Raw genomic sequence first — 143,206 nt, 5'->3', positions numbered from 1 at the left:
GGGGAGGAGGAGGAGGAGGAGGAGTGGGGAGTGGTGTTTACTTTATTAGTTTACAGCAGATTAATGGGGATAATCATTTAAGTGATGGAGATGGATTACCCTCTCAAAGCTGGCCGCGGCTCCACGCAGCCGCCCACCTAGAGCCTGCACACACACACACAAGCGCACACACACACACACACAAATGCACACACTCACACACACGCACAGCTGATGAACCAGGTGGAGGCGAGATGGGGAGAAGTGTTGAGGTGTGTGTGTGTATGTATGTGTGTGTGTATGTGTGTGTGTGTGTGTGTATGTGGTCTGTTATATAAATACCAGTCAGGTAAATGAGCCGGACAAAGTTACACACCTGAAATATGATCATCGCTCTTCAAAAAGGAGGTGAAGATGCTGATTTCCTGCTTATATTCAAATACATTTTATTTTGTTATTTATTACTAAAATTTGGCGTTTGTTTATCCGTGGAGAAGGTGTGTGTGTCTCTCTATGTGTGTGTGTGTGTGTGTGTGTGTGTGTGTGTGTAGGTGTGTGTGTGTTTGCTGCACTCTCACATTGCCAAACTATCAGTGAAGTCTGAACGATTAAATACCATCCATGTCCACCAGGGGGCAGTGTGAGGGCCGAAGCGCACGTTCATCCCAAACCGCTGCTGAAACGTTTAAACTACTTCGTGCTTACAGGTCGCTCAGATTTGAAGTTCGTCTCCTAAGATTCACCTCTGGCTCGGCTCGGGTTCAAAGTTACACGCATTCAAGTTCCGGGGCGAAGCGCAGCGGCCCAAAGATCGCACCTAGGTCAATGAGGTCGTTAAAACAGAGGAGCAACCAAAGCCGAACACTGACTTTGTTTCACACAGACGCCATGTTGGCTCCAGTTGCCTTCTTCTCTGGTTCAGTTTCAAACCTCCCTGTTCTTGTCAGGCTACAATCAGGTTCAGATTCAGAACAATAAGGCCTGAGTGGATCCAGATCTTCTCCCATGCAGTCTGAAGTGACGTGGCTCACGGGCAAACTTAAAGCTATTACCTCCCTCAGCGTCGCACTCGCAACTTCATTACAGTCGTGCGAGATTGAGACGCAAACCCGTGCAGGCAATAAGCTGGAGGCCTGCTCTGGGCTCGCAGGCTGTAAATAAACATGAGGCTAATGGAGACGTGAGGAGCGGCGCAGTGCGGCCCGTCGCTCTGGCCCGTCGCTCTGGCTGCTGGGTGATTGAGTTTGGCTCTGATGTGGAGACTCGCTGCTCCCCGAAGGAAATTAAGAAGCCAACGTGTCACCGACAGTCTGAGCTCGTAGACTAGATATTGCATCCATCCACTGGCAATAAAAGTGTCACACACACACACAAACACACAATCACACACACACGTCGGGACACTTACCATTCGCCCATAGACGTACAGATGCACAGACTGTACACACACAAACACACACAGACGGACGGACACAGAAATGCATGAATGCTGATTTGCATCCGCTGGGAGACTTTGCATGCAGGAACACGCAGGCCTACACAAAACCTGCAAACATGTTGGAAATCACACACATACACCCGCACAAGAATACAGACACAGATACAGACGTTCATATGGAAACAAAGACACACACACACACATATACACACACACACACCATGCACCAAGAGGTTTAATTACTGTCCTCTTTTTCTGTTTCCCCCTCTCCTGCCCACTGCAAGATAGATCTCAGTGTCAGAGCAGCTGACAGATTGAGACAGAGCACAGGTACCTCTGAATATGCACACACACACACACATACACACACACACACACACACAGACAGACAGACACACACACACACATTTCACCCACAGACGCGCATTGCACATGTGAGAATTATTTCTGTTTGTCTGCTCTCAGCACCAACACACACACACACACACACACGCCCGCGCACCCACACACACGCACACAAACACACACACACACACACACACACACACACACACACACACACACACACACACTCTACTTCCATGGTTACTGGGTACACACTGTGAATAAATACTCTTCCTTGGCGTGACTGAGTGGTTTGGATGTGTGCTGAGTAAATCAGGCTCCGGGTCGAGCTCAGTTTACACGGCGACATTGGATCACAAGTGGTGGATCTAAACAGCACTTAGAGGCGTAAGAGCGAGACATACATCCAGCAGCATGCCACCGGCGGAGCCCGCAGCCAAACGGAGCCCACGGCATAATGGCGCCAATGGCCAAACGGAGCCCACGGAACTCCACTTCCTGTGAACCGCAAGATGCCTACACTTTTACACACGGCCGCAAAAGTTTTCCAAATTTTCACCAGCTTCGGTTGAAGCCCCAGAAAATACCAGTGTTCACCATGAGGGGGCGCAGCACTTCAACTGTCAATCATGTCTCATCGCTGCTCTGCATTGAAGGATTGAGCCAAACTCCCCCAGTGTTTTTGTATTGTTATGTATTTAAAAAGACTAAGCCCATATGACCACGCCCCCATGTGTAACCCCGCCCCCATGTTTAACCCCACCCATTCTTCAAGAAACATCTCTAAATTTGATAGCATCTTCTAGAGTTTAAACATTGTCAGTGTCAATTCTTTTTCTATGACATCACAGTACTACACTTCCTTTTATAAGGTGGATGCAGATGCTGTGTATCTATATGCCATCATCCATTTGTTTACATTGACACATAATCAATACACATAATGTAATTACAGCTGAAGCATTTAGAGTACGATCTTATTCACAGCTACTTCCAATTAGTGTAACAATAACAGTGAGGCTACAACACAAACACTATATTCAAATGTGGCAATGTTATATTACGGCACATATTCATATCTATAGTGATTAAATCTCTTATATGTGTGTGTGTGAACGTGTGTCTGTCAGTGTTTCTCATCAGAAACACAGATATTACTGTGAGAGATGCCTTTGATTTACATTTCCATAATCATAAATATGTATTGTTTGTTGTCAAAGGTTATACATCAATATGAATTATTTACTGAGGTGAAAAATGAAATGCAGCACAGACGTACATTATATTTCCATAAACGAGCCGTTAGCTCTGCAGGTTTCCCTCCTGCATTTAAATGAGACATTAGAATAAAAACCTCCACCTGTGTGCGGAACTGAGCCTCCTCTCATCTGAACACACACAGGGACACACACAGGGACACACACAGGAGGGGACATAGGGACATCATGCAGCTGGATTATTATTATTATTATTGTAATTATGTATTTAATTGTGTGACTAAGGTACTTGTGAGCTGATTGATATTTTCTTTATCTTCAGTGTTTTCCAGGCTTGGTGTTGCATTTGATTGACATCTATTAAAGCTTTTAACTATAATTCAAGTTCCTCATGTGTGTATTTTTTATGAAATGAGTGAATTTGTTTGTGAATTGTACTTTTTACAAATTAACCTTACATTACAAATATAATAAGATAAGATAAGATAAGATAAGATAGTTTTATTTAAGTCATTTTGCATGCAACTGACAGCAATCACACACAATTGAAATTTGTCTTGCACCCCCTACATATCACACACACAAACACATGCACTACAGAGGGGGTGCAGGGCAGCCATTTTTCGGCGCCCGTGGAGCAGTTGGGGGTTCAGTGCCTTGCTCATGTGCACCTCGGCAGTGCTCTGGAGGCAAACTGGCAACTCACTAGCTACCAGTCTGCTTACTTGGTCCACACGGGGGACTTGAACCAGCGACCCTCCGGTTCCCAGCTGTCCGGCCCAGCGGACTGAGCTACTGCCGCCCCAATATAATAATTATAATATAAGTATGATCATATATATCTTACATTTTAATGCATGGCATGTTGAATACAAATCTCTCTAGTTATACGTTAAATTCTTAAAAGTCCATATACAAACCTACACGTCCCATTTTTCCTTCTACTTCTAAATGTATTCAGTTACATTTCCGCTCTCTTCTCTTCTTTTCTATTATTTTAAAGTGCGATTGTGACCGACTGCAGACGAGCTTCACCTGCATAAACAGATGCACACATATGAGCTCACCAGACGCAAATGGAATCCATCAGTTTAACATGGAGGTGGGATTTACTGTCAAGATGGAGTAACTGTATGTCAACCATCAACAGATGGCAAGAAGAAGCAGAAGAAGCTCTTTCTACTGCAGTATGCACCAACAAGTACGCCACTAAAGCTACACAAAGAACTCAAGGATCTAAACAACAACTGTACAGATAGAGAGAGAGAGAGAGATAGTTAGATATGGAGGGAGAGAGAGCGAGAGAGAGAGAGAGGAAGAGAGAGAGTAAAAGTTTCTCTCTTTGTCTCCGTTTCTTTTTGGCCTCTTGGCTCTGAGCACAGGAACGTATACCTTATGGAACGATGGAAAGAATCTCAGGAAACACAACACGAGGAGCGGCGTTAGGAAAACACGGAAGCTGAAGATGATGGATCAGGCTCAGGGACGGTGACGTGTGTGTGACAGATTTTGGACGGAGTCTGCTGGAGGGAGAGACACAAGGAGCTCCTGACTGTGGCACACACACAGCTATGGCTCAACGGGTTCACACTTCTCATGTGGTGGAGAGGTGATGTGGATGAAACCAGCCTGGAGTCGCTCTGTTACGGGACAAACACAGTGAGGTTGCGCCCCCTTGTGGATGAAACATTATAGCACCAAGCAGCGACTATAATGGACTGCTACATAAGTCCATATACACAGGTGTGTGTGTGACAGACAGAGAAAGAGGGCGAGAGGGAGAGTGAAATGTAAAAGGAGAGACAGTGAGAGAGAAAACAAAACAGAGGGAATGAGACAAATAACAAGAGAATAAAGTAAAATACAGAGAGAGGAGAGGAGAGGAGAGGAAGAGTCTACTCTGTCTAAACTGACGTAATGTCACTTATCCACCCCTAGGTGTCAGTAGAGGATAGATAGTGATTTACTTCAGGACAGTGTGCCATTGCGTTTCCTGACCACGAGGAGGCGTCAGTGAGGAGCGTTAAAGTTAGGTGGACCACACACACACACACAGACAGAGACACACACACACACACACACACACACACACACACAGAGTGAACAGAGGAGAAATATCAATGTTTAGCTTCATTCCCATCCAATAACCCTGAGCGGCTGCAGCAGCACAGCAGACTGCATCGACATCCCGGTTGGTTTTGTAATTTATGCACATTAGGCAGGAGGAACTGCTTGGTTTGCTTCTGTTATTGTATTAAATCTGCGAATACATTGAAAATCTATTGTGATATCCACAACAAAACTACTGACTCATCTCAGCCTGGCTGGTGATTTAACCAGGTGTGTGTAAATGGATCACTAAAACACTTTATGTCCAATTTATACAACGCAAGCAGCTGCTCCACTGAGCCATGAGTCAGCTGTCCGTTACACTTCCATGCTGCCTAACATACAGTTGATGAGTTGGACCAATGTTGATTCAGTTAACCAATTAAGCCCAAGCCATCAAATTGTTGTGATGGGTCTGAGGCGCAGACCTGGGCCATCACCCAAGTCTCCTCTGGATCCATTAGTACAACAGTTTTCTTCTAAATCTATGCATAAGTGTTCAAAGTTTGTCGTGTAGTTTGATGGATCAGCAGCACATTGGTGGCAGCTGCATGTTTCTAGGCTTACTTGTTATGTTAGACCGATGCTTTTTCAGATATTTTCCTGACTGTTTTCAGGTAAACGGCTTTAGTAATGATTGTGTTCCTAAGAATGTTTCTCCTGTGAGAGCAGTAAAGCTCTGATAGAGCATTTACAGCATCATACAGAGCACCGCCATGAACCTTTGAGGGTTAGCAGGTGACCCCTATTACTACAACCAAGCAAGAAATGACAAGATAACACACCTGATTGATTAAATGTGTAAAGAAAGTGAAATATGGAGTCATCTCAGTCATATGATGAGGAGATATGGACTTGTACTTGATAACAAGAGGCCGAAAGGAACAACAATGAGTATTAGACTAACTGTACACTCTCCCTGTATGTGTGCATGTGTGTGTGTGTGTTCTCTGCCTCTAAATCAGTGAATCTGTGCGTTTGCATGTGAGATTTACTTGCATGCACCTCCTTTTTGCTTGCATCAACACTTTTTTATAATTTTTTGGACGTGTTTTCCATTCATCAATACACTTCGATTTATTTACACACAGGTGACCCACACATGGCCATACACTGTACACACGCGGGGCTAATCAACACACACGCACGCACACACACTCACACACATACACCGGCTCCCTCTCGGCCCTCTGTAAATCCCGACGGGCTCTGACAGGCCACATTAAGAAGAGCCTGCTCAGCATGAACACATCATAAAAGTGGACAGGCAATTTCTGTTTTCACCAAATAGCCAGCCGAGCTCGTTCTGCATCTCTGATTTTAATACACTCGACAAGCAGCTTAGCAGCCAGGGAGAGAGAGAGAGAGGGGGAGAGAGAGAGAGGGGGGGAGAGAGAGAGAGAGAGAGAGAGCTCAGGCCCCAGGGAAAGAGCGAGGGAGAGAAGGAGAGAAGGAGGGAGGGAGAAAGAGAGAGAGAGCACTCAGGTCTCAGAGAGAGAGAGAGAGAGAGAGAGAGAGAGAGAGAGAGAGAGAGAGAGAGAGAGAGAGAGAGAGAGAGAGAGAGAGAGAGAGAGAGAGAGAGAGAGAGAGAGAGAGAGAGAGAGAGGCTGTAGATAGAGGAGCTATATGCCTTCCAGCTCTAAATTCATTCCTCCATCTGAATTATCAACTAGAATTTGATTAATATGCAAATTCAATGGGGGGAGGGTGAAAGTCTGGGATAATTCTCTTTGTGGATAGTAATTAATCACCGGTTAAAGTAAATTAATACATATATCAATTTTGTCAGGGACACGCTTAGTTCAATAGCCCGTAAAATTGAAGTTTGAAGTGTTAAGGGGCTCTACAGGAACGTTATAACTAAAACTTTCAAATCGGCCCTATTTAGTGATCAATCAAGCTGTGGCCTGTGGCAGAAGCAGCTCATTTCTCCTCAGCCTGCACCCCGACACAGGCAGAGTAGCTCGGACTCACCACAGAGCAGCTGCTCTACACGCTGCTCTACAGTGAGACAGCAGCAGCGTGGAGGAAGCATCATAACAATGAGGAGAACAATGAGGCTAATGATGATCTGATCAGCTGCTTATTGATCATGGAGATGGTAACAGAGGGCTGGACTGGAGGTTTGCTGTTTGAATTGGAAATTATTATCCAGTTTCTAAAGGACCATACAATTGTGAACATAATATTAGAAAAATAAAACAGAATTTAACAAATTGTAAATAAAAAAAAATAATTACATATTTTGTTTCATTTTATTTATTATTCCCAATATGAACACAATCATTGTTAATGATAAAAATGATTATAACTTATTACTTTAATTTGGATTAGCTCCCCATAGGATTAAATTGATAATAAAACATAAATCATGGCTCAACTCTATTGTGAAATAACCTAAATAGAAATGTGTAATTATGACTCCAGACACAAACTAATATTACTACAGCTGCTACTAATAATAACAACATGTCAGGTGAATGTGATGTCATGATTAATTATGAAATGTTTCATCATAATGTGAGCAGCCAGTGGTTCAGGGATGTAGGGGGACAGAGGAGGCCGGGTGGGGGGCGGGTGGGGGCCGGTGGGGGGTCCAGTTGTTTAAGCAGGGGGCCATGCATCAAACTTCAATTTTCCAGCCGATTGACTAAATGATTCTTTTCAGTGTGTGCGTGTGTGAGGACAGTTGAGTGTAGATGAATCAGGGCCCTGCTGAGGGACCTGCAGCCTCAGAACCTCACAGATCAGCACCGACTGCTCATTCCTTTATTCTGCTGAATACACAAACTGGGTATAGACAGACATCCAGACAGACATGAGTCACATACCCAAACATCTACATGCACATATCTCCACACACAGACAAACACACACATAGACAAACACACACACACTTATTTACTTATCTGCAGCACAGGCTATTTATTACCATTTATTGTCATTACTGTGATAAGATACTTTGAGATATTTGGGTCTCAATGTTTGCGTCTCTATAAAAGATGCATTTCTTTTCTTAATTAAATGTCTTACTGCCAGAGGTGGACAATGTTATTTTATAAGCAGGTTTCTTTTTAATGAAACACACACACACATCTCTATGCTAAAATGATTTTGCTACACTCACACCTACAGCTAATACATCATATTTTAAGCGTGACCTTAAAGAGTGACCTTAAAATGCATAACACTCACAGGCTGTTTGAGCTTCTTTCTTCTTCTATGGTCACAGATGTAAAGTAGCTACAACAACATGTCTGTGTTTTTAGATTTGGTTAAGATATCTGCTATACATTTGGAAGCTATAAATCTTCGTTGTGTGTTTTTTCTTCTAGAGGGTGACGTCATGTTACGTTCTGCCCCTCAAACACACACACACACATGTCGGCGGCTTGATGAAGCGGCTCGATTATTTCTGGTCCCCGCACGGACACAAAGCTGCGGCTCGCGGCCCGCTGCGGTCCATTCAGATTCATGGGCTTGTTTCAGCACAGCGGGCCCGCGGAGCAGCGAGCGTGTCCGCATTATGGGCCACAAAAAAAGGGGGCTGCACGGCTCAAAAGGCGGCTGGAGTCGATCCATCAAAATGAGTCGTAATTGAGAGGAGCAGCTCCGAACCATATGGCCGCCGGGACGCTCCTCCTCTGCCGCCTTTGTGCGCGCAGAGCCGCCGGATTGTGCGCGATCGAGACACGCTTGTCTCCGTATTGCGCCCTGCTGGAGAGCGGCCCCCGGGGAACACACACACATCCAGATTGTGTTTCTCACAGAGAAAAATGAAATTACACGCAGGAGGTCAAGAGGCAGGTTGTTGTTGCTTGAAATGAATTTGGCGATCGACTCCTTTTCTGCGCCAAACCCGCACACAGGTCACACACATGGAGGAGAAATATAAAGAAAAATCCCCCGAGACAAGAACGATTCAGAGCTCATAGATATAGATCGCATAGAAACGTTGCTAGGCAGACTGTATATTTGAAAAGGTATTTTATTTTACACTGTGAGTATAGTTTACATTACAATTTATACAGTTTACGTTTTGGATAAAGGCACTTAAAAGGTATACAAACCATTATAAATATATTAAATTGTCATTTATTACAAGCAGTTACACATTTCTCAGCGTGTGATTATCTTTTCAGAACCGTTTATTGATATCAAAAAAGCTGAATAGCGTCTCGAGCTTAACGAAAATGAAGCTCAAGAGTCATTTCACAAAATCAAACCAAATGAATCATGCGGGGAAATCAGTGATTATCCGTGTGTGTGTGTGTGTGTGTGTGTGTGTGTGTGTGTGTGTGTGTGTGTGTGTGTGTGTGTGTGTGTGCACCTGTGTCTGTATAAGCATCTTCCCTCTGTTTGTCCGCAATAGTGTGTGTGTGTTTATCAGGCGTGCTGACGTTGGCAGTTGGCGCTGCCTGGTGACGCAAACCTTCGAGTCCGCAGTCATGAATCCAGAGTCTCTGCAGGTAAATGCTGCTCGGTATCTGAGGAGCTCGTGTGAAAAGGTTCAGTCGTCCACCTCGATCTCCTCATCTTCATCTTCCGAGCAACACTTGCTGCTCAGGCGGTCTGTGTAGCGAGAGGAGGCGGGCGAAGGCGGCGACATGTGCGGCCTGCTGGAGTCGAAGCTCTCGGTGCTGTCATGGTGGGACCTCGGGGAGACCGGTTCCGGCTCGGTGTGGCCCTGTGCCTTGATGTTCAGCCCCCCACCCATGCCCCCCGCCGCGCACTTCTCCAACTCAGCCAACTTGGAGAGCTTCTCGTACGCCACGGTGCCCACGGCCTTGGCGGACTCCACATCCGCCTTCATCTCCTCCAGGTCCCGCTTGAGCTTGGCCCGCCTGTTCTGGAACCAGGTGATGACCTGAGCGTTGGTCAGGCCGAGCTGCTGGGCGATCTGATCCCGGTCTGCCGGGCTCAAGTACTTTTGGTACAGGAAGCGCTTCTCTAGCTCGTAGATCTGGTGGTTGGTGAAGGCCGTGCGAGACTTCCGTCGCTTCTTGGGGTTGTTCCTCTGGCCGAAGAGCGTCAGACCGTCCCTGCCTATGAGATAAAGGGGAAATACATTATATGATGGGAAAAATAAAATGAACATAGTGACACGTCAACAAACCACGTGCTTCAGGCAAATACCCAAGTGCCCAGCAGTCACCTACCAAAACACACGAGATCACAACTCTGGGACCAAACTGGATCCAAATTACTCATAAATAAATTAGACATTTTCAGGTGAAACCACGAGTCAGAAATCAGAGTCGAGAAAACTAAAATACCTCAACGCTCTTCAAATTATTATACATAAAAATTCTGTTTTAAATTTACTGTAATTATGATTATAGAGTTTGATTAAATGTGACCACACTTTTAGATAAAAATAATAAAAACGAAACTGGAACAAAAATATATGTCGAACCAACATAATACAAAATCTGTTATCTACTATTACTACTATCTGCTACTTCTGTAGGAAATATCAGCTTTAGTCTGCATGTGTTTCCTTTCCCATTAAATCAATAACAGTAATTTGTGAATTTATGAATCACAAAAACAAACTGCTCCTTCGGACGCGCTGTTCTCTCTCACAAGCGGGACAACAAATGTTTTAATTTATTTTACTCGGCTTAATTTTCAAACAATAAAACCCTAGAACTCTCCCCTCCGTAATTAAAGCAGAAGAACAGCAGTGTCTCACCTTCCGCGGCTTGCAGCACGCTGACCTCCAGGCCTTTGAAGGTTTTGCTGGCCAGCTCCTCCAGGGCGCAGAGCGGAGAGGTCTGGCTGAGCAGAGCGCGGCCCGACAGGCTGTGACCCGCCGAGGGCACCTTGTCTCCCGGGGAGAGCAGGTGCGCCGCTCCGCACAGGGCCGAGTAGCTCCTCCGTACCGACGGCTTGCTCAGGATGTCCTCGATGCTGAACGGCGTCAGCGGCTTGTTGGCGTTGGCGGGCGGCGGGAGCTGATCCAGCGGGCTGCGTCTCCGCTCCTCCATCACCGCGGGACATTTCGACTCGTCTTTCGAGGTCATGGCGGCTCGGCGACTCGTTTGGGAAGCACCGAGTTAAAACGAAGGACGCGCCGGGAAAAGTTGTGGAGAGAGTGTGTGACAGAGAGAAAGAGAGGCAAGGAACGGAATTCCGCCGGTCGGATATGCGGGATCACAGACGCCTCTGCAGCCGCATGTTGGCCGTTGAGGCTGCAGGGAGACTGGAGTTCCTGTTAGAGTCCCTCGGCTCCGGTCCACGGAGAAGAAGCCATCCGGTGGACGGTGATGCACCAAAAGCAGCAGCGATTGACCAACACTAACAAGTTATTGCTGACTGGAAGGCAATCAATTACGACCGTACCTCCCTCTCCCTCTCTCCCTCCCTCTCTCTCTCGCTCACACAAACCGCACACACACATGCAGGCAGACTACAGAGGAGCGGTAATTAGAGGGCATGGCGGAGAGGAGGAGTCCAATTAGAAACTAGAGCGGCCCACTTAGCACTTTCTAGCTAAAATTATATAATTTGTCACAAAAACAAGCAAATGTTTTTCTCTGCGTGATATCAGTCTCATTTACATACTTGGAATAATTGACATCACGCGTGCCAACGTGGATAGAGACGCGCTCTGCGTCAATCTTTAGGCCAATTACGTACAGAAATAGAAATGACAACGTGTGTGTGTGCATGTGTGTGTGTGTGTGTGGAGGCTCAGGGATACAGAGAGACACGCGTCAGCTTGATAAAGACGGAGTGACAGTGAAGGGCACCGACCCCACTGCGCTATAACTCAACAGCAAAGAGCCCGGAGAGCCACGGCCCGGCCTCCCATCAACCACCGCGTCACAATGTGCAGGCTGCACTTCCAGCTCACAGTGATCAGCATCAGACTGATGTCACCAGTTTAACGGCATCAATACAAATAGAATAACAACGAACAATGATAATAGCGACAATAGTTTGAGCTGTTATGCTGTTACATTACTCTTGACTCTCAACTTGATAAGCTGATAAGGGGCTTGAGTTTCAGTTTGTTTGACATTTGGATCATCAAATGAAATGTGTTTCTTATTTCAAATGTTCGGTATAAAGTTGAACCAAAAGGATACTAACTAAGACTAACTTAATGGTAAATATTATTATGATTAACATTGCAGATTATTCAAAGGTTTCGATACACTGTTCTACACATTTGCTCATACTGGTCACTTAAACTTACAATAATTTCCATGTAATAATTCCAGTGTTAGAACGGATCAATAACACGGACCAACCCCTGACCCTCACACACTGGCAGGCTGTCAAACACTAAAACATCTGGAAAGCTTTACTCCAGCAGCTATAGAACGGATTGTGTTACTGCAGAGCTGCAGCTGTGACATGGAGAGCAGCCTGGGTTGTTTCTCAATGAGGAATTACAATTTAATTAATTAATTCACATATTTATAGAAGATTTTAGAAGATATAGATATAATATTATAATTCTTCGTCTAAGAAGCATTGGTGAAAAGATACAAACAAATTATCATTGAGCTTTTCAGTTATCAATTGAATTCATTTGTGTTTAAATAACGAATAAGTTTGGTTCCGTTATACAAAAAAAACCCAAACTTGACATGTTATTCCACAAACTTCCTGACATTTTCGTTGTCACTGTTCAATGGCCTCTAAGGGTTGATATTTAGCTTCAGCATTAAATTCCCCTGTCTGTATTTAAGGACATGCAGCCAGAGAGCTGAACACAAATGAAAGCAGATCCAACCCACAGAGCAGAATCAGGAGCTGTGATTGGCTGCTAGGACATCAGAGCTACTGAGTGGCCTCACACGAACACACGCAAACTAAAATCAACTGTGAACAGTTCATTGGAAAACATGCAAACAAATTAGCTACAACAAAATGCATAACTATTACAGAGGATTTTTCAACTATTGCACTACTGTAACCAAACTACCGCGCTAACACAGCCCTTCTGACTGGTTTATGCTTACAGGTTTATTAATAATAATAATAATAATAATAATAATAATAATAATAATAATAATTAATGTGGCCATAAAATAACGAATACAAATGAAATATATATAAAGGAGAAGTAATAATATTTTTATATTATTATTATTATTTTTATTATTTTATATGTGTTTAATATTATAGCGTAGCGGGAGGAATTTATGTAATTATAAATATAAATATACATATGTACATACATAGAGAATTGCCAAATAAATACATAGTTCAGTTGAGACAGACAGCCATGGTCCATTGATGAGCCAAGGAGCTCCACATGTCTTGGTAGCAGCATAAATAAGTGAATGAATAAATAAGTCAATGAGTGGTTTGAGGTCTGTGGAGGCCATCTGCAGTCACAGCCTTTTGGAGGTCTGACAAAGTCCTCAGACAGTTTTATTTCATAATTTACTCCTGCTTTGGTCATGCTGTGACATTTGATTACACGCCTTGTCTTGGATCTTTTCTGAGCGGGCCTCCTGCCTGCACCCGGCTCGTTTCATTCTCCATCACTGAGCCCAACATCCACACTGATGGATGTTCTGTCTTCATCTGATACCCACCCAGGAATGGAGAAATGCTTGCTTTTCCACGTAGGTTTAAATTTCATCTGTGGGAAGTCTGCTCTGTAAAGAGCCGGCCTGGGCCCCCAGGCTGCCCTGCTGTAAATACAGACCCCTGTGGCTGTACAGGCCTCCACTGATACAACTACCATTAGAGAGCTGTGGATGTCTATTAAAAGGAAAGAGAATTAGTTTTCCATGTTTCTAGCTGCATCCCCTGAACTACTGATTATAATCAACAGTGCTCAAAAGACAGCTGCAACATTGTATTCAGGTACATCTGAAGTGAAAATTATAGTTAAATAAAAGCTGAACAAATTCAATACTTGTGTGTAGCTCCTTGGTTCAGAAATATTGAGCTTTGGTTGGAGACAAAAAGTCCCAGAGAACTTTTGGTTGTGTTCAGAGCTGTAGTTAGTTTACTTTGGTCTGATCAATTTATCAAAACAGCTGTAAAATCACTTGCTCCGCTCATTCAGGATAACTAAATCAACTGATTTGACTTAGAGACAACATCTGGCAACAGCACATTAAGAGATGAAGGTGTACTGCCCTACTGATGGATGAACTGGAAGATGGAGCACACACTGAGCACGTGCAACCACCTGCTAACCTTCAACCTGTTCAGATGATAACGTGTCGTGTAAGTGTGATACATAAGTGTGGCACCTTTTCACAGCATCCCTTTGATTTGCTATGGCTGATCAAAACCGTTTACTTGTGATTTGTTAATACTAACCACACGTAACCCTCTCCAATTATGAATCAATAGATAACCCTATAGTTGGTTCAGAATAATTATGAATGAACGACAGAGTTCACTTGGAACTGATCTTAGACTACCTCCTTGAACCAGTCGCTGTGGGGTTGCTTTAGTCTTGAGTGAAGTTCAATAGTACTGTCAGCCCTGAAACGAACTATACCTATGAGGGAAACTAACCTTGGTGCAACTGAACTGGACCAAACCACGCGGGTGTGAATACAGAGGTATGACATGCAGGTATGAAAGTATAACCTGAAAGCAAGGCCTCTAACAAGCTGCTGTCCATGTATGACCTAAAGCTGATGTAGACTAGTAATCACACTGTCAACCTGACCACGGCGGGCAGCAACCACGCAAAGGCAAAAGACGTAAAGAGAGAAAGAGAGAAAGAGAAAAAGAGAAAAAGAGAAAAAGAGAGAGAGAGTCCATGTTCAACCTAAGTGCCAAAAGGTATTCAAGGTAAACAGACACAACAACGCATACACCCACGTCAACCAATGCGACTGAATTCTGGTAAATCTGACCTTTTTACATGGATACATACACCCCCCTGTCCAAACAGAAGAGTAGGAGTGTGTGTGTGTGTGGGGGGTGGGGGGGGGGGGGGGGGATTTGACCTATGATGAATGTCTTGTTGTTCAGAGCCTGCGGCTTGGAGGAGAAAACAGGACAGCTGCACCTTGAAGAACACAGAGCAAGGAGCTTCCTATGATCGATGGCTCTACTTTGGGTTTTTACCAGCCAGAGACAGAGGGAACAGAGGGACAGAGAGAAGGAAACACGGATGTTTGGGACTGAGCTAAATTCTTGCATATAATATCAACGTATAATAAACCACCATGCTGGACACTCAATCAGCGGTTCTGTCCTTCTGTCGGTCTTACCGACCTAACATTTTGATCCAACGACCATCAGCTTTAAACTCTCTAGGTTTTCAATGGGTATACTCTCTGGGTACTCTTTGGGTATACTCTCTGGGTATACTCTCTGGGTATACTCTCTGGGTATACTCTCTGGGTACTCTTTGGGTATACTCTTTGGGTATACTCTCTGGGTATACTCTCTGGGTATACTCTCTGGGTATACTCTCTGAGTAGTCACCTTACTCCCATTTTTTGCCTTACAGTCTGCCTGACTGTAACTCAAACTAAACAGGAGCAGAAAAAGAACAATATAACATTACATTACATTACGATCATTTTGGCAGACGCTTTTATCCAAAGCGACTTACATTACGTTACCACACTTCGCAGAGGGGGAGCAATTGAGGGTTCGGTGCCTTGCTCAGGGGCACCTCGGCAGGGACTTGAACCGACAACCCCCCGGTTCCCAAGTGGAAGCTCTACCCACTGAGCTACTGCCTCCCTAACATCAAGTGTTTGTCGACAAAGACCAAGGAAAAATAATGTATTAAGTTTTGCTTTGTCTGAAAGACAAATGTAGATTATTCTGTGCAATATACTGATGCAGGAGTAAAAGGCCAAGCTGGGTCTGACCACGTTAAGGTCCTAGCAAGCTTCTCGCGTTAATCTGATCCCTTTCCGGCCAGGATCTGCCAGACTGCCGTCCTCGCCAACCGCGACCAAAGTGATTTATTCATTACCGATGACTGATGACAATGGTCTGATGTGTTCATTAATTGTGACCTTCACTCCCCCCCCTCCTCCTCCTCCCTAGCTGCAGACTGTGACAAATCACCGCTTTGATGAGAGAACTTGTAACTCCGATTTCAATGTTCAGGTTTTTGAGTTCTCGCACGTCTGGATTGGGAAAGAGGAGATTTATGTGCTGTGTAAAGGCCCGACCCAATGAAACACAATGTGAAATATCCAGATGACCTTTGTGTGTGTCAAGATGGAGGATGATTGAACACTATCTGAAAGTTCTGATTTCTTTGTTTTATTTCAATTATTTCTTAATTTTCTTCCTTAAATTAATACCATCTGTTTACAGTTTTTTTCATAATCCCTCACACCTCTCCATTTGTAATGTCGTTTTGGTTTCCTTTTCCCTTCTTTCTCATTTCCTTTTTTCTCCTGTACTCTTCTTCTTGCTCCCCTTCCTTCTCGTTTCTCTTCTCTTCTTTTCTTTCCTCTCATCTCTTCTTAACGTTTCCTCTCTTTTGAGTCCTTCCTGCCAAAACTTTTTACAACTGTTTACCTCCACATTCGTCTTTTGCACTCATCTCATCGGTCTGCTCTCCTTGTTTCCTCTCGTCTTATTAATCTTTGTTCTCTCATCCCCACTACCCTCTCCTCTCTCCTCTCCAGGAGGTTCATTTCAGGGACAGCACAGAGTTAGTTGGAAATCACTCTCTCCATATGTCAGCCGATGTAATGATCCAGGCCATTGTTTTTCCAGCCAGTTGTGGTCAATAGGGTGTCACATCCAAGGTTGGATAGTTAACTACCTGCTGCTGGGCGACGACTTAACGACATTCAAGAGATAATCTCAAAGGGATGTTTTTTTTTTCTGCCACGGAAAAGTAGTCGGCGGTCATTAATAACAACAAATATTGTTATTGCTGGAGAGCTTGAGCAATGCACCATTTGTCAATGAGAAGTGTGCTAAAGGAAAATCAATGTTTAATTAAAGGCAAGGTGTTTAGCAGCATCAGACAAAAACAGAGCCTCTTTAATCCAGACGGTCTCAAACGATTGCCGCCGTTTGACAGAAACCTCAATTCACTGATTAGCTCCTTCTATCACCTCTGGACAAATGGGAAAAGTAGAATAAATAGAAGAGATTATTGTAAACCTTCAGCATATCGACAGCACGATTCTGAAATCAGTTTGGGGCTATAACAGAGTGTGTGTGTGTTAGAGAACATAAATGCACATCTGCACATGGAGGTGGCTGCGCGTGATATGAAAGACACTGAATGCAGCCTGTGTGGTCGGGATGAAATAATCACTTTACCTTCTGGTGTTTATAGTAATATTGCTTTACATTTGATTTGGTATTTGTTTATTAAACTGTTCATTTGATAAAAACTAAACTAACGCCCCAAAGACCTCAGAGCAGCTCTGGAGGATATCGCTTAACTAAATCATCTGCATTACTGAGTGGGCGTTCCTCCGCATCAGTTCTCTGTGAGTCTATTAGTGCAGGCTGACTGACTGTGAATGGGAGGTTAGAGCTGGGCGGAGGTGCAGTCTGTCACTCAATGATGACTTCATTAAAATGCGGTCATGAATAAAGGAGTAGAAAGAGACAAAAAAGAGAGGTACTATGTGGTGATATACGATACGTTTGATCACCATCTATCCACCTTTGATGTTCAACTCTGCTGTATCCAGTCAGTCTGATCTGCTGAGTGATATACTGCACACATTTTGAGAAGTACACAGACACTCAAATGTAGAGTTTTGATTCTCATTTAAATCTGAAGGGCTTTGAAGAAGAACTTTGCTTCAGGAAGTGTGAAACACTACAAAAACTCTAACAACAATCTTCTCTGTTCACCACCACAGCTTTTAAATGCCACCTCGCTACTACATTGATCGAACGCCATGCCTCTCCAGATCAATGGGAATGAAAGTATTCCTGAGGCAAGAGGAGACGCCGAGGGTCACGACCCTCCAGAGCCGCACTGATTGGATGGAAAGGTCGACGATCGACGGCACTGACAGCCCACCAGCAGCCGCTCAGGCATCGAGGCGATGTTCCTCTGTTACCGGAGTATGATGAAGACGCATTAAGTGCAAAAATTCAGCGTGTCAAGATTTCAAGAGATTAAGACATATTTTATCCCATTTACTAAGTGAACTAATCTCTTGAACAAATATTTGTTTCAGGCCATGCTAATTGGTGCCAGTATCAAGATTATGAATGGATGAGAAAATTTATATTTTATAAATAACTGCATACATAATCACTCTTAAGAAACAGCTTCTGTTTGAAATTGACAGGATGTTGTAGTTGTAAAGAGCTGTGTGTGTGTGTGTGTGTGTGTGTGTGTGTGTGTGTGTGTGTCTCTGTCTCTCTGTGTGTGGAGGTAAATGTCCTTCTGGGGCTGACATTTTCCTTTAAATCAGCTGGCCTCTCAGGCCTCAATACATGTGAAATACTGGTAGTGAATCACTTGACCAGCACAAGTGAGTATATGTGTGTGTATGTGTGAGTGTGTGAGTGTGATCCACAAATGAAGTTGTCCTTGTGAGAAACATCTCAGCCAAGCCACATATTTTAGCCTGTGTGTAAGTGTTAGTGTATGTGCACATACACACACACACACACAATATCTGTGGCCTCTCAGATTGCTCCAAGATTTATTCCCCTGCCAAGGCAGCAGAAAATTGACTTGTTTCATGGAGGCAGGCTATTGACACACTACTGAAGAGAGAGAGAGAGAGAGGGCAGGAGAGAGAGAGAGACTGCCTGAGAGAGAGAGAGCGAGAGAAGGGGGGGAGTTCATGAACAAGACAAAGAGGAAGAGAGGAAAACAAAGAAAAAAACAAAAGCCACCGAGTCAGACGAGGGAAAGGTTGAACGATTAATGGTGGGCAGGTAAAGGGAGAAGAAAGGAGAGGTGGAGGGGCGAGAGAGGTAAGCGGTGGATAGAGAGAGAGAGAGTAATGTAATCAGCAGTGTGGGAAATAGCTGTGAGTAAAATGGCCTGGCTGACATTTATATAAGAGGATATTGATGACATGAAGCCGCTGCTCTGATAAAGCTGCTCATTTAACCAGTACATCATTCACAGCCTGCAGAGACACCATGACGACACGCAGACCTCTATGTGTGTGTGTGTGTGTGTGTGTGTGTGTGTGTGTGTGTGTGTGTGTGTGTGTGTGTGTGAGTGTAAGTGTATTTTTGTCCAAAAAAAATGTTATCCGAAATGCCAACACGTACATAATGTAAGAATATACAGAAGCACAAGCCAGGATGGATTGAATTGGATCCATGCATGAGGTACACACATACACACACAGGCGCACACACACATACAGACCTCGGGCCTGCAGCTCACTAAACTCAGCACTGGATAAATGGGTATCAAGGTTTGTGCAATGAACAGAAATCTAGAAGGTATATTCAAACACACACACACCTGAGGGGGGCTAATCCCACCTTGGAGAGAGGCTAATTCTGTTTTTATGGCTGCTCACTTGCAAAACCAGCCATGAAACAAACACACACACACACACACACACACAGAGTTGAGGGAAAGGTGGTGAGCTGGGCACTTTTTCTGCTGCTCTCAGCTCAGGGATCCCCACCTTCAGACGTGGGATAATTTAGCCCACACTCCTGGGTTCCACTCTGTACTCCTCTGAATACACACACATTATATTACTAGCAGCATGCAAACTGTGCATATTGAGTACTCATATGTGGGAGATAGAGCGCCATAATATGTGGCTGGGTTTAGACCGATACCTGGGTCGATATAGAAAAGCATTGATCGATGCCAGAGCTGTAGATTTGGACTCCGGTGACTCGGCCTCAACTGGACTGTCTGAGGACTCGACCTTATAAATAAAAAGTAATAACACAGCACCAAGTTTAATTGTGTAGTTAATTATTCAGCTTGAAATCACGAGTGTGGTTCCCTTAATAAAATCAATAAATTGAATAAAAGAAGGAGTTTAGTGTGTTGGGTTTGTTCTTGCAATTCAGCGTTTTTGAAGGAATGTTAGTGTGCTTGCTTCTTCACTTCAGTTCACGTTTATCTGCTAGCTCTCGCTTTAAAAATACAAAAAGATAAATCGCTACAACATAAGCAGAATCTGACTGATAGCGTCCATTGCTATATTTCACACTCATTACATTTTGGTGCTGATACGGATTCAGGGGAGAACTTAAAATTGATCCGTTTCGATTATTTATGTCCTTTTGTCTTAAAGACATCCAATATGTTTACCCCCCATTGGGAGATCAACAGCTGCAATCAAATCAGCAAGTTTTAGGAATAATCAGCAATTAAGGAATAATCTCATCGGCGCAACAACCATTTGGGCCCTAATATAGTCGTTAATAACCCCAAACCCCAACACGCCGTAGACTTAAATGTGAGCTCTAATAACAAAACCATGGATAAAAGTAACACGGTGACCTCACACACACCCACACACCCTAGCTCCTCTGTCTGTCTGTCCAGCTTCCTGTGATCAGATCCAGTGATAAGGGAGCTTGAATGTAACTGTAGCATATGATTTAATGCTCAGGGGCACTAAAGCTCAGTGGCTGCTGGGTAATCTGAGCTCCAGACTGTGGAGGCCTCGTCTACACCGGCCGCAGGAACGTACGCAGGAGCAAGTTTGCAACGTCTACATTGTTTGATGCGCAAATCTTTAGTTAAAGGTTAAATCATGTCAGAATCATGTTTTATAGTTTTGACCATTAATCCAATATTATGATTACATCTTACCGTCTTTCTTAACTATAAATAAATCCCTGGTTGATACCACATATGTAAAGCACGCCTTTGAAAGTGAAACCGTAAGTGGACACACTTTATAGTTAAATGTCTGCAGGACGCGTTGAGTTTCATCGATGGTACTGTGACGACAACAGAAAATGATCAGAACTACTGTTGCGTCTGCGGCTACGTTACTGTCACCTCATGTCACAGTAACATAAGCATCACACGAGGCTACGATACACAATATTTATTACTCCTACATACTTCTGGGTCCACTGCAGGTCAAGATACTTTGTCCACATGTCCGAGCATGTAGGTTCCCCTAAAAAAAGACTTTCCTAACATCTACACACTTCCACAGGGTATACGGATGATTCCACCAGAGCTGGTTTGGAACAAATAGTATTTTAGTGCGAATCATTCCGAGCCGGGTTGAAAATGTAGAAATTATGTCTTTTTTTATAGGTTGTTTTGTTGTATTTGGAGGTGAGCCACAGTTCAGCTCCCAATCACCAGCCGACTCTGAAAGCCACCGATCAAGGTGGCTGATGTTTCCTCACTCAGGCCACTTCTCTAGAGCCGATTCCGTCCTCTTTCAATCTAGCATCCGTCTCTCCTGTTCCTGTGCTCCTGTCCTGCTCTCACTCCCGTCCTCTCTGTCCTCACACTTCTTTTAAAGGTCAATGACAAATTGCAGACACTTTCCCATTTTTGAGGTCAATGGTTTTTTGGAGAGAACGCCCTCCCCCTCTCCTCCCCCGTGAATGAAAATGAGGAGGGACAAAGGAAAAAAAAAAGGCAATTTTCATCAAGCGTTTGGTTACATTAAGTCTGTGAGGGTTTAGAGCTCACAGAGAGATCAGATGTTCAGCACAGACGTTTGAGGTCAAAGGTAAACTGAAAGTCCATGGTTGGAACAAATCTGACAAAATGCAGCAGCAACACCCAAATACATACATACATGCTCACGCACCACCAGTCACCACCCTGACACTCGCCTGTGTGGCCTTTGAGCTCCAGCGCTAACCTCCATTAACCTTTCACCCCCCCCCCATGCTGAGGGTCCGGAACTGAACGCAGATGATACATTTTTACTAAGTCTGAGCTGTTGCTGTTCCACTGGCACCCTCTATGTGAATCTGACCCACTGGTATGTAACTACACATCTGTGCACTTCTTGCTTCGTTACATATACTACATTTCCTTGCTCTTTGGTGGTTTCGGTCTGATGTTGCTTTTACCTACTTCCATGTTTCTTCCATTTATCCTGCCATATTGACAGCATTCTATGTTCTAAACAACATTTGCAAAGTTAGACAAAAATGTATAGGTTTACAAGCACCATGGACAGCAACATTGGAAAGCTTTTTAATGGCTCTGAATGTGTATGAGCTCAGGGCTGCAGGACATGATTCAGTTTGTTTTATGATGAATGTGCACATCTGGAAAAACATCACTTCTTCTTTATCCTTTATTTTTTGCAGCTAAATTCATATTCGGACACAGTTTGTTTTGGTTTTCCCAGGCAGTGGAGGGCTTGGGGAGTTGACATTTGCACGTAAACATGATCTGACACCCGGCCCGGTGTGAGCCCTTTGTGCATACCATGCTGATACCATCACGTTACAATGGCTACACTGATCCCTGCCTGCAGCGACCTCGAGCCGGAGGAGGCAGGGAAAGTTTATCCCATCTTGTGTCCCCCAAACAGGTGCAGGATTTTGGCATCGAAGGCTCGGTTCAGCCCAGCGCTTAACCACAGATGGAAAATATATAATTTTTTAACGCACGCAAGGAAATGTCTCAGTTCTGAGCACGTTTTTTATGAACCTGTTATGATACATACTTAGGTTTAAGTTTAAGTTCTCAACTCGAGACGTTGCAGGCACATATTATTTAAGATTAATCTTCATCACATATATTAACAGATATGTATACAGTTTTTCCTATTATTTTAAATTCCCTTAATGACAGCCAATAGACTTCACGACAGCTACATTTCAATTTGACTTGAGCCCCTTTCAGCACACAAAATGACAGGACATGTCACAAAGGCTTGAACCTAAAATGAGCCAAATGCTTTGTCAACACATTAACCTCGGGCCATTTGGTTCGGGAACATATGTCTGGCCTCATTCACGTCCAAACATATCTCCCCTGTCACTCCGTTTTACGAGCTGGGCTTAAGAGTTGTTGGGTTGAAATTCCGGCGCTTCTACCGCGATGGGAGTGTGTGCCAACGGCTCTGGCCTCCGAACAGAGCGGTGGAACGTGAGGTAAGCGGGAGAAGGCCACACACCACCAAGAAATGCAGTCTGCACACCAGTAATCCACATGAGGGGGGGGTCACACTGTCTAGTGAGGGTCCAGGGATTGATTAATTGGCCAGGCCTAATGTATGCACTAATGCATGAACTGACTGTAAATGAATCGCCAACAACGTTTGGAATCAGTTGTTTCAAAACCTGCACTGAGCCCATTCACACGTAGTTGCATAATCCAGCTGCACAAATGGTTGGAGTTGTATTCTGTACTTAGCCTGGCAGTGTACTGTAACCATAGGTGGGAGGAAACTGAGGCCGACAGATGTGGCTATTTACTGGTATGTTACCGGGGATGACCTGGTGCGCTCCAAGTTCAGACAACAATCCGTACAATCTGGATATACTTTGTAGACTACTATTGTGTGAGCTTCATGCCGTCTTTACTCAAATACTCTTCATGCCCATGGATGGCAGGTGCCCCAGTCTGCTGACTCAGCATTACCAATACACTTTAGTGCGACTACACATCTGGCCTAATTTATGCTGTGTGTGTGTGTTTGTGTGTGTACCGGTATGCAAATACAGTATTAATCAAAATTAATGCTTCTACTATATCCAGGTGCAGAACACTTTATATGTATACAGTCTAGGTCTGTTTCTGTGTATTCAGCACAGTTGCTTTTGTTCTTCCTTTCCTTCCTTCACCTTTCATCCTTTGATTCTTCTCCTATCTTTCTACTTTATATAATCCTCAAAACTGAATAAGAGGTTTTCACATAGATAGTCAACTAAATTACACTCTTCCATTGTGGTAGTGTGGCCATAAGGTTAATGCTCTTCTACCTCAGCACAAAACCATGTTTGAACAGGGATAAAATGTTTTTTTTACTATTACAGAAACCCAAATAAAGTCGTGTCTATGTTACAGACATAACTGAATTTAAAGATTAAGGCAAAGTACAAAATAAGGAGCTGAAGAATTCCCCTACAGTAATGAGTAGGGCAATAAATAATCTTATGTCTGTATTTTTAGACATATAGTCAGATGACGCTTTAAAACCGCCCATAAAGAGGAATCTGATATCAGACCATCTATGGATTACAGGGGGATTGAACATTAATTCCCTCAGCAGCCCAAATGTTTATGCTTAAACATTTGAGCTGATGCCCAAAGGTGACATTTACATTCAGCTTTTCCACTTGCAGTCAGAACTGCTCAGAGGAAATGCTGCGACTCAAAAGTGCTTTCAAAAGAAATTATAATCCGCCATCTCCACCGCTGCTTTTATTCCCCCTGGCACCCCCCGAGACAACACACACACACACACACACACACACACACACACACACACACACACACACACACACACACACACACACACACACACACACACACACACACACACACACACACACACACACACACACACACACACACACACACACACACACACACTTATTATGGTGAACTGGAAGTGAACTCTCAGCTGCTGTGACTATGTAGAAGGGTGTGTGTTTGTGTGTGGCTGCAGGGCACTATTTTCTGTCCTATTAGGACAATGGGAATCCCTCTCTGCCTCATCATCAGATCACACAACTGAGTGTGTGTGTGTGTGTGTGTGTGTGTAAGAAGGAGTCAGGTTTGTATGAATAAGCGAGTGAGACAGTCTATGGGTTTACATATGCCCAGAAGTTAAAGCTGATTAATGCTGACAGTAGTCTGTAAGAACAAGTCTGTAAGTGAAGTGGGTGGAGTCTCCAAGCAAATATCAGTGACATCATCTTTGCCTTCACAACTCCTCCCATCCAAGAACATGACTCTGACTGCCATCCACACTTGTCTCTCAGAAGTAAAGAGTCATTTGGAACTTAGTTAACTAAATTTTCCAGGTTGCTTCCTTAACACTGCTGAGCAAATGAGCGAATCAACGAGTTAAACAGTGGGAGAGGTAAAAAATGGGTGGAAAAAAGAAAACAACTACGTGGAAGAAGATGAAGAGGCTGAGGTGAAGAGGAGCGGCGCAAAACTCGACAAAAAATGGAGTAAAAGGTTAATAACAGTGATGAGGACAAACTGGCAGGGAAGCCATTAAAATAGGGGGGTTGGGGGGGTGTAAACCCATGGGCTAGAGCCATGCAGTGTGCAGTGCTGACAGCCTTAAATGGAAAGGACTGAGTTTACTGTACAGTACAGCACTAAGTGTCATAGCACTGCACCGCGTGATGCTTGTCTAGTTGCAGGGAAAACAATCACAGTACTCAGTCAAGCCATTAATAACTGTTTGCCAGTTGGTACATGTGTGTGTGTGCCGGCGCGTGTGCGTCCAATGCGCCCATTTCGCAAGTGTGTGCGCGTATGCGTGTGTGCTCGAGGGTGTTAATTTCCAGTGATGGGATGAGTCCTTGGCATCCCAGCGTGATTCATATTAAAAGTCAATTGGCCTTAAAATTTGGCCAGACCCCCAAAGTCTGCAGCGGCGAGACGTGGTTGTGAGCTAATGGCGACGCGGTCCACAGTCATACTGGCTGAAATTGAATCTGACCACGGAAGCCAATGGGCCAGAGACAGTGTCACAGCAACTGACCATTACGCTGATGACACCCTCTGTTAACTGACCCGCTCCTTCCTACCACTTTCCTGCTGCCAGTGCCGCGCTGGTAGCTAATCAGGAGCACGTCTGCGTCCGTTCGTTTTGGTGCGACACGTTGAGGTTTATTAAGGACAAAACGCCAAAAATATGCGAGCGTATGAACTGAATAAAGACAACAATGTGAACAGGGCAGGGGTTTGTCTGTTGTGTGTAACCTCTTGGCCTGTAACATTAGCAGCAGCTATCAGAGTCTTAATTTCTCGCCTGTGTGCCTGCGTGGTGAGGTATGTCAGCGCTGGCTGGGAAATAGAAAGAGATGAAGGCAGAGAGGCTATCACCCTCCCGCTGCTCCTGTGATTTCACTATATAACCTCAACAATAATTACCGCAAACGCTATTTACCGCAACACCAAACTTAACCACTTAGGGCGAAAGCACCCGTCGCTGGCCCAATGCTTCCCAGTTGTGAAAGGCTTGAAAAGTTCTTGTAAACTCCTCCTGAGACTCATCGTGTCATTCCACAAAGTTAACATTCACTTGTTCATACGTGATGCTTCTGTTCCAGTGTGAACCTTATGGGTTCATTTAAGCTTTAAGGTTAAATTCCCATGGCTGTCAAACCAAACAATGAGGCTCTTTGCACCTGTAGTAGTCATGGATACCTCAATTACTTAAAAATGTATTCACACAAAAGAGATCAGAGTGTTGGAAAGAGAAACACAGAGCTCGAGAAGGAAATGTAGGCAGGGTTTCCACCATCTTCCAACTCAGCCTGATGTGTCTCAGTACAACCTTGCAAAACCTAATGTTGCATCTGTCTATTTAGAATTCAAATATGTCTAATCCTTCAGGAGGCAATTTGGACAGTTGGTTGAAGAGGCTGTGTGTCACTGCAGGAAAAAAGTGGCTCCATGAGGACTGTGAGAATCAGAATCTACCAAGTCAGAGCTTGAATCGCAAACAGGCGTTTGCTTGGAAAATGTCAAGTAATTTCTTAAAATAAACGTTTTTGTCTGTCTTTCTTCTTCCAGCAGCCCCCTTTCATCTCCATCCGTGTACTGAATGAACCATTTTGTCACTGTTGTTGTTCCTCCCTTCGTCCTCCCTTTCATTGTATCCATCTTGGTGGCAGATGTACGTAGCCTGGGGCAGCTCCTCACACTACGTGAGGCAGAGAGCCTTTGTTAACGTTTCATTCTTCTCCCCCCATGACAGCAATGAACCACGGTGGTAGTGAAACCCTCTGGACTGTGAAAAACCAGCTTTGTCCCTGCTTTAACCCTCCATTTTCCCCAAACTATCAGCAGAAATAAAGGGGTGTGTGCGGCTTTACAACCACTTCAGTCCAAACTGTTTTCATTCTGTCTGAAATGTCAAAATGAATGAAGAGGGTTGATAGATATGTTCTGAGCTCAAATAATGAGGCAGGCAAGGGCAAGGGAGAGGTTCCAGGTGGATTGAAGTGTGTCTGAGTAAACTAGGATGGACTTACTTCTCCAAGATGCAGCAATTATGATCTTGTTGGCTGCTATGCGTGAATCCAACTTTTCTGCTCATCTGTCAGTGTGCTTTAACAGGAACAGGCCAGCACGTACTTTGAATGGCTGAGCTGTCTGTCCATCTGTCATCCCAGCAATGTTACGTGCTAGCATGTGGCTAATACCAACACCATCAATCACTCCTGTGCTATGCTAGCACATGGATAATGCATTTATCATTAATCTCATCAGTGCCGTCTTTCCACATCATTTCAATGCTTCGCCATGATTTCTAGCACTAATTTGATGGTAATGAACCCATCTACGCACAGTGCTTGATGAACACAGTGATAAATCTCCTTCTGTTGTCTTCTGGACAGGCCACATCTGATCCTATTAGATGATCTCTAGTCCTCATTCTGTTAAATATGCATGTAGAAGCTGTGTAGAAACGGCTGGATGCTGTTAGAAAGTCATGATTTAGATACGATGATAAAGTAGCAACAGCAACTGTCATCAGTCAATGCCGCTTGTGTTTTGAGCCGTTAACAGAGTCCTCTTTGTTTATCCTACCGACTAATAATGCTGCAAACTATTGTTTTGATAGAAAACAAATGTTTTATAAAATGGACCCTGATTTGTCGAATTCCCTGAAATGTAGGAAATTATTTATTTAGCTAAAAGAAACATTTTAAATGGAATATTTTGCTGTAGTACATTTGCAATCATTGCTGTGGAAACACTAATTAGTTTGCAGTAAAACATGAACTCTAATGTACCATCCCCTCTTTCCATCTTTGTTTGAGGCGGAAAATGCTGATCGGCAGAAACTCAAATGGATTCACAGGTGTAAACTCGTCCACAACCATCAAGTCCATCCGACAGTAATTCCCGCGCGACGCCAATGCAGCACTACTCCCTCAAAGCCCAGCATATCAAAGGTGATTATCATGTTATTCAGCCAATCACAACAGGTGGTCAATATCTGAGGATGAGTGTACTGGGATGTCTGCCGGCCCTCCACATCGGTCAGTATTGCCCCTCATAAGTGCTGCTCCCCTGGGTAATATGTACTGTAAAATGGAGTGAAGAGACTCCTCATGTCCAATTTTTCCATCACACTGTAGTTTAATTTGCTCATCAGTAGCTCGTTTTGGTATAGAAACAGCTGTCAAAAACAATTGGATAGTTGATCTGCATTAGTGTCTGTGCTTAAACGTGAGCTGAATGTATTTACATTGTGGATATGCTGAGTTTTATTGCTAAACTATACATTAGAGTGCTATTATTCCTTTCCAACGCTCGTGTGTTGTCTCTTGGTGATTATCGAGACAGAAACGGTGCAAAGCTGCATTTAACTTCAACAAATATAATCCAGCCTCGTCTTTGTACACCCACAAAGAGAACAACTGCTATTAAGAGACGCTAACTAACAGACCGAGTCCATTTCATCCATCCATCGAGCAACATAACACCGCAGGAGTCCTGTTACTTTGCGCAAGCGTTAACGTCCAATGTGTTGGCTGAAACATGTAGTAGAATTAATATAGTGTTGATTAAGCAAACATATTCCCATTTTTAAGCCCAAGAGGAAGCATTTTTGCCAAGTCTTCACCTTCGTTGTGTTTGTTTTCACGCAGAAAATGATCAACCTTAAAGAAATCTATCAACCAAACCCAAGTGAGAATGCTCGAGCCACACTGGAGAAAATTTCTAGACTTGGTTATGATTTTGGCCCAAGCAAAAGCTACGCCAGCAGAATGGTAAGCATACTGCTTCATTATGGGAAGAAGACGTGCTGTGGCAAACGAAGCCCATATTGAGCACAGACTGAACAACATCCTAACCTTAATGTTCACTCCAAACCAGACAAAGACCAGAGCTTTACAGCGTCTATTCACAATTTACACTGCAGAACTAACAAGTCTATCCTGTGCCTGTAGAAACCAAGCATGTAAACATATCAATCAACATCTCTCCGTCAGTGAGAGCAAAGTTTTGAACGGCCATATTATACTTATATAAGCCCACCGTGGCGATAGAAACTAACAGTATCAGACCCGCCGTGGGTTTATTTAATGCTACAGTGTGCATGTTCATCCATCTAAAGTCCCTATGCAGCTCAGGTAGCGTCAGCTCAGTGATAAATGCAGAGTAAACAAAGTACGAACTCAAGTTTATGACCCCAGACTCTGCCAGCGACCTGTCTGTTCTATCTAAGTTGCCTCATCGCAGCAAACCAAAGGAGACTAACTGTAAACATTTAATAGGATAGGACAATATTTAAGCACAGAGTAAGTCACTTTGCTTGGGAAGACGTGGCGAAAAAATAGGATGCGATTACTGGGTACAGAATGCATGTCACGTGGGTAAGACATCATCAATACTAAGCTTCTAAACCTGCCTCCTGTGTATGAAATAGAAACCACTGTTAGGTTTCCTCTGTGCTGTAACCTGAGGATCTGGATCAGAGATCGGATCCAATCAGCTTTTCACATTTCCCGACTGAACCTGAAGCGGCCTTCCAACTCGGTGCAGTAAATCGCATCAGGAGACAAACGGGAGTGTGTAGCGGCCTGTGTATCTTTCAGAGTAAGTGTTTGTGTCATACAAGCACCCCGCCCCCCCCACTGGCTTCTCCTCATTAACCCCATCCTGCTCTCCTCCACCCTTGACCGCTGCTCCCATATGGACGACAGACCTCTCTCCACTGGTAGCACTGGGAGCTCCTGTCAGCCCATTACACTGTGCTCCCGGCCCGAGGCGGCACGCTAGAACAGGTGCCTTTCACTTTCCAGAACATGTCTAGATTAGAACACAGACAATCGCTCAACAAATATGCATCAAATTCAATAAACACCACTATATCAAAACCCCAAAGCCATCTCTTTCCATGTACACCAAAGCAGAGCAGGACCTGGAGCAAACAACTTGTCGTGCGTTCCGCTTAATACAGTCATTGTCAAAACAAGCCGTCTCGGACAACAGCAGCAACTTCTCCCTACTAGTGCGCATGTGTGAAAGGGGCTACATGAAACGTTTCAAAATCGTTCATCTCAAATGCCAAAACATAAAACATTAAGCTACCCTTAAGCTTGAGTATATGGTTTTACAAAAATCGATGGTCACACCATAGACTTTCGACACACACACATACCCAGACACACACAGTATATGTGGCAGAAGACTGTGTGTGCAGTGCAGCTGAATTCCCAAAACCTGTCAGATTTATGCCTCGGCTCACCGCAGTTATTACAGGCGGCTTATTGGGAAACTGCTACATTATGAGAAGTGTCTAACAAATCGCTTATGCTCCTGTAATTGGATTACAACGGCAGTGAGCTCCCACTGGTGAGACTTGGCAGGCTGTGTACACACACAAACACATTCACGGAAACAGATTTCAGGCTGTGTGTGTGTGTGTGTGTGTGTGTGTGTGTGTGTGTGTGTGTGTGTGTGTGTGTGTGTGTGTGTGTGTGTGTGTCAATTGCATTCAAACATTGATTCCTGCTCGCAACACTAATCTCATTAGTCCACATTTCTCTGTGAAAAAGTGTAAAAAGTAACTGACCCGAGGCATAGAAACCCCCCATCCACGCGCACACGCACACACGCACACACGCACACACGCACACACGCACACACGCGCACACGCGCACACACACACACAACTCCCCATCAAGAAGGTGATGAACCATGGTGCTGGCTGATCAATTTCCATGATGGCTGTCATTGGACACAGACCAGCACACAGAAACAGGGCAGGAGGGAGCAGACATGGCGTAACTGGAGTGGACTCTTGGTGGAGGAACAAAAGCTGCGACTCCTCCAGCAGCTGTTGTTTGGATGTAATGCAGCAACAAAGATTACAGCGCTAAAATAGTTGCCATGGTTGCGCTGCCTTTTATTTCTGTCAAATAGGATGAGACATCAGTAAAATGTATACAAAACAGATTCTTTGTGAGTGACTTGATGCATTTTCAGCCTTAAACAACGCAGTCACACGTAAAATCGCGATAGTTTCAGAAAAATCTCAATTTGACGTTTTAGTACAATCATCTGTCTGGTATCTCAGCTCTATTGTAGCTGTCATGGTAGAGCAGATCGCATCATGAGCATGTTAACACATCTTTTACACATCTTTTTAAATTAACCTAAGGAAGGTTCTCATCACATCGTGTGCATGTGTGTGTGTGTGCAGAGCAGGGGGCAGAGTGTGTGTGTACAGCCCTCACATAGAGCACTTTGACCCAAGCAGCCCTCCTCTGTGAGCCTCGACAATCGTTTTCTATGCAAATTGAGCAGTTTATTGTCCGAAGCGTGTGAGGCTTTTGTCTGCGCCGGCTTTGACTGATCACAGCTTGACAGCTCCAATGTGTGTGTTTGAGCGCATGCTGACATTATTACTATTGGTAGGTGGACCCAGCAATTGCTTGGCCCTCTCCCTGATGAGCAGCTGAGTCTATCATCACACACACACACACATACATACATATACACACACAGCCACTTCATTCATCATCCTGATGTTAATTGGTACAGGCTTAAATAATCCTCCATTACCACCTCTACACACACACACACGCACGCGCGCGCGCTCACACACACACACACACACACACACACACACACACACACACACACACACACACACACACACACACACACACACACACACACACACACACACACACACACACACACACACACACACACACACACACACACACACACACACACACACACACACACACACAACCGGTGTACTATATTCATATGTCAGTCTTTAAACACACACACGCTTCAGTTTCAGTGTATATTGTTCGCAGACAGAAACCCACCGCACACACATCATAATCGCAATAACAACCATAACCAGGCCATTGTTTTTTATGACTGTTCAGACATGTGTTGGGACTAATAATACACTCCTTGTCGCCTGGCTCGTTTATATTGACGGTAAAGATCAAGTGAGCAGAATAGTTGTTTTGTTCTGAACCTCCATGTGATCTCCGAATAAACTACGTCCTCTAAAATTAATTCTGATAGATAATGACGCTGTAAGTGAGACCATGATGGAAACAAACAGCTTCTGTTTATCACATTAGTGGGATTGTTAGCTGCCGTGTTTTCCAAATTAACAACACAAACACACTTCACACAGACTACTTCATGTTCCTATCCCCTTACAAAAATGGTTAAAAAAATTTGTATTGATTAATTTCTAATTATCATTTTTCACTGTTTGCTTTTAGCAGAAGCTGCATGCATTAGACTTAGAGCCACGTTCCAGCAATTCACAAAAATGTCATGAATTTGGGGGAATTTGCATCTGATACTTTTACTATTTCTGCAAATGCAGAGAAATAGAAGTTATGCACGCCACAATAAAAGCTAAATGTGGATCCTGTGGATTCCTAAATGGAAACAAGTTATGCTATACTGACGCTAATGCCTTGTAAAAGAATGTCTTGGGTGCTGTTTTTCCTTTACAATGACCAGCATGTACATCTCTGCAGCTACTACAGGACACACACGCATGTCACCACACTCACATTTGAGACTTTCTGAGGCAATGGTGAACATGCTTGTATTTATCTAAACTCATGGCTTTATGTCGCGGAGGCTTTAACAACACAACAGCAAGCAGAGGTCATAAAGGAATACTACTTTATTTGTTATATTTGTGGGTTAACTGAACGCAGCTGCTTCAGTGCTGCATGAGGAACAGGATTTACAAAAAGCTTTGCCGTTAAAGGGCAGAGCAGAGTTTGGTTAAGTCTGACTGATTATAAAATCCCTCTGTTGGAGGTGTTGCTCTGTAATAGGTAATTTATTATAGGTAATATTGACAGGTTGTACTCTCTGGATTCCAGGGTCTAGATGTGAGTGTGTTTGTGTGTGTGTCCATATGAACTGTGTGCTAACATTTGAACTCACTGTTCAGATTTAATCAGTGTTTCCATTTTAGAAACCAGCCTTCATTGAGACCCTGGAGGCTACATAGAAGCGCACACACACACACACATGCACACACACACCTCGTACAAGCTATAGTATATTGAAGCCTGGAGGCTTTCCCTCACGCCTGTGTGACATTTACAGCCCGAATAGGAAAAGAGAGCGGTGTGACCCTTTTGAGCTGCCAATCAAAGAATCAAGTGAAAAAGAGGAAAAAACAGCTCAAGGTAGAAGTCATTTATTGTGAAAATCCACTTAGTTGTACTGATGTCCACCTGGAGCCTCAGAGGGACGTGTGTGGATTGAAGCTCTTCCCTACAGAAGGAGAGGAGGCAGGTAACTTCACTTAAAGCTGCTCTCGTCACCTTTGTAGTGGCAGAGATCAGATTGAAAGGAAATGTGTCTATATGATTCAAAAACACTGTTAAATTAATCAGGAAAATCAAACTTCAAAACTCAAACTCAAACTACGAAATCTGAGTAAACTAACATTTAATCTAATCTTATGTCGGTTAAAGATACAAAGTCATGTCACACAACTCCAGTCTGTCAGCGCAAAGTGCTGTCACACTTCTGAGTTCTTCCATTTGTCTTCCTTCTGCTTTAGTGTCTACTGGACTCTACTGGTTCCACCCGCCAGGAGCTACAGACAGATTGGACACAATGTGTAACTTAAGGCAAAGTTGTCCACAACAAAAAGAGCCTGGAAGCCAACATAAACTTACACCACAGACAACTACCAGTGTATTGACACAGTGAATATGTATTCAGTCAGTGGTGTATCAGAGACCCGTCAGTCGTCACCGTGGCTCGAGTCTCTCGCCGTGTCTCTCTGTGAGCCGTGAGCAAGTAGGGATGTGTGTTCTGACACTGTGAGGCATACTGAAAGAATAATGAGATGCTGTATCACTGCACTGAGAGGGTCGGGAGGCTCCTGATTGAGACATGTGTGCTGGTCCACACACACACACACACACACACACACACACACACACACACACACACACACACACACACACAGTCTCCCAACATAACTAATGGGCATGTTTCATGGCCGTGACAGGGAGCGGCGTGTGTGTGTCTGTCTGAGCATTATGGCTGTTACGATAATAATGAGAACAAATGAGAGCCATCCATTTCCTGCCTGGCTGCTGATTGGCCCTGATGGCCAATATGGCGCTGGGTAATCCATCTTCCAGCCCCTCCCCTTAACGACCGCCTGGCGACCCGCTGGGGGGGCGTCAGGCAATGGCGCAGCAGCACTGAAGGCTAAAGATGCGTAAAGTTTGGGGGAGGTGGAGGGGTGTGTGTGTGTGTGTGTGTGTGTGTGTGTGTGTGTGTGTGTGTGTGTGTGTGTGTGTGTGTGTGTGTGTGTGTGTGTGTGTGTGTGTGTGTGTGTGTGTGTGTGTGTGTGTGTGTGTGGCAGCACTGGGTAGAACCAGTGCAACACAACACCTACACAACACTAAATCAAACACTTCCTAACATATCACTACTGCTGCAGTTACTACTTCTCTATCCCACTCTCACACCTAATATCATCATTACTGCTACTAGTATCACCACTACTACTTTTGTTATTATGATAGCTACTGACAGATTACAACAATTAGAACTGCTTATCAGCCACACAAACTACAACCCTCGTTACTGCTACTTCTGATACTATTGTGTGACATGACACTATACTGTACTGCACCGTTTATGATGTAAGATGATAGGTATGCTGTGTCTTGACTAAGTTTTTTCTGGCGTTACTTAATTTTAATGCATGCATGTGATAAATCTTTATAGTCAACTTTGTAATTCATATCTAATTACTGCTGCTGCTGTTCTCCACATCAGTGCTGCTGCTGCTGCTGCTGCTACTCCTACTTCCACAAGTGCGACTGCAACTGATCCAACTCTTCTACTTGCTCCGATCTTATTTAGCAAAGTGATGGATGTGTGTTTATTCTCCACAGCCCCATCCCTCTCCTGCCAGGCCAGTTGTCTTTATTAAGCTCTTCTATTTCACAGAGGACACGCAGCCTCCCTGTCACCCAGGTCAATAACATGGCCACCAGGGGGCCTCCATGATTCAACCTTATCACAGTCCCAGCTGCCACACTTGTCACTATGCCGGAGTGAGCAAGAGTGTCTGTGCGCTGCGGGAGGACGGGAGAAGACAACTAACTCGGGAAGTCCCTCCTGCGGGGAATCGGGGCAGCGGCACGGGAGAAAAACTGGGGAGACGAAAGGAGTAAAAAATGAAGAGAGGAAGTGAAAAAGATGAAGGAAAAGGGATGAATGACGGCAGGATGAAGGACTGGATACTTGTAACAGGTCTGTAAAATCATCCTGTAACACTGAAGCCAAAAGGACCATGAAAGACCACATCAGACACGACAAATGAAGAAACAAGAAACAAATTCAGAAGCAAATAAGAGCTAATATGAGCAGAAGCTTTCAAATATGAAACAGGAACAAGACTGAAATGAGTTAAGCTAAGCAGTGAAACTAGAAATAGTTAATTAAAGCTAAACTGAAAATAAGATGAGTTCATTTAAGAGCTCCCATTTTCACGTGAGGTTCTCGGCTGGTGGCACCGTTTGCTCCTCATAGATAACAAGAGACGCTGTGCTTCCAATTACATTAAAGTCTGTAGGTACAACTAATGACTAACTTGGATCTAAGCTCTGAGAAATACACAGCTCCACTCCGAGTCGACCTTACAGCCACATCGTCATGCACTCTGAGTGTAAACAGACCATGTTAGGTCTCTTCCTATATGCCCCCCTTGACGTGCGAGTTCAGAATTGTACACCTGCACTCATATTTGCTGCACCTTTAATTGATCCCCCGCGTTTCAACCATCACGTCTCGCGAGCTTGTGTACCACTGGCTACCATCAGAACTGATTCATTCGCCTACTTGGTGTATAAAATTAACAAACCAAAGGCGATATTCTCCCCTAAGGAGAATAAAAACATCAAAGTCTTTTAGCTGAAATGTATAAAAAAAAGTCTGCATTCCTTCAGGAGCAGGGAGCTGGCTTCTGTTTGGACTTCAACATGTGATCTGATTGTATTAGGCTATAGGTTGCACCACTCATCACCTCTGCTGCCCTGTGAACATACAAAGCAAGCACGCAGAGTCCTTTGAAAGAGTTTCACTATGTGGCTGAAACTATTTCATTTCGTTCATAAGAACTAATGTTGGGTGTCGAAAGCCTACGAAATTAAAGAATCATTAATCATCATAATAATCATAATTAATTGACACATGCAGATTTACAGAATCCCTCAATTAAGCAATAACATACCGGTCATGTGATGGACATTATGGTCAGCGTTCACAGAACCGGGCCAATGTTTCCTGATCACCAGGCAACAATTACCCAATTCATATTACGCTTTTCTAAATCTTATGACCTTACGTCGAGTGGGTCTTCATGAAAGGCTGTTTTGTTTAAAACTCCAGAAACCTTTAGTGAGCCCATGTCTCATCACTCTACACTGACCAATGAGCCTGTGACCTGCACGGTATACAACATGTTAGAACTACTGATCAGGTGTAGTCACAATGTTCAGGAGATGATTTTGTGGAGACTGACTGTACCAAAGGATTACATTATCACCTTTTCTCCTCTCCACTCCTCACTTATTTCTCCTCCTCTCTTCTCTGCTATCTGGTCCTTTATTCCCCTAATTTCTTTCTTTCTCCCCTCTTCTTCTCTTCTCTCCCTTCTTCCCTTTCCTCTCTTGCTGTCTTCTCTCTCCACTACTCTCTTACTCCCTCATTGTCTTTTTCTCCGTTCTCCTCGGCTTCACACTCCTCTCCTCCCCTCTGCTTTATAAATTCACTTAGAGTTAATTACTTCCAGCAGGCTTTTCTCTCGGTCCGTCACGCTGCTCTCCGTCATGTGATGACACTGTGTGGGCTTGTTAACGAGTGGAGGAGAGGCCTGCAGCTTCCTCCTAAACTGACCCGGACACTTTAACCTGCCGCTATCAAAACGGTGACTGACCACGTCTGCTGCTAAAGCCATGAGAGCCCCGGCGGCTTAACGATATAAACATCTACTCCTGCTTCGTGTTTGGATTTCGCAGATTTCCAAAATGGCTGAGGAGGTTTTAATTCCATCGTCAGGGAAAATAACATCGGTAAGTCCAGACTCACTGTGTGAATCAGGTCAGATCCTTGCTTTGTTTCTGACACAAATTCTCTGAAGGCTAATACCATCAAGAAGCAGAGTTTAGCTTGTATTCACTAATTTAGAACAAAGTGGATTATTAAACTTCAGAGTTTTCATTTCTGACCTCATTAATGTGGCATCTATCCAATTCTGTTGGAGATTTGGACTCCATTTTGATAAGCAAGACCTGCATGATCAGAGTTGTGCCTGCCTGTGCATGCCAGTGTAAAAGTGTGAGCTCTGTTAACAACATCACCATAGGTTTTCAATAGGGCTGAAACTGATTGAACTGAAAATTATTCATTTGTTGTTGAGATAATACATTCCTTTTAATGTACTGTATGTGGCATCAAATGGGACAAATCTGCATCGCAAGATAAACAATGTTTTTTTTGTTTTTTTTACTTGGGCCTGAAGTTTTGATCCTGACCTGAACCAATGACCCAGGAATGCTGTCTGTGATGTTTCTGTCGTTAGTGATACCCACTGGGCTCTGGCCTGGTTCAGAAACAGGCCTGAGACATGACGCCAGAATCCCACAAAGCCTGATGTGAACCGCCCGGTCTTGAAAGGATCAGACTGTTGTCAAACTTTGCCAACGATGTCCATTTTCTTTGCATCAAAGAATCAATCAATCATTTCAGATATATTGATATTCTGATGTGTAACAGCTAAAGTGATATATCAGGAATATTAATATATAACTGTTTGTGTAGGAGATACAACTATAGCTCCCCTCACTTGAAATACTTGTGTCAAGTACTATACTTAAGTACATGTGTGCGCTTGAGTGTGTGAGACGGTACGAGAGTCTCCCTCCTTCACTCGCTATCCCTTTGGAGCTCGCCCCCGTGCCGATCACTCACAATCCCAGTTAACCACTCGAGGTCGTGTCTGAGGTTTTAAGGTCAAGCTGGACATTTTTACACCCGGGCACAGATCCGGTAGGAAAACTTTATGCGTGTGCCCTCCACCCCCCTCTCAGCTGGCAGGCAGAGACAGCCGTGCCCTTTAGTTTGGCTGCAGGGAAGAATGGGAACCATGTCAACAAGAGGGCAAATAAGCCTCATTCCAAACAAGACTCCTGCTGCTTAAAAACGTCTACAAGCAGAAACTCAAACTCAGCACTGGAACAGGAAATATCTAACGTAAATATCACAGAGCCACTAAACCACAATGTAGCAATCACCTGATTATTGATTAAAGTATAGAATATCAGCAAGTTCAGGGTGTCGGTCCACACTGGAGTTCGACCTCCAGCTACATGTTTGTTATTTGGTTTGGTTGGTTTCACACTTCATTATACAGAAGCCAAACTGACTCTGACATGTTGATGTAACCTTTGACTTATCTGACGTGAGTGTTTGCTGATCAGATTTCCTAATACTTTCCAGACACACCCGTTATACTTACATTACTGCCTTCCCGGGGGGCATCACAGACTTTGATGTAACTTTGTCCAGGCTGTTCAACCTTGACGCAGCATTACTAAAACAAGGTCGATGTGAAAGTGCCTTGAATGTATCCATGAGAAGGACCAGGATGTTGTGATGAAGTGATACAACATCTCACTCACTCTCCCTCTCTCTCTCTCTCTCTCTCTCTCTCTCTGTCTTTCTCTCTGCGCAGCACCTGACCGGCTCCCTATTGGCAGTTGCGTTCCTAACTTCCTTTGGCAGTTCCATGCTTTATGGCTACAATCTGGCTGTGGTCAACTCCCCTGCTATGGTAAGACAGACGCACACAATGATTCGACCACAGTGGGGTTTAGAAAGCCAACAGTTATTCAATAGAGAGATTTATATATGACGGACATAGGCAGCATGTCAACCACAATCAACTTAAGTACAGTACTCACAACCTGACCTATGACCTTATCTCTAGCGGGTCAAAATTTAATGCTCGACTCGACTTCCATCCAAAACTAAACACCTTGAAAACTAATGGCCACATTTCCATAACAGTTACTGTGGTAATTCCTTGTTTCAAGAGGATGAATCCTAAAGTTTTTGATGGTCCACCAAGTGTTGACATGTACACAACATCATTTTGGACACTCACAGACAGGTTTCTTGGCTGACACAATGTTGTGATAGTGACATTAAGAGATATAGGCTCAGGACAGCATGTAGGACGTAACAATGCTATTTCTACGTGTAAGTCCCTTTCTAAATGTTCTTTCGCCAGACCTTTTTTTTAAGAGACATTTTTAATTAGATTATCATATATTTCTAAAGTATAGAAACCACACATTGTACAGATAAGCTTCCCATAAAGCATGACACAATATTTCATCAACAAGCCGCGAAACTATCTTAGACTGTGTGTAAGTGTGTGAACGTTAGACAGACACGGAGAGCGTGCGTTTACAGGAGAGAGAGAGAGAGAGAGAGAGAGAGAGAGAGAGAGAGAGAGAGAGAGAGAAAGAGAGAGAGAGGAGGGCTTGTTGTGAGGAATGTGAGCTGCATGACCTTGGGGTCTGGTCCTTATTGGCAGGAATGCAGCTCAGAGCATTAACAGAGATGCAACATGTGGGATCACCAATAATCTATAATCACTGTGACACACAGAGAGCGACACAAAGACTGAAACATAAATAATTCAACGTTTCACCAGGAAAAAGCAAGATAACATGAACCATTTAAATGTGCAGCAATGTAAACATGTCACAAGTCACATTCTGCACCCAACAGCAGGTAAAGTTCAGATCCTTGGCGGTATTATTAATTACATATTTATGATTTACTGGTGGAATATTGCAGTGAGGGAATGATTTTGTTAAATATTAAGTATAATATATTGTATAATTGTATACTATGTACACTTCATAATTCAGGAGTTTTAATGTTAAGTTTCCATTTGTATTTGAGTTGAAAGATTAAACATTAGTGCATACACGTGTCAACACAGGCTTTAGTGAAGTGAGCGGGACTTTAAATCATCAGTTTCCTGTGATCATAACCATCAGCAGCCCGCGCGCGTGTTTCTGACTGACAGACGCCATCAATGACTCAGCAGAAGTACAGAGACGCGATGCTAATTAACACAATAAAACAGATTGACTCTGTCTTACCTTACACCAGGTGTTCTCTTTCATCTTCCTCTTAGGCAGAGATGATCCAAACCCTCGTAAAAGTTCATTTCCATTCGTCAAAAATTTGGATGCGTCCAAACTTCGGTCAAAGACATTTGTAGCTAATTCTCATAAACTAGCTAAAAGTCCATTAGATTCCTGGTTAGCCGCAGTTAGCTCCTCGCTGTTTTTAGTTATTTTCCTAATAACTTGTGCTTTCACCTTCTCCCTCGGTGCCATGGGTAGTTTGGTTCCTCACATGACCTCTTTTTCAATATATTTATTTATTCTGCCGCCTGTTTAAACGATGTTTAAATGTTTGTTTGGGCCGCCATTGATCTACCGGAACAGGTAACTAACTTTTAACGTCACATCCGCGCGACAGTGACACCTAGAGGCGACAAGAGTAAACGCACGAGTAAGAGAGAGAGAGAGAGAGAGAGAGAGAGAGAGAGAGAGAGAGAGAGAGAGAGAGAGAGAGAGAGAGAGAGAGAGAGAGAGAGAGAGAGAGAGAGAGAGAGAGAGAGAGAGAGAGAGAGAGAGAGAGAGAGAGTGGGTTATCATCAAGCATTATGTGATTATAGAGGGACAGGTGTCATTATTCACTATGAGACTTGATAATACTGTTATTTCTCTTATCTTAAACCAATGTTATGCTCTAATTGTGATGTTATTGGATCCTACACTGACATCTTTAACTAACATGTGTAACACATGAGCACACACACTCACTGAAGCCTCTTTGGCTTTGAACTGAAAGCATATCACAATCATAACGCTGTCAGCTGAGTCTTGGCATGTGTCTTCCTGTCATCTCCTCCTGCAGCTGTTTAGATTAATGCTGGCCGACCAACTCGTGCCATCTCGCGGTAAATTGATTAGGAGGCCGGGGTCAAAAAAAGACAGGGTAGCGGAATTTGATTAGACTGTGAGTTGGAAATGTCAAAACGAAGAAAAGAGAGGAAGAGATCAAGCGAGTGTGTGTCGTTGTTGGTCTCGTGAAACAAGATAACTGAGCCACATGATGCGCCGAGACAAGGTTTTCTCTCTATTTGGGAAGGAATGCGCTCTGATTGATAGGATTGACTAAATAGACTTTCCGAGCAGTCATATGTTTGTATTTATTGTGGCTTTCCTCCTAAAGGTTATCTGGGAAACTCAAGTGATTTGTAAACTTGTACTTGGGCTTGAACCTGGGCTTGAAATATATAACTACTAAGCATCTTTGAGCGTATAGAAACACACCCAAATGCTACAATACCATGACTGCTTTGCTGTCTCTCCCCTGCCTCGCCTCAGTACATAAAGGACTTCTACAACAAGACGGTGCTTCGTCGCAATGGAACCGGCCTCGATAGTGAGGCTCTGACCCTCATGTACTCTCTCACCGTGTCTGTCTTTGCTATCGGGGGTCTGCTGGGTTCGCTCATCGTGGGCATGCTGGTCACACGCTTCGGCAGGTGAGAAATCTGCACAACACGCAAAGGCACAAATGCTGATTTCTGTACGCTGAGACATTGTTCCGAGTTTGGTGCAGGAAGTAACACAGATTCAACCAAGGTTGTGATTCTCCAGTACAGGTCGATGAAGGTCAGACATGGCTTGATCCCCCTTCTAACTGCTGTTTGGAACACAAGTAGGGAATACGTGTCCTTGGTAGACCTCCAAGCTGGGTTTGGATGCGGGTTGTGTGTCCTTATCGCTAACTCAATAACACCACTAGACTCTCTGACCATGTGGACAGTGGCCAGTTGGCAATGCTGGCCTGAGAGACACTCAGCAGCATCTGGAGCTGTGGGTGCCTGAACACACACACACACACACACCAAACAATAGGAGCTTCACAGTGACACACACATGCCCATACATGTATTATAGAGAGAGCACAATGTCAACCAAGGTCACTTTGGTAAAAATTTCTTTTTTTTTCCAACGGTATTTCCTGATTTAAGTTTCATTTTCAGTTTAGTGTCGCTTCATTGTTTGTCGTTTCTCTATTAGGGAGAATTATGACCTGAAGGGAATCATTCTCATTGAAATCTGACAGCCAGTACAACAAAAAATGGAAGTTTGAGTTCCGCTTGTTGCTCTTCATTGACCCTCTGTGTCATCAGTGACATTTTCCATTGATTAGCCGTTTAGAGAGGAGGGGCGACGGGAAGAGAGGTTATCGTTCTACCTTCATGATTTGTTAACGATAATACCCTCCACGTAGACGTTCACCAGGGCCGCCTCTCCTCTCTCCTCGTCCTCTCTGCCCTTCCAAAGTGTTCCAGCCTCTGAAGTGAACCAAGTTATCAGTGCAAATCAGCTGAAACCTCCATTCATCTCCACTATGTCACACAACTTCAGTGGACATTTAAATGCAAATGAAAAACAGGCGATTTACAATCCCATTTACAGGCTGATCACTTTCTTCACACAGCAGTGTTTTATGGCTAATCACAGCTCATGACCACCCCTGTGAGCTGTGTTAGCATTTTATGGCTAATCAGGACTTATACAGGCGTACATGTCTGCTGTTATGACTGTGTGTATATATTAGCAGGAGGGGGGTTACTCCTGTCTTTCTCCGGACTAATATACTGCTGCTGTCCTTGCTGTTTCATAAACCTCTAGGTCATATGGTTTATGTACATTCATAATCATCCCGTCTGTGTGTGTGTGTGTGTGTGTGTGTGTGTGTGTGTGTGTGTGTGTGTGTCTGTGTGTGTGTGTGTGTGTGTGTTTTCAGGAAAGGCACAGTGGTGAACACATCAGTGCTGGTGTTTATTGCCGGTTCCCTCATGGGCTTCAGCAGGATTTGTGGTTCACCTGAGATGGTGATCTTTGGCCGCTTCATCACAGGCATTCACTCTGGTACACACACACACACACACACACACACACACACACACACACACACACACACGCACACTCTTTTTTTTTGTAAAAGACTAGCTGACTCGTGGCCTTTGTCTTATTTAATTAATAAACAAACCTGGTGATGTCATTCTTTGTGCATTAGAAGTTGACTACTTTATCTTAAACAATATTTAATTTCTTTAGTTTTAGTTTTTCTTTTCTCTTACATTATCGTATCTACACTTTGTCTCTCTAATTTTTCTTTATTTTATTATCCTAACTTTTATCTGTAGCACTTGCAGTCATTGTAGGAGTAATACTACTTGTATTCTACTATAATTTGATTGATTGATTCCAGTTTAATCAACAGTTGATCTTAATAATTCTCCCTATTAGCTTCTTTCCCCCCCAGATATTTGGCATTTTCATACAGATGTTGCACAGTTGTTAATGGTTCTGACATAAATCAATCCATTATCTGTCTCCTCCTGGAATAATGCAGGTATCTCTCTGAGCGTGGTGCCGATGTACCTGGGTGAGATCGCCCCCAAGAACCTGCGAGGCTTCCTGGGTCTCGTGCCGAGCATCTTTATCGGCACCGGAGTTTTCGCCGCCCAAATCCTTGGTCTCCACGAGCTTCTGGGAAAGGTGGCTGAACAGAAACACCCCAATTTGCAGAGGGAGAACTTTATAACTGAGCGTGAGCAGCAAGAGTTGATGTTAAATCTTACTATCTGTTCCAGGAGGAGCACTGGCCACTCTTTCTTTCTGTGGTGGTGGTGCCCACATTCATCCAACTGCTGCTGCTCCCATGGTTCCCTGAGAGTCCCAGGTACCTGCTGATCGAGAAGCACAACGTCCACGCGACCATCACAGGTCAGTGTTTGACCCCCTGCCACATGTCAACAAAGGGAGGGAGATTAGATTAGAGAGAATGAAGATGGTAAGTGTAACATCTGTATTTGTTGCCTGTGATTTCCTGTGATGTTCTCCCTGCTTCCTGTCTCTCAGCTCTGAAATGGTACAGGGCCAAGTGTAACATCCAGGCCGAGATCGAAGAGATGCAGGAAGAGCAGCGCTCGCTGTCGTCCGTGGAGACGGTGTCTGTGTGGAGTCTGCTGTTAGACGAGTCAGTGCGCTGGCAGGTGCTCAGTGTGGTGGTGATCAACATCGGCATGCAGCTGTCTGGCATCGACGCTGTAAGGATGCTTGAATAATGAGTAATGATTATGTGGGGAAATGTAAATACCTTTCATGGATTTGTGGGAAAGTGGCAATTAGCTATGAGGAAACCGGAACCCTGTGAGGAAAATCACTGAATGAGAGTCAGAGTTTATTTTTTAGGGACGAAACACAAGGAATTCTGTCAACATAAAACACATAGACACACTAATTATTGACTTTTTATGAGTGATACATGACACTGCATATAATAATGTTAGAATTCCACTGTTAAGCAAGAGTTTAAAGATGCTACAAGCACTGTGCTTGTGATATTCGATTTGGTTTTACTGTGAATACTCCTGCAGTTTAACTAAAACCAAATATCCATGGGACCTCTCCAGGCTGAAGCATGTGTGTTAGTTTAGATAGTTAAGTACATTTTGTATGTACTTTTACTTAATTATAATACTTGTTTAACATTACAGCAGTAGGATATTGAATCTAAATGCAGGAGTTATGTTTGTTTGAGTGTTTTCTTCCATTTTAGTGAGGAAACTTACAATGAATTCTGCAGGATGATCTCATCCTACTTCTCTTCCTCCATCCACAATGAACTCTGTGTCCTTCTCCTCTTGCCTCTTCACCTCCTTTGTCCACCTCCGCCTGCTCCTGCTGCTCCCTCGTCTGATTGATCTCGCTTATTAGACAAAGACACTGAAATGAAAGCGGCCTAAATGATCCCTCATTGTTTTATAAGCCTCGCGTGGTCTAATGAATAAAGCCAAAAGCTTGTGTCATCATTTTTCCACCGATACGATTAGCCAAATTCCCTTTCTGAATTATGCCCCGGAGATTCATTAATTATTCAAATGATTACCGGGGTGCCCAGGCCACAAAGTGCACAGTGTAGGCGCTGGAGCTGAACTCATTAGCGCGCCCTTCTCCAGGCTGTATTTTTAGCCGCTAATTAGCTCTGCTTAAACAAAGTGGGCCAATGCAGAAACATACTGATACCAAAAGAAGCTGAGGAAGATGGGGATCATTACCGATATTCAGCATTTGAGTGATGATGGAGATGATGAAGGCCATCGTGGTAAAGGTGACTATGATCATGGAAAGGACAATGATGATGATGATGATGATGATGATGATGATGATGATGATGATGATGATGATAACCAGAACACTGATGGTTGTTATTGTGGTGGTGGAGATGCAGGTGATGATGATGTTGATCTTAGTGTTGATATATGATATATAATAATGAAGATCGTGATAATGTTGACCAAAAAACGATGATGATGATGCCGACCCAGAGGATCACCATGTAAACAGTGATGGTGAAGATGAATGTTGTCAGAAGAAGAGCAATAGTGGCGATGATGACACTGACGACAGTATGACTGGTGATGATGATCCTGATGATGGCAGCAGTAAGCGTGAGGATGACAGTAATGGTGACTGTGATGTGGCAGATGCTTGAGGTGATCTTTAGGCCTAAGTGCGTGTGACAGTTGGCAAGCCTTGGCACAGCTCCTGGAACACTGCAGGAGGTGTGTGTGTGTGTGTGTGTGTTTTCATCTACCTGCTCTTTTAACCATCACCGTCTGCTATCTCCAGTTAATACACCTCCTGTCTTGTCCTGCTCTCCCTCAAGCCTCAAATTGAATTGAATCGAATGCGAGCGAGCGTCTGCTGCCTCTCTGCGGCTCTGCTGTACCACCTGTGCAGCCCTCAAGTCCTAAATGTTTCCCGTTTCATTTTGAGTTGTAATCTTGGCACTGCACACTTTCCTGAAAACTGTTGAAAAGTGAGGTGGAGATCAGTAACTGCTCCTCAAGGTGGATCATGGGCCCTGGTTCAGATCACTGTGATTGGCCACTTAGGTTAAGCAGAGGGCAAAGAGAGAGAGAGGGAGTGATAAGCAGATGGGTGGAGTCTCAGGCGTGAGCTAAGTCATCTCAACTCCTTCTTGTATCATAACAGCCTGCCGATCTGTCTGTCGCTCCTCCTCTCTGTTTCTGTGTAATGGGAAGTTGATGCTCTGCTGAAGGCTTTATGGAGCTCTACCTCCACCAGGCACTTTAATGGAGGGGGAGGCACGTCCTCCGGGTAAGGACAGTTACTAACGCCTCTCCTATCCTCTTCATTGACCTAGTGCTACAGCGCCACTCAGTGGTTAAGACCCGCCCTTCACCACACTCTGTATCGTGAATGGTTGTAGTAAATGGATTTCACCTCAATGTCCCATTCTCTTCCTCACAGATTTGGTTCTATACTAACAACATCTTTGAGAATGCCGGGATTCCAGCACCGGAGATCCAGTACACCACCGCTGGCACAGGAATCATAGAAATCATTGCAGGACTTATTGGGGTAAGAGTTGAAAGCCAGAAAGGTGAAACTGACCTTCATATTAGCTTCATTTTCCCCAGTTTGGTGTTCGGTTACAACCTTTTACTTACTTCCTCATTTGACTTCAGACATTTATACATATAACCTGACTAATTTGAGCTCTGACTGTGTGTTGTTTCAGTGTTTTACCATAGAGAAGCTGGGCAGAAGGCCTCTCATGGTCGGGGGTTTCGCCATGATGGGCATCTGCAGTGCTGGAATCACATTATCACTCATTTTACAAGTAAGTACACACAGGCAAATTGAAGCAAAAACACAACCTCCTTGGCAGCGGTAATCACTAAATGTAAATAAATTGCTATGGTTTCTTCTCCCTGCAGGTTCACATCTCATTCATGCGTTACGTCAGCGTCGCCTGTGTGGTCGGTATCATCGCTGGCTTCTGTATCGGGCCAGGTACGTTTCATCAGGTGTCCCAGGAAGGGTTAGGGATATCGTTATTATATTTTTAGTCTTTAGTCTTTCATCTAAGTTAAGATTATTCTGTGTTTTTTAGTTCTGCAAAGCACTTAGAGCTGCAGGCCTGAGCTGCCACCTGTGGTCTGCAGGTAGATGCAGTTTGCTGTAGGTTGTGTTCAGTGAGTGAATATCGCCCTCTAGAGGTCACACTCATACAGTAACTTCTGAAAGGCAGATAACATACCAAACAATCTGAAATGTAATTCGAGGTCAGCTGCTAAGTTTCCATCTTGATTTTAACATTACAAATCTGAATTTTGTTGCATAACTGACTAATAAGAGCGTACAAACCTATAGGAGCCGTGTTCTAAATGTAAGCTGTGCCGGCCTTTATTCTACATCAGGCTTTAACATGATGTTGTTTTTCCAGAGCAGCTTTCAGTAAGTGATAAATATGACTCATTATTTTGTGCTGAGCAATTACACACACTGAGTAATCTGTGTAGTTTGGTAATACCCACATCTAAGACATGTAAGACAAATAATTCTAATAATAATGATAAAATAAATACAATAAAATTAGCGTGTGTGTTCTTTGATGAATGATTCTGTCGTCCACATGCCGGCGTGGCTCTGACTGGATTGGCTGAGTGTGTTTACTCCTAATTAGCCTTTCATGAGCCTTATTGGTCTGAAAGATGATGAATGAACATGAATAATCAAATCACCATGAATAATGTATTCCAGAGAGCCACTCCTGAGCAGAAATATTATTCCTCATTGAAAATGCATTCAAATGAGCAGCTAATGCCACCTTAAGCTGGGTTCATGTGATTGTGTTGACTGGGTGATTAGGGGCGTCCATCACGTGCTGCTTCATTATTTACTGTGACCTCATGCAACAAGTTTAGTCCTATATGTAGATACAGACATATTTATTTGTGCTGGTGGAAACAAAATGTGAATATTTGGGGGGGAAATGTTCTCAACTAGCTCACAGCGTTGACCCCTGACCTCTGAGTTCCACAGGTTTCAGGAGAGAAACATTTTTGGAAACATGTCTGTCTTTGTCTGTGTTTCCAGCGGGCGTTCCCTTCCTGATCACAGCTGAGCTCTTTAAGCAGTCCCACCGCCCGGCCGCCTACATCGTGGGGGGGTCGCTCAACTGGGTGTCCAACTTCACCGTGGGCTTCGGCTTCCCTTTCTTACAGGTGAACGCCCTTTGCTTTCCATAGAACCATGCAGTGGCTTGAGCGCCAGATTAGCATTGATTATGGCTATACTTAATTTATAATGAAAGGCACACCCATAGTATCTATCTTTATCTTAACTTCTTTGTTCCTCTTCCTCAATCCTTCACGCATCCATCCATCTGTCCATCCGTCCGTCCCTCTGCCTGCCTCATCCATCAGATGGCTGCAGGGTCCTACTGCTACTTGGTGTTTGCCACCATTTGTCTGTCTGTGGCCGTCTACGTCTACGTTGTCATCCCAGAGACCAGGAACAAGACCTTCATGGAGATCAGTAAGATGTTTACTAAGAAGGAGGCCATCCTAGAGACCCAGGGCCTCACCCACGTGGACCAACTCAAGCTGAAAAAGATGAACGGCTACGGCGGCCTGGAACACACCTCACTGGAGTTTGACAGCTCTACATCTGGTCCTTAGCTGAGCTCTTAGTAGCTCTGAATTCAACAGGAATCTGATTTTGATTTGTGATCACAAACCAAGATCACATGACGTCTTCATCAACATCTTGGATGACAAACTACAGATGTGGAGCCGCTCAGAGCTACTGAGCCTTTCAAAAAAGGACACTAAAATATTCAAAGTTTTATTGTTGAGATGTCTTTGATGTCACTTAAACGACTCAAAAGTTTCGTATTAGCTTTGGTAGCATTGCTCATTGGGAAATATGGGAACTGTTAGCTGCAAGCTATCGCATATTTGTATCATTGTGAGAATGCTACCAATGCTTATGAGTAGAATGAATGAAAGAATGAATGAATGAGTCATTTCTGAGTTTCTATACGTAAAATCAGCAACTTTGATGAAGAATTCTTTAATATTCTCTCTAATGAAGCAATAATGTAAAAATAATAGTATGTACTCCTGATATTTACATGTGTATTTTAGTACAGCTGTACATAAGTGGCATACTTTGCAAAGATACTGTATATTACTGGTATTTGTTATGAATAAGAGTTTCCTCTACCAGAGTATTCTGTATGTATGCTGTATGTCAACTCTGTACATTGTAAAATATAATTTTATATATATTTTGTACAAACAGGAAATACAAACACCACGTTTGTTCAGAAAAAATGACATTATAACCATATTTCAATTGTGTTTCTTTCATTATAGCGACATAAATTAAATAATACTGTAATACTAATTTTACTTTAATGTCCTATGTGTTTTATTTTCCATTATTTCACTCAAAACTCTAATGAATTATAAATCCAAATTATTCATCCTGATGGTTTATCCAACTCAGCCAGTTACACACGCACACAAACAACCACACACTCCTCCCCAAAGCTGTTCAAAAACCCTGCACACTTCTGACTCCCAGTGGTCAAAAGGAGAACAACACCGAGAGGCTGTTTATGTCTTTCCAAGGAGTTTGTAGGAGTTTAGGATTGTTTATATTTTATATTCAGGGTCAGTGATAACAATCGAAGTAAAGACTGAATAGGAGATTTCACTCTCCCCAATATCAACATACACACTTGCTACATTTGTGATTTTGGGTCAGTGATCATGACTACAATTCATGACTAATAATCAAAAATGTTGATGTAATTGCTGATGTTTATGTGGTAATTGGAAAGGAATGCTCATCTATGAAGCTAATGGGATTGTAATCTGTATAGAGCACTTCATCTATCTGTCTGACCATGTCACACACACACAGACACACACACACATGTCTCCCAGCAGTGTAATTAATGGCAGTGGGTCTGCCCCTAATAAGCATTCTGTGGATCTTTATTGCAGTGTGTATCCCTGTGGTCATACAACATTTTGTGTGTGTGTGTGTGTGTGTGTGTGTGTGTGTGTGTGTCCCAGTGTCCCTTGCCAAGTGGCTGTCACTGGCGCTGATGGCATTACAACAAGCAAACATAGGACGGTGACAAATGTCCGTTATCAGGGAACGAGGCTGGTGACAAATTGAGCGGCAGCAGAGTCACTGAGTAATAAAACGAGATGGATGATCCAGCAGCAACACCTCCACTAGAGCCCTTCACACCCGCCGCAATTAAAACAGAGGGGGGGGGGGGGGGGGGGGGAGAGAGAGAGAGAGAGAGAGAGAGAGAGAGAGAGAGAGAGAGAGAGAGAGAGAGAGAGGAGAGAGAGAGAGAGAGAGAGAGAGAGAGAGAGAGAGTGAGCATCAGTAATGATACACGAGGAGGAAAGACAGATGCTGGGATTTGGAACTGCAGAGAAAATAATATACATAAAAAGTGCTGAAAAGGTTTAACTAAAGGGGATGAAGTGAAGAAGAAGTGCAAATACATTTTGTATAACCATTGCAAAGTCGTTAACCAGAGGTGCAAAATATTTACACTAAGCAAACTGAGTATTGGTCTTTCTGAGGGTTTTTACCGTCAAAGTGTAACATTGTACTTTTTCTACCAACAGATATACCTGATGGGTATCAAACTGGTTATACTTGTATATTCTTTCTATATACTATACTGTCCTCCTTTCACTTCATCTTGTGTCCTTTATTCTTTGTCACCTTGATTTGCTCATTTCTATCTTTTCTTCCTTGTATCCTTCCTTCTGTCCTTTGTTGGTTCCCTTTCTCCTCTTTCCTCTACCCTCAAAGCCTCTGTGTTGGCAGCAGCAGAGGGTTTGTGTTTGACCATCTTCCTCTGGCTCATTCTCAAATGTTATACTCAAATCGTGCCTCAGCTTCTTCATTGTGTTGAATGATGTTTGATCCATCCATCCCTCCCTCTCTCCCCCTTTGCCCTCTGTGTGCTCTTCCTCTCTGTTGTTGATGGCGCGGGTGTAAACGCTCTGGCGTGTAGCTGATGAATGTGGCACTTGTGTGCTACAGGCTGTAAGAGTTTGTGACACACTGTCTTACGACCGGCTCTGCCTTTTCTTTCTGCTTTAGCACCGTGCTGCCACACAGACAGATCAGTGGCTCAGTGCAGAGCAGGATCCCACTGACACGGATTAGTGGAGGCCCAGGGTCAAAGGTCCTGATTTCATCTTCATTTACAGAATAATCCCCCAAAATGACAAATATTTACCCTGTGCCTCTGTGTTGTTAGTGAATAAGTCAATCCTTTTCAGTGCAGCTATGATTTTAGGGTTTGCTGTCCCATTGTTAAACCAACACTGAATGCTGACATATGTATACATATTCCTATTATATCTACCATAAACCCATTTTGCACCTGGTTAGATGATAATTAGACTAAAATAAACTATATGTCATGTGTAGGAAAAAAACAAACTAATAACAATAACAAAATGTATCTGCCTGGTCCAATACTCATACTTTTGTCTAATGCTCATCTTTAGTTTTAAATGTACACATGGCCTATTGACAGCCTGTAAATTAGCTCTATTTCTACTTCTACTAGTACATTATTATTACTAAATGTATTGAAATTTCAGAATATAGACTGTGACAAGTTTGAGTTACGCAGTGATTCATTAAATAAAACTGTGATTATAAACAGAACTGAAATAAAAACACATCACCACGTAATTTACTGAATAAAGAAAAGTAAAATAACATCCACAGTGGACTATCTGAACCTGCCAGTATGTGTAATCTATGCTGGGGTAGGATGTAGGATGGTGGCTCTGTTTTAAATGCAATGGCCGCTGCCTTGCCCCGGGGCCACAGACATGGCCAATAAGCATCCCGACCAGCTTCCATAGCGATGAGCCGGGTTTCTCCAATACTGACATGTTTGTTCTCCCACGTCATTAAAGCAAGTCAGATGTTGATTGTGGCCTTTTCGTTCTCCAGTGTGTGTACGTGTTAGGGTGTTTCCACCTGTTGCCTTTGATGTGTGTGGCGTAACTTGTCTCTGTTGGCTGAAATGCAGTTGTGAAGGTCAAAGGTTAATGTTTGACCATTAAAGGTGTCTATCTGACTGAGCAAGGACAGTTTTTGGGACGGTTTGGGTGTTGAAATCTGTCATTGGGTGGTGTCATTAGAGGTGGAAAGCACTTTCACTTCAAATACATGAGATTCCTCATTTGTATTTTCATTTTGTGCTACATTTCTAGTTCTACTCAAATACTGCAGTTATACTCCAATACACACACCTGGAATTTAAGATGAAAAAAACTCCCTTTCCACAGGAAAATGCTTTTACTGTCCTGTGGAAAAATAAATCAAACCTTGTTGTTGAGCTGTTTGAGCTGATTGCACCTAACAGAACGTGGCACTAGAGGACACTAGTGATGCACTCATACACGCTCGCTGTCTTTTGATCCAGCATGAGAAAAGAAGGCAGCAGGTGATTTCCCCAAAGTCGTCTCCAAACTGAGCCACACTGCAAAAATATTAGCTTGTTATAAATAAATCTACAAAATGTTCTGTGAAAGATTCAAGCATCAAGTAAAAATCTTGTAATAGTGTGAAGATTTATTAAAACTTGCGTCAAAATCTGGCTATGATAACACATCTGATAGAGCAAATGTACTTAGTGTTATATAATCAAGGAGATCTGAGAGAAATCCAGCCTAAATGTGCTTGAAGTTCCATTATTTGGCTTTGAATTGAACAATGGAATGGAATTAATGCCTCCAACAGGATTGAAGTCATTTAAGACAAGTCTGTACGACAACATCTCTGCTGTTTGAACATGAGGGATTCCAACTAAAGTACAAAAACTATTTACAAACTAAACGCTTTTCTTGGTTTTAGTGAAGTGATCCATCGTGCCTGGGCCTCATTTCTAGGAAATCCCTGAAACAAGGTGATTTGTATTGGAAACTATAGAGGTTTAACACACCCAACCAAAATGACTTGGTTGGGTGTGTGTTTTTACAGTGTGTGCCTCTCCAAAGCCACAGACTTGACCAGACTGCCATGAAGCTTCCCCCCTGTTTGATCACAACATTATTGCTCTACAGGGACATAACAAAATCATCCCAGCCCTCCTCCATTCAGTGGCCTTTCACTCACAAACGTGGCGCAGACATGTTATTACTCTCCTCATTTACGTCTTTCAAAAACCCGAAAACAACAAAGCGCCAATACACAGCCCGGGACAGCTCAATACGCAAGGTGGCTCTCAGTGTCTGTGGCTTGACCGGCCCGGGCCCTTGTATTCTGCAGAGGGAGTTTACCTTGAAACCTATTTGAAGTCATTGTACCCCTCGGCAGCTCATTGTGTGCCGGGCCCTCTTCTCAACAAGTAGCGACAGTTCGCAACTACCTGTAATGGCGGATCCCCCAACGCCGCTCAAAAGAGAGACCTGAGTGTCTGCCTCTACGAATAACAATACGACCGTTTCCCAGTTGTGGCCCCTGTGTTTGGTCCTTGTGATCCCGCTGTGGGTCTATTGGGCCCCATGAAGGCTCTTTATGGTCACTAACATATAGAAACAAAACAATAGCAACTGCTGTGGACGCTACTATGGTTGGCTAACCTGCGACTTGGGCCAGGGTGTAAAAGATACAATGAGGTCTTTGGGTTTTTGGGAGGCTGAATAGAGTTTGATTGGGTGTTAATTGTAGTTAGGTTAGTAAAACTCTATGTAAGGCCTAATTCTATCAAACAGACTAAGTTTTACCTTCTGTGTTGATTCCAGCATGTGTGTTGGAATATTCTGAGTTTCTGATAAGCTGGTTTCTTACAAAACTGAGAAAGTATCAGATTGGTTTGAAGTTCTTGCACATAAACAGCTTGTCGGACTTCTTTCTAAATGAAATAAATGTCAGTAAATAGTTGTAAAAAGTTGCATTTAAAGCCTTGTAATTCTGAACATATAATTCTGTTTTGTCAATCTGTGCATTTACATCCAAACTATACTCAGATTTTTGCCTGTCTGCTACTTAGGAATGTGAGCAAGATGCGTACAGAGACCGAACAAAATCTGCTGAGTCTGCGGTTTGTGAGTATGAAGTGTTGCATAACTGGATTACGAGGAGAGTCTGCCAGGGGAGGAAATGCATGCAGAGTGGTCTTACTTTGGTCACAATGTTTACATTCAGTATCTATTACTCAAATCTAATGTGCATTTCTACAGTAATCACAGTGCAGACAAATAATCAGAGTGTGTTGTGCTTGTAAAGGTAATAAGGGAGAGATTCCAAACCAGGTTCCAAACCAGTGATTACTGGCAGCTGGACAACACTTTGGTTACATTCAGTTCACAGATTGGACCTTTAAGGAGAAAACATCCTGGTTGTCACTGTGGTCAGAGGTGTGTCCACCCAGCAGAGTGTGGACGTCCGTCCACGTAGACCCAAGCAGACACACTGACCATCTGTAACCTGTGATTTCAGCGGCGGCCACTTTCTGGTCCTGGCCCGGAAGATACAGATCGGATCTGTGAGGTTGAACAAGGTCAAACCTTGCTTGTGTGTTTGTAGTTTCTCACCAAATCCTTTGCTCCACACTGTGTGGTGCTCTGCTTGATGTCCGCTCCAACTATGAATGTCAAATGTCAGATTGGAGATAACGCTCAGCACTGAGTGCAGCAAAGGAACAAAGGATCAAACCAACACATGTTTGTAGGGCTAAGGCTTAAGAATGAGATTGAGGTTTTCACCTGAATTTGCAAATATATGGCCATTTTCATATAAAACACAACATTTTGGTGTCACCTGATACATACTGACCTTTGAAATCTAAACCTTTCCTTAACATCTGAACCATCTCTGTTTACTAATCTAGACTTAACTTGTCATTTTATGGGGAATTCTTACTTGTGAGGCATTTTTGCAATAGGAAAGGAAAAAACAATACAAACAACCATTTACGTATTTTTGTAACTTTTCTTAAGTACTACAAAATGTACCCGCACAGAATGTTAAGTGAAGCCAGATGGAACGTCCCTGCTTCCCATCCCTCCAGAGGCTCTTATCTCTGTGGGATCACCAGTAGCTTCATCCAGCTGACTGGTTGAGTCAGTTTGCACCTGCTGACGTCTTGTGTATTCAGCACCGATACAGGATCTTGGTGGAGCAGTCAGTTTCAAATCCTCCCACGATAGCAGACATGCAGATATTTCATCAATACACATTTGGTTTCTGTGTTAATGTTGCGATACACGATGTTGATCCAAATCAACGCAAATATCTCCCTGGTTTCACTTTGAGGGAGGTGGAATGTGTGCTGGACTCCCTACATGTCTCTGCTCTCAAGGCTGAAAGAGGCTTGCAGGCCTTTTCAGTGCGACTGCTAGGCTAGTTCTAGCTTATCTCGCATAGTCATTTAATGCTTGTTGTATTTGTTTAAATCATCGTAAAATTTCAACAAAACATGTAGGCTAATGGCTCCTGTGACATCTTTTGACCTGACATGTCTGTGGGAGGCAAACTGCCCTGGATTCACAGATGTTCCTGTTTATTCACGTTTCAGAGGCTCCGGTTACACTGCAGTGCTAATGAATTAGTAAAAGCTGCGTTCCTTTAACATTGTATACTGTCAGGCTACACAACAATAATAATAATTAAATGTGAAGTTTCCAACAGAACATCAAGGTTAGCGTATTAGCTCATATTCGTATTAGCTCATACTGTTAGCTAGCCTCATCAAGGTTAGCTCATTTACATATATGACCTTGAAAAGTCAATTGAGTTAAATGAGATTAAAGTAATTAGCCATCTCTGTAAGATAAGTAGCTAGCCTGCTGACTTTTGAGAGACTTTCCTTTTTTGAAAAGAGTTTGTTCTGGTTTATGACCACTTGCACCTTGATTCATGGGCACACAAGTCTTAAACATGACGAACATAATGTCGAATAAATGTTCACTATCCCCCAAAGTTAGCTTACTAACTTTAAAATTAAATCAATTAAACCTTCCCTAAAGCTTCGGTAAGCTAGTTAGCTATCCAGCCGATGCACAGATGTTCCTGTTGATTCATGTTTCAGAGGCGCAAATGCATTTGTAACTGCAGGGTTCTCATAAGGTTTTGTCCTGTCAGGCTTCACAAAACCATTTCCATAACCAATGTTTTCTCTGTGACAACCACAGAACTCGGGTGTGTGTAAAAAGACATCACACGTTCCATCTTTCACTGAAAAATCTCACTTCCTCTCTGAGTCCACATTCTTTTTTCTTGATCCAGCTCCATGTGTCTCAAACCGTGTTTTTCACCCTCTGAGACGCGAAGACATCTCATAGCAATTTGTCTAAATCGCAGCATGGCCTGGGCGTAATGAGTGCGCGGCCACAGCTATGATGATTACAGCGGCAAACAGTGGCAAGCATGCCACAATAATGACCAGTGGGAGCCGGCAGGAATGAATGGAAGAGAGACAGAGAGAGAGAGAGTATGAATGGAGAGATGTAGATGAACTTTTCTGTATACTGTATGTTGGAGGAGGAGGAGCTTTGGTGTGTCTTGCATTTTCTCAGTTTTATTGTTAGAGAAATGTCCTGACCTGAAATCTTCGCTGATGTCTATGAAAACCTTTGAGCACTCAGGTTATCGATTATCTCCTAGATTCCTTAGATAGTTTAGTGAAGCCTCAACACGTCATTGTTGACTCTGACGGCATATATAGACCCACTTGATCATTCCCCAGTTAGGAATTATTAGGGAAAATGATCATAAATGGTTTGTCTTTAACCCTTTGACCTCATGACCTCACTTTTACTCTGTCTGCATGTTTCCTGTTCTGCTGTTGTCGTTCTGCCACCTGAAGTTGGGTATAAAACATACAAGGTTTGTTTCAGGAGACACGCACGAATAGGATTAAATCGTATATCCACTAGGGGGCATCATTTCAGGATGACAGACACCAGAAGATCCTACTTGAGAACTTTTGATTTGAACATGGCGACACAGAAATATGCACGACACATTAGAAGCAAATTATGTTAGAGCCTTAATATGAACCCAGCAGCCGCTATGGTCAACAGCTGAAGTGCCTTTGAGCAAGACACTGAACTATGGAAACTTCAGATTGTACTGCTTGGCTTAAATGGAGCCAAGAAGAAATGACGCTTGTAGAAAAGGAAAGCAACGTCCAGCAAAGCGAATAATAGAGGAGAGAAATGGAAAAACAGATAGAGGGATGATTGCGGGTGTGAAAGAGAAAGAATGAGTGGAGCGGGGGGGCAGAAAAGAGCATTCTGTTACTCCAGAGAGCGAGGGAGGAAGAGGAGGTGAGACATGGGGAGCAAAATGAAGAGTGACTGACAAAGGTAAGGAAAGAAGGTGGGTAGAGGGAGGAGGGATAGAGTTAACCCAAAGAGAGAGAGAGAGAGAGAGAGAGAGAGCGAGAGAGAGAGAGAGAGAGAGAGAGGAAAGGAAGGAAAATCCACAGAGGCTGGCGGGAGTCCACAGACAGGAGACAAGCAGCGTTTGAGCCGTTGTATTTCAACACAAACACATGACCACTACACACACTCACACACACTCACACACATACACACACACGCAGCTATTTCAACTATGTATGCTATGCTCCATTTTTCTCCCTCCTCTCCCTCCTCTCTTTCTCTCTCTCTCTCTCTCTCTCTCTCTATCTCTCTCTCTCTCCCTCCCTCTCCTTCTCTCTCTATCTCTCTCTCTCTCTGGCCTCAGCGTTCAGACACAAACACCCATTCATATTTCCACTGTGTGGACCATCTGAGCATCTGAATTTTCCAAAACCTATTAACGGTGTATCACTGTAACCATACGTGGGGGCTGCAATCGTTCCAAATATTTGGGATTAGCTCCAAGTCAGGTGAGACTATAGTAACAAATGTAGCCTCTCTTCATACCTCACAGAGATAAAACTCTGGATCAAGGCAGAGAGCAGCTTGTGAGCAGACGTCACTGTTCACCTCAGCACAATGCAACAGAAGGTTGTGTTTTCTATTGTGACCACGTTTGCCAAATCAATTGTAGAAACCTAACCTCCTATTTGGAAGCAGCAGCTGATGTGTACTGGAGTCCACAGTGGAGGGAAGTGGATGCAGTGGTTCCTCTGATTAACATACAGCTTCACCAACCATAGATGGATTGTTCCGTTTCTCATTCTACAGGTGATTGATCTGTTAACAACTATTTCCCTTACAGACCTTTGATTGAGTGTTGCTTGTCTTTTTTCTGAAAGGGCCAGTTTGTGTGCATGTGTGTGTGTGTATGTGTGTGTGTGTGTGTGTGCGTGTGTGCGTGTGTGTGTGTGTGTGTGTGCATGTGTGTGGCTGGAGGCCGGCCCAGAGCAGCATCAGCTGGGGGTCTTTCAGCTCTCTATTTATGAGCTCTTCTTTACATATTCATTCTGCTACTGTTAAACAAAGGCTGCAGGTTGCCTCTCTCCCTCTGTGACTGGTGTGTGAGTGTGTGTGTGTGTGCGTGTGTGTGTGTGTGTGCGTGCGAGAGAGAGAGAGAGCGAGAAAGAGAGAGTTGGTGAGAAAAGAGTAATGTGAAGTAAGACAATGTAATATTGTACATTTAGCTTTGTGTTCATTCATCTGTTGGTGAATGTGAATCATGGATTTTGAGTGTCGATGCGGACTCCGGTTCTTTTGTAACAAATTTTTCATATATTTAATACCAGATGTTCAAATATAAGCCTTAGTTTGGACTGGGTTTGTGCTAAGATATCCAGTGGAAACAAAAATGGAACTACCATGCTGACACAAAACCTCCACCTCCTCTGGTGATCATTGAAATCAGCTGGTGTGTTCCTCTCAGTTGGTTTTCTGAGTCACATGATTTGAGACCCAAACGCACCATAGATACTCAATGTGAGTTCCTCTGTCTTGTAAGGATCGATACAGCTCCACAACATTCTCTCAGCTGCTTCACGTTATGGGGGGACATCGTACAAACTGCCAACTGAAGTGAGAAGGCAACCGGAAGCTACTATAGGATAGAGATCCATGACAACATACAGAGGGTTCAGGGTCAAAGGTCATAAGAAAACACTTTCTCAGGCAACGGTGAACAAATTTGTGTCCAAACTCATAAATTCATGTAGAGGAGCTTTAAGAGGCTTTTCAACTTGTTCCATGGATCCAATCTAATGTTTAGTAAAATAGCTCATGTATCACTGTAACTCATGGCAGGTGATGGAGAGTGATGCAGTGCAAACATGTCAGGGTCAGAGGTCATTTGTAGAGTACACCAGACAAGGTTTTGATATAAAAAAACATCCAAAACACATAATTTCCTTATATTGTCAAAACTTGCCCCATATCAATCTTCTATTGATCTATTTATCATCTATTTGTCATTTGCACCAATCTCCATGTTGGCTGCTTCCACATTTACAGGTCAAGAGAGAGGGAGAGGGAGAGAAAGAGAGAGAGATGGGAGAGAGAGAACTGACAGCTGTGTAGATAACGGGCGCTGGTTGCCACGGTGAGTAGATTTGATTGGCGGGTGGGGGGGTTGATTGATAAGGACCCCCCTGCTATTCCAGTGACAGCTCCTGTCAGAGAGCCAGCTCGTCTCACATCAAGATGTATCAACTGGTACACCCCATTTCCCACCCCCAACACACACACACGCACACACACAGCCTGAGAACAGACAAAACAATCCGTTAGCCAACCCTTTCAGCTCAGCTTCAGCTTGTGGACGGCGTCTTGTGTGATAATGTGGAGTAACTCTTAATTTATGGGTCCTTATCCACCGTCACAAATGTTTGTAAAGTGTGGAAGAGGATTCAAATTAAAATGGGAGAAAGTTGGAGTGTATCGTATGTGTGATGCATTTCAAGTTATGCCCAGAAATGTGTTGAAGAAACGGTTGTCAACGAACCTAATGAATAAAATGTGCAACAAATGAAACGTTAGGTGAAGTTCTTGGTGATTTATCAGAGTGACCAAAGTTATCATGTACAAATTAAAGACTAATATCTGCTAGCATACATCAGCAAACTGGCACTAGCTGTGAGGTCGGACAGGCCAGGTGTCAGCCTGAGCTCCTTGTTAACCCCGGCAGCTATTTCAGTCAGCTGATAAGCAGAAACACATGCAGAGGGTCCTACGACGGGAAAGACATGTTCTGGGAAGTTCAGTGTCCAAATTAGAACAAATGGGACAGGCGAGGACAGACTTAATGCCACTTAGGGAAACACTCATCATTTAATGCCGCTAAACCGCTGGTGTGACTGCTATTGAACACATCACAGTGTGTCACTGTGTAGTTTGGGGTCAGTGAAAATGATTTAGGGAAGACAAGTAGGAATGGGATGATCACTACTCACTGACAACACAGGGTTAAACACTATAGGGTCAAATGTATACATGTAAATGAGAGGTGGAGAAAGGCTCATGGACTAGATGGTACAGAAAAGTGCTGTGTCATGTGATGTCCTGTGACCGAAAATGACTTTTTCTTCCACACGTCCATTAAAAACTAGACGGCTGTAAAATAAAAAGAGAAAGTGATCGCTCCGCCTTTTGAAACCATCAAGCCACAGGCCAGACTTCCATTCGCTTTGAGCGTTCCCGCTTCCATAAGAAGGGAAAGATGAGAAGGTGTGTGTGGAAGGGCAGATGGGCTGTCAGTCCGTCGAGCTGGACAGCGAGGATCTTAGTCCTGCGGGTCCGCGGGGTTATCAGCTGTAACAGATATGAGCGGCCTCCTCTGTCGCCACCCATGGGTGATAGGCCCAGCGACAGATAACGCATCGGAGTGACATCCTCATCTGCCCCCTCGCTCACCTCCCACAGCCACAACCGCCCCCTGTCCGTCCCCTGTCCCACAGAGCATTCTCTGCGGGTCTAACTCCGTCTACAGGCTCTTGACCTCAAAGGGCACCAACAAAACTGCGACGTTGGGGCCAATCCCAGTCTAATGTCATGGGGTGGATCCCTTGAAGAGATCCATTTTTGAGGGTGCTTCCAGTCAAAAACAGCCTTCGTTTGAAAGAATCTGAAGGACACAACTTGTGTGTCCATTGGGTTTTGCAAGTAAACACTGCAATCAAACCACAATGGTAATTTAATTTTCTCTATGATGTTGACGTCGATTGTACACATTGGTCTGATCTCTTCTCTCCTTCGGAACAAAAACAAACTAAAGTCCTGAAGTCATGAATGATGACATGGGACCTTGGATGCAGGCACCTTAACCCGACCTTCGGCCCTCTGCAAGACGCGGCCTTTGTGGTCGTACACAGGTCGCGTCGTTCCATGAAATGAGACACTGTTGTTGTAAAGGTGATGGGACAGGGAGAGAAAGTCTCTTGTGAGGTCTCAGACTTGGCCTGTGAGAACATTAACAGTTTAATATAGATTAAACATGGCCGACTTGACCTGCTGCTTGCGAAATATACCCACAAATCTGGATGCTGAACTGAAGGATCCCTGAAAAAGTCCTTGTGGGGCAGATTTTCCGAACCCGTCGCGTCACACCTCATCACGTCGTCGCTCAATTCACCTTTAAAGACGAGGCATCTCTATTCGTCAAAGCCTCTCAGTCGTTACGTCATCAGCGGGCAGCCTGTCAGCGTGCCGTACATCTGGCCGCTCGCAGGTTCACCTGGAGTGCCACAGAGAAGCGGGGCCGCTGAGCCCCATCCCGGCCCTGGTGAGCCTCCCTCCCCGTGGCTCCGGTCCTGCAGGCGTCGTGCCGCATTGCTTGGGTCTAACCCCCAGAGAAGCGTATGGAAAAGCCATCAGGGCGGGCGTCCCTTTGAAGAGGGGGACCGAAAGAAACACAGCAGCTCTGAACATGATGCCGTGTCTCCCTTTTCAACTGGCCCGTTTTTTTTCCTTCCCCTCCTCTGCAAAGACCCAGCGCTCCTCTCTGCTTTTTCAATTTGTTTCCCCTCTTGCTCGCTCACTGATCTCTGCCTCGCTGCCTGCCAGTCACTAACTCATTCCACTTAACCCCAGCCTCCCTCAGCATGTCGCCCTCTCACTTTCCCTTTGTCTCAGGTCCTCACTCAGGTCCTCTCTCAGGTCCTCTCTCCACCAATGTTCACAAGTCTGAACTTCCCCTCATCACACATTTTTCAATCAAGCAAAAGGCGTAACGGAGTGTCATTGGTTCAATTAAAGACAGTTTGGTTTTAGATGAGCAAGTTTAAGGGCATTGAACCCACATGAGTTGTCTTTGCATTCAATCAATTTTCATTTCTGTCATGTCTTAAAATCCGATTACTATTTTTTCACAATGTCTCGTAACAATCTTGTCACTTCTTCTTCTGTGTGTGTGTGGTACGTCTGTCAGAGACGTCACACATGCTGCTCCACTCAGCGTCGGGCCCATATGGTGGTCGGCCTCCCAGGAATGTGAAGCCTGCGGTCACCTGATGCTGTCCAGTGTGATCGGCCTAATGTCATTGTCATGGCGCTTCATCGCAGAGTTGACCTCAGGCCACCTGATAAAATATAGATATATACATACCTGTGAAAATATGTAGACAAATATACAAAACACAGAAGCAGCATGTAAGCCTTTAGGACAGATGATTGTTTTCTTGTAGCCCGTGAGGATGCAGGTACGTACAAAGTTCAGCTGCAGCCCCACAGACTTCTTTAATCAAAGGAGCAGTTTACTGAGCATGCAACCCTCTCGTGGTTTTAGATCAATCAATAGATCAATAGACTCCCTGTAGTTGGTTTTGGACCACAACTGCTCAAGGGTGCGTTTGGAACGCGACCAACATCATCTCTTCAAAGCCTCTTATTGTGCTCGGAATTCAGAAAGTCCACGGTCGATCCTCTGGGGTCCTGATTAAACAGCATTCCAGGGCTTTTTGCTCTGAAAAATGTGGGAATCCTGAGTTGAGGGACTGTTCCGCTGCATTTCTCTGCGCTGGAGGTCAGTTTCCTCAGAGCATCAAGCACAATGGATATTAGGGTGTGCTCCAGCCACCAGGAGGCCATGATGAGAAGAACAAACTGCTGTGGGGGTCAAACAGCAACATGGATGAGAGGCTGCTGCTGGAGAGGATGATGATGATAATGATGATGATATTGGTATATGACAAAGCGAGTGGACAGTTGATTTGTCTGTTGCGGTTACAGAAAGCATCTTTTCTCCTCATGGCGCTCTTCATTTCAATCTGACCAGACTCCATCCAGAGCCACATGCAGGCTCGTCTCTACTGTCCTGTCTGTCATCGCTTGGTCAGTGATGGCACACACACACACGTGCACACACACAGGTCGCATGCCGCTGTGGTCCTCAGCGCTACACAGTGCCGACGCAGTTCCACATCTCCACCTTTTTCTCTTACTTTCACACACTTTACACACATGTACAGAGCTGCAGCGGGGAAATTTAGCACCAGTTGGGATTCAAATCAATCGACCAGAGCCCCCCCGACCCCCTCCCCACCCCAGCCCTACACACACATATACACACTCCTCACACCATGAGCCCATCAGTGTGAACAGAGAAGCTTCCGCCTTAAACCCACGCTGGTGTATTTGCCAACCGTTGGGAGAAGTTTCCCACGCCGGGTTAGACGCTCAATCCCTCTACCTCAGCCACTCGCCCACGGTTGCATGTGTGTGTGTGGGGGTCTGTGCATGCTTATTAATCAATATTTATAAATGGCTGTATGAGGGTTTGTGTTTATGTGTGTGTGTGTGGCTTTGACTATGAACATACACAAACATGACCACGGTTGTGTGTTTTCATATATTTCATCATATGAGTATCACAGGTATGGTGACCATGTGTTTGAGCTTGTGTTTTGTGTTTGCATGCATGTGTGTGTGTGTGTGAGCGTGGTTGTGCCCACAGTCTGCTCGTTGCAGCGCTCTCAGACGTTCACTCAGCCCGGCTATTTCTGAGCAGCGGCTGGTTGCCAGGTATTTTTATTGCCTCACCTCTGTGTGTGTGTGTGTGTGTGTGCGTGTGTGTGTGTTCTCACAGGGTCGCATGGATGGTCTTAGCAGAACGTGGATGTGAAAAGCAGCCCAACGACATCCTGAGGACCGAGGTGAAGGCAGAGAACATGGCAGAGCTTGGAGCAGATCCAAAGTCTGCAGTTTACGGCCTGATCGTGTGAAAACATACAAAGCCACAAAGTTTATACAGTCTGCAGAAAGAGTGTGTGTGTGTGTGTGTGTGTGTGTGTGTGTGTGTGTGTGTGTGTGAGAGAATATGTGTGAAAATATAGAGGCCAGTGAGTGAGCAGAGATTCGAACTCCAGTTGCCTTGGATTACTTCTTCTAGATATCAAACTTCTCACTCATACACTCACACATTCAAATTTTTCAAAGTTGGGTCCCAAACAATTGATTCATCTTCACCTCGTTGTGTGTGTGTGTGATTGTGTGTTTGAACTGCAATACTGCTTGGTGTGAGCTCTTACCCCGAGTCATGAACCACATGTGAGGACTTTGCTGACCTCTGCATCAACATGACCCTCAGCAGGTCAGAGTCAGTGTCCACCTCCAGGGTCTGTTAAAGCTGTGAGAGTGCGCCGCCGTCCATTTGAGGCCAATGTGCAGGTCTGGGTGTGTAATTAGATAAGTGTGTATGTCAAAGAGCCTCTGTGGTGGTCCTCAACCCTCCTCCCCGCTCCTCGATGACCCTCACAGACTGGACTACAATCACAAATACCTTGAAAAGCCTTCAGGTCGCCGGCAACAAATGTTTGCCAAACATAAACTGAAGACTCGCGTTTACTTTCTGCATGTCGATTTGCTGACGACATCCGTCATCCGACAAGAACAGCTCTTGTGTCCTTAATTAAAGCAGAATCCTTAATCAGGTTTGATGAACACTGGTGTCATTCTAGACATAATCACTATAAGAGAACACGAGGAAGATGCAAACATGGACAGAGTTAGACTCTTTGGTTTCCCATATTCTGGGTCTGTTGCTCAGAAGAAGCCGACACCATTTTCGTGTGTTTACATGATGTTTGGCTGGAACAATCCAGGCGTCAGACTTGTTCTTACCTTTGCAGCAGAGGGAAACAGGCGTGTGTGTGTGTGTGTGTGTGTGGTTGTGGGTCTGAGCAGTCATATGGAATGGGCATTACTAACACGTGTTCACCAAGAGAGGGTATATCTGGTCAAACCCAATGGGGGCAATCAAAGACGCCCTGGACGTGAGACTGGAAACGTCTGTAAGTTGAGGGGACTCCCATAGATGCCAGTCTCTCTCTCTCTCTCTCTCTCTCTCTCTCTCTCTCTCCATCCAGATGGATAATCAGTTGACGGCACACACACACACATAATGAGTGAGGCCTGAGAAAGTGAATGTAGGAGCGTGTAGTTATTTGAGACTTCTCTCTCACCTCCTTCTATGTTTTTCAATCGTAATTGTTTTGAGCGAGAGTCACGACGTCAGCACTGGGCAGAAGTTAGTGTGATATAAGCAATGTGACATAAGCCGTCTGCAGACACACATATAAAGTTCATATAAAGGACCGAGGGCCCAGAGACACCCAGCCTGTTTTTATATAGATGTTAAAATCAATGGATCGATGCATCTGGACTCTGTGGAGAGAAGTGAAAGTGTGTGCTGGTATTCCCAGAACTACTCTGTTAGAGTCGTGTGATAACATACAGAGGACACAGAATTCCTATTAACAGTCTGTGCTATTTTCTCTGTTTAAACGACTGATTGTGTTGAGATTATTATGGCTACTAAGGCCCGTTTGTCATTGAAGGTCTGTGTTCACTGATCTGGGTGTCGCTGCTGTTTGCCCGGGCTGAGCAAACTGAGGGAAGACGTGTGTGTGTATTGTTTGTGATGGATTATTAGCGGTGTGGCTCGTCCTCACACCTAATGTACACGCCATCTTAAAGGGACGGACGGGGGGAGGGAGAGAGAGAGAGAGAGAGAGAGAGAGAGAGAGAGGGAGAGAGACTTCATATACTTCCTTATGCCTGAAGCCCTGATCATGGGAGGTTGAGGGAGCATACGAGCGAGAGAGAGAGAGAGAGAGAGAGAGAGAGAGAGAGAGAGAGAGAGAGAGGCACAGAGGGGGAAGGGTATTTGCCCCCCACAAGGCTGCTGATGGATGCAGGGCTCCTGGGGTTAAGGGGAGGGCAGCCAGGCCTTGAGCCAAGCAACAGAGTGGCAGCTACCTGCCGCTCATCACACACTCATTCACATACACACACTCAAACACACACACACACATACACACACACACACTCTCTCAAACAAGCACACACACACCACGATAGCCGACTTCATTAAGGATTTGAGCTGGGCACATACATACACACACACACACACACACACACGGGATTTTGTGCATGTCGTCTTACACAACCCTGACCCAATGCAATGCAACCTGTACCACACACATATACAACACACAGACACATCATCCCTCTAACACACACACACGCACACACACAGCAGAGGATGCTAATGGGAAGGAGGGAAGGAAACAGAACAACAACATGCAGCCTGTCAGTGGAGCAGATAACAGATGATCTGCTGGCCCACACTGCAGTACACAGCAGCACTGGGCAGGATGAGTGTGTTATACATCAGCGCACCATCAAGGACAGAGGGGTCAAGTCTTTTACCCCACACCCTAATCATTTCCTTTGCAGCGCCCACTGGTGGCTCAACATTATATCACAGGTTTGTGGGAAATCATTGTTGGATACTCAAACAAACTAATGATGTCAGTGTCCATTTTATTAGGGACACTCACATTCAAGCATTAAACGTGATTATTAGGAAGCTTTTAATATGTTATTGACTCTGTGCCACAGAGCTGTTTGATTCCACTCTATTGTAATTTACAAAGCTGTGTATTGCGTCAGTGTTCTGTTGGATTGGATTCTGTTACCGTATAGTGCAATCAAAACCTCTCTAAATATTAAAGTGATGGACCAGAAAACTTACAAAAATTCATGATTTATAGGAAAATTACTTCCAAGCTTTGTCACTGGCATGTGCGTTGGTCTGTAGGCCTTTGAATGAACCTTAATGGAGCCACAGAACACCAGGAAAAAGGCTCAAAAAGCCTCTAAAAGCCTCAGAAAGCCACTGAAAGCACGATCCTTTTGTAACTTCTGGGCGCCTTCTCTCATCAGTAAACACAGTAAATGTTTTTGTCAGCATCTTTATAACATTTGGCTTTTTTGTGGCGTGCAGAACTTCTATCTTTGTGCTGAAGAACAACACAGATCCAAAGTCTACAGAGCTGCTGAGGCAACAACAAGCATCTCCAGAGTGATGAAATTGCAGCAACAGCCAGTGATCTTTAGTTCAGACTTTCCTGAAAATCACGAATAAGTTAATGTCTTCAGGTGTATTTCATTAATAATCAATTGGTTATTTGTGATTCTTTACCCCAAACCTTTATTAAGCGCTGCATGAAAGGAGTGTGTCGCTTTGAAGTCGCTCTTATTTAAACTCCGTGCGTTTGATTCTGCAGCTTAGACTCGTTTCAGAAGCGCAAACACAGAATGCGGTGTGTGATGAAACTCTCAACAGGCCATCAATGATCTTGGTGATGTTAATGAGACGGGCGAGTTTCTGCCCCGCGCCAAGTCTAATTAATCGCTCGTCGAGCTCGATCAATAAGCCGACCTGTTTAATTGATGAGGGCATTTTCTTTACATGTCAAATCCCGAACTGGGCCCCATTTAAAGAAGCTTTGTGCCCGGCTGATGGGTGTGAATGTCTCATCTGTGTCCACTCATCGCTTAATGGATTGACTCGATTTGTCAGTCTGGTATCACTGGGGTTTGTCTCTGCACGGCCAAGAGTTCGAGGAACACCCGGGACCTGCACGATTCAGGTCGTGGCCCTCTCTGGTCTTTCCAGTGAAGGGAGGGAGAGAAGGAGAGGGAGAGGAGGGGGGGTGTTTTAAAAACGCTAATCGCCTGTAATCCTTTTAATATGTCTCACACGTCGCTCTGTCAATACACAAAACTGAGCCGCTCCAGCTCCAAACTGAGGCGCATCTCTTTAAATGCAAACACGGACCATCGGTGGACAGCAGAGGAGAGAGAAAAGAGACAGAAACGCTAAGGGCTTGCTCGTCTTTCACCTCCAATCAGCTGCTTGGATAGAACTGTGCGTTATTTAGTCGTGTATTGATATTTGATTTGAGTGTTTCGAGGGTTTAGACGGTGGCTTTACGCACAGCTCAGCCTCAGTGTGGAGACTCCTCTCCAGGTAGAGAGACGGTCTGAATCAAAGGTGGAGGGGGGTGTGGAGGGGAGGTATGGGTTGGGGAGGGGGGAGGAGGTGATCGAGAGGGGGGGTGTCCAGCTTTTGTTCTACAGAAAAAGGGGGCTTGTTCTTAGCAGCCCGGCCTGCCATTTTTAACCGGGGGTGTGAGCGCCGAGCGAGAGGCTGAACCTGGGAGCAGAGTGGGATGGGAACAGAGAGGAGAGAAGCAGCCACCGCGTCCTGTCCTGTCCTATTCTGTCCTGTCCTGTCCTGTGTGTCCTGTCCTGCCACAGCCGAGCGGACCAGCAGAAGCATCAGAGCCCGAGAGACGCGCACTCTCCAGCGGGATAAACGCACCTGAGAGCCGTGACTGGGATTATTAAAGCAGGCGGAACCAGTCTGTCACCGCCGGATCACCTCCGATTCTTTCCTCCGTCTGGGGTTTTTGCCTTGTTGATAAACCCCAAAAATCGTTTTTCCTTCCGTTTTTGTGCCGAACTTGAAGGCACAGCTCCGTTTTCTGCAAGTGCACTTAGACTTTGCGCACAGAGTGACTGACGCACAGGCTGATCGCTCCCTGCGGTTGTCAGTCTCCCCTCAGCGTTTGGAACTTTGGATCAGTGCCTGTGATGGACATGGATTTGGCGAAGAACGTGTCCGCTTCGCGCTCCTGAGCGTTTATCAATCACAACCTCTGATCTCCCTGTGTGTGTGTACGCGTAGGGGGGAATTGTTGGACTTAATTGATATTATATCGATATCGACTCTGGAGCTCTGATCTGAATTTATTTCAGATCAGAATTTCACCTCCATCTATCCAACATGCGATCCAGACTGAGCTATCTGTGAGTGCTTCCTTCCAATACGGAGCTGATACTGCAGATCGATAATGATCCTCATCATAATTCCAGTGATTTAACACATATTGTATTCTTCTTTTGCAGGCTTCTACACCTTTTCACATTCTGCTACTACGCTCAGGTATGTGGACGCTTTTATACCCTTTTGTAATCACTTTGATCGATATTTGATTGATTTTGGATCAGTGTGTGAGGGATAATTGTTGGTATTTATGCGTCAAAATCGTGGATCGCTCCAACATACGGCAGTGAGCGGGGGGACAGGCGCGTATCAGGGCGCATCGGATCGTTCTAATGTCGGCTGGCTCCCCGCACGGCCCGCCGGCAGGTTCCTGGTGAACATCCCGGCCTTGGCACAGGACACACCGGGCACAGACGGGGCACCGGGGCGGGGGTGGGGGGGCGTGAAAAATGTCGTGGGGTTCTAAAATAAATGACAGCCAACGTCTCAGTCAGCGCGTCATTCCATCACAGCGCGTAAGAGGAAGAAGGCAAACAAGCGGAGTGATGAGTTTAATGTGTAAAAAGCTTCAATGGAGCCTTCACTCCGCGTTTTGGCAACGCGCTTCGTCCTTTACGCACAGCCTGTAATCACACCGCGCGTCTCTTTGGAACCTGTTAATTTCATTTGGCGACGGCTCCACTGGAATTTGTAACACTTGTCACCGGGGGAAACAACAACCAAGTTGTTATTGTGTCCGGGTGGAGGTTTCCCGGTGTGTTTAAACGCAAACTCCAACTTCCTGCGCGCATCTGGAGACCGAACTATTGGCTGCGTCACCAACATCTCCAAACCGCTCGTTTGTGTCTCTGTGGCGCAGCTTTGATGTAAAGACACTAAAAGAGGAGACATGTTCGCATACTGATGATTGTGATGACATCTAATTTCTGACAGGTAACCAATCAGTCCCCGCCTAATTTCACGCAGCATGTAAGCGAGCAGAGCAAAGTGACGGACCGCGTCAGCCGCAGGTTGATCCGGATCTACCAGCTGTACAGCCGGACCAGCGGCAAGCATGTGCAGGTCCTGCCCAACAAGAAGATCAACGCCATGGCCGACGATGGAGATGTGCACGGTAAGAAACACACACACACGGAGGCCCGCAATACATACACTCCATCCAATGCTGCACTACAAATTTGTGCGGAAACAACTGATGAGTAAATGTGAGATGAATTAAGACGTTTGTGCATTTTTGACAAATACTGTATTTAATGTAGACTTTGGTTTAAAGGTCACTTTATATTAAAAATAGATGTATAGGTTTTATTTATTTATTTCATTTAGATGTTTGTTCTAAAATGGAGACTTCCGGGTTTAGTGCTGCAGTTTCCCCTTTTAGCTTTCTTCTTTATTTTATTTAATTCCTGCTAATTGCGCCACAACCACAGTTATTTTCGGAAATTTACCATTTATTTCAATTTAATTTAAACAACCAAGGGAGAATTTCTTTGCTGAAGTCCCCCTTAACTAAAAATTCTCACAAATTTTTTCTAAATTGACTATTAGACAAATCCTTTATTACAAAGGTCACAGAGGGACTCAAGTCACATAAATGAATAAGCAGTAGAATTGTGAGCAATTGTGAAATAAGGCGGTTTTAAATTAACTGCATAAGTCGCTCATATATTCAATTTCAAAGCTTTATCTGTTATTTGAATCAGCACGTTTGATTCCTTTAATTCCGGGGCAGCGATCTGGCCTTCTTTTGTCTTATATTGAAGATACTGATCAGCAGCATTCGTCTTAATACTTGGTGATTTGTTGAGATGGATGTTCTTTGCACCATTTGTCAAAGCAGCCAGTCGGTGCGTTTGCAGGGGGAAGAGCCTCTGTGCAGACAAAAACAAAAAGAAGTGCAGCAGATTGTAGATGGTGCTGTAGGTGATCCTCCAGAGAGCCCGCAGGTCTGGAAGAGCCATTAAAAGTCATCTTACTTCTACCTCCCGAACATTTCCTGCATAGCTCCTTCTCCCGCCCCCCGCTCCACCCCCTCCACGTCCAGCTTCAGAACCAAGACGGGCCTCGGCCAGCTCTGCAGTATTTAAAATCAAATTCCTCTTGAATCACAGAACAATAACTTAGCGGTGATGAAGATTACGTCCTTGCTGTGCTGTAACTGCTTATATCTGCTGGACGAGGCCAAACGCGGGGTGTGAATGTGTGTGTGTGGCATTGGAAAGAGTGTGTAAGCTATCAGTCTGCTGTAGACAACTGAAGTCACTTTGAGCGACAGAATGTGTGTGTGTGTGTGTGTGTGTGAGTGTGTGTGAGTCTCCTGCGACTTTCTTTACCTCAGACACTGCCAGTTATTCAGCTGGGCCTTAAATGCAGCTTATGACCGCAAACATAACTCTCAGACTTGTTGCGGTTAGCCAGTGGGAGGGTTGAGAGAGCGAGCAGTGACCGGTCGCAGTCCCAGTTACCCCAGTAACCTAGCGGCATCAGGCACGGAAATGAAAATGCAAATAATGGAATGTTCAACTTCTGTACATTCAAACTGAATCCAGACTTAACTTTTCCTCCCAAATTTGGAAAACGACACAAAGAAATCATACACACAAAGCTCAATAGAAGCCCTCAGTGTGAAACCTGTGTGCTTCCTGTGTCTTTCAGTGTGTCTTAGGATATAGAGATAAATGTGGAGCTTTATGTGTGAGGTCAATGCAGATTTATTTGAAAAGGAATTCTTGATGGGCCTGCCAGGATTCCCTCTTTAGCTTTCAAAGAATTGAGAGACACGTGGTTTTATCATTTTGCAAGAATTCCGCCTCGCATAAATCCCCAGGAATGGTCCCACAGGTTTTGGTGTGTGTGTGAGACAGAGAGACAGACGGACAGAGAGAGTGTGTGTGTGCGTGCATGTGGCCACACACTGGCGTATTTCAGCCTATGTTGTTGATGCTTTTATGTCCTTGCAAACATGTACGCACACGCAAACCCTTTAAGTTATCCATTCACGTTTCAGCGATTCGTCACAACACACACACTGCAGTAACCTCTCACTAACCTTGAAAGTCATTAATAAAGCCTCTTTTGTTTTCATTTTAGCCAAACTCATCGTGGAAACCGACACGTTTGGGAGCCGCGTGCGCATTAAGGGAGCTGAGACCGGCTTCTACATCTGCATGAACAAGAGGGGGAAGCTCATCGGCAAGGTGAGGAGGAGGAAGAGGTCAAAATGTCAAAGCGGGTAGACGCATTTGTATTTGGTTGATTGGTATTCCTGAAGAGCTAGAACACCAAATCAGGCACGTGTTCCCTGTAGATCAGTGATTCTGCTTCTTCATGTTGTTGTAGATCTTTGTAGCAGCTCTGAACTGAAATCACAAGTAACATTAAATTATTTCTGGCTGTTCTATGAAGACAGCAACATTAACATTGTATTTTGAACAAGACTGGACTTCTTTACCCTCATTTCCAGTTGTTAACTGTGGTCGTAGATGGTAGATTGCGAACTAGAAAATCACCACACGATACTGTGGGCCAGTTTACGATTGGTTTGTAAAATAGCGCCACGGTCGGTTTATTCTGGTGTTTTCACTCAATGGCGAGAGGCTTTTGTGATATTTGCTGTGATCAGCTGTCGAGCCTGCTCGTGTGTGTGTGGTTTCTCTGCTGTTCTGAAGGTAAAGCGTAGGTGTGCCTTTTGGGCTGCTACCTCAGTGCTCCCCTCTCACTGTGCCGGCTAATAAACAGGCCTGCCAGCCCCCCACACACCCCCACCCAAACTGCACCCTGCCTCGTACGCCATCTGCCCACAAGCTAGCGGCCCAGTCACAACCCGCCCTGGCCACCGTGTGTGTGTGTGTGTGTTGGAGAGAGAGCGAGAGGGGCAGGGCGTTTGTGTGCCTTTTGGATGTGTGTGTGCTCGACTATTTTTAACACGCTATTTGGTCCAAAAAGGTGGGAGTTTGGTACAGTAGACCAGCACTGTGTCCTGTTGCTGTGTAAAAGCTGCTCCAGGTGATCTTACTGTACATTTCACCCCCACAAGCCCCAGTTATTCCTCGTTTCAATGTCAGTAGAAGCCTGAATGTCTTCATGACCTCACGTCGTCCTGCTAGAGATAAAAACGCACAATTAAGCTTTAGGAGTGTTGCTAACGTCTTTTTTTTTATAATATGGTCGTCTTTGTGAACATTCACTGTGCTATGTAGTGTCTAAGAGCATTCTACACTGTCCCACAATACACTGCAGGACAGAAACAGAGGCTAACTGCGTTCTTTGTGTGAGCTAATTACCTAGAAAATCTGAATAAATATAGGTTAAAAAACATTTCATTCAGGTACACGTATTAGATAAAACCGGTTTTGGATCATTTTGCACCTTTGTATTGTGATGTCTCGAAGAAAAATATTGGTTATCATGATGTAAACTTTGCAAAACTGCCGGTTAGCAAGCCTGCTAGCTAGCTAATGTTACTCGTACATGCATCACGCACACAAACCTCTTTTTGGTTTGTAAATACCAAGTAGCAAGTAAGAGTACGTTCATACTGTTCCACGCTACTGTTGAAAGCTACTGTTTAAATACCCACCACATTGACGTTTGTGCGTTTTTAAAGTTGACGATCTTCACTAACGGGACTTAACTGAGCACAGCAAAGCCTGGTGTGGCGTATTTAAGGTTCTATCGATTGATATTCAACTCCTGGAGCCCCGCTGGGTAAATGTAACCACAGGCCAGAGACCAATGCAACAGGAGATCAAAACAGGGGAGAAATCGACACTTGTGGGCTGATTGAGGCTTTCCGACCTGAGGTAGCGTGCAGGCAGTAACTGACCCACGAGGGCTCCTGGATGTTTGCTAAAGGGGGAGAAGAGTCATCGCTTACTGTCATCCCCCTCTCTCTGATCTGGGACTGTAATGACTGTAGCATATGCTGCATGTATGTGGGGAGGGCGGTGTGTGTGTGTGTGTGTGTGTGTATGTGCGCGAGTGTGTGTGTCTGCACAGGGAAGCCTTTATACATTTGATATTTCCCATCTGTAAATCTTCATCGAGCTGTCGTCTCTGAGCATTCTGTCTAACCGTTTCTTCTTTGGTTTGTGTTTCTTCAGAAAAACGGACATGGCCGCGACTGCATCTTCACGGAGATCGTGCTGGAGAACAACTACACGGCCCTGCGGAACGCCCGCTACGAGAGCTGGTACATGGCTTTCACCCGCCGCGGGAGGCCGAGGAAAGGCTCACGAACGCGCCAACACCAGCGCGAGGTTCACTTTATGAAGAGGTTGCCGAAGGGGCAGCAGCCCGCCCACACGAGCCACCACCGGCCCTTCGACTTCATCCAGTACCCCTTCAGCCAAAGGACTAAACGTACACGGTACTCGTCATCGTCAGAGCACTGAAGCGAGAGAAAGAGAGAGAGGAGATACTGACAAACTCACTGACTTTCCAGGAGCCGACACACTCCTCTGCTTTCCAAAATAAAACCTCGAAAGACATTTTTATACTGAGCGTCACTATATCTTGTTATGTAGTTTGTTTTCTATTTTTCTCAAAGTAAAAAAAAGCTGTAAAGAAAGAAAAAAAAGCGGAGAAATCTATTTTTTTACTCCAGACTTTTAGTACTGACCTGTGTAAAAAAAGAAGTTTGTCTCTAGATGCACATAACTTGTGGTCGGACGTGTCGGGGATGCTCATGTCTTAGTCCAGTGCGATGTGTTGTTTGTTTTTTATGTCATTTTGACCAGTGGAGCCTTTTTTTGGACTCCAGCCTGCTGCTCAAGGAGACTTGAAGGGCCCTGATTGACGGCACTGCCAGGGAACGCTGCGCTCACACACACACAGACTGTCACCGACGTTGCGTTCCAGAGCGCCGGGGTCCAGTAAACGTTGCGTTACCACGTGCCGCTAACGTCTGCAGTGTTTGGTGGGGGGGAAGCTTTGACGCCTCTCGCCCCGATGCTGCATCACGGCTCAAATTGTTCTGTTTCTTACACGGTTAAAGCAAATGGAGCTTTAAGTACATGGAATAAATGTGGCAGCTACGTTTAATCACAGGTTTCCTGTTCTGACTGTAAAATTGATGTATACAAAATGTGTTGAAGTGTATGGAACCCCATGTTTGTCTCCCTCTCCCTTTTGTCTGTCTGTCTGTTGCCCCTTGTATGTCTGGTTTTATACATATATAAATATATTTTTATTTGAGGATGTGTAAAATAATTTTAAGGATGGAATATTTATTTAAAATGTGTAATAAATGTACATTAGAATACTGATATTAAACTCTTGTTTGGTAAATTGTCGCTTAGTAGCCCTTTATGACACACACACACACGCACACTGCTGACTCAATTCTATACTCATACCACATAATGTGGATAAAAGCAAAATTCCTATTTTTACATAAATTCATTTCATTTTCCTGAATTTTCTGAAATTCATGTCAGAACTCAGTCGCTGACGTTTGAGTGTCAGTTGTGTCTTTCTGTACATGTTTGTGTTCACGGGAGATTTTCACCTTGTTTAACACACAAACTGATCAAATATATGCGCTACACAAAATCAGTAAAGATTCAATCCTGCAGCAAGTATGAGAAAATGATGAGGAGGATGATGAAGAAACAAAGACGCAAGACAACGCTCATAGAGAAACGGCATGATGTCTGTGGCTAATATGTACAGATCCAAATAGAAAAAGGTTTGATTCTATTGCCTTAACGTTTCACTTAAAATGAAAATTTATAGAGCAATACTTACAGCGCCACCATCAGGCCGAGCGCTAAACTTAATCGATAAGCAAAAACCCTAACAACCTGCTAAATCAGATTACAACTGACAGACACAGTCACATACTCACTGCTTCTGTGAGGAATTCCTAACCTTAGATTTGAACTGATCTCCACTGACGAACGTATAATAATCAGTTTAGTTGCTGAGTTTCATGTTAAAGTTGTATTAAGTTTACAAATGTTTTTCCGTCCTCACCATGGCCTCCTGCTCCACCGTGGCAGAGGGAAACGCTGCGGCCTGTAGCTTCTCCCCACATGAAACCTGACCAGGGAAAGCTAACAGGGAGGGTATTCTTAGTCTGATCCCATCAGGGATAACAAGGTCATTTGAAGTCATGAAGATCACCCCCCCTCTCTCCTTTTTAGCAGATAGAAGCATGTCAGCGTCAGGGTGCTTTGCTGTGGTGGAGATGATACCACTGTGTTTGTTTTTAGGCTTTAGCTTCTTTCAGGTTCTGTAACTCTCTCTCTCTCTCTCTCTCTCTCTCTCTCTCTCTCTCTCTCTCTCTCTCTCTCTCTCTCAGTATTCTCCACTGTTATTCTTTCATCTTCCATCTTTTAACACCCCAGGGCTTAATCTGATTGGACGAACCCAGCATGCATTAGTGTGTGTGTGTCTATGCAGATATCTTAAAGTAGGACTTAGATCGCTCTCTCAGCTTGCCAACAGTTAGGGCTTGGATCTTGGCATTCACCTCTGATTGATGGAAACAACCCTACATCTGAGCCTGGAATGAGCCGCAGTTGGTCAGATCTATGGGTTGAACCCTTATGTGTGTTTGTGTCTGACTGGTGCGTGAATAGGTCGGTGTCTTTGTGTTTGTTTGTTTGCCAGCAGGAGAGCAAATATCTCGAGCATTGCCGGCAGGCTGGGGTCCCTTCATGAAGACATTTGTTGTTGACAAGTCACTCTTCTCTCTCACATTCCCTGACTTACTGTAGAGGTTTCTATCGCCTCCATTAAGGACTTACGACAGTTTGCAAACATAGATGGATATCGTATCGACAATCACAAGAAAACTGATGAAATAAAAAGGTGTTGATTCCAAACGGGGGCCGGAATTCACACAACAGCCAATTTTGCATACTTTCATTCTTGAACTTTGCAATATGTATTAAAGCTTCCAGGCAAAGATCCTACAGCCTACGAGTGGAAATCCTGACCTGATGGAGGAAACTCCTGGGGATGATTACATTTTTGAGAATATCTCCATGAATATTCCAGCCAACCCTACTGCAACCGAGCCACAGAGTCAACAAGACGTCTGCGCCATAAGGACAAATAGTGGCCAAAGAAGAGTTTACAAGTTGCAGCCGTCTTTACAGTGTAATCGGAGTGATCCTCAGATCCTCCAAACTCTTTCCACCTCTTCAGCAGGTGTGTCACTAAACAGCGTCTCATTATATCGATGTTTGTTTCGGTTTCGAAACACTAACATTTAGTAATCGTCGTAATATTTAGCCGTTGCTGTGGTAACCGTATGTTTTATCCAACATCATCCCATTTCATCACAACCCAGCCAAAGTTGCCCCTCTGCTCTTACTACAATTTTTTAAAAGTCCATTGTCATAAAGCAAAAAATGAAATTGACATGATAAGAAGTATTTTGTAAATTTGCATTTATTTCTCTGTCAAATACAAAAAGCAGCGGCTCCTTCCCCTTCCTCCTTAAATCCGGGCGCAAGAAAGTCCATCCAGCCCTAAACACTAAATTAAATGGTCTTGACAATAGTTGACATTAATCTGATTAAGTCCTTCCACATTGGATTAACAGAGGGATTTGTCCCTGAAGACTTCCCATAGCAGCTCCCAGACACCAGATCAATCAATTACAGCCAGTGCTTCATGATAACTCCATTGTCTAACCTGGTAGTTATAAAAATATAAACACATCAAACACAGTGGTTAAAGTTTAATGTATAGATTTTTTTTAAGGGACTCTTCTAGGTTTACGTCTCTGCTTTTGTTCCGTGACCTCTGGAAGTGTAGTGGACTTTGTGTAAATTGATTAAATTAGGGATCCAGTCTGGCCTCTGCAGTGAATGTGAAGCCAAAGTGATTCATGGGGAAGAGGAGCTTGCTTGTGGGAAAAATCACACCTTCTGTGTCGCCAGCGCTGCCATGCAAATGCGGAGCAATTCCGGTGCAGAAGAAACGGGGGTAAAATCGCTTTCATCCATTTTATTGAGCCGCAACCATCATCCTTAACCCCGGATAAACAAACAGAGCTACCTTCTTCATTTGCTTAGGGAGCAATTTAGCCCCTGCCTCGACCCCCCCTGTGGAGGCCGTAGAATAGCAGGGGTGACCGGAGAACGCGACCCTGCCTCCCTAAGCAGCTTCGAATGCCACAAGCCGACACAGAAGCTGCCCCCATCAAAAAGCACTTACAACCACCAGCCACTTGTATACGCTCTAAAACACTCACTAAGTTGAGGATTTTCCCAGGGAGCAAACAGCCCTTGTTGACCCTGTGGGTTCACTTCTCTGTGGTGCAGATTAGGAGTCGGCCTCATAGAAAAGCAGCAACGTGTCTGAGGGAAACCTATAGATCCTCTCAGGTGCGTTGAGAAGTTCACTCATGCATTGTAGCTGTCAGTCATGAAGCCTTTTGCTTGTAAAGTGTCAGTTTGGTGGGAGAATGTAGCAGTCTGAGTCTTTGAGGCCTTTGTTCCTTCACTCAAGCTTGTTTCTCTATGAGGCCAAACACGTATTCAATCATTTTGGCTATACACATTCCCTTTATTTTATTCTTAAAGAGCGGCTTAAACTTTTAATATTGATGAGAAGTGTGTAGGGATGAACTAACTTTAAGTGGCAAAACAACTGAATTTGACCCTAAAGCAATCAAACATACATCTGACTTCGGTAAACTTTCCTCTACTTCACTAAAATTACAAATTACAGAGAATTTGATTTTTTAATGTCTGAGATTTAAGGTTTCTTACATTTTTTCAAGGGATACTTGTCTGCTAATGGTTGGATTTGGCAATAGTTTTATGAAGAAATGTCTGTGTAATGTATGATACAGATTTAAGAGCCTAAATTCTGCTTCATGGTTTTATTTGAAGGTCTGCTTCATGAAAGAAAAGAGGATATTTGCTAAATTTACTTCTGCAAATTACAACATTTTAAAATAAAAACAATATTTTCTGTCAAATTTAGAAAATGTTTTAGTTTATTCTCTACTTGGTGCATTCAAATGTCAAATATTCCACTTTTGTCTGCTTATTTCCGAACTTCCAGTCATTCCTTAACATGTGACAATACAGTAAAAAAAAGAAGAAAAGGTTTAACAGGAGTGTGAGTAAACTGTGTGTATCTGTTATACGGGTACGATCCCAGTGAATGCTGTCTGTGATTCCTGACCAGTCTCACCAAGAAGAACAGATTCTCTATCAAAAATCAACACCCTCCCCATTACATCTGAGCTCTCTTTGAGCGGTGTTAACAAAAAGCCCCCAGTCCAACCAGGCTGGATAATTGAAACGCAAACAACGGATCAAAGTGAAGCTGCAGCCCGACAGATTCATTGTTTATGTACGGGCCTTATGGGAGACCTGTTGACTTTTCCAATTGGAGCTGTAAACTTTTGTTTGTCCATGCATTTCCAAGACTGATTGTCAGTCTGATCTGAACAATTACCAGCTAAATGTGTTTGCCAGCTCAGGGAGAGTCCCCCCCCGTCTTTGCTGCCCTAAAAAGATCAAAAGGGAAGACCCCCCACCCCTCCCTCCCACAGCCCCCCTTGAAGCCCCCCACCCTACCATCCCAAACGTACCCCTCCACTCCCCGTATCCCTCCTCCCAACCTCTTCATTTCCTTTTAGCCATGACAGTTCAGCTGGAAAGCCAACCATAAATGATTTTGTTGGACGTGCCAGTGTTTGGGACATGGCCCTTTTTTTTTAAAGCGCACAGCTTTCAACCAGGGGACACGTCTCCCCAGAAGAAGAAAAAAAGAAGAAAAACGATCTGCATATTTCAATTATGTGCCGTTGTGCTCAGCTGATCAAAGAGCTGCAGGGATGCCACTCGTAACTGAAGGGTTGAGGACCCTCATGATGTGAATGAGCGCAAATTGATGCTACTGATGCTAAACGGTTAAGCGCCTCACAAAATGTCATAAGGTCAATCAACTTTTGGTAGTCATTTGACCGTGACACAACTTTGGCAGTTTTAGTGGCTAAACAAGCTTTGGGCAGCGCTGGGTCGCTCCCCACTTTAATGCAACTAACAAATGCCTGTAAAGGAAAGAGGAAAAAAAGATGTTTAAAGCAGCTTAATGCAGGATTAAATAGATTATATGTTCATTGAATCTGCTCTGTTCATTGTATTTCTAATCCTCAAGCAAAGATTGGAAATAATAATGAAGATTAAAGTGTTTTCTGGCACAGAAAACAAAGTAGAAAAAAAAGTAGAAATATGGCACACATTTGTACTTTTTAAACATTTGATCTCAACTTCCATTTTTTAGTAAGCAAATAAAACACTGAAGATGGTGAAGCTGCTTGTTTGTGGTTACGTGACCTCGACTGGGGTTGACAATGGATAACTACTCCTGTTTAACAGAAACAAGTCAACAACAAACTCAGGCCTACTTAAAATCCTACAGACAGCATTTGGTTTGCTATAATTTCCCTGATTGGACCTCTGCTTGACTGAAGTCGGGCCACTGTGGCCAACATTTGTCCTCTCCTGCAGTCTAGTAAAAAGGTCAATACATCCTCGGTTTACCTTTCGAAAAGATATTTGATAATAGTCTCGCTTATTATAATGATGGGTATTGGATTTTTTTTTTTTTTTTATCTACCTTTGTTGAACACACTTATTGTAAGTCGCTTTGGATAAAAGCGTCTGCTAAATGATCGTAACGTAATGTAATGGATTTTTGTGTTTGATTGGCTATGAAAAGGAATAATGGCGATAAAGGATAGATATAGTTAGGCTATTGGCTAGAAGCTGTAACATCAGTGATAAAGTGAGGATACGTGTTGACTCCAGCCTAGGATGAGTTGCTCCTATAGATGCTAATGAGAAGGTCTCGGCTCACTAAGGTGATTGTATCTGCGTTGGTAGAGATTCACTCCCGATGAGACGTTCTGGTCTCGCACTCGGCTCTCTCTTCTATCAGCGTCGCGGTCACTGCGATGAATAGGCTGGGGTCACACAGCTACTTTGGACTGAACAAAAAGCGCCACCTAGGAGCTGCATATCTGCCAATCACACACCATATCCTCTGATCAAACGACCTATCACATACCATAACCCCTGATCAAACAGCCCCATTGTGGCCTTAATGGAAAAACATGTCAGACAATGATGGCTGTGAATGTTCACGCGAGACCGGGTCACCGTACAAGAAAAACATACAACAACAAAAACAGCGGAGGGTTCAGGTCAGTGTAGGGAGAAAGAGGATCAGGGGGCAGGAGTCTGAGAACGTCTACAGAGGGTACAGCACTGTGACAACAGCAGCATGAAAGGAACAATACACTTTAACAAACCCAATTCAATGAAAAGGACCTTTCTATCCCATCACAGTGGGACTGAATTTCAAAACCAAATAAATATAAAATAATTAGAGTCTTTTTCGGAGTTAAAGCACTTTTAATGGTACAAAAAAAGAGAAAAGGGGGAAGCTTTTCTGTAAACACAAGCATGGGCTCCACCGAGGGTCCTAAACTGATATACAGACTGATTTTGAGATCACGTCTTATACATTAGCCAAGCAATTATAAAGTCCTTACTGAAGAGACAATGTTGTGACGTAGGAGCAAACTTGGAGCCCGTTAGTGTTCCATCAGATCAGGATCCTCTTTGAGAACTCATGTCCATGTGATGAGTGAGCCATGTTTGCCCTGAGGTCACAGCAGACTGGTACTTGAACTCACCACAGAGGCATATGTGAGCGGGGCCAAACACCTCGGCTGATTCTTTACACCTTACATTAACATGCACTCTCGTTATGCAGATATGTTATTCAGATGAGGTCACATGTTGATGTGAGGTGTAAATGCCGGCGGTCACAATGGGTCACAGTGCGTTCTTGGGCATTTACACCTTTCATTAACATGTGGACCGTTGATGCAAGATGTACATGCTAATCCAGCGACAGGCTCTCAGCATCCAGATAAAGAGAAGATGTTGATATGAGGTGTAAAAGGAGTCACAGTGACAAACAAGACACAGTAAACACCACATCACTGGACTTTTAACTGTCTTGTTCCACTTTTGACCAGACTACATCATTAAAAAAAGGTGCAAGTTTCATACAAAGCCATAAAAACCACAACAAACCTCCAGTTGAGTCATAAAAGCAGATTGCCTGGCTCCTGTGTGGAAGTGGGTGCAGGTTGTGGCATCTGTCTGGGTGGGTGGCTGGTTTGTCACAGCTGCAGGCAATTGGTAATTAGTGCTGATGTGTATTTATCTCCCCTGCAGTGAGGCTGCAGTTATCTCCCCTCTTCACTACACACACACACACACACACTGCTCATCAGGAAGGACTAACCAAGAATTTTCTGAGTGGCAGCCTGTTGCCAGTGTTTGCTGTCATCCCCATTTTTATAATTGTATGTCTATTGTTTAATAAGCCTGTCAGCAAAGGTAGATCCTCACGTGTGTCCTCATGCAACCCCAACAGACAACACACCTTATCACAATGACATTTGTGTTACCATGAGAACAAAGTCACAACTTCTGTGTGGCTGGATTTCTTTTACGAAAACTGTTCATGTTACAATCCAGGTGATATTGCTTTGTGTTTTATTATCTTAAGTCCTATAAATGTGGTCAATACCCTCATCACTAACTCAAGTGCCCAACTTTATTTGTCATAGTTAAATTATTGTTTTTTTAATTAAGAGGGTCAATTCTACCACCACTACTACTACTACCAATAATACAATAATGATAACAATTGATGCAATACATAATTTGGCCAAATGTTCACACAAGTGTTATCAAGGTAATAATACACTTTTGAGGTTTTATATAAAATTTATAAGGTACTTTACTTGCTAAACCGGAAAAACCGTGACATGTTTGAAAACGCTAGATGGACGGAGGAAAATATTTTTGAATGTTTTCTATGCTAGAAGGGCCTGAAGGCATGAGGTGCCTGAAGGAAATTTGAAGGCATTTTAATATTTTTAAAGGGGATTTTTCAGACATTATGAATGATATGAACACCAAAAGTCAGCAATAATGTCGTGAATATTCTGAAGAAAACAGATAAACAATACGTGTGAATCACAGCAATGAAGTACATGAGCTTTGAAGGAACCACGGTGACGTAATAACGTAAGACCGACGTTATTACGTTATGCGCCATAGCACGTCGCCGCCGCCGCAGCAATGGCTTCCTGTTTTTTTGCTGCATACCTCTGAAACATGGAATATTGTTGTTTCCATGACTTAACCCCGCGTGTTAAACAGCAGCACCAGCGGCGGCGGCAGCAGCGGAGTGGCGGCGGAGCGTGTGCGGGCCGAGCAGCGAGGCGGCGCCGGGATGCAGCTCCACCAGCTGCCCGACGACGTCCTGTACCTCATCCTGTCATATCTGGACTACAAGTCTCTCAGCCGCCTCTCACAAGTGTGTAAGACCGTGTATCACTTCGCCAACCGGGACGCGGTGTGGAAGAGGATCGCCAGAGAGTTCCTCAACACCGGAATCACCCGGAACGGCAGAGACATGTAAGAGACGAGAGGCGCGACAACAAACATGTCATGGTTTGTTTACCTAGCTAGCTGTGTTTACCGGCTAGCTTAGCTTTGACACACCTAAACTATGTATGAACACGTTACACCCAAAACCAGCGTCAGCCATCTTATATTACTGTTTGTTGTTGTTTAGTACCTGAAGTAGTCTCCATAGATTTCTAACAAATCCACCTTAACCGCTTTAGTAAATTAAATTCCCTATTGAGCAGTGAACAGTGGGGTGCTAAGGAAGTAAACAGGCAAAAGCAATGTGTAGTAATTTTAGAAATAATATAGGATGTGCCAAATAAATTGTAATTGCAACGAGTACCTTGTGCTCCTTTAGTATTCATAAATCCTTAACGATTTATGTATAATTATGAATAATTTAAAATGATATCAGACAGGATATAGATCTCCCAAAATTTTAAAATGGATACAAGTTCAAAGTTTGGATTTCATTTGCCTCAGTTAAGAGTCACGTTGATCAGTCTGATTAAGTGATATGAGTGAGAATATAAAACTGTGCCCGAGGGTTCAGACTGGCCCCGCTGGCTCAGAGCCACAGGGCCGTCTCAGTGTCCTGCCCTCCGACCTTTCACCCAGTGTCATACCGGTGCCACGCGGGCGAAGGAAGCGTGCCCTCAGAGCGAAGGGTCCTGCTGACAGGGCCGGGGCGCCACATCCTGTAGGTCCCAACCGTGAGAGAGAGCTTCACGCTGCGTCCTCCTGCCTTGTGTCCTGCCCCTCTGGCATGAGGTCGCTCAACACATGTGAATGCATATGTTACTGTTCTGGATGAGTGTAGGCTGCTCACTGGTGCTCTGCTTGCATCAATCAGTACTTATACATGCACTCAGTACTGTAGTAGTCATTGTGATTAAGAGCAAATATGTGATTAAGGGAATATAGATGCACAGAATCTATAGGAAATGCATAAAGATGAGATGATCAGACATTTGTTTTGGATTTGTGCCAATATGGATTGCATTAAGGTTGATATGTTACCAACAAATGACTGATTGCCTTAATGGGGCATGTAAACACACTGACTGAATGTTAGTGAACCCTTCTCCTCCTGGTCAAACTGGACTGTTGACATGTCATTGCAGATATCCTCACATCCCACTGAAGGAAAGAGTGAAAATATCTCAGAACTGGTACGACGGAGTCTGCAAAGTAGGGACTCCTCTCAGCTGGAAGAAAAAGTAAGTAACTCATTTGCTTGAGTAGTTTTTGTGTAACCTGTTGTGTAAGTTGTGTAAGTATAATAAATGTGACAATGCAGGTATATGTTGGGCAGAATCTGTTTACAGGTGTGATCTCAAGGATCTAGTTTTGGTTCTATTGCCATCCACAGCTTTCATGATTCTGTTCTTCACTTCCTCTCTTCAGACTGATGCCATGGTTGCAGCTGGACCAGGACTTTCTGTTTCTGTCTCAGGCTGCGGAAATCCTGTCGTACCGTCTGAGGCCACAGAGCAGGAAGCTCCAGCGTAATCCAGTTGCCATCTACTCGGGTCACAATGGTGACGTGTGCCACTTCTCTCTGACAGACTCTCACCTGATCAGTGGTGGAAGGTATTGACTCACTCACACTTAGCTCACCTTGTGACTTGGCAGAGGGAGAGAGAGAGCAAATATGCTAAGGTGCCTTGCTCGACCTAATTGACCTTTTCTCTCTCTCAGCGATGGCAAGATCATCATCCACAGCAGGATGGATGACATGCCAGTGGAGTTATCGGGTCATAATCAGGAAGTCACCTGCCTGGACGCCAGAGACGGACTCATCGTCAGCGGATCCAGAGACCGAACCGCTCGGGTCAGCTCACATTTACAGTTCTTGTTTTGTTTCTGTGCCAGTAGATCTAATTGTATCTATATTGTACTTATTGGTCTCGTTTCTCATTTCTTTAGGTTTGGACTTTGGCTCCCAGTCGCCTCACAGACACGATCGACTTATATGACAGAGTTTGGTCCGTGGCCATCAGTCCCTCACTGAGGTAAGCAGTCGCCTAGAACAGATCAAACATCTATCAGATTGTTATGTGGAGCTTCTTGTGTACAGGTCTGCGCCTCCATTAGTTTCAGTGTGTCCTGTCCTGAATTTATTTTCTTTATGACTTATATATGGATTGTGGTTGATTAAGAACTTCTTTGAGTTAGGACAGCTTTGCTTTCTGTCTGTGGGTTTGAGGTGCCTTTGATTTCTCAGCCATGCTCACACCCAGACACTCACACACACACACACACACACACACACACACACACACACACACGGTTGATGACATGCAGGCAGACAGATGCAGGGGCTGTAACAGTATCCTTACTTCATCACCTGCTAGCCCAGCAGAGAGGAAGGTGATCCGTCCATCTGGCTACAAAGTGGAAACATCACAGGTCAGGGGGGTTTCCCATGTCACTGACGACTCAAGCTGCTCTCTGCTGCTTCATGATTAATTAGAACCTGGGGTTACAGTCAGTCACACTGATTTTCAAATACAAAAACATATTAAGGTTATTGTCCAAATGGTAGAAGCAGATTGCTCTTAATGTAACTGCAACTGGAATCCTCAATAAATGATCAGTCAGTTTTCACACCTGAATTAGAAAACACAGGTGTGTCTGATGTGTGTTTATGCTCAGCCTTACTAGGTGTGCACCCTCACCAATCTCACTCAATTAATTAATTTATTACCCTCAACCTTAATCCAACCCTAATCCTAATTTTGATTTTAACACTTATCTAACTTCAACCATTACTTAATCTAACTTTAGCAGTACCTCTCTTGTCTTAAACCTTGAACCCAAAGACACTCCGGCCCTCTAATGAGTCCAGAGCAGACAAACTTTCTCACTTCCTGAAACAGTTTGATACACAAACTCAAGAATATGGATTGAAGTCTAGCGGCCCCCTCATGCATGGTGGCCTGGGCCGTCTCGTCCAGGTCGCTCTGAGATCTGAGAGGAACGGACCGATTATACACATCATTAATTCTCCAATTTGCTGGCTGAAATAGCAGGCCGTGCCTCAGCCTGCCGCCCCCTCATAATGGAAACCTGCTCCCTACCTCTCGCTGACCAGCGGCCTGGTTAATTAAAACTCCTCTGGAAACCAGGTGTCAGCTCACTGATAAACCTATTAAACCGTCTTTTGGCTGGCAAAAAAGCGACTCACCCCTCCGTGCTCACAAGGTGGTAGGCGCCAGGGTGAGGATGGAACTGGACGTGTTTCCTTTAACCCTTCAAATGCTGCCAGGGAGCAAACTGGTGGTGATGAGGTCTCAACATAAACGTGTTTCTATAGCAATTCAATCCAAATCCAGTCTATTTAGATAAATATTTAGAGGGACATTTTACATGTTGAAATAGTTTTGTTATTCCACTCAGTATTCCACAGTAACAAAATACTCTTCACAGAGGAGAATTATTATTTTTAATTCACAGTTCTAGTTGTATCCTGGCATGTATTTGCTCCTCAGCTACAGTAAGAAGAATAGTAATAGAATATTGAGTGTAATCTGGGCGTGTTCCCAACTCTGAGCATGGAAATGGAGCCAGCTGCTGAAACACTATCTCAGGTGTTGTTGTGATTACACTCCACTATTGTATCGTACCAGTATAGATCCACTCTGCTATCGTAGAGTGGATCCATACCGGTTGTGAATGAGAAGCCTTTAAACTGGAATTAAATTAAATTCAGTGTGAGTTAACTTCTCAGTTTGATTGAATGTAACGCGATAGTACAAATGTCACGAGAAAATTATCTCTCTTTGCCTGCTTTAGAGCAGACCCTTTATTAGTTGAGCTTTTGTCTCCAACAAACACACACACACACACACACACACACACACACACACACACACACACACACACACACGGCAAGGTTTTTAGTGGTAAGGCTGATTATCTTCCCAGATGTTCCTCGACTTGAGTCAGGTGTTGTAATTCACTCTCCCTAACAGTTTTGTGGCGTTTGTTTGTTCCGTGTGCCACTTTGACAGAGTTTGCGAGGCGTTTTCAGGTCACTACAGGAGTGACGGAGGTAAATGTGGCCTGACTCGGCAGCATGCTCTGTGCCTCAGAATAGAGGGAGGAGCGGGCAGAGCGGCTGGTGTTGGAAATGTAATTGTCTCCGTGTCACGCTTGAAAAAAGAGAGAGAGAGAGGGAGAGAGCAGGAGGTTATATTGTTACTATTATTACTAACAAAGTCTGGTCACAGTTTGAATCAGGCTAAGTCAGTACATGCAGGCACTTTCAGGGTGACCGTTCTTTTGATGTCTTCTGAGAAGGCTTTATTTCATTTTGTAAGATATTTAATTTGTTCACTTTGGTAATTAAATCTCACAATGCAGCCTGTTCAGTGACATGAATCTATTTACATCAAACAAAGTGCACAAAAAGGCAACGTTACAACAAAGAATAGGCAATGATTAAGTATATTAATTTTCTCTGAAAGTAATCCCATTATTTCTACTTCATACTGTATTGTAGTGAAGCATCAACCAACAAATTAAAATCTTAAACATGTCGATTTGGTCTTTGCTCTGCTTCCGTCGTCGGCAAAGGGATCAATTCCACGACTGTTTATGTTTTATTTTGATTCTCTTATCTTAAAAATAGTGATTCCAAACTAGTCCGGCCTCCATTTGGGGATACTTTGCTCTTCTGTACCATTTGGCTCCATGCTTGGTACCTGAACGCAGCAAAGGAAAATCACCTCAGTCCTGACTCCAGATCTGATAATCTTTAGACTTAACACCATGCCACACACACACATACACACACACACACACACACACACACACACACACACACACACACACACACACACACACACACACACACACACATACACAGGTTCACACCTCGTCCCACCTCAGTTTCCATCACTCAAGTCATGTCAAGGTTTGTTAGCAAGGTTTATTGTGGCCACGGCGAAATGCCAAGGCCGGCGTGGTGCAGCCGCCCCCGTGCCACTGCGGAAAAGAGATTGATCTCATCAGCGGGCAGCATCAACCTTGGCCTTCTTCTTCTTTTTCTCCTTCTTTTTCCAGATTGCTTTTCCTCGCTCACGTTTCATCGTTACAGTGTCTGACCACAGGCCCAGCTCATATTGAACCTGGCTGATTGGTCTCAGACGAGGCTCTCCAGGTGCAGATAGGAGGGCTTGGTTCACTCTCTGTGTGTGTGTGTGTGTGTGTGTGTGTGTGTGTGTCTGTGTCTGTGTCTGTGTCTGTCTGTCTGTCTGTCTGTCTGTCTGTCTGTCTGTCTGTGTGTGTGTAACTCTCTGACTGAATACTGGATTCTAATTGATTCATTCAGTCATTAGAGTTAAGCTTTCGATCACATGCTCACTCTTATTCCAGATTTATTCCATAGATTTGTAACAATGAAAATCAAAGTCAACAATAGAAAAGACAAAATGCTTTAATCAATACAGTTTTTGCTCCTTAAATAACTTAAAAATCCACCATCAGGGGCTTTAATGCTTCAAAAATACTTTTATTCTCGGATCGGATTTGTTAGTCTGTTGAATAAAAAGAATAATCTGAAACCTGACTTTGTTTAAATTGCAATTATACATAACAAACATCAACATCTCATTTCCATCTCTACTGATGAGAGTTTTGTATTGGCAGTGAGAGTGTGTGCAGGTTCTCCCTCTGCCTCTCGTTCTCTCTCCTGCTGTCTTCTTCCAGTCTGTGGCTTTGTGGGCAGTAGATTTAGGAGGAAGTGGGGCAGGTGGTTAGCTAATAGTTGACTGAGGTGTTTCCTGCAGATCCTGCTTTCGTTCAAACAAGACCGGACAGGTTGAAAGTCTGGGCTCTGGCGGCTGCGGAGCTGCATGGGCAGGTCAGCGCTCACACTGAGCGTGCAGTCATGGCTGATAGGGTTTCCTGCTGCACGAGGCTGGATCGGAGCCCAGTGGTCGGGCCGGTCGCTCCTCCATCCTATAGTATCTCAGGTGGACATGAGTTAGGGGGGCTTCCTGAATTTTCAACCTGCTAGTATGTCAGCCGCTGTTGCAGGTGGATCTTATAGATGTAACAGCAGTGGAGAGGGATTTTGCAGAATGTTATGATTTTTGGGAATGTTGTGTCCAAACTAGGTCACTGATATTGTTTTTATTGACCCCATGGATGAAGTTCTAAGTTCAGTTTGACACAGATATGTCCACATTGTGTCCTACAGTAACTTCCGGCTGCCTTCTCACATCAGTCGACAGCACGTAACATGAAAATGTTGCCTGCAGGGTCTTGTAAGGAAACCCAAAGAAAATGTCGTTCCCAAGGCGTTGCTGTCATTATGGCAGAGCACAGATCTATTTGTGAATCCAGAAGATGTGTTTAGATTTGATTGTGGTGTGCTTAACTCTAACTCTTAATTCTATCTCTGTGCTGTTGAATAAATAGAGCAGGGGGTTGGAACATGTTATGTTAGTCAAACATTACAGGAATCCCAAACTTGGACCCTCTCTTAGTGTATTGGGACACGAGTTTGTCTTCGTTTGGATATGATGTCAGCTGATAATTAATGAGCTATAAGCTATAAATGTGTCCCTGCATGGCGCCGTGCCAGTTTCTTGCCGCACTACCAGGGTATCCAGACTCAGAGCTGGGGTGCAGTTTGGCCCGGGGGCGGCTGACCGCTAGTGTAGAAAAGGGGGGCTGGGCAGAAGCCAGTGAAGAGAGAAGCTACCCTGAAGAGAGGTGAGAAGAGGGGGGGAGCTTCTTTCGCTGGTTTGTTTTGTCTAGAATTCCTCAAGCACAACTACAAAGATGTTGCAGGGGCCAAAAGCGCTTTTGAAAGTTTCCAAAAGGAGAAAATGATTGTTGGATAAACCAGCCCCAATTCGCCACTCTCTCACCGCCACGGGGGGGGTGGGAGGGGGGGTGATGACCTTTGACCTCCGGTATCAAAGTACAGGGTGACGCCACAACACCCACCCAGCCAGCCAGAGCCGGCCCTTCTCTGACTGCACCCCGCCTTCGCTGCCCCCCCCGCCCCCGCCACCCAACCTCACACACTCCAATTTCACCCCCACTGCTCTGCCCCACTCAACCGCAAGAAAAAGCCCGAAATTCATGTCTTTCTCTTTGGTCTCTCCCGAGCCGTCCCTGTGGCTCAGGAGTCAAGAATTCAATTAGTTAAAAAAAGAGAAGAAAAGAGCGAGGCTGCAACAATGCAGCGATAAGGGGGCAGAATGTGCGTTCCCACACGCTAAATACAGGGCGCTTTCCCTGGGGCCCACAGAGCCAGAGGACCCGCACCGCAGGAGGCGAGAATAATCACAGCTCCCTCTGAACCCCCTCATTACACACACACACACACACACACACACACACACACACACACACACACACACACACACACACACACACAAAACACATACAACACACACACCTTACATTCCTCAGACACATACATAGGTTCGTACAGACACACATCGCAGGCAGACATTCCCTTGAAGATAGACACACCTTGCAGACGTGCCCCACACTTATTACACATAAACACAAACCTCACACTCACACACACACACACACACACACTCACGGATTCACATCAGAAACACACACTACGCACACGGCATAAAGACCTCTCATTACACGCTGGCCTCATACAGGTGTTCTCAGGTCTCAGGTTTAGCAGGGCAGAGTGTTTTCATGTTCTTGGTTTACAGCCTCATGCTGGACGGGACACAAACCTGAACACACGTATCTGACCATGTAGTGTTCAGCTTGTTCAACTTCATTCTTGTATGATCACTAAACAAAATGATGCTGTGAAAACCCTTGGAAGTCTCTTAACTTGTAGACTTTGTTTGTATCTTTTCTCTGAGGTTCATCTTAGTCAGTTTAGTTTGCTTTCATAATTTCAAGACAGTTTTTGGGCCCAATTCAAATCTGACAACATATCTACATTCAAGATAATAAAAATCGGCATTTAATGAATAAATAAGGAGCTTCTCTTTTTAAGGGATCTCTAATGTGGTAATTGTGGCTACAACATTATGTAAGGATAAATGTAAGATAACGGCAAAATGTGGCGTCCCTACAAATGACACTAGAAGTACGAACATTAAGGCAAAAATACACAAAATACATCCTATCAAATATTTATGTACCACAATACATTTAGCCTTAAACCAGCAGGTCAAACTGATGCTCTGATTGATAGTTAATACACAGGGGGGGATCGATCCGGCCGCTGTCAGGCCCTAACAGCGTGGGAGTGTGTGGTGTGTGCTGGCGGCGGCGTTATTCATACAGCACATTATCCTAATGAGCGTCACTCCCACCACATTTTGAGCAGGACGGAGCTCTGTGATCACTGAGGCTCTGCTTCTAGTGGATCCCCAATTTAAAACTTGTCAGTCGCGCTCCACGGTGACCTCCAACCAAATCACACACACACACACACACACACACACACACACACACATCACCAACACCCCTTTGACTGACTTAGACCAAAACTCTTTGTATTTGTGTAGAAAAGGATGGAAACTCTCTGTGTTCCCACTTATTCCTTGGTTGTAGGGCGTAAAGCTAAACTCTCGATCTCAGTGTTTCTAAAATCTTTATTAATTGTTTTGGATGTTTAAAAGTATCGTGAGGCCTTATGTTGAGGCGTAACCAACCTGCCCCAGCATCTATCAGCTTTGTGACGTAGACGGTTTACAGAAAGTGAACACACCGTCATTTCTCTGTTTATTTTATCAATCTATATCATTTCAAACTGCTGATGTCCTCAGTCCTCCTCTCCCTTAAGTGTGGGCCTGTGGCAGCACAAACCTGTCAAGCTATCATCAAATGTCTCTCTAAAGGAGTACGTAGTCATTGTATCTTTAATTTGAGCTCCTACTCCATCCACAGTGAAGATATTAAACCTCTTGGGAGGAAGCTGTCCTCAGGAGATTCACGATATGAGGCTTTGTGTCACATTAACAGATTTCACATGTTTTATAATTGTTTAGGGGCGCAATTTATTTAAATGTTCTTGCTCGTCGTTTCTGCCAGCTACAGTTTTAATTTAAGGACGGCCTGGAATTCTTTCTTTCACATTGATTTCAAACAACATGATTCCCAAACCGGCAGGATAACGTTATTGCGCATGTTGTCCGGTGTTGGACGGTTGTGGACGGTCCCGGTCTGTTCCAGCTGACTGAGCAGAGCAGAGGGGCCGGCTGAGGAATGTCCCGGTGACCCTAGACTCAGGAGACACAAACAGAAGCCAAAAGGGCCACGGGGGGGTGGGGTGGGGATGGGAGGAGAGGAGAGGAGAGGGTCTGGGCGTATATCTCTGTGTGTGTGTGTATTTGTGTGTGTGCGTGTTCATGCATAACAGTGTGTATTTGTAAGAAAGAGAAAGTGCGTGTTTGTGTGCATGCATATGTTTGACCATGCATATCAGAGTGAGAAAGGGGTCGAGAGAGTACGAGAGCCAGAGCTGGGAGAGAGAGAGAGAGAGAGAGTGTGTGTGTGTGTGTGTGTGTGTGTGTGTGTGTGAGCGCGCACTTGCACACGCCCACGCCTCCATGTGTGTGTGTTTGTGTCAGCAGGGGTCAGCACTTGCACCCCTCAGCCATTGTCCCCCTCCCTGACCAATATAAAAGCATCATAACCCTTTGAGCCCAGACATATTTAGAAAGCAGATAAAAGCACTTTTTACAAACTAGATACACGTCAGGCACAAAGCCCGGGGTCAAGCGCAACAAATTAACAACCCTCTTTCTGATGGGGGGGGTGGTGGCAGGGGTGGGGTGGGTTGGGGTGGTGGACGGGGGGGGGGGTGACGGGGCAAAGCTAAACCGCCCCTGGAGTCCAGAGCCAAATGCCTCCACATTCCCAGAGCCTGGATCTGGGGCTGCTCTCTCCCATTCAGCTGTAATTGGTCCTGGGGGCAGAGGCTGAGATAAATAGTGACTTACTTTTTTGTGTTTGTATTATAGTCCTCTTAATAGAAGAGTTGTTTGGAATTCCTTAATTCTAACAAAAAAGTCAAGACGGCCATTGATGTGTGTGTGGACCATTAGGAGAGGGTTGAAGCCATTTGTCACACGGGGTCACAAGTCTCAGAGCAGGCAGAGGGACTTTGGCACATTTGCTGTTATTTCTTATTAATGTTGTAAAGTTATTAGATTGGAGGTGTTTAGGTGGTTGCACAAAGCAGAATTTCAGAGTTTTGGATCAGACTCTGTCAGCAAAGAAGGAGGGGGAGAGATTTGGAAAAGAATATAACAAATTATTATCACAGTCAGTGCTTTAATTCACTCAACACTCAGAGATTTACATGAGATTCAGCCTTACACACGCACAGAATCATAAGTCCATCACTCTCTGACTATGGACTGGTGTTGCGTAATGGCAGAGGAAACACACATGGAGGCAACGGGAGATAAGTGACAGTATTTAAGATAACAGGATAGGAGTTCAAATACATTTATCTTGATGTCATGCAGCTCTATTAGCCAGCAAACATTACAAAGAACATTAGGACTAATACAATCCTGATTTGACTGTAGACTTAAATTAAAATGTGACAAGAACAGGAAATCACCAAAAGACTGGAAGTGACGTCAATGACAGGACACTGTGTGTGTGTGTGTGTGTGTGTGTGTGTGTGTGTGTGTGTGTGTGTGTGTGGTGTGTGTGTGTGTGTGTGATGTGGTAGCAGCAGATTCTGAATTCATACATGGTGGATAAATGCTGGCGTGTGTTAAACGTGTTGGACTGAGCGGCGTGTGGAGAGAGGGGAGAGTCTGAACACAGGCAGCGTGTTTGTGGCGGTCTTGGGGAAAGCGTGGTGCTCCCTGTGCGGTCAGTGTGTTGATTCGGAGCTAACAATGTTGGTACTGTTGGACTCAACTCCCAGCAGGGGCTCTCACACTTTGTATCTGTGTGTGTGTGTGTGTGTGTGGTTGTGCGTCGCTGCTCTCTCTGTCTGGTATGAATGAGTGTGTTTTTACACATGTGTGAGAGAGCATGTTGTGAATTTCTGCCTGTCTGAGATTTGTGTTGTATGTGCGTCTCTCTCTCTCTCTCTCTCTCTCCCTCTCTCTCTCTCGCCCTCTTTCTCTGTGTGTGTTGGTGTGGCTGGGTTCCCAGCAGGGGCTGAGTTAGTTTGTGTGACCCTGCCACACAGGCCCTTAGATAATACAACCAGCTGATGAGGTTACCCAAACGGCAGCGGAGGCCCAGCATGCTCCTAATGATGAGGAGCGCTGAGGGAGGAGGCACAGACGGACAGGGCTCGAGGAGGGTGACTCCATTTTGTCAGACATGATTGTATTTGTATGTGTGTGTGTGTGCGTTTATGTGTGTGTTTAGGGGGGACACCTGCCCCACATTAGGCGAGAGAGGCTCTGACCTTAGCAGCTATAATATCAGTGCAAGCTCTGACCCCAGATCAGGCCGTCTCAGTGCGCCGGAGGGGTGAGGCAGAGAGGGGAAACAAGGGGGACTCAGTCTTTCATTGTGTGGCCGGAGTCCCAGCCCTGCCTCCACCTCTGCCACGGCCCACTGAGGGGTGAGTAATGTGAGTAATGGAGAGTAATAGGGTCCAGAGAGTGAGTGTGACCATAACCCTATTGTATCCTGTGTCAGTGGGGTCAGAGGTCGCTCACTGCGCATACTGGTCCCGGCCCCGCCCGACCCATTTGGGCCGTAAATGAGTTTACCCAACACTAATTACCGGGGGCCTGCCAATGGGCTGCGGCGCTTAACGGGCCTGACAGCTGCCTCTGTGCCTCGCTCCGACATCCTCGCCCAGCACGGCCCCTCACCCCGGCCCTGTCCCGTCCTGCCACCCCTTTAACACCCTCACACCACCGCACACACACACACACACACACACACACACACACACACACACACACACACACACACACACACACACACACACACACACACACACACACACACAGTGCTGTTTCTTCAACCTCTTAAAGATTGAAGTTCCACACGCCACAATAGAAGGTAAAAGTATATCTCAGATTCCCAAATAGAACCATGTTTCGCTATAATGACATCATCTTTCTTCTTCTGCGTGTATATCAGCTACTTCACGTTACGAGAGGCCATCGCACGACCTGCAGACAGATGAGAGAAGGCACCGAGAAGTGACTATAGTGTAGAGATTCATCAGAACATACAGAAGGTCCAGGGTCAAAGGTCACAAGGAAACGTTCTGGTGGAACATATTTGTATTTAACTAAAATGTGTCACTTCCTGTAGAGTAGCTTTTAGAGACCTCTCCATGTGGGGCATGGACCGAGTTCTGCTGATCCATACGGGTTGTCTGTATGGACCACGGCTCCACTATGGCCCGGTGAGTGAACCCCAGATGCCTCAAGAAGTCGTACAATTTAGCAAAATGGCCGGAATATTGCTCCGGTGCATACATGTCAACACAAGCAGGCTCTTACTTTGGCATCTTACCCTTTATTCTATTGAGATACAGGCTCTAAAGTGAAACCTAGACTCTGTGCCAGCTTACAGTCACTGTGTCTGAGGGTCGTGGCTCATTTTCCATACGCTCAAAGACGACGTTGGACATGGAGCGCTATTAAGCAAAAGAAAAAGATAACAATGTCACAACAGGACGCCAGAAATAGCCTTCTTGGTTGAGTTGCTAAAGTGAATGTACAGACTTATGTCAGATTCTTGACAGGGTTTCTAACCTACACTCCACCACAATAGGGGCTAATAGTTTCCTTCCCTTCACTGGGGTTTATAGGGAGGGAGTTAACCTTGGGGTCGAGATCTTAAGTGTGGTGTTCTGGTGTGAACACAGGTCCCTGAAACAATCCATGGAATTCTCTGACAGCGGTACAAGTCTACAGGGGGGCTAACTGGGTACTCACTATGCTAACAATTCATCTTTAACGCCCCTTTACAGTTTTAAAAAATGGAATATGAGCTTGTTGACCTCTTTTGTCCAATGGATTTCCTTTATTATTTTATGTTACTGGAAGAAAGAAAGATAGTTTTGGGTAGAAAGCGTAGATTTGTAAACACAAAGTTGGATCAGATTGGGAATGTCCACCAGTTCTTTAATAGATGAAATGGAGAAACGGAGTGAAGTGTTTGTTCCCTTCTGTCTCTGTATCCACATGTGTCGTATTCTCATCCAGGGCATCAGCATTCGTCAGTCGCTGTCTCTCCGTGTGTAAAAGGCGGGACCTCCCCCCTGTCCGTCAACCCCGTAGGAGGGCACTAAGCCCTGCGACTCAGGCCCGGCCCAACAGAAGCCCCCCTACCGCCCGCACCCCTGGCCACCACCCCACCCTCTACATAGCCCTTAACACCCAAACACACCCCATCACCCCTCCGCCGCAGAGCTCCTCCCCTCTCCTTTCACCGCTCCCCCGCCCCTCCGCATGCATGGCATTCAGCGTGCATACCTAGGCGGCTAATTCCAACCTGTCACTCCAATCAAAGGATCACAAGTGTTGTAGTTTTCTCCTCTTTTCTTCTGGTGGGAAACAATGTGTGGTGTCGGAACGGAGGCAGGGGCGAAGAGGCGAAGGTGCGGAGGCCGAGGTGTGGCGCGGCGCGGCGTGACAGGCAGGAGGATCCAGAGCGTTAAGGCTGTTTGTTGTGAAATCAGTTTTCTGTAGGAATAACAAGCTGCGGTGTGTGTGTGTGTGTGGTGTGTGTTTTTGAGACTGGGGTGTGTCGACGCCTAGACTGTGAGCGAGGATGCATTTCTGTCTGTATTTGTGCCATTCTGCATAGCCACAATAAACATGGTTTGATCGTAGTAATCTACCTACATGAACTATTCTGATATGTTGACATATTTCTTTGGCCTCAGTTGGATCCGTTCCTTTATCTTTCACCTCAGTGTTCTCACCTGCGTCACTTGTTCAGTTCTTAACGAAACCATTCCACAAAATATGCTCATATAATAATGATAACGTCTCTGTCTCTGTGTCTCTCTGTCCACAGCACCTTTGTAACCGGGACGGCGTGCTGTGAGAACTTCTCCCCTCTTCGCATCTGGGATGTCGAAAGGTAATTCAGCAAACACCGCCGACATCACTCTCACAACCTGTGTACAATGTCTGTATCACAGCTTTCTATCACTTTTTCATCTGTCACTCCAATATAAACCAGATACTGAAAGCAGAAGCTCTATGATTCCTGTTCCGCTCATTACGGCGCTTTATGAGTTAAACACACAGTGGATTATGGGTCGTCTCCTTCTGACAGTTAAGGAAATTACTGCTCCCGTCTCACTTTTCCATTTTCCCAAACAGCCACGGCGGTGCATGAATGCAGCCGTGACAATGTGGCCCCTCGCCGATACAAAAGCAGCCCGAGCTCCAGGTTTGAAAAATACGCCGGGGCCGCGCCGGTGTTGAGCAAGAAACGGCTCAGAACGAGGGGCCTCCCGAAAAAATTCCTGTCTTTGAAAGCCCGGGCTTAAACCTGATACATCCCTGACAAGGCCGCTGTAATTCCCAGCTTTACCTGAGCCAATTAAAACGGGCCGACACGACACGACGCAGCGCTGGACACAAAAAGACGGCTTCCTGCTCCCAAATGACACGGAAACCTGAGGAGGGAGGGAGACAGGAGACGGACAGGGAGAGTGAAGGGGGGGGGGAGTGAAGGGCTATTTTTTTGAGGTTGCAGGTGTTGAGGAAAATTGACATGGTTACAAGGTGTAGCAGCGTTAAGACCTGGATAATGCGCCTGTGCTTAAGGGTCCAAGTGTTTTCTTCCTGGCTGGAGGGGAAAGAGTGTGCTCATAGTGCAGCTTGGAGCTTTATGAGGACTAAAGCTTCAGAAACCTGCACAAAATAGCCGATCGTCAATATCTTCACTTATGTTTAACTTTTAATGGGGATGAATGATGTGGCCTTGCTGCTGTTGTGCAGCCACCTGACAATGTCAACAACAGTGTCTCTCTCTCACACACACAAACACACACACACACACACACACACACTTTTATATCTGATAATCAGCTGAGAGGTGCATACCAGGCTGCGTACGCTCCTGGATGGAGGTGAGGGCGATCAGGGTGTTCTGTTTCCAGACACATTCAAGATTTTCACTCAAACCACTTCCAGCACATCTGTGTGTACGTTTACATGCATATTAAAACTTCACTTACTCTGTGCTTAAAGCTATAAATACATCACTTTATTCACAGAAATTGTAGTCACATCATCTTTTAATTTTAAATCAATATACTAGATTCTGTGACAGTTTACACACGACAACATAGCTTCTTACACACACACACACACACACACACCAGCCCCCTCCATTCCAGTAATACCTTCACACACACACACAAACACACACACAGACAGGCCGCCGTCAGGCCTTTCCAGCAGCACTCCCTACCAGCATCAGCTTCCACCCCGTGCATTAGCGCGACCGCATCCTCCTTTGAGTCGGGACACACCTGAGAACCCAAAACATCACAAACAACACGCTGCTACACCTGCGGCGCCCAAACAAACGGCCGGCAAAAAACAGCTGCTGCTTCATCCAGATCACAGAAAGGGAGACCGCAGGATCTCCCAGGAATGATTTGTCACTTCCCATTCCCGGTGGAAAACAGCGGTGGCAGCGTGAGAGACGTTTACAGGTTGATGGATGGGTTTGTTTCAGGGCGGAGGCCTTTTCTTCGCCTTTTTTTTTTTTTACACTTTTTCCCCTAGTTTTCATCCGATCAAAGGCTGTATTTGTGATCGTGCTGTTTTACAAATGGTAATCAGGGTTCATTATTCGAGCCGCGATAAACCGAATCACACGCTGTTGATGATTCTCGTGACAATTGAACCGCCGCCGTTAAGGCTTATAAAGTGTTACCATGCTTACTGGCCATTCTCCCCGGGGTGTGGATGGAGGCGGTAAAGCCCGGGGCTTCCATTCAGCTCCCCGCCGCTTTGATTTTAATTTCATTTAACACATTCTCCCTCCTTTCCCTCTTGTTGCAATTAATTCTGTGTCTTTTTTTCTCATCTGGGGCGGCACAAAGGCTTCTTATGATCAACCATATAGAGGGGGAATCCCACACAAGTGGCGCCATCGGAGCAGCGCCCCTAACTTTTCACACTGTCTTCGCTCATGGTTAAACACGGGAGGGGGAGGAGACGGGGAAAAAAAGCATCAAAGAGAAAAAGGAGCCGGACCATCAGGACGGACTCCCTAAAGATTCCCCCTCTGTTCCTTCAAAAAAATAAAGAGGGACGCTTCGCTTTTTTGCACAATCGAACGATCCTGGGGGCTGGGATTCCTGGCATTCCTGGCACACTGAAAAAGAACGGGAGGGAAGGGGGGTGTGGGGGGGTTAAACGTCTGCGTCGCAGGGGTGGTGGACACTCTGTTATACAAATTGCAGCGGTATTGTCTTTGCAAGTGTGCAGCGTGTGTGTGTGACATTTCCAAGGTGGTCATTGTCGACAAACGACCGGCCGCCCCTCCTCTCCTTTCTCTCCCTCTCTCTCCCTCTCGTTCTCCCTCTCTTGCCAGTAAAACCTCGCATTCCTTGTCGGGAAAACCTGCGGCACATCCACCCGGGTCCTTCGGCGTGGCTCGGGGCCTGATGGGTGCACGGCAGGTCTCTGTGCGGCCCCCCTGTGTTTGTTTTAGGGAGTCAAAACCCCAGCAGGGCTCCTTTTCTTTACCTGTCTGCTGGCTTTTGACAAGAGGGCCCCGTGCGACCCCAGGCTCCTGTTTAGACCCCAGACTTAACTTTACAAGAGCCCACCTCTGTCACAAAACACACACACACACCCTCACACACACACACACTCGCTGCTTTTCTTTAGCCGTCCCCACAGTGGAGGATAATGCCCTTAGCGTCTTCTATTTTTTTTCCCCTCAACATTGTCAATTCATTAATGATTCTTTTCACAAGCGCTCTGTGTGTGTGTGTGTGTGTGTGTGTGTGTGTGTGTGTGGCCCCCTAAAGCCAACCTGACTCCTGCAGTGAGACCAGACAGGCTTAAATCAGGACTTAGAACCTTGTGTGTCACACAGTCAGCAGCCCCCTTCACAACAATCGCTAAGTCTCGGCCCCTAAGACGCTGCTCCGACCGTCCTGCACTCAGAAGAGAAATAAAATAAATCGCTTCGTCGGCGATGAGAGGTTTATGTATTTTTGTTGGATTCCAGTTTTGATATCGCTCACCGGGCCGTGACGCATCAAAGAAGCTGCTGGCACGTAGCGTCGTCTCTCGTGGCGTTGTGGATCGTTCCTCGCCTTCCTCGCCTTCCTCGTCTTCCTCGTCTTCCTCTCTCCTCTGCCGGCCGTAACTGCCCGCGTGATGTCTTTTGCAGGTCGGCCTTGTCCCACCGGCGGCCCCTTTTTTTTTGTGTCTGCTGCTGACCTTTGAACCTCCCACTTGTCCAAACGTTAGACCTCACCCGCCGCCGCAATAAAACAACTCGGCAATGGCGTTAACAACTTCTTGCAGTCGGTCCTGTTGTTGGGTTTGTACGGCTCTGCTGAAGACGGGCTTCAGTCAGCACGTTTACATGACAAATAAGAATAAATGGATGGAAGTAAGAGAATTCCACCGTTATCCAAGCTTACGTTAGACATTGTGGCTCTGAAGGAGACGTTTACATACATGTATAAATCCATGTCAGTCACAAATCCATGTCTGATGCTGGTACACTCTCCCATGTGGCTCTTTCCAGTCAGACTCAGGTATTTGACAGCGTGGACCCAGACGAGCGACGGTATGGATGGTCAGATCAGGGAATGGCAGGGCTGCTGGCTCACAGATACAGTCATTTTGACAGATTATACGCTTATGCCTCCATCCTGTAATCACAGGCGGCCCCATAAAAGCCGGTGACCTAACAATTTGAGAATCCCTGCTGTTTTGCACTGTGCGGCGGCCCGGCGCACGGTGCTATTACTGACTTTAACATCCCTGCGCAGATGTCAGGAGCACTTTTATGGAAGCCCGGCTTTTATTTTCCCCTCTCACATTGGGCTGTGTTTAGCTGTTTGTTACAGTTTTTCTTCCTTTTTTTTCCCAGAAGCACCCAGGAGTGTGATTATTAAGCATGTTAGACATCATAGTTAGGGTGATGAATTGATGAGCTCTTTATAGTTTGGGCTGCAGTGCTGTGATCTTGATGAGACGTCATTATTTAGTTATGAATGAGCGAGCTCCGAGCCCTTTGGCTCCAATGAGTTTCTTTTTGTGTGGCATGTGTTAAGTCCCCTGGTTTTAGTAGTAAGGGGAAAATGAGGGGTCGCCTGGCCCACACAGACACAGACTGAGACACAGACTCCCCATTGGCCCCGGCTAAGTCATGAGACCCTGGCACTGAGAAAGCTCTCACCCAATAAGGCGCCCTGTAGGGAAAGCCCTGGTCCAATAAGAAGGCCCCCTGCAGTAAGGCCGGGGGATTACCAGCCCGACCCTGTGGATTGAGCTCCAGGGCGAGGGAGGGGGGCACGAGGCGAAGGACTTGGCTGCCTCGTCGCCAAGGCCGGCGGCCTCCTTTAAATGGTTGCTACGGGGCAGGTATCAAACATCCGAGAGTCGCACACAGTCACGGTCATGGAGGGTATTAAATGGCAACAAAGAGACAGTTATTCTGCAATAATCCGCCCTGCTGAGTGCAAGTTATTCTCCAATAATCAAGAGGCTTGGAGCAAGCAGGACAGAGCTGTGATCACAAGAGCATGGTGCTGCTCCGAGCTGTACCCACACACACACACACACACCCAGAGGTCACACCACATCAACTAACACACACAAACTTGATTTATCACTTGCACTTACACACACCCGACCTCTTTCTCACACACACACTCAAATTTCTGTCCCCAGTCAAATCGGTTGAACTCTCTGACATAAAGCAACACTGTAATACACACACACACCCACAGATAACTTTGTCAGTTTGAATACAACTTCCAAGCTAACACATTTGTCATAAGCAGACTCATACAGATGTGTGTCAGCGTGTTAAGTCTCTCAAACTCTAAACCCCAATAGTCTGTACCATCTGTTTGACCCGGGCTGACATGTTCTGCTCCGAAGCCTTAAAAACAGCTGTGGTGTAAATGTATCGGGACTTCAGTTGTGTGTGTGTGCTCATAGATTATTCAGAGACGCTTAGGGGTGTAAAAAAATCTGCCATGTGTGTGAGACACCAACAATACGCCCATATCACAAGGTGCCAGAAGCCCAGAGGACAGCAGAAGATGAAGACGAGAAACATATACGGCTCTATAAATCATTTGGTTAAAGGTCTTCACTTCACGGGCTTTCCCATATTTCAAAATCCCTCTCCTCTTTCCCTTGTCTTATCTGTTTCTGTCATCATTTACAATCTCATCTCCTATTTTCCCATCTGCCCTCCTCCACCAGGTCGCAGTGTGTGTCCACTCTGGGCTCAGAGTTCCGTCGCGGTGCCGGCGTGTTGGACGTCGTCTTTGAGTCGCCGTTCCAGCTCCTCTCCTGTGGCTACGACACCTTCATCCGTCTGTGGGACCTCCGCGTCAGTCCAAGGTACGTCTTCAGACCCTCATACACATAATACTGCTGAAGCAATAAGTATTTAAGTGAGTAAAGTAGTGACACCTGCAGTACATCAGGCCTTTAGTAACGTTCTCCATTTTACACTTATGTCCGATGTGGAACACTGAGGAAGGGAACAAGGTGGAACAGTTTGAGAAATGTGATAGATGACGATGATGGCAAAGTTGTGTGCAGACCTTTGTGAGCGCAGGGCCGCTCCCCAGCCGCCCTGCGTCACGTACACATTAACGCTCACTCCCTCACCCTCACCGCACATTTATCCTGGACAGCGGGGGTCTGCGAGTGTGTTCCAGGGGCTCAGTCAAGTAAGACAAATGAGATCTGATTGGCAGTTCGCTCTGGGGAGTTTGGAGGGGGTGGGACCTTGATGGAGCTGGGTTGGGGGGGTCCCTCTTTAGATATCAATAATGAATGCAGTCCAAACCAAACTGGCCTCAGGAGGCTCCCAGGGTCAGCAGGAGGCTCAGGTCGTCTGGAAGTTGGGACGAACCACTAAAGAAAGATATCGTGCTTGTGACAATAACAACACGCAACGAGTGCAGATGTTGAGGGAGCACAAAAGATTCAAGGACTCCCTGAGCAAATTGTTCCCTCCAAAACATCCTGGGTTCAGTTTAGCCCCAAAGCTAACCTTGATATTCTGATGTCACTACTAATTCTGAATCGTTGTTGTTATCTCCCTGGTTCCAGATTAAGCTCAATACAAACAATAACACAAAGCAGGACTAAACCCAAACACTCTCCGATCTCAATCTCTCTACACTGGTAGATGAGGTGGATTTAAAGAGTAGAAGAAGAATGCGTCATGGCTCATTAACACCCTGGCTATCAGGGAACACGGTGGCTTTGTTTGTGCTTCCTCACTTTCAGGTCACAATGACAATGAGTGACCTTCCCCACAGAGGATTGCTAAAATTAGAGTGTGCATTTGTTTGTATTATCTGTATGTGTGTGTGTGTGTGTGTGTGTGTGTGTGTGTGTTACTCCAGACATCTCTGCTGCCCTGCTGTCTGCTCCTGCTCTCCCTCCATCACTTATTGATGAGGCTGCACTAATGGAGGATCGATCTCTATTGGCAGAAAAATACCCCCCCCCCCTCAAAATACTTCCCCTCTCTTAACCACAGTCACCGCCACAATGCCCTGCTGCGGACACACACACACACACACAAACACACACACACATACAAGCATGGGATGGAGATTTAGTACAGGCGCAGATTTGGGTCTTGGAGATCCAATTCTAAACTTACATTCCATCTACAGAAATGATGAGTGGGACCTTTCTGCCGTTTCATGTGGAAAACATGTATGAATTCTGCAATGACTTCCTCAAACAGGAAGTGCACGATGGAGTGGGAGGAGCCTCATGACAGCACTCTGTACTGCATCCAGAGCGACGGAAACCACATGATCGCCAGCGGCTCCTCCTACTACGGCGTGGTTCGACTCTGGGACAAGCGGCAGACCAAATGTCTACAGGTGAGTTAAGTGTGATATGATGAGCTCACTTATACACAATAATAATAATATAAACACTACACGGCGAGGTCATTTCACATGTTTTGTTGTTGTTGTTTGTCAGTTCTACCAGTTGATCACAAAGACGGTGAGCAGCCCCGTGTACTGCCTGAGGTTCAGCAGCTCTCACCTGTACGCCGCCCTGGCCACCGCGCTCCACTCGCTGGACTTCAGACACAGCCCCAGTGTCATCAGATGACGCACACATACACACATACCTGCGGCCACACACACACATGCACAGAGCCAATTTAACTTTATCAAGTCAATAAAGCTATTTATTTTCACAATAAAGTGTTTGGAAATAAAAAAAAATCATTGTGATGATGTCAGTTAGACTTTGTCCCGGTCCTTCCTGTTTGGAAGTCTCAATTTGGAGTTTCCTTTGTTTGGAGTGACCTAAGAAGGGTAATGGTGAGGTAACTCCACTTTGGAACAGGAAATCATATCTTGTCAGGTCGGTAACGAGGTTAGAAATCTTAACAGACACATGGTTCAAGGTAAACATGACCAGGTAACCATGGTAGTCCATCTTCTGTTGCCTTTTCCAGTGGAGTTTACAGTTTACAGGTTTCTGAAACAGATCACTGCTGGAAAGTGTGGAATGAGCGGGCGACTGCTTTGTGTCAACGCCCAGTCAGAGCAGAAGGGGAGAACTGATTCTTCTCTGTATTCTCTGTTTGTTTGTAATTCTAGTGATGTGCTGTAATCTGGTAACTGACACACTGAAGTCAGTCTGACTGAGCAGATCCAGAAGTCATTTGTTGGACATGAAAAGCGAGCTTGAGCCTGCTGCTAAAGGGCTAATCCATTAGCCTCCAGGCCCTCGGAGAACACAAATGCTCAACACATAAAAATCAGGTGCACACACACACACACTGTGTACGGGCTGGGAATGACTGAGTGACTCCCGCTGCAGAACACACAGGTCGACCTTGAGTGGCTGCCTGGATCCAGCCGAACCCTTTGAAGGGATTAGAGCACATTAGCCTCTTGACAAACTCACCTCATCGCTGTGGAAACGCGCTGTTTTGGGTCTTATGTACATTTGACCCCTGCACCTGAGATCACACGCCAACAGGGATTCCAGCGTTTGACCTCGAAAATCCACGCCTCACAATGAGAGGATACGTTTGATGGACGTGGATCAAATCTCCATGTCCACACATCTGGATTATCAGATGTGGAGTCGCACACAAAGCCCACATACAGTACACCTGGGGTTTCTAAAACGTGTGGCTGTGTGTGTGTGGAGGCTGGATATGTTGGTCAGTTAAAGACTTGCTTATATATTAAAGCACATTATTTGACTTAATGGCGAATATGTCAAAAATGTGTGTAAATCCCATTACCTGAAACAAAAGCTGCCATTTCCAAGTGTGTATGTGGCTGTTTACACTGGTGAATGAGGGTGCGAGTGTGTGTATGTACACACAGTAAAACACAGGCGCACAGAGAGCTGTAATCAGGTCGTCTGAGTGTGTTTGCACTTTGCGTGTGTGTTCCTCTGCCACCCGCACGTTTCCTGTGAGGTGTCCACACTGGGTCTGTGCGGTGACCCTCCCCGCCGGCCCTTAATGGCATATATTAGATCATATGCAGCGCGGGCCCGTCCATTAGCTAATATGCCGGGGCCCAGATGAGAGGTATGGCCAGGGTGCGTACAGACATTGCACACCCATGCAGGAGATGTGACCCCCCAGAGACCCTGAGAGCTGAATTAATCATGGAGGTCGGGGGAGCGGCGGAGCATCCACGCCGTACGCTGGCCTCCCCGCCTGGAACGTTCTTGTTAAGTGCAATCAGGGACGGACCATCCACTAGTTCTTTGGACGCGGCAACAAATCGTTTCTGTTTGGCAGGACAGTAAACAGCACAAGTCAGGGTCACTCATCTCTATGCACTACAGAGACCCAGGGCTCCATCCTGCCTTGCCTTCTTCTTCCACCTCGGGCCATCAGCGGTATTACAAGGACGGGAAGAATACAGGAAATTGCACGTTCTAATTTTGAGGAAAGGTTGGACAGAGAAGGTGCAACATCACCGGACTCATTTTGTTCCACTGGTGGCACGACCTGGCTCAGACAAGGAGGGAGATCACACATGTACTTTAGATTGGAACATTGAATAGATTAAACTAACATAAAGGTGAGTAAATTAAGCTAAAGGAAGAAAAGTACTAAGCTGGCACCAAAGAGAAGCAAACTAAACTGCTGCCAGGGTAAGAAGGGAGAGAGTGACTGAGCGCCTAACAGCAGTTCATAGAGCTCATTGGTCAGTCAGAGCAGGCAAATCTCCTCTCCATGATGACCCAACGGAAGCCTACAGGCTCCTCACAGCACAGGGAAACCGTCATATTGGTTGTAACACAAAGAACCATGATTCCTACAAACAGGAATTGAAGAGATCCTGTGAACACTCAAAGTTGACACATTTGTAGAATTAGTTGTGGGACTTGTTAGATGCAGACATGCCAGGGAACCTTGCAGGCTACTGTGTATGTGTCGAAGCAGCAACAGCAGAATTAGTCAGTCAGCCATGGTGATCTCCATCTCGTCCATGGTCGATTTCTAAGGCCGATGAATCCGTGCACGGCCACTTGTGAGCGATGCGTGTTCGTGTCTGTGCGTGTCCCTCCGCCTCTGTAGTGTCACTCAAGGAAGACGCAGCTTAGGCCCCCGAAGGAGACAAAAGGCTCCCAGCTCTCCCTCTCCTCACCCTCTCGTCCCAGATACCCGCGTCCTGGGTGACATCATCTGTGTCAGAAGGTGCTACATCATGAGGCACAAAGCAGCCGTCTATAAAACACGGAGGTATCTCTGTTTAGAGACGAGATTGGGCGGCGGCCGTGTCAGCGTTTAAAAATGCTTTATGTTCTTTCCGTTCATAGGTTCTTACACCGCTTTAGTTTTGTATTGAGGCACCACCTTGGGGTTGGTATGCCTATTTGTTCCATTTGCTCAGGTGTCTTGACTGTTTTTTGAAAAGAAAGAACTCCTGGATCTTGATCTGATTGCCACTAAAATGTGATGGCTCAATGAAAATCGGTGCACTTGTCCTGCTGACAAACAGACAGCAGATGAAAGCGTGACCTCCTAGGTGAAGATGATTCAACTTTTACCTTGGAGACTTGAACCCCACTCAGAGTTCTTCCTCAGCCCACACCCTTAAAGCTGAACCTTTCGATGGGAATTCCCACCATATCAGCTCTGAGTGCTGCTCCGGCTCGCCTAAGCAAACACACAGTAACCACTACGGGCACTTGTCACACATGGAACTTCACCATCCTGTGACTCATTCCCTTTCACACAAAGGCTAACCTGTAATTTACCCCCAGCACTTAGCGAGACCATCTCCGTAACATGAGAAGATGTGAAGGACTGGCCGCTGTTTTCTTTGGCCAAGTTCATTGGAGTTGAATGGGGCGGACAGCCTGCCTTTTCAATGGACGTCAGCCTTGGTTCCTTGAACGCTGAGGCCAGGGGATGGACCCTAGTTGCAGAGGTTGTGTAGGACGTTGGGGTTGGATGTCAGGTGCTGCTCGCTGCTTGAAGCTTGCTTGGTTTCTGGAAGAAATTCTGCGTTGTTAAAGGGAGCAGTTTGTCATTTAACTGTCCAGCAGAGGAAAAGGAGCTACTGAGGCAGGAGACCCTATGCTAATCACATATGGACCAATGGGGACATCTGGTGATCCCAAGAGGAAGTGCATGTTAGGCTCAGACTAAGGTTATACTCTATTTAGAAAATCTGCTGTGAACACTTTGATACACATTTGTTCATTTATATTTGACTTCAAAACTGATTTTGACCACACAGATCTTTCAATTGTAACATCGTGAAATTTGCTAATTTGGTGTTTTTTCACTTGCAAACAAGAATGGAAATAGTCCATGCTTGGCTGTGGGATGAGAAAATCCCAAACTCCTGATTTCCATCTACGTTATTTGGTAAATAAATCTAGAAACTATGAAGACGGTGAAACATACAACCCAAAAACATCTGCACTTATGTAACAGCGGTCACAATCAAATGTGAACATGTTACAACTGCGTAAGCACGAGTGTGTGTCTCTGCAACTCGGGTCCTAACAGGAATACTTACACACACATGTATATGTACTTGTCTACATGTTAACCCCAACACCTCCCTGACAGGCTCACACACACACACACGCACTCACACACTCACATTCCCCCTGCCTCCCACCCTCCCTTACCCCTCACCTGTCAGTCATTCCTGGGTCCCTGGTGCTTGGGGGACCACAGGCCTGTCAGACCTCCAGCAGCCCCTCAAAGGAACCCCCCCCCTCCTTTCTGCCTCCCCCGCCTCACCCCCCCATCCTTCTCGGGCCCGCCAAACAAAAATAAAGTCACATTGAAGAGAGTGGCCGGGGCTCCTGCTTTGCAGATCAGTCAGTGGATACCTGATTGTCACTCGCGGGGTCGGGCCCTTAATCCTATTGTTTCTCCGACAGGATTACTCTCTGTGGTCCCTCTCTCCCTGTGGCTGCGTGCGGGAGAAAGGCCAGATTAAGGGGATTAGCGTGTATCCTCCTGACTTGTCAAACCGGGATGTAAGGGCCCATTGACTTTTCTTGGGGACTCTAAATGAGAAGAAGCAGAGAGGTGCCTAAAGAAGAGGTCATGAAAGGCGGCGAACAAGCCAAGATTCCTGGAGGAACAATGCGATTTGTTTGCTTTTGTTCACCTCGAACTGGGCTGAAAGGTTCAAAGGCCCCCGAGGAGAGGAAACCGCCAAATTGAGGAAGAAAGACGGAGAGAATGGGGCAAACCTTTAAGATCACCTCGCTCCGCAGAGAGTCCGACCAACCGGGTTCACGTACCGCCAAAGACGCTCGCCACAGTTGACTAATATTCCTCATTCATCGTCCATCATAGATTAGGAATATGATGCTGGCTGGTTGTTGTAATATCTTGAAAGAATTGTTCAACATGCCTTCCCTGGTGGAGAGCAAATTGAAGCAAGCGCGGCAGTTAGAAATCGCTGCAACTTTATGAGGAAAGGTTTGATTTACATAAATTGACAAAGAAGCTCAGAACTTCTAAATGCAGCTGTTTGTGTTGAAATACGTACATCAATCCCTTAGAGTATAACCCTAAAGACCCTTAAGAGTTGGGACTTAAGATGTACCAGTTTCAAAGACCAAAAGATCAGAATCAGAATGAGTCCAAGCACCTGTGGTTAGTTAATGGCAGACCTCTAAGAGTTAAAAACTCCAATCACGTGGACATTACCTTAGAAACCTCCATCTTTTGTGTAGACAGACGACAACAACCCAGACAGGATGACGTGTTTGGTAGAAACAAATCATTTCTTTCACCTACCTCATCCTGTGCAAAGAGGCTAAAACCTGGGGAAGAGAAAGAACCCATTCAGTTCTGGCACTGCTCAGTCTGATGGTGAAAGCCAGTAACAACCTGTTTTTCCCCTTTATTTGAGTTTTTTGGCGCAGAGTTTGGAAGCTGTTAGTGAAGCCCAAACACACAGACAAGCTCTTTATCCACTGAATGAAACCATGATTTTGTATAAATGTCTTTATTAGAGATAAAACACACACACACATCACTTTTTCCCATGACAAACTTTTATGTCATACCCTAAAGAACAATGTACATGCACATGAAGTCAGAATAGCAAAAACACAGTTTCCATAAATGTCCAACCAAACATAGAGTGCTTTAATATTTGTAATCACTAATCTTATTAAAGTGTAGACGATTCTAAAAGCACCACTAAACTAAAAAAAGAAGATATCAAATGTGATGTGAAGGTTTTCAATTGATCCAAACACCACAAACAGCTTGTGTGTGTGATGACAGAAAGTGTGTTTGGAACACTGATTCTCAAATGGTCTGAGTTAGAAAGATTAATCTTTACTTTTACTATTTGTTGTGAACAAAGGCAGGAAGCAGCTCTGGAATCAGCTGATCTGTAGTGTTTGGTTGAAATAAAAACCTTCAGGCGACAGCAGATCACATGAGTATGAACATGTGGACAAACAGGGACATCAACAAGCCTGGGACTTGTGTCTGTCCCAGCCTGGTCTGGGCGTGGCGTGCACCTTGAACCTGGCAGGCTGTAGGACCACGCCGAACTTTCCCTCCAGGCTGGGCAGCGAGTCGCCGGGCGGGAGGGAGAGCGTGAAGCGCTGCAGGATCCAAGACAGGAAGAGGAAGATCTCCATTTTGGCCAAAGCCTCACCCAGACACACCCTCACGCCGGCGCCAAACGGCAGGAAGCTGGGCGATGGGATGACCACGGCCGTGCCCTCGCTGTTCAAGAACCGACCTGTGGAGGGGGGAACGCGACAGATCGGACACAGCATCAGCATCAGCCACAAGTGCATCATGGGTCAGGTTTACACTTTGAATGCCGTAAATGAAGAGAGTTATATATATATACTGTATATATATTATATATATGTGCAGTGTGTTTCTCTCACAGGGGTCAAACATCTGTGGGTTCTTCCACTCTCTCTCGTCATGGTGGATGGACCACAGGTTGATGATGACTCGAGTTCCTTTCCTCACTTGAAACTCTCCGATGCTGCAGACAGAAAAAACGTAGAAACAGTGTTCGGTCACCAAAAGGTTTATAGATTCGAGCAATGTTTTATGAGGAAAATCAAACTTTGTGTAACGTCTGTGGTGGGGTTGAATCTGTCTACCTGGTGTTACTGAGCGCCACGTGTGGGATGAACAGAGGAGCCACAGGGCGAATACGTAACAGCTCCCTGATGGTCGCCTCCAGGTACGGCAGACTGCCCCTGTCACTCAGCTGGGGGCTCCGGTCGCTGCCCACCTTAATGTCCAGCTCCTCTTGGATACGCTTTTGGACCTTAACACACAGAAACACACACACATAGACTCAGATGAATGAACCCTTCAATGCAGGCACCCAGACCAGCCAGCAGGGGTCCTTTGAACATCGTTAAAGCTTACTGCTGATGTGATGTACAAACAGAACAAAGCAAAACCAGACCAGGTGACCCTTGACCCCACCCTGCCTCGGCCCTTACCTGGGGGTAATGAATCAGATATGCCACGGCCCATTTCAGCACGGTGCTGGTGGTCTCCACGCCGGCGCCAAAGATGTCTCCCACCGTCATGAGGACGTGGTCGTCGCTGAGGTTCACCGTCTCTGCGCTGATCTCGGTGTTGTTGTTGTTCTCAGCGCTGCGCTTGGCTCTCAGCAGGGCGTCCAGCAGGTCCCTCTGGACGTGGTCACTGTAGTCAGCCTGGAAGGAGGGATGGATTGGTTTTGTTATGCTTATATTGTTTTACTTAATTGTAAATGAATGAATGGGTTTCTAACAGAGATGTAAAGTGTTTAAGGTGGCTGTTCAGCTGCATCGGTCCCAAACATTGAAATCAACAATAATCCTACCAATGCACTCTATATTGAGACCCTATCGTCTTTCTTAACTATGTGCAAATTGAATTCAGGTGTGTGCATGGATCCATTCATGGATTTATTCATGGATTTACTGCTTGAACTTTGGAATTCTGATCCCCATAAAGGACACACAGACCAGCCAAAGCTTTGTGTTCTGTTTCCCCATTAAAGCTTCTTTCACTGCTTTCCTACTTCACTCTACTTGTGTTTATTTATTTCTGTTCTTTGCTCCTGTGCCACCCTACCCTGTGCTCGTCGTATTTCTTCTGCAGGAGGCTGTCCCTGGTGGAGACGCACTGCTTTAGGAGACGCAGGCCGGCGTTGGGAAAAATCTGCAAGAGAGACAAAGATCAGTGAAAATCTGTCCGTCTCATTTCACACTAAAGATGAAATCATTGATTCATGTCAGCCACTGGAAACAGCTGGTCTTCAGGTTCACCCACCTGTAACCATGGGAAGATGTCCACCAGGCTGTCCTTGGCCACGGTGTCCACGATGCCTTGACTGTAGCGCAGCATCATCTCAAACTCCGGGTCCCCTCGGCTGTAGGAGGAGTTGAAGCAGAGCGAGCAGATGACGTTGGTGACGGCCCGAGTCAGCTCGGGGGACAGATCCAGAGCCAGGCCGCCCTCTGTCACATCAGACATGGTGCTGCACAGGGACTGGGCCTCCTGACAGACTGCACAGAGACACAGAGACGCAGAGAGACATTCATTTAGCTTCTCATCTTCAGCCAAAACTTCACATCACATCTTTAAGTCAAAATACACAGCATGTCTAAATGAGGTAGAGCAGCTACAAATCTAATCACTTAAATTAAACCTTTTCTACTTTATTATGCTTCATGAAGGAACACATGCAGTGATAAGTCTATTAAAGGAGCTGATGGGGACAGATGAAAACAGGAAGAGTTAGAGGAGACTTTCTCATGTTGTGGCATGAGATCCACTCACTGATCTTCTCGATGGAGGCAGAGCCCTCTCCAAACATGCACAGAGCTCCGTGGACTATTTTGCGGTGAAACCTCCACGTGGGACTGTAGTCTCCAAAGGCGATGTCCTTGGCGTCTCTGGTCAGCAGGTCTGTCGTCACCTTTCAGCACAGAGCCAAGATATGGATCAGTGACAGGAAATCATATTTACTAATGATGCATCCTGTGTGAAGGTTCCTTCAAGGCAGATGATGAAGAGGAATACTTACAGTTCTAGGTCTTCCTGCAAACACCTTCCCTTTCTTCAGGAGCACCTCTTTGGCGTGGACGTGCTGGTTGACGATGATGACCCTGTGAGAGCCCATCATCAGCGAGTACGTCTCTCCGTATTTCTTCTGCAGCTCCTGGAAGAGCACGTGCGGAGGATGAGAGCTCCCCAGGCTGAGCAGGCTGCCGATGAGCGGGAGGGCCGGGAGGCTGGGAAGTTCCCGGGGGCCCCGCAGGGACGCCCGGAGCTTCAGCTGCAACGCCAGCAGAGCCAGACCCACGGCCAAGAACAGGCAAAGACACAGAAACCAAGCCATAACTGCATCACAACAAAGAAACCCCGAGCAGCTGCAGGGCCGTGGCTTTATACGTCTCCTTCAATGCCACGGCCTTCACTATGACTGCTTTTAATCAGTGCCAATTCAAACAAGATAAGCTCGCTCAGATTGATGAAAGGTATGAATCTTTGCAGAGAGCATAACAATCACACAGTTACAATGAGGCTTTGAGGATTGTGGTTTGTTCCATTTAGAGTTGACAGTCTTCATATTGTTCTTTTTAAGATAACAAAAACATTTCAAGAATTGTTTTCCACACATTTCTATTTTTGTTTCGTGATTTTCTGCTTAATAACATTGTACACATTTATGATTACACTGATTTATCTTTGATTGAGAGGGAATTCAGACAAAATAACAGCAAGTAATTCATCACAATGTTATTCATAGAATGTCTTGGTGTTTACAGACCTAACATTTCAATTTTATTATGAAGACTTGAGCTTTTTCTATATTATAAATCATATTTGTATTATCTAACAACATTACAAAAGTATCTGATCATGATATCTGGCAGTAGCACACATGCCACATGTTTAATAAAGGCAGATGTAGCTACACAAGATCTCAAGAAATCTCATAACTGTGTACGTTACATAAGCTTGTTAAAAAATGAAATCTAACTAATATTAACTTTTTAATTACATATATGTATCTACGAAAGAAGTGGCGATTTAAGCATACATTATACATGTTGAAACACCTTGATTGCTGTGTTTTCAGAGTGTAATAAATCAACGTACATCTGAAAAAATGATTAATCATATTTTCGCTTTTTGCATTTTTTCTCGTTCGTTCCTTATCCGCCACAGAGCGTTTTGTCCATTTCTGGACGCCGTAGCTCAAATAGGATGGCGTCGTCAGAATCGCAGCCGCGGTTCGGCCAGTCTGTCAAGGGTTTGTTATCCGATAAAGTGAGCTCCTGTAGCGGGGATGTAATTGCGCTGACCCGCCAAGTGCTGAAGGGATCACGGAGCCAGGAGGTAAATCGATGCTAAGCTTTATTAATCAAGCAAACATTTGATTTTCGAAATCATCGTCGAAACTGAAAGACAGCTACTTCCGGGATGTGACGGGTGTCGCCAAAATAAAAGCACTGCTTGCAGTAAAGTAAATCAGTAAGGGCTCCTAGTTTATTACTAAATTTGTAATAATGTTTTAAACACATTAAAGAGTACATGGTATCGATGTATACATTTTGAAAGTTTATACATTAACGTTCTTATTACAGAACTAAACACACAGATTTTAGTCTGAAAGTTAAAACTTGGTTTTGTTGTCATTCCGGTTAGCTTGTTACTGCTAAGCTAAGAGGAACCAATACTTTAAATTCCAACATAAGACGTTTAGGGTGAAAACATTAAATGTGAAATTGTATGCGGAACAGTTTACTATGTCGGTCTAAAAATATTTTATTTTAGAATGTATTCATAATGTTCCTTATCTGTTACTTTTATGGAATTAACAGCTGCTTGTTGGAAGAAATGAGTGATTGGCAACGAGCTGCAAGTAATCATCTGTAAATGGTTAATTGGACTTCTTGATATACTGTATGTCCAAATAATTTTAAAAATAAAAAATAGGAAGGTTTTTGTTTTTTTGCAGCTTCTTGGACAAGCAGCCAGGAACATGGTGATACAGGAGGACGCTATCCTGCACTCAGAGGACGTGAGTATGGAAACATGACGTCACTGTAGGGTCCCAGGTCACTTGCTGTGCCACAAGACGGCGCTGTTTCAACATATCTCTGTCTCTCTTCCAGAGTCTGAGAAAAATGTCCATTATCACGACGCATTTACAGTATCAGTAAGTTGTCCCGAGCGTTCAAATGTTTTCATTTGATTAATCATTTTGTGGAATGCGGAGACAATAAGGTCATTCTGTGTGTGTGTGTGTGTGTGTCCCTTAGACAAGAGGCCATTCAGAAGAAGTGAGTCTAAACATTACACTCTGTTTACGCATCAGTGCATCGTTGTCTCAGCTGTGAGCCAAAACATACAGTAGTGACGCTTGTTTGTTTCCCCTCCTGTGTTTCCATCTTGCAGTGTGGAACATTCGAAGAACCTGCAGGATCAGCTGAGACACTTACTGAAGTGACGCAGCAGCCGGACACACACACAAGGAGCGCAGCGTCAGCAGGATTTCACTCTTGGCAGGGATTATTCACTGTAAATAGTTTAATAACATGATTGATGTTCTGCTGACAGTGCCTGGCTCATGGGCAACGTTCCAAACATGTTTTAATGTTTTCTTTCTGTTGTATTAATTTTGTATATATATGAACACACTGTCATCTTTGCATTTTGTGCATCTCTCTTTCTGCACACTGACAGCTTGTAAATAAAATCATACAGCAGTGTTTTTGCACATGTTGTCTGTTATGTAAAGGGCCAGTCCACCAGTTATTCACCTCAGATTCAGTATGAGTAGGAGCACGACTCAGCAGGTGAAGGCTTTTTCAGGCTTAAATGCTGAGTAAATCTATTTCTAAATTGTGCGCGAAAAGGAACAAAACGTTTTGTTGGCTTCGTCATTACCTCAGGCACGTGATGAGGAGCGGAAGGTCAAACTTATCAGCACTTTGAAGGCCACACAGCTGCCTAACCTAGAGCGCGTCCCTGAGATGCTGCAGTCTTGGTTACTTCATGCTGCAGTGTCGTGTGTGTGTGTGTGCGACTGACAGATGCGGTCAATTTCTGACGTGGTAAAAGCGTTCCTGAGTTGCTCCTGCATCCTGAGATGAATATTAATGGGAACAGCGGACGCACAGAGTTCTGTGTGACACGTTTTCACATACCTCTGTCATGGCCAAACTAGTCTGCGTAAATGTTCACTTATTTGCTTTCTTTACTAAATAATTTAGATTCATACTATATTTAGGCCTTTCTTTGTTCACTGTTTACCATTTTAAATATGTTTTTCTTCACTACTCAATATTTGTTTAGTTTTTTATTTAATCTTATCTCTATTTTGTCCTACTTTAGTCTTTATATTATCTTGTTTATGTTTTTTAAATACTATTTGTCTTGATTTGATCTGGGCATGTTTTGGTCTCCATTGTCGTCAGCCTCTTCCTTCATTTGTCATTTGGCAGCACCGAGGGCTTTGATATGAAATCACTGCTTTGTGTGTGTGAGCAGAAATGTCATCCATTACTATCAGCATCTTCAGTCTGTAACTACGAGCTCACCTCCTTCTCTGATGCTGAGTTTAACCTCTTTGTATCTTGAATGAAGGACTGCAGGGTTTCCTCCTGTCCTCCCCTGGCTGCAGTGCTTTGACCCTAACTGAAGGGTTCAAGATCCCACCTGCTGATCGGACATTTTCATCTTCAGCCTTCAGCCAAAATAATGTTCTTTCTCCAGGAGAGAATGTTTTGGCACTGATTATCGATGCGTCAAGGCCTCAGAGATCTCAAATCTTCTGCCTCACAGAGACGCAAATCACGACTGTAAAATCACAGAGACAAAACAAGAGCATTATCATTACAGACATGAGCAGCTTTAGTGGAGGAACTACAGTGATCAGATAGTGACTTTCCATTTATTCATTTTGCACAACAAAGAACTTGATTCTATTGTTTTTGACATTTAAACATTTTAAAGGAGTAATGTTAGAGCTTGCCTGTAGATTGTGCTTATTGTTTTATGCTTATACCAAATATGAGCAATAAAGGCCAATGGGAAGCATTGTTAAATATTATTTTACTACATTGTGGTCATTTTCTGAGAGTTTGTGGTGAATACTCTTTAGGAAGGCTAGAATGTGCCTGACTGCTAGTCAATTAATGTGGGCGGGTCACCTTAGCTGGCTGACGTCATAAGTATTGCTACTATTGGCTGAAACTGATCTCGAACAAGTCAGTGTAGGTGGGGCAGAGTACTATTTAAGTGACACGATTGATCAGTTTTTCTGTGAGTCAATTGTGGCTTGGCCATGGCTGGGATGTTATTGTGCGTCTGGATATACATAGTTTCAGGACATTACTAGCTTCAAAATGGCGGCGAGTGTGACACATTTATTCCATATTTTGGCTGACAGAATGTTAATAATAACATCATTCCATGTCAAAGTTCAACTCTGCTGCTGTTGGCTGTTGTTGTTCCTGGTCGGCTTCTGTGGGATTGTCTAATGCTAAACGCTGCTTAGCCTGCTCGGCTAGGTTGCTATCTTGGTTGCTGTGGTTAATATGTTGACACTTTTATGGCTTTATGGTTTGTTTTGAAGTTGGTGAGCGTGTTGTCATAGGGTGTGTAAAAAGAGGTGGTTCTTAACAGAACCACAGCAGCAAGCTTGACACTGCTGTGTGTTTGTAGCATAGATCTGCTCATTCAGAAAGCATTGTTTTCATGTGAGAGTGGATCAATGGTGTTACTGATCCGGTTGTCTGCGTAGAGACAGTACTGTCTGACCAGCAGGGGGCGGTGCCTTATCAAATCCATCTTTATTCCCAGTTTGGGATCAATAAAGTATATCTATCGATCTATATTATTTTACATAGGTTTGGCTTCCTCTGCTGGTAACACGGGAGAAGGATGAGAAACTTGGAACCAAACTCACACCACAGTCGCTGCTGAAAACAGAGATTTGTAACTTTATTAGTCTTATAAAGATCATCATTATCAGGCAAAATGTATTACAAATATCTGAATGCACAAAGCAAAGCCAACATTTAAAAACAGACCATCAAAAATGTACAAACAAAAACACACAGGTGAGCATACAGTGTCTGCTGGAGAGAAACAGTAACAGTAACAAAAAACACATTTGGTTTGATTGACGTGCAGGTGTGATTATCAGTCTAATATCTACACAGCAGCTCATCACATCTCCATGCTTAACAGTTATTTCAATTTGAAAACTATGTAAATGTCCCAAGATGCATTGGGGCTTAGCATGTGACAGTGAAACGTCACACTGACAGCAGATTAGTACGGGCCACAGTTATGGGTTCAATGTGGTCCTGTTTCGTTAATATTGGGTTGAGGCGACGACTGAACACAACCTGGACACTTTCAATCCAAACTCAATCAAATTTAAAGCAAAAACTTCAGCCAGTCTTGTGAATGTCCCGACTTTAAAAGCTAAAATCTGGTGTCATAGTTATAAATGCTGATTTTACAGTGTAACCATAACAACACTTTGATAGCCATATTTAGGGTATCTTTGCCCAGAAATATCAGCTGTATCATTATCAATGTTTCTCAATCTCAAATATTGAGATTTGTGCCTTAAACTGAAGTAAAAACAAGTCACTTATGTAGAAACAGATTCTCTCTTAATCACAAATTCAGCCATAAAAGGCAAATTAGTCTCAAGCTTCAGTGACTCAGCAGGATCCTTTGTCTTGTCTGAGGATCAATACTTAAAGAACGCTCATAGATTCCAGATAATCAGGCTGCGCTGATCCGATCTTAAACATTCACTGTGTCGACTGATAAGGCAGCAATTGTCTGACGCGTTTCTGTGGAGGCGGTGTAACAAAGACAAACTATGTAACAGTGAGCAGTGTAGGGATCAAACTTTGGCTCCGTACGTGTGTGTGTGTGTGTGATGCTGGGATATGTGGTCCTATCATGCGTCACAGTGAGGGGGGGGGGTGTGTGCTGGGATATCCGAGAGGTGCTAACCACGATGCAGTCAGGAGCTTAAGTGTGTGTGTAACGTGATATAGATTATTGACAGATTCCTGCTGCGTCCGCTTCACTGCAGCCCGACTCACCAGCTTCTGTTTCACATTCAGGAACCTTCAAACGTTTTGATTTATAAACCAAGATACAAATGACTTCTTTAAAAGGACAAATCCACCTCAAGATTCACCTTCAATTTGGCAAATATTTCCCTTCAAATGATCGCAAAGAAGCCTCAAATTAGCAAAACGGCCCTGGAGGTGCATCTGTTAATATCTAATATCTAAACTTCTGCCCCTGATGATTACGAAGCACAAAGCAGAACCCTAAACTACTGAAGCTGATTAAAATCTGATCCCATCATGTTAGCAGCTCCACCTGCAGGATGAAGCTCGTCTCTCTTTACGCACCGACGGCCGAATCTGTGACTCATGCAGAATTTACACAAAGCATGATCCAACACCCAGACCAGCCTCAACTGGTGTTAACAATCAGGTTTGTGGGGGAATAGTATGCAACGCTCATCTGCAGGCTCCTCCGCTCTACTCCTCCTCCTCCTCCTCTTCTTCCTCCTCTTCATCGTCATCCTCGTCGTGGCAGTGTGTGATCTCCTGAGGCGGCTGAGGGAAGAAGTGGGGCGGCTGGATCTCGCTGATGGAGCGGGTCAGCTGGTGCCGCTTGCCCTCCATCTCCTTGAGGTCGACGTCGTGGCGGTTCCGCGTGGCAAGCGGCGACTCCGTGTCGTTGATGTTGACGTGGGCGTGTTCCACCGTCGACTCGTGCGGCATCTGAGGCGTAAAGCGGCGGCAAACACATTTAAACACCAACAACCTTCATTCTGGAGTCAATGTCCTGTGTGTGTGTGTGTGTGTGTGTGTGTGTGTGTTTACCAGCACGTGTGCAGCTCTGAAGAGGTAGCTGAAGGGGTAGTACAGCAGGTTGATGAAGGACGCGGCGTAAAGGTCAGCGTAGCGCATCACTTGGGAGGCGAACAGCGTCTGCCTGGAGCCGCTGCGGAACAAACTTCCCATCATGCCGTAGCACATGTCCATGTCATGGGTCACTTTCTGGAAGAGACGCACAAAGACGCGTTAGAGGACGAGCGGGACGTTTGGGTCTAGAGCCTGATCATGTTTGTAGAGTCAATGATGGTCAGGGAAACAAAGACCATAACCCAGTCTGTCCACCGGGGGGAGCTGCTGCACCAGACCACAGGTTTCAGGAAGAGGAAACATGCAGTGGACCAGGGAGACTTTATACCTTAATCCGTCTCTGCAGTGAGCTGATATCTGGCCTCTCGTTGCTGCTGCTGTCCAGATGCCTAAAGGAGCAAATAGAGTGTCAGACTCTCTGTTAGAGGATGAAGCTCTATGAGGTTCTGCTCTGTGGGAAAGAGGAAACTCACTTGTAAAGATCGGCCAGGAAGCAGTCCAGACTCTGAAGTTCCTCAAATATGGCTGCAAACAAAAACGGAACAAAGAACATCATTACTTTCACAACATTAACAGCTGCGTGCGTGTGTGTGTGTGTGTGTGTGTGTGTGTGTGTGTGTGTGTGTGTGTGTGTGTGTGTGTGTGTGTGTGTGTGTGTGTGTGTGTGTGTGTGTGTCTCACAGCTCTTGTCCGTCCACACATGGAGCTCCTGGGCCAGCTCAGGAATCACCAGGAAGGTTCTCCACCCTTGGCGCTTCTTGGATTTGAGGATGTCGCCGAAGATGTGGTCGCCGATGTAGACGATGTCCTTCCCCTTGGCCCCCAGCAAGTCACACACGATGTCAGAAGACCCTTGGAGAGGAACGTCCAAACGCAAACGTTCAAATACCTAAATAAGTTGATGCCTTCATTCATGTTGGTGAAATGATGACCGCCACTAGAGGGCAGCAATGTCCAGGAGAGTTAGAGCCACTGAGACAAACGATGACATCATTCCCTGAAGTATATGGCCTGTAGTGAATCCTCCTAAGTGCATAAGGTACCTGTGTAGTGCGTGCGTGCGTGCGTGCGTGCGTGCGTTCGTGCGTTCGTGCGTGCGTTTCCTTAATTTACCTCCAGAATACACGATGCCATGTTGGAGAGGTCCAGTATATGTGCCAATCTTTAGCCGGCCTGTGGTCTGAGGAAAAGCAAAAACAAAGACAGAATCACTCACTTACACACACACACATTAAACATCTCGGCGCTCAGACACACACACACACACGAGTCAAACACTCACGGTGTCAACCTGCCGCAGCACCGTTCCCTCTCCAAAGAAGACGGGCTTACGGGCGTCCACCAGGATCAGGTCAAAGTAAGACTGCCACGGCCTGTGGGGCATCCCGGGCTGCAACACACACACACACACACACAGGTTTAAACAGCGTGCTTTAACAGTGTGTGTATGTGTGTGTGTGTGTGTGTGTACAGTATATAAAGGAGTGTAAACAGTGTAAACACCTTTGGGCCGTGTGAAAAGTCAAACAAGTAGGTCATGATTTTCTGAAAGACAAAACAAAAGGATGAGATATTAAAGTGCATCATCAGTGTGTGACTGTGACGCGATGACACAGAAAAACACCACAATACATACAACAAAAACAATCAACAGAAGAAGAGACGGCAGGTGTGTGAGTGTGTGATGCTCAGCTCACCACTGTGTATTTGTAATCACTGTTGGTGGCCAGGAAGACTTTGGCCACTTCGTTCATGCGGCTGAGGAGGAGAGGAAGCTTCGGCTGGAGGGAGGAGAGGAGAGGAGGAGGTGACATGTTTACAATCAGAGGTTACAGTCAGGTTGAAGCTGCTGATACTGAAGAGGCTGAATGAGGAAGAGTGAGAGGAGCTTCACTTACGTCCTTAACCACGTACTTCTCTAGGTTCTCAACTGTTTTCTCCTTTAAGGAACCCTGAAAGAAGAAGAGGAGTAAGAACATCTGGATGGATGAATGGATGGATAGATAGGAGGAGGGAGAGAGAGAGAGAGAGGGAGGGAGGGAGGGAGAGAGGGAGGGAGGGAGGGAGGGATGGATGGACATGCGTCTACCTTGAAGTGAACCCAGTCTACGGCGTCCCGGACGTCCTGGAACATGCTCTTATAGGACATGAAAAGGTCTCCATCCTTAAAGCCCGTCTCACAACTACAGACAGAGATGGATACGGTTCTGGATTAGGATTTCCCAAAGATACTCATAACATCATTGACACCATCAGAGTCTCAATCTAAGGAGTGAAACAGTGAAGTACCTTGCGTATCGCGAGCAGTTGCTGAAGAAATCAACAAGGCAGGCAAAGAGGTAGGTTTCTGAGGAAGAGGAGCAGGAACAGAGGGATCAGGGGGATTGACCGCCAGCCCTGGAAATCAATACGCCTCCGACATGAGAAGTAAACAACCGTGTGAGCAAACACAGGAAGCGGGCGGATCGTTACGCCCTCATCTGCTTAGGAGAGGATGGAAGGTGTGTGTGCTGGACCTGAATTTAATACCAGGGCCTCATATTCTGACATCATCCAGTCTGTGTATGTGTGTGTGTGTGTGTGTGTGTGTGTGTGTGTGTGTGCTTGTGTGCTGCTGCTGTTACCGGGGAGGTTGAAGAGTGTGTTGAGGATGTAGAAGCGGTCTGTGTCTCCACGCTGAATGAACTTGTTGGGGTACACCTCCCTGATGTCCGGCCTGCATGGAGACATTTAGATCACACACAGGAGAAAGAGGACCAGTGGTGTGTGTGTGTAAGTGTGTGTGTGTGTGTGTGTATTAGATTAGGGAGGAAGGGCGCTCTCACCCCCGGAGGAAGTTGAAGCCGTGCACACACACCAGGATGTTCCCGTACGCGTCCACTTTGAGCAGGTTACCGTAAAAAGTGTCAAACACCAAACCTCTGTGAAGAAGATGAAGAAGATAAAGATGAGAGACGTGACACGTGACACACTGACATGTCTGACAGAATGGTAGCACCGACCTGGTGGGGAAGGAGGGGTCGTAGACGAAGTTGAGCAGCTCCTGTGGATACCCGATCGACACCAGGCGCGCCACCGTCAGGTCGAAGCCCAGCGACTCGTACTCGGGGGACTTGTACACTGGAGGGACGACACGCAGGCGCAGACATGAGCGAGCGGCTGATGCCTCAGAGACACAAATGCTGGATTCTGTGCTGTCACACACGTTGAGAAATGACTTCCTCCATCCTATCTACTCTGCAGCTGAGCCTCCAGACGCCACATGTGACGCCTCAGCCCCTCGACCCCGCCTCCTCCTGTCCCTCACCCAGGACAGGAATATCCCCGTAAACAGCTGGATGGCAGCTTAGGGTTACCATCCGAGCGTGTGTGTGTGTGTGTGTGTGTGTGTGTGTGTGTGTGTGTGTGTGTGTGTGTGTGTGTGTGTGTGTGTGTGTGTGTGTGTGTGAGGGCCACCAGTACTGAGTGTGCAAAACAGGAAATCATGGGAGTAATCTGGGACGCTGGGATGGTTTAATATTTAATGTCTCACTTAGAGGGAAGGAGATGCAGACGCTTGTAGAGCTTCATGAACACACACAAACACACACACGTACCTGCCAGAGTGTAATCCATGTCGAAGCCAAAACACTTGATCTTCTCCATGGCCAAGCTCCGGTTCACAAACACTCTGGGAGAGGAGAAGAACAGGAGGTCACATGACAGCTGGCAGAGTGGAGACACACTCCTGCTCCTCTCACTACTTTACTATGAGCAGTAAATAGTTTGGATCACTTGGAACACGAGTCGATCATGACCAGCTCTGATTTAGACCGAGTGGCCGATAGCAGAATCCCACACACACACACACACTTTAAAGAATGTGTGCGCTGGATGGGGGCTGAGCTGGCACAACCTCAATGGGGGAGGAATGTGGAACGCGACAAATGTTCCGTCATCAAAACACACTGGAGAGGTTTGATGCCGGATCCTGATGAAGCCCACGACATGACCGGGCCGGGAGGAAATATGGAAAAAGAAGAGGACAGCAGCGCCGACGCCAAGTTCACTCCCTTTGCCGGGGTCAGAACTTATCAATCAACCCCCTCCCTCCGCAACACAATCCCCTGTTTCTGCTCAGAGTGTCGGCTTGGAGTCTGCTGTCAAATGTGTGAGGGGGATGGATCAAGATTGACAGCGAAGTATGGAAGGGGGCGGGGTTACGGAGAAGGAGGAGGAGGAGGAGGAGGAGAGGTGTGTGATGCGGGAGAGAAGGGGGAAAAGAGGAGGGCAGGGAATGCAACAAAAAGGAGCTCACCACAAGAAACCACAATGACCACTAAGAGTTGCCGCCGTTTCCACAGCGACCGACCATCGAACCCCCCACATCTAGTGTCAGTATGGATGAAGTTCCATGAGAGTTTGGATGAAGGGTCAAGTCACATCATGGACACCAACACGTCATTTAGTCACTCGGTGGAAGCCCCGCCCCCTCCCAACAACAACAAAAGGGCGGCGTACCTCATTGCTGGATGGTTTTGAGCCAGATCCCTTGGAAAGCTTTGTGATGAGAGAATAAATGAAGTATTACCACTAACTCACAGCCACCGCTCTCACTGGATCAGCACCAGTCGGGTACTGGTTTGTTTGTGTGTGTTGTGTTGTGTACATGTGTATTTGTGTTGCATCATGGTTACACCAGAGATGAGACCTTACAGGAAGCTCCTCTCCTCATGATCTCCTGCTTCTATTTACATCTCAACTAGGTCACTGACCCTGTCTCTGCTGTAATGGGAGCTTGTTTTGGAGGCACCTGGCATTAGCACCTTCCTGTTGGTCGGTCGGTCTCTAAATATGACGGTTATAGCGTCGGTGCGTCTCATTTAGAACCTGCCGCGTCTGATAACCAGGAGAGAAGCGAGTTCAGCCGGCACTTTAGAGGTTTGATCTTAAACTAGATGAATCCAAATCATCGTGAAGAATCCACAATCAGTTCAGGCAACATCTGGGATCTGCATGTGAAGGACGGAGCTCTGATTGAACCACTCCAGCAATCAAGACGTGAGACTGCTGGAGTCCTAATGAACGCCTCTACATGGGGTGAACTGATGTAACCATGACAGAGGGACAGTAGGAAGAGAGACAGTAGGAAGAGAGACAGTAGACAGAGGGACAGTAGACAGAGAGACAGTAGGCAGAGGGACGGACGTCTCACGTGTACCTGTGATGAGCCTCGCGTCGGTACTTCTTCATGGCCACACCGTCCATGTTGGCTGGGAGGTCAGCGTAGTTCTGTAGACGGTCGCTCCATGAAGTCGTCATCCTGAAGCGTTAAAACTCTTTCTGAGAAGAGAAACAAACATGTGACATATCCTCACACTGAACATGCATGTCTAAAGGTGTCAATCTGATTTGCAGGATGTCAACAGGATGAACATGTGATGGCGTGTTGGGTGTAGCAGACATTAGAACACACACACACACACGGTCAAAACACTGTGTTGCTTCAAACTGTGCCTGACTCTTGACCTATTTTAGTTAACAGTGACGTCAACAAACTAACAAGTGACAACAACTGATGTAACAATTTATACATCACTACTAAACTATGCACGTTAGACCGATATGAATCTTACTAACTCAGTTATTAGTAATCAATCATCTGGCTCATCTTTAGCTCGTAGAGGTTTATATCCGAGACACCTGTTTTGCAGACTCAACAGTTCTCCTCTGTGGAGTATAAATGTAAAGGGATCGCACACTGAAGAAGCCTGGAGGTTTAACATTAGCACTTACATACAGTTTATACTTTGCCTGGACTTGTTTGTGACCTAGATAATAAATATAAATAGACCTCAGTTCTATCAGTTCCTCAATTCATCACTGTCAACCAAATTTGTTTTACATGCAAATACAGTAAGAAGAGAGCAGGAGAATGGATTGTTTATGGAGAAAACAGGAACAGAATATGTGATCCTGTGATCATCATCATCATTTGAGACTTTGTGCACATTAAAGGCTCGCAGGACGCCATCTCAGCTGTCCTCTCTCAGGTCCGACTGTGTGTAGCTGTGAACAGCCGTCCTGCGCAGTAATGACGCATCCATGTGTGAAGCTTTAAGGCACGTTACTCAGTTACAGGTGGAGTCTGTCACACATGGAGGTTGACTCGGCGTTCTTATAACGGGGAAGAAACTTGCTAGCTGCTCGGGAGCTAACGGAGCGACATGTCCACTGCGGGTTTGTGTTGTTGTTTTGTCGTTCAGCTACTTCGCTACTTCGCTACTTCGTTTCCCCTGACGACGCTCATTTTCAAACACATTCTGCTTGTTTATCTGACCGCTACGTGAGAACAGGGAACAGCTGCAGAGTGAGCGAAGATAACTTAGCAACACAAGGAAAGCGGAAGATAGTTGACAGCACGTAACAACTTTACATATTAGTCGAGAAAACGTTTTCCGGAAGAAAATGCACAAAGACGCGATGACATAGAGCCACAACAAAACATCACTCACCCGCTTTATCCAAGCTAATGATTTGTTCTTCCATGGAGCATGCGCAGTACTTACTTGTCATACTAGTCGTTGCAGGCTGCTGTGCACCCTCCGGGCCGAGAGATGGCGGTAATGCACCTCCATTCGAATAAACACAATTCAATCGCCTTTAGTTGATCTAATCGTCTCAGTCTTTGTTTCTGTTCATCCTAAAGGTGTTCTGGGTTCTCATCAGAATGGTATCAGAATGGTGAAATTCTTCCACACCAGACAGGAAAGTTGCTTTGGAAGCCCACTGCTGTCTGAATTATCAGTATAATGCTGTAACGTTAAGGTGTACGCTCCCACAATTTCCTTCCACAATCTACAACAGTACCCAGTACTCTAAAGCTACTGAAATAAACAAAAATGATGAAAACATATGAACAGTAAAGTGATGTCATCCCATAAGCAAGGTTACAACAATGAGGTCATCACTAATACCACACCTATACATTATGAAATATCTATCCCTCACTTGATCTCTGGCCCCCAGTTAGTTGAATATACATATATATATATATGGAGGAATTATGTCCATGACTGTCCATTATGTCAGCGGGCTAAAGGCCTTTTCACTTTTTTAGCACACTGCTGTATTCTCTTGCCAACACATAAGGAGGATAAGGAAGAATAAACGCACACTATTACAAGAAACTGGAGCGATGCCTCTGGTGAAATAAACATCAAGGTGCAAAAATACTGTTTGCATCTCCAGTTTAGTCTCAGTTCAACAGCGGCAATGTTTTGACATCGCAGCCTCCCATTTCTGCCTTGAAATGCTGGCTTTTATTTTTAATTCATCACATTTAGGCTTTGAGTGTGCACCTGCCATCTCGTGTGCTTTTATGTGTCCAACACGTCACAAGGTGTGGAAAAGTCACGGTGCTCCAAGCAGCTAAATGGTATTTAGTAAACAACGTGAATATTAATCAAACACACCCCAAGGCTCAGAATGACACACTGGCAACTTCATGAATAGTTATTATCGTATCAGCATGACACAATATCTGGAATACAATCGCTAAATAAACCCACTGTAAGAAATAATTATATCTCATTGTGGAAACTGCTGTGTGATGTTTTATAATTCATCCTTTGTGATGTTCATGAGGATCGACAAAAACACTTAAAGTGTAGAAGACAAAGAAGTCTTCTACCCTTTCTGAAAAAAACTCAGATTCCGTAAGTTTCTTGATTTTATTCTTGATTATAAACAACAAACTAAACACAAAAACTCAAAGAAAATTGTATCAGAAGAAAATGTTTATTCCAGGAAATTGATGCACATTCAAGATAAGATGAGATAAAACTTTATGTATCCCAAGGGAAATTGGTGGAAAGGAGGATCTTGATTATTGAGCTCTAATTTCTTCATTTGATTCTAGAAAATTCTATCAAAGTGGATTGGTACATGAGAAAAATCAGTTCACTTATTATGGTCATTCCTACTTTATTTTTACCTATAGTCATTGATTTTATAATTCATAAGAATTTATGATAATAACAATCCTACAAAGGGCACAATTTTAAAAATTATTCTACATCTATTCCACATTTTTCTTGATTTTCTGTCAGGATGTTTGTAGTCTGAGGGGTAAAAGTTGTAAAAGTACTTCCGGTACGTTCTGGTCTTGATTCTACTAAAGCTTCTACTAAAGACAGAAATGATCACATCAGTCTCAACTACTTTATGCGGGATACAAATGTATGTGGTTAAGTGAAATCACGTGGAAAATGCAGCAAAAGGACACCAGCTGAACATTATTAGCTCTTATTTGGTTTATAATATTTTAATCAGCAGTCTGCAAACAGGTGTGTGGTTTTTTGACTATTTCATCGAGGAGTGAATGTGGCTCCACTAGTCAGCACCGAGTACCGGTACTTTCCGCTCCAGTAAGCCGACTTCGAGACGTTTCTCCCCGGTTTAACCATGTTCCTCTGGCCGTGTGTGGTCGCCTGCGTTTTGGCCGGGTGCAGTGTATTTGCTGGACACCCGATGACCGGACAGCCATACGCCGTCCCTCGAAACTTAACCCGGGTTCGGTCTGCGGCTCGGTTCGCCGTGAGTGAATTTAATCGAGAGTTCGCCAAAGGGCCGTTCACTTACATACTCCTCAACATAACGTCCGCAAGAATCCAGGTAAACGCGTCATTACAAAGTGTCAGCGGTATAATGGAGAACGCATTTATGAATCTGGCTACTTCCTGCAGGTCGTGTCTGGGCTAAAGTACAGTCTGGAAGTGAAGCTGGGACAGTGTAAGCAGAGGGACATGGTGCAGACTAACACCTGTGTGCACCAGTCTGAACCCAGGGTGAGTTCAAGTCCTTTCATACCACATGCTGCTAAATTACACGCACCCGGAAAATAAGATTAATATACTTCTCTCTTGGAATATGTGATGCATGCAATCCTGACACGCTTCTATATGTCATACAATGAGATAAATGGACAAACACAAGTAGGTTATTTTTCACTGTGGACATTTTGTAGGTGTAACTAATCATTAATAATGCCTCTGTCCAATTAGGTGTGTACGTCTATGCAAAACACCCTGGCAGTGACTCAACTAAACTGATTGGAGTAATGTTTATTATTTACACCTGTGACTTTATTCTATCATTTATATAAAGGTGCCAAAGTAGAAGTGAGCCCAAGTCCAAATGCACAACTGGGCCGCTTTCCAAGAAGCAAGTTTACTAAGTTATCTGGATAAGTTTGCTGAGTAAAACACACATTATGTCTCTTTCAGTGCAGCAGGTGGTGGTTTCCTTCAAAACTGATGTCAACAAACCATTAACAGCATCAAACTCTACACACACACGCACAAAACAACTGAAGCCTCAGTTGTTGGCAGGTGTTTGTCTGTGTAGTGTAACAGCATTTACCAGGCCCGAGTTTGGCTTTGTGTGGTTGTGGGCCGACCCGTTTGGCTTTCATACCGCCTTTTTTTTCTCTCAACAAGATGAACTAATTTGCATTTTATTTCAGGAACTTTGGTGTCTCTTCATCGTGATGGAAATCCCATGGGAAAGCGTGTATGTGCTCGCCAAAAAAGAATGCAGGGACTCCTGATTGATGCACGCTGCTGCTGATAGCGTTGCCAAGCCAATGATGCATGCAGTCGTGTGTGTGTTCATCGACTCCAATATTAGTCTAATGGTTCTGCAATAAATCAAGTAAATTGAAGGTTTTTTGTTTTTTTTACTGACCACATTTGGGGAGGAGATAGAATATTAAACAATTAATTCAACACTGCAATATAAAGCCTCAAAAATGCCATAAAGTGAAATCAAAACCTCTAGTTACTTAATTAATCTACACCATATAATCCATATGTCACTTGTCGGAACATAAAGCTGAATACGTTCAGTGACCTGCACTCACATTGCTTTGTATGAGGCGAAAATGCCATAATTATTCCAGTGAGTGACCAGGAGCGGCTGCACTGTGCCTCGTCTCTCAGTGTGTGTCCTGGCAGCTGTAAAGGCTCTGGTTGCGTGTCAAGCTCGGTGGGCCGCGCGGCTGCGACGGGAGGCGAGGCCGCTCCTCTTCACGCCGCCACCGCCGCCGCACCGCAGCAGCCCTCCAGAAGGGCCCTGTGCAGAGGATTACAGGAATTTTCAGATTACTGCTCAGCAAGACTGGAACTGTCTGCTGCTTTGACCCCCTTTTTAACCGAGTGAAACACACACACACACCACTGCCACACGAACACACACCTAGTGTTGGAGGGAAATTATGTCAAAACAGGAGGAGCATTGTTTATCCAGTGCAGCAGTGCATACAGCCATTATATGTAACAATACAAGCAACTTTTAATAAGCTTTACTCACTGCTCCTCTGTGTAATCCTACTATCATTTAAAATGTTCATGTTAATATTCATACATTTACATATTGTGGCAATACTGAGTTCAGACTGTAACAAGTACCGTCATACTCTGCGTTTTTGATTCTCTGTAGGATCAAAAGTGTCGAATTTCTTTGTGCTGCCCTGCTGGTAAAAAGTGCATCAATTGTATACGGAATCGCTGAGTGGCGTGCGTGCAAAAGAGGCGACTCCCATCTTTGGATTTGATTATAGTAAAGAGCCGTATGGATAAGCAGTACACGCACACACACACACACACACACACACACACACACAACCTCTCACCCTGCCCCTAATGTCTCTAATCATGGATGTCTTAATTAAACTGAGTAAAACGTACACAATTGGCTGGCACAGCGGATTAGGTGGCAGGAGAGAGGAATGAAGGGAAGGAGGAGGAGGGAGGGAGGATGTGAGGGGGGTGGTATTCTGTAAAGTGGGATGAGTGACACCGAGGGGTCCGGTGCCAGGAGTATGCACCCGTCCATCTGCCATTCCGACTGACCGACCCACCCAGTGACACAGTAACAAACGCGTGCGCCCAACACACGTGTGCTGGTGCACATGTGCTGGCGTTCTCCACCCCGAGACTCTGGCCCTTCCCCTGTCCTCACTTAGCCTGGGCAGCAGATGGTGCGGGGTACGGCTTCTGCCCCCTCCACCCCCCTCCCACTCCCTCGCTCCCCATTCCAAGCCACCAGCACCCTCTCTTTCTTCCCCCCACCCCAGTCCACCCCACCCCTCTTTGTGTTGTTGAGGAGGCCGAGTGTTGAAAGGCGAGCCCCAGCTTGCCCCCCCTTCCCTCGCCACCCCCCCTTCCACCAAATCCTTGGCCCTCTGCCATTGGCGGGACTCAGTCAGGTGTCCTAATGCTACAGTTAGGGGAGGAAACGCTGGTTAATCTGCCCATCGCGTGCCACCGGCCACGGCCTGGCCTCTTTGTGTCTGGCACCCCTCTGATCAGTCCCCTCCACCCATTCATCTGTCTTTTCCCCCTTTTTCTTCCAACCCAGTTTCTCTCTACCCCAGGACTGTGTCATCCTTCCTCCAGGAGCACCCCCCCTTAACCCACTTACCTCCTCCTCCTCCTCCTCTTCCTCTCTTTTATTCTGTGCGTCTCTCGCTGGGACATGTCCAGTGGTTTAGACAGCTGTCCAATGTCGCCGTTGAGTTTACAAGTTTGGTGAATCAGGTAGTTTTTTCTGTTCTGATCTGAGCTGAGTCATCAAAGGCTTCCAGGGTGTTGGGAAGTGCAACTTTGAGGAACATCGGCAGTTCTTAATGTAGAACTCAAACCCTTTGTAACTTTTGGTTTTAGAGGAGTCAGATCCATTAAGCAACCGACTTACAGCTCACATTCACTATGTGTCCTGTAAAGCTAAAGTTATTCTGCTGATTTCTGCTGATCACTGCAACATTTTTGTAAGTTGGAGCTTTTGGGAGTTATTTGGCATTCTCAGTAGATCTGTAGGTCTGTAGGTCTGTAGGTCTGTAGGTCTGCAGGTTTGTAGGTCTGTAGGTCTCTGAATGGACCCTGGTGGATCCAATTTCGTCAACGGCACAAAGATGGATCATAGTTACTATAGGATAGAGATCCATGACAACATACAGAGGGTCCAGGGTCAAAGATCATAGTTACTATAGGATAGAGATCCATGACAACATACAGAGGGTCCAGGGTCAAAGATCATAGTTACTATAGGATAGAGATCCATGACAACATTCTGAGGGTTCAGGTTCAAAGGTCAGAGGAGAACACTTTCTGAGGCAGTGGTGTACAAACTTGTATCTAACTAAACCTATAAGTTCATGTGGAGGAGATTTTTTTAGGCTTTAACATGAGTTCATGGATCTATAGGGGTCTGAGATCATGCCACACACTCTGGGAATGATGTAACTCTTTAAATCTTAGGCTTTATCACATTTGCCTTAATCATGGGTATGGATATAGAGTCAGAGCATTGTGTTCATGGTCATGTTGAAAAATATTCCATCTATCTGCACAAATTTGCCATCTTTTGTAAAGAAACGGTGTGTAAACCGCCCCCTTATTCCCGTGCGTCTCTCTGTAGGCTTCTGTTGACCTGCTGACACAAAGGCAGGCCGGCCGGGCGCTGCTGGACGTTGCATCGGGCTGATTAGGATGAATGATGCTCAGATGCTGCATGCAGGAGGCAGATACGGTGCGGTTGCGTAACCAGAGAGGGTCATTGCCATTTGACCCTTGCTGACCCTCTTCTTGATTGACCCTGGGTTTGGTCACCGCTTCAGAGCACAGGCAGGAGTATAAGGTCAGAGTTCAAAGTATCCTCAGCTGTGCTGCCATGGAAACGGCAGCGGTTGCTCTTCCTGATGGTCAGCGTTAATCTAAGCAGAGCGGCTCATTCTTACACCGGAGGGTTTTCTGTGTTTGCTCTTATTAACGTACAATAATGACCCTCAGATTTAACCCACGGATGCATATAGAGGTGACGGTGCCGCTCTGGATTTGATTCATATATTTGAAGCTCTTGTTATGTTTTACTCATTGGTTTCCGTGCCTTTTATTTAAGTGTTGAGGGCAGAGTAAAGCTATAGATCCTCTTCTCCAGATTGCTGTGACCGAGCGCCCGGAACGCCGTTGTGGTCAATCGAAATACACCCGTGGTTTGTTTTTCCGCTTCCTGTTTGTGACCGTCGTGAAGGGTTTCTTTGCAATCAGCGCTGCGGCAGGGGAGAGGAGGGGGAGAAAAATCAATACTTTCAATGTAACGTGTGGCCAATGGAATAAGGGAATGATTTATGTAGGGATGGCTGCTCCCCCGAATCAGAGAGGATTTGGGTTTGGTGGTCGAGAGAGAGGGGGACGAGGGGGACGAGGGGGACGAGGGGGACGAGGGGGACGAGGGGACGAACCACAGAGGAAAATGTTAAAAAGTGTTGATCATGATAACTACTCCTCTCCTCTCCCTGCCGTTCTCCTCTCAATCCCACAATGCTCTCTGACTGTCCCGCTTAATCCTAGCTGTTGTATTATGGGACACACACACATGCGCGCAAACACACACACACACACACACACACACACACACACACACACACACGAGCGCGTACACACCAGGAGTGTAGCAGGTTGTGGACCACCAGCCAGAAGCGGCATATGTCGGTCTCCTCCCCAGATTAGTGAGAGCACGTTGATATGAGCGTACAGTCAGAGAGGAGTGGAGAGGGGCAGGGGGTAGGGGAGGGAGGGAGGGAGGGAGGGGTGAGAGAGGAAGAGGAAGAGGAAGAGTGGCAGACCAGAGCCAGAGGAGCACGAGGCAGGAGGAAGAGGAGCAGCAAGTACGGGGAGGGAAGAGGAGAGGAGAGGGAGCAAGTCTTGGAAAGAGATGGAAAGATGGAAGTGCGGAGGCGGGAAAGAAGCGCGAGAGAGAGAGAAAGAGACGGGAGGATACAACAACCCGAGAGAAACGTGAGTGTGTGTGTCTCTGTGTGTGTGTGTGTGTGTCTCTGTGTGTGTGTTTGCTTTATTGCAGTGGCCCCACCTACCCCTCCATCCTGTTAAGGAGGCACAGTGCTGAGAAGGAGGAGGGGTAGGATCCCCTCCCTCAGCCACTGACACTCACACACTCTCTCTCTCTCTCTCTCTCTCTCCATCTCGCTCACACTGGCACACACACACGCTCCCTTCCCAGAGAGAGCAGTGACCGAGGAGCTCTGGATAGACCAGGCAGAGGTTCTGCAGGTGTCCCACCCTCTCCGTCTCCTCACATGAAGGTAGAATCCCGACTCCTCCCGTCCGTCCTTCATCCTGCTCTCACTTCTCTTTCTTTCCACGCTTTGCTTTTCACCTTTTTTCTTCATCTTCCTCTCCTCGTGTGTCAGAGTGATCCAGTCGCCTCTGCTGCTAATGTGTGTGTGTGTGTGTGTGTGTGTGTGTGGGTGGCTGTGTGTGTGTGTGTGTGTGTGCATGCATGCTCGTATTGTTGTTTACAACCTCCACTGTAGCTGCAGTTGTGATAAGTTGAACAGAGTAGATGCTCTTTAGTAGTTCCAGTTGTTTTTGCTCCATATTTTGATTTTCCAAACTCATTTCCCAGCTTTGGTTTCTTCCTCTTTTTCATTCTGGTATATTCTCATCTTTATGAGTTAGTAAACGTTCAGTGTGGAGAGAGAGGGAGCCCAGTATTTACACCCGCAGTCAAATTAACTCAGCAGGAAACACATGGCAACATTTCACCCAAAACACCAAGACAGCATCGTGATTCCTCTGCTGCAATAATGTGTGTGTGTGTGTGTGTGTGTGTGTGTGTGTGTGTGAGAGAGAGAGAGAGAGAGAGAGAGCAGAGTGATTTATTTCTTTATTTTTAGTGAGTTAACTGGTTGTCGCACGCACACACACACACACACGCGCACACACACACACACACACACACACACACACACACACACACACACACACAGTAATTCAGTGAAGGGGCCAAGTTTGATATTTATTTTAATTTCATATCTGTAATGTAAAAGTGATTTCAGTCGCACAAAAGAGAAACAAGTCAGAGATGAAGACCGAAATAAATTACTAATATTGTGTGTGTGTGTGTGTGTCTGTGTGTGTGTGTGTGTGTGTGTGTGTGTAAGCAAGTTTTCTGTGTAGCATGCTGTGCTGCTAACACGCAGAACCTGTGAGACTTTATCACTTTTAATAATCACATTGTTGGGAATTACGTCAGACTTTAAATGTGTGTTTGTGTAATGTGGATCTTGTGATTGTTGTCGGGATGACTAAGCTGAAATGTGAGGATTGTTTTGGTGTCCGGCAGCTCCGGGACGGGGACGGTGACGGCACACACACACACACACACACACACACTGTACAGGAGGACATTTGTCCCCTCCCTGTGTTAGTGTGTGTCTTCTCCCAGTTTGTCCTGCTGTGTGTGTGAAGGAAAATGGCGAGTGTGTGTGTGTGTTCAAACACACCTGACATGTCACCTCTGGATCCCTCCTCAGCATCATCTCCCCCTCCTGCTCCGTTTGGGTCACAGCGGCGTCCTCTTCCCCCTCTGCTCAGCCCGGTATTGACCCGTTAATAGCATTATCCGCCGAGCGTGTGGCAGGGGGCCGGGGTCACATCCCTCTAGGGGTTCGGACCGTCGACCCCCCTCCGCTCTCCGGCCGCAGCTTCGGTCAGGAGAGTATAGCCGGTGGCGACCCTAAGCTACGGTCCATCCCTCAATCTCGCTCCTTTCACTGCGGAGGTCACAGGGAGTCAAAGGGTAATAAGTTTAGCCCCTGGAGGGGTGAGAGGTCAGAGGTCACACACACGGCTATAGAGGGGGGAAGGTTTGCATCATCAATCAGTGGCACTCGTGATTATGGCCACGCGTGTCGATGATACGTCCTCGTTCCTGCCAATCTCATTTGCATGCCTTGCTAAGTACAATGGGGCAGCGCGTGTGTGTGTGTGTGTGTGGGAGTGGAGATATAAGGTCAGAGCGCCGACTAAGCTAAAGATCAGGTGTGTGATAAAAAAATTCTGGTCACTTGCATCTGAACTTTTCCCTTTTTTTCCCTTTTTTTGGAGCCGTGTGGCGTTCAGGTGTCACACATTTGATCCGTGCGTTATGATCGCCACAATAAAAGCTCAGCATACATCGTGCTGAGGCCCAAACTGAGCGAACGGCCGCTGTGTGTGTGTGTGTGTATTACCTACTGCTTGTTAAAAAAATCCAATATGTTTGAGGGTCAAAGGTCACAGGAAAACACTTTGAGGCGGCAGTGAACGTATTTGTATTAAACTAAATTTATGCGCTGAAGCTTTAAGAGGCTTTTTAATACATTTAGCTTTTGTTTTTCTTCTGTATAATCGCTGGAGAATCACTTTAATCATTGTGATACAATAGTTATATTTTACACTTTTAAGATATGAATATATATTTATCAGACTTATTTATATAATTGAAGCAGTGATGTGTTTAATTGTTTGAGCTGTAGAGAGGTTTGATGTGTTCAAAGCTTTAAGTGCTCTGTGGGATTTGTCGGCCTCTGAAATGTTTTCATTGTCCGATTCCAGCAGAGGAAGATTTCTCTTTATTAGTTTTGTCCAATTAGAATAAATCAATGCTCGTCAATTTTTCTCACAAGAAAACGACTCACAGTTTTAAAGGAGATCTCAGTGAAATGACCCTCTGTGGCGCTCTGCTTTAGAGTGCAGCCGCTCTGCTGCTGTACCGACGCGTTCAGGTCGCCTCTCTCCTCTCTGGCTCACGGTAGCGATGTGTCAGCATTAAGCCGGCCAGACCCTGGGCCACTAAAACGTGACGGGATCAAGTTTTGGGGAGGCGGAACCAGAACGCAGCGTAGATGATGGAAATGATCAACACATGTATATTTATTAATGGACTCTTTCCTTTTTCTGCATTATCTGACAGTGCACGGCGAAGAGAGGCGAGCAGGGAGCCGATGGAGGTCGGGTCGGACTCCGAACAGCAGTGACACGGTATGTTCCTTCCCCAGAGGAGCTGCCATGACAGCTTGATGTGTATCTCTTTAAGGGAGACTCCACATGCACACACGATAACACATATGGCTCACGGCGTGTGTGCGTGTGTGCCTGTGTGCGTCAGAATGACTACACTATACCATACGTGCCATTAAGCGTGTGAATGAGCGGGATGTACATGTTGCTCAGTCAGCTATTGCGCAGACAGAGACCATCAATCACAAATGCATGCATTGCTCTGCCGCCGCTCCCTGGCGTCCCCTCTGCGGGCTGAGTTACAGAGCGCCGTACCTGCGAGGCCGCGCGGCGCCGGGGCACCGCGTCGCTCCGGACCCCCGACTCCGGACGGCGTAACTCAGGCGACTTGGTGCCACGTCCTCTCGGGCGGTGATGGGAGGTTAAATCGTCCGCGGCGTCTCATAAATCAGCCTCGGACATTCAGGCAGATATATGATTTCCTCCCACCGGTGCCAGAGTTTGGTTCTCAGTCGCAGTAACGTCTGCATCAGGGCGCCTAAATGTCCCAGAATGCCCGAATAAAAGAGGAATAAGCAAAGGAAGCTCTCTCTCTGTCTCACTCTCACTTCCCCGCCCGTGTGTCTCTGTGCTGTTGGGGTGTATCAGCCTCATTCATGCATTCCTGCTTGACATCTTGTTTCCCTGCATGTAGCCGTTGTCGCTTGCTATGCAGCTCTGCGTGTTCCTCTCACCCACATGCAACTGTGTCTGTTTCCTCCGTGCTTGTGCTTGACCGATGCATCAATAGGCACAGTGCGATCTGGAGCTTTACATCGTCTCCTCCAACCCCCCGTTCTCCTTGTTTTGAATCCCGTTTCAAAGTTATGAAGATATTTCACTGGACTAAGCAAAGAGTAAACTACAGGGTTTGGGTTTGGGTAAGGGCCAGCTGTGTTTGATAGATGAGCGAGGAGACCTTGGGTTTAGGATAAGAGGCGAGGGGGAGCACGCCGGAGGGGTCTGTGCATTTTGCAACAGTTGCAAAGGTGTTGGCAGGCGTGTGATAAGCAGCAGGTGGAGCGGCGTGCGCGGCGATAAGAGCCGGCGATTGAGCTGGCGGTCAAGGTCCCCGCGTTCAGACAGCGTTTGATCAGCTGACAGGTTCACTTCACAGCAGCAGCAGCAAACACACACACACACACGTATAAGCAAGAGGCCCGATACGTTGGGGATGAGCACCTTCCTCTTCCTGTTCCAGAGCGAGGAGGCCAAACGTGCGAAGGCCCCTCTGCCCTTTGGAGGCAGAAGGATACAATATTGAAGTCTGATCTGAATATGAGTGTGAGCCGAGTGCAGGGAGGAGACAGCTGGTGTGACGTGAGTGATTAGGCTCCCTGCAGGTGATCTGGAGAAGACGACACGGGGCTGCGATACACTCCCTGTTCAGCATCAGAACATGCACAGAGATGTAGAATCATGTTCAGTGGGCTGCAGACATGGATGAGGCTGTACATGATGGTGAAGGAGATGTGTGTGTGTGTGTGTGTGTGTGCCGGGGCCGTCGGTTGTCAGGAAACGCTCTTTGCAAAGGTCACATATTAACCACATGCTATGTTGTGACGTGGCCGATAAACGAGGCCGTGAAAGCTGCTTTAATTAGAACGTTTGGCCCGGGAGGTCGCAGCTCCGGCATTGAGAATGTGTCGTTCAGTCTGAGCCGCTCTATCGAACGCCTCTACCATCGCCGCTGCTGCTGCTGCGACTGATTTTAAACAGAACCGAGACGTTGAGAGCGTTTGCAGATATGCGTGGATGTATTTGTGGTTTTATTAGGTTTCTAAGTGTTTGCAGCTCAGAGCCAGCCCAGCTCTCCCTCTGTGAACCACTTCACAGGCTTAAACACATTACACACACACACTGTACAGGCTTAGCACACGGTGAGGAGGAGCAAATATAATCTGCTGCTGTTCCTTCACCTCTGCTGCTTGTGTGGCAGTTTGTTCTCAAAGAAATCACAGTTTTAAGAGGAGGCAAAACAGGAGAATCTCTTATTGTTCCAGTTTATAAGGCAAGAAAGAGAAAGATGGCTATAATTAAAGATAAAGCACACTGGTGTTTGGTAAACGTACATACGAGTGGCGGAGATGGTGTGTGTGTGTGTGTGTGTGTGCGTGTGGGATCTGTTTGGGTGTGAGTGGAGACGCTGATAAGACACACAGGTCTCCTTTGAGCGCCGGCGCTCTGTGAGAAACGCAGGTGATGGACACGGACCTTGAAATGGACACGGGTCTGTAACAGAGCGTTCCCTGGGAAAAGGGCCAGCCCCTCTGCCCGGCCTGGAGCCGCTCCCCCTCCCCCTCACCCTCCCCCGCCCCCTCACACCGCACATAAAGTCACATTTAAACGGCTGCAAATGGCTCGGGAGGCTCGATACACTGGGGCACATGAAATTATAATTGTACTCCGACGAGTGTGTGTGTATGTGTGTGTGAAATGAGAGAGCGCAGAGACGTGTGGAGGAATTATGCGGCCAATAACTGAGATGGGGATGTAAATATGGGCGAGGACAGTCGGTGGTCTGATGTGCCGCCGGGCCATTTCATCTGAGAGCTAAATGGCAGCCGAGGAGACGGACAAATTAGAAAACGTCTCTCCTCTGCGCCGCACAGAAGTGTTTTATGGGGACCTAAGAGTGTGTGTGTGTGTGTGTGTGTGTGTGTGTGTGTGTGTGTGTGTGTGTGTGTGTGTGTCTGTGTGTGTGTGTGTGTGTGTGTGTAATGAAATCATCCTGGCTGTAGGTTAGTTTGGTTCTCTTGTGTCAGATCAGGCGTCTACGTTCCCTGCAGTAGAGTGTGTGTGCAGTTGATGTGATCACACATGCAGTGTGTAATCACAGGTACATGAGCACAATGCTGAGGTGTGAATATTCCACCTTTTACCCGTGTGTGTGTTCTCATGTGACGGCTGGAGTTAGGAGTAACTTTGCAGATGAAATGGCTCTATATAGCTCGTATCCCAGCACAAGTCATCTCCAGATGTTTAGAAGCATTCAAAATGGTGGATTCACCAGAGGAGCCTGGGATCCTTCACCTGGGAATCACAAAGCCGACTTTAGGAGGAATCTTTGTGGGATTTTCCTGCTGATAAATGACAGAAGGCCTTTCTCTAAATGTAGCTCTGTACTTTACGATCAGCACGTTTACACACACACACAAGACTCCACTGATGTGTTCATGCGTCCATTTAGGCAGAAGAGTGAGTAAGAATAAATTGGATTCCATTCCACATACATGTGTCTTACTCCAACTAAGATGTTTACATCCCTGATTAAATGGATTTACCACCACATAATCTATATCTGTACTCAATGATCCAGCTGTGATCATTATTTTAACATAGATACTCCAGTTCAATCTGCTGCTAATACTTGTTTTCTTGTACATAAATCGACTTAAATAATGCAGGGATTTCCTTTTCAAGTAAGTATTTTTTATATTGTGGTAACATTTAACTCAAATTTAGTGAAATGAACACAGCAGCTCTTCTTCTCCTGCTGCATGTTACACACATTCTTCCTGTTTGCTCAACGCATTCAGGTCGGTGTGCAGATTCTTCACCACTCGTATCTGTCAGACTCTCCTCTTCCTCCTCCGTCCTCTTCCTCTCCTTCACCCCCTCTCCTCCTTTTCACAGCTACATTAAGGCCTCTTCCTCCTCCTCCTCCCCCTCCTCCTCCTCCTCCTCCTCCTAACGGAAAGGCCGCCACACAAATACACATGTCACATCGGCTCACCGAGATCTCAATTGTTTTTAGTCAGTGTGTTTCTGGGCACACGGCCCCACCCCACACACACACACACCACACACACACACACACACACACACACAGGGAACCCGTACATATGCACTTATATGCTCACATGTGATGCTATGTCCCTGTGAGTCCAGACCTGGACCGTCAACAAACAGTACAATATGTCTCCCCAGGGGGTCTCCTCGCTGAACCTGCTTGATCATTTGTGCAGCCCCGTCCATTGTGTCGTCCTCCTTTGATAAATTTACCTCCGACTGATGCACTGCGTCTGTCTTTTTTGTTGGACGAAGACAATTGCTTGTACAGTGAAGGTCCGGCGCCTTAATGAAGTGCTAAAGCAGACACGTTGGCTCCGGGGCACAGAGGTCAGCTTTGACTCCTAACGCTAGATGACAGCTAACGGAGCGAGAGGCATTGTGAGCGGACGGAGACGGAGGTTCATATGCTGATATCATTATTTTACTGTCCGGCCATTGTGTGTGTTTGTGTGTGTGAATGTGTGTGTGTGTGTGTGTGCGAGAGAGTCACCAAAGCGTGAAGCCGAGTTTTCTAATTGACGCTGACGAGTCACAGTGAGAGTCTAACGGAAGAAAACAATGAGTCAGAGGTTTGGATGGGACGGCGGGCAGGAGGAGCTCAGACCGGACACGCTGTCATGGGTTCAGATCCCGATGTTTCTCCTACATATGACAAATGTAAACACTTCTTTGTATCCATTTATCTCATCTCATAAGGACTTCTTCTTCTTCTTCTTCTGCTCTCTCTTTGCTCACTGCTTTCTTAAGTACAGTAAAGCCGATAGAAAAGCCTTCAGGTGTGTCCAGAAAGAGCAATCCAACATCTACTAATAATGGGATGCAACCTATGAAAGAGCCGTTGTGTTTGCTCCTCTCAGTATCACGTACACATTTGTCTTTAAGGGCTTTACAGGCCCACATATCAACTCCCTAAAAACCCTCAAATGTGAGCAATAAGAGCCCAACATGGGGAAAGAAACTCAATAAAAGAAGACAGAAGAGAAGTAACAACACCTCAAATTGAGTCCTGATGCAGTAAAATGATCCATTTAAAGGCTTCAAACCAGGCATTTTCACTGATAATCTATATTCAAACTCTTGTAATCTCTTATTTGGAGAGCAGCACCGCTTTAAAAACAAGCAAGATTAAAAAAGGTTCGATTTTCTTGTTTGTTTGTTTGTGATGTGATATCTGCTCAAATCGTGTTTATTCACCATAATAGCGGCGTTGGATGATATTTATGCTAAACTGTTGGGGGACAGGATGGGGCGGGTGAGGGGGGCGGGGGGGCGGGGGGCTCATGATGTTGGGACAGATGGCATTTAGCTCTGGCTGTGCCGAGCTCAGTGGGACCCGAAGCTTAAGAGGTTAGGCCTGTCAAAACCACTCTGTTCATTCAGCACCTAACAAAGTGTGGACTGTCAGCCTGTTCCCTTTAATAAACTTAAGGTTCTCCCTTTGTCCGCGCCTCAGACACACTTTGCAACTCCGTGACCCGAATATCCCAACGTGCACCGAGGGTCTCGCTGGGTAAAGACGGCACCTGTGGCCCCCCCAGGACGCCCGGACGCACGTTTGGCTCTGTAAGGGGAACGGAAAAAAGGCTGGTTATGTTTTTGAAATGAAACGGACTCATGGTGACCGAGAGGCGTTTACACCCTGAGGGACATCTGAACACTTTAGATTGGGATTCAAATATTCTAATACTTAAATTCTCAAGGTCCATGTATCTCACAGTACAACGTTCTCTCTCTCTCCTGTTGTGTGTATTTGTGTGTTTTCAGCACTTCCACATGTGCACTCTGCCATGTCAGGGCTCCAGCTGTTTGTATTGTTGTGTTGTTGTCTAAGCAGCACAATGGAAACGCGGCTGACTTTATTCTGTCCTTCACAAATAAGCAGCTCTGTGTCTTGCTGAAGCGGGAGAGCTGCGTCTCAGCGTGATGCAGCATATTTATGATACGGTGGCGTCTTGCTGTTCTTATTTATCTCATCACAAACATTTTCTTGTCGCTCATTCATGCAAAGTAAAGACGTTTTTACGCCATCGTACTTGACCACAAGAGGGCGACATACTGTAACATGCAGAGTGATGCTCTGTGGTACTGTACCGTCTCTGTGGAAACACACTGGATATGTTACACACACACACACACACACACATAAAACACCTGAATCACAACAAATGCATCCTAATCTGTCATGTGATCATGCAGAGTGTTTGAATAAATATCTAATTTGCCGCCCCCCCCCCCCACTCTCTCCCCCTCTCTCAATTTGTTTCAGTGTTTGCTGGGGTCACAT

The 143,206-nt window shown here is 45.2% G+C and overlaps 8 protein-coding genes across 9 annotated transcripts; 5 read left to right on the top strand and 3 right to left on the bottom strand.

Moving 5' to 3' along the window:
- Window positions 1-9,598: 9,598 nt before the first annotated feature.
- lbx1a (ladybird homeobox 1a) lies at window positions 9,599-11,114 on the bottom strand. Its single transcript, XM_076160465.1, has 2 exons — window positions 10,784-11,114; window positions 9,599-10,134 (listed from the first exon to the last, which is right to left on the bottom strand). The coding sequence occupies exons 1-2, from the start codon at window positions 11,112-11,114 to the stop codon at window positions 9,599-9,601; spliced, it is 867 nt and encodes a 288-aa protein (XP_076016580.1).
- Window positions 11,115-37,170: 26,056 nt separating this feature from the next.
- Window positions 37,171-48,809, top strand: slc2a15a (solute carrier family 2 member 15a). Its single transcript, XM_076160417.1, has 12 exons — window positions 37,171-37,215; window positions 38,877-38,975; window positions 41,620-41,780; window positions 43,055-43,179; window positions 43,667-43,812; window positions 43,908-44,040; window positions 44,176-44,363; window positions 46,594-46,704; window positions 46,865-46,966; window positions 47,064-47,139; window positions 48,226-48,353; window positions 48,555-48,809. Exons 1-12 carry the CDS (start codon window positions 37,171-37,173, stop codon window positions 48,807-48,809), a joined length of 1,569 nt encoding a protein of 522 aa, XP_076016532.1.
- A 15,338-nt stretch (window positions 48,810-64,147) lies between these two features.
- fgf8a (fibroblast growth factor 8a) lies at window positions 64,148-74,579 on the top strand. The gene is made up of 6 exons (XM_076160286.1): window positions 64,148-64,269; window positions 69,159-69,209; window positions 69,309-69,345; window positions 70,120-70,300; window positions 72,277-72,383; window positions 74,289-74,579. The coding sequence occupies exons 1-6, from the start codon at window positions 64,148-64,150 to the stop codon at window positions 74,577-74,579; spliced, it is 789 nt and encodes a 262-aa protein (XP_076016401.1).
- Window positions 74,580-83,288: 8,709 nt separating this feature from the next.
- fbxw4 (F-box and WD repeat domain containing 4) lies at window positions 83,289-105,029 on the top strand. The gene is made up of 9 exons (XM_076160470.1): window positions 83,289-83,663; window positions 84,782-84,877; window positions 85,065-85,250; window positions 85,359-85,491; window positions 85,587-85,672; window positions 97,629-97,694; window positions 103,040-103,180; window positions 104,550-104,691; window positions 104,795-105,029. Exons 1-9 carry the CDS (start codon window positions 83,479-83,481, stop codon window positions 104,927-104,929), a joined length of 1,170 nt encoding a protein of 389 aa, XP_076016585.1. The 5' UTR covers window positions 83,289-83,478; the 3' UTR covers window positions 104,930-105,029.
- A 5,729-nt stretch (window positions 105,030-110,758) lies between these two features.
- Window positions 110,759-113,661, bottom strand: cyp17a1 (cytochrome P450, family 17, subfamily A, polypeptide 1). Its single transcript, XM_076160329.1, has 8 exons — window positions 113,347-113,661; window positions 113,100-113,238; window positions 112,590-112,825; window positions 112,392-112,478; window positions 111,770-111,988; window positions 111,419-111,588; window positions 111,194-111,297; window positions 110,759-111,039 (listed from the first exon to the last, which is right to left on the bottom strand). Exons 1-8 carry the CDS (start codon window positions 113,659-113,661, stop codon window positions 110,759-110,761), a joined length of 1,551 nt encoding a protein of 516 aa, XP_076016444.1.
- An 857-nt stretch (window positions 113,662-114,518) lies between these two features.
- On the top strand, window positions 114,519-116,049 carry borcs7 (BLOC-1 related complex subunit 7). The gene is made up of 5 exons (XM_076160330.1): window positions 114,519-114,665; window positions 115,288-115,350; window positions 115,445-115,488; window positions 115,592-115,612; window positions 115,728-116,049. The coding sequence occupies exons 1-5, from the start codon at window positions 114,534-114,536 to the stop codon at window positions 115,777-115,779; spliced, it is 312 nt and encodes a 103-aa protein (XP_076016445.1). The 5' UTR covers window positions 114,519-114,533; the 3' UTR covers window positions 115,780-116,049.
- A 2,207-nt stretch (window positions 116,050-118,256) lies between these two features.
- Window positions 118,257-126,791, bottom strand: nt5c2a (5'-nucleotidase, cytosolic IIa). 2 transcript variants are annotated; one of them, XM_076160328.1, is made up of 19 exons: window positions 126,739-126,791; window positions 125,445-125,566; window positions 124,745-124,783; window positions 123,841-123,914; window positions 123,247-123,364; window positions 123,070-123,165; window positions 122,869-122,960; window positions 122,534-122,591; window positions 122,334-122,427; window positions 122,143-122,196; window positions 121,942-122,025; window positions 121,748-121,789; window positions 121,527-121,634; window positions 121,358-121,424; window positions 120,926-121,096; window positions 120,718-120,769; window positions 120,573-120,633; window positions 120,203-120,379; window positions 118,257-120,100 (listed from the first exon to the last, which is right to left on the bottom strand). In XM_076160328.1, exons 2-19 carry the CDS (start codon window positions 125,543-125,545, stop codon window positions 119,855-119,857), a joined length of 1,734 nt encoding a protein of 577 aa, XP_076016443.1. In that variant the 5' UTR covers window positions 125,546-125,566; window positions 126,739-126,791; the 3' UTR covers window positions 118,257-119,854. The 2 variants fall into 2 exon arrangements, with proteins under 2 accessions (XP_076016443.1, XP_076016442.1); XM_076160327.1 differs by lacking the exon at window positions 124,745-124,783.
- Window positions 126,792-128,387: 1,596 nt separating this feature from the next.
- On the top strand, window positions 128,388-129,923 carry LOC143008527 (cystatin-like). Its single transcript, XM_076160331.1, has 3 exons — window positions 128,388-128,899; window positions 128,971-129,072; window positions 129,750-129,923. Exons 1-3 carry the CDS (start codon window positions 128,690-128,692, stop codon window positions 129,831-129,833), a joined length of 396 nt encoding a protein of 131 aa, XP_076016446.1. The 5' UTR covers window positions 128,388-128,689; the 3' UTR covers window positions 129,834-129,923.
- Window positions 129,924-143,206: the final 13,283 nt, after the last annotated feature.

Source organism: Genypterus blacodes, unplaced genomic scaffold (assembly GCF_046128005.1).
Source record: "Genypterus blacodes isolate CSIRO-AG114 ecotype Tasmania unplaced genomic scaffold, CSIRO-AGI_Gbla_v1 ptg000105l_1, whole genome shotgun sequence".
Taxonomy (NCBI): Eukaryota; Metazoa; Chordata; class Actinopteri; order Ophidiiformes; family Ophidiidae; genus Genypterus; species Genypterus blacodes.
This window is presented reverse-complemented; position numbering and strand designations above follow the sequence as displayed.

Excerpts from the sequence above, each read along its gene's own strand:
- borcs7 (XM_076160330.1), top strand. The coding sequence starts at position 114,534 with ATGGCGTCGTCAGAATCGCAGCCGCGGTTCGGCCAGTCTGTCAAGGGT. Across the intron at positions 115,489-115,591 it reads ACGACGCATTTACAGTATCA|ACAAGAGGCCATTCAGAAGA; the intron begins GTAAGTTGTCCC and ends TGTGTCCCTTAG. Across the intron at positions 115,613-115,727 it reads CAAGAGGCCATTCAGAAGAA|TGTGGAACATTCGAAGAACC; the intron begins GTGAGTCTAAAC and ends TCCATCTTGCAG.
- nt5c2a (XM_076160328.1), bottom strand. The coding sequence starts at position 125,545 with ATGACGACTTCATGGAGCGACCGTCTACAGAACTACGCTGACCTCCCA. Across the intron at positions 124,784-125,444 it reads CGACGCGAGGCTCATCACAG|CTTTCCAAGGGATCTGGCTC; the intron begins GTACACGTGAGA and ends CTCATCACAAAG. Across the intron at positions 123,365-123,840 it reads CATGGATTACACTCTGGCAG|TGTACAAGTCCCCCGAGTAC; the intron begins GTACGTGTGTGT and ends TCGTCCCTCCAG.
- fbxw4 (XM_076160470.1), top strand. The coding sequence starts at position 83,479 with ATGCAGCTCCACCAGCTGCCCGACGACGTCCTGTACCTCATCCTGTCA. Across the intron at positions 85,492-85,586 it reads CCAGAGACCGAACCGCTCGG|GTTTGGACTTTGGCTCCCAG; the intron begins GTCAGCTCACAT and ends TCATTTCTTTAG. Across the intron at positions 103,181-104,549 it reads GACCTCCGCGTCAGTCCAAG|GAAGTGCACGATGGAGTGGG; the intron begins GTACGTCTTCAG and ends TTCCTCAAACAG.
- fgf8a (XM_076160286.1), top strand. The coding sequence starts at position 64,148 with ATGGTCTTAGCAGAACGTGGATGTGAAAAGCAGCCCAACGACATCCTG. Across the intron at positions 70,301-72,276 it reads CGACGATGGAGATGTGCACG|CCAAACTCATCGTGGAAACC; the intron begins GTAAGAAACACA and ends TTTTCATTTTAG. Across the intron at positions 72,384-74,288 it reads GGGGGAAGCTCATCGGCAAG|AAAAACGGACATGGCCGCGA; the intron begins GTGAGGAGGAGG and ends GTGTTTCTTCAG.
- lbx1a (XM_076160465.1), bottom strand. The coding sequence starts at position 11,114 with ATGACCTCGAAAGACGAGTCGAAATGTCCCGCGGTGATGGAGGAGCGG. Across the intron at positions 10,135-10,783 it reads CGTGCTGCAAGCCGCGGAAG|GCAGGGACGGTCTGACGCTC; the intron begins GTGAGACACTGC and ends TTTATCTCATAG.
- slc2a15a (XM_076160417.1), top strand. The coding sequence starts at position 37,171 with ATGGCTGAGGAGGTTTTAATTCCATCGTCAGGGAAAATAACATCG. Across the intron at positions 44,041-44,175 it reads CGTCCACGCGACCATCACAG|CTCTGAAATGGTACAGGGCC; the intron begins GTCAGTGTTTGA and ends CCTGTCTCTCAG. Across the intron at positions 44,364-46,593 it reads AGCTGTCTGGCATCGACGCT|ATTTGGTTCTATACTAACAA; the intron begins GTAAGGATGCTT and ends TCTTCCTCACAG.
- cyp17a1 (XM_076160329.1), bottom strand. The coding sequence starts at position 113,661 with ATGGCTTGGTTTCTGTGTCTTTGCCTGTTCTTGGCCGTGGGTCTGGCT. Across the intron at positions 112,479-112,589 it reads ACATCTTCCCATGGTTACAG|ATTTTTCCCAACGCCGGCCT; the intron begins GTGGGTGAACCT and ends TCTCTCTTGCAG. Across the intron at positions 111,989-112,391 it reads AGAAATACGACGAGCACAGG|GCTGACTACAGTGACCACGT; the intron begins GTAGGGTGGCAC and ends CCCTCCTTCCAG.
- LOC143008527 (XM_076160331.1), top strand. The coding sequence starts at position 128,690 with ATGTTCCTCTGGCCGTGTGTGGTCGCCTGCGTTTTGGCCGGGTGCAGT. Across the intron at positions 128,900-128,970 it reads TAACGTCCGCAAGAATCCAG|GTCGTGTCTGGGCTAAAGTA; the intron begins GTAAACGCGTCA and ends TACTTCCTGCAG. Across the intron at positions 129,073-129,749 it reads TGCACCAGTCTGAACCCAGG|GAACTTTGGTGTCTCTTCAT; the intron begins GTGAGTTCAAGT and ends ATTTTATTTCAG.